Source organism: Pelecanus crispus, chromosome Z (genome assembly GCF_030463565.1).
Source record: "Pelecanus crispus isolate bPelCri1 chromosome Z, bPelCri1.pri, whole genome shotgun sequence".
NCBI lineage: Eukaryota > Metazoa > Chordata > Aves > Pelecaniformes > Pelecanidae > Pelecanus > Pelecanus crispus.
This window is the reverse complement of record NC_134676.1, coordinates 46,765,114-46,909,292: the sequence shown is the minus strand read 5'-3', so window position 1 is coordinate 46,909,292 and position 144,179 is coordinate 46,765,114. Positions and strand designations below refer to the sequence as shown.

General features: G+C 40.0%; 1 protein-coding gene across 1 annotated transcript; it reads right to left on the bottom strand.

Moving 5' to 3' along the window:
* Nucleotides 1-28,972: 28,972 nt before the first annotated feature.
* On the bottom strand, nucleotides 28,973-91,974 carry LRRC2 (leucine rich repeat containing 2). The gene is made up of 8 exons (XM_075726937.1): nucleotides 91,850-91,974; nucleotides 79,995-80,205; nucleotides 72,161-72,317; nucleotides 60,328-60,464; nucleotides 34,995-35,140; nucleotides 32,663-32,818; nucleotides 30,487-30,623; nucleotides 28,973-29,022 (listed from the first exon to the last, which is right to left on the bottom strand). The coding sequence occupies exons 1-8, from the start codon at nucleotides 91,972-91,974 to the stop codon at nucleotides 28,973-28,975; spliced, it is 1,119 nt and encodes a 372-aa protein (XP_075583052.1).
* Between the last annotated feature and the right edge of the window lie 52,205 nt (nucleotides 91,975-144,179).

The following is a 144,179-nucleotide window of genomic DNA, read 5'->3' as shown; positions in this document are numbered from 1 at the left end:
CAGAAAACTCCAGTGGTGGTAAAATAAAGGCTTTCAGCCTTTGGATGTAAAGCAAAAAATAGTTTTATCCTTCGTTAGACGAAGAAGAAAGCTTAGTTGCAATGTGCTGTAAAACATCCTCTGTACAGGCACAGACATTGCAGATGACTGGAAAATGACTGCCCATTGCCAAAAGGGCAGGAAGGAAGAGGTTGAGAAGAGAGATGTGTCTCTTTATGGAAAGAGACAGAAGGAGAAGAAAAAATCAAGTCTTTAGCACAGCACTGGTATGAGGACAGAGCAAATAAATGTTGTAAACCTGAATTACAAGAAAATGCAAAAGACAGAGCAAGGCAAATGTGAGGTTACAATAACGGATTTACCTACATTAACTAAGATCTCTATTCTACATGACCCACATTTAGATGTTGCATCTTCAAAGAAAAATTTCCATTTCCTTTTTGATAACAACTCCCAGCAAAATAATGAAACCGATCTTAATGAAACACTTGATTATCTTGTTCCAAAATGCATTGCTGTAACAAACCGATGAATTTCTGAGAATTAGAAAACTGCACTGGATGTCCTTGTTATTTTTTTTAGTTGGAAAGGAAAAAACAGTCTAATATTCAACAGACTAATAAAATTCATTCTGAAACATTGACATTAGCATTTCCAAATGGTATTTGTACTGGGTCTGTCCAGGACGAAATTAACTTTCTAAATAGCAGCCCTTAGGTTGCTATGTTCTGCATTCATGACTACAACAGTGCTGGTAACTGTGTTTTGGCCATTGTTGAACAGTGTGTTATTGTATAGCATTAAGGCTTTCTCTCTTCTGCCTTCTCTCCCCTGTGAGTAGGCTGAGGGTGGGAAAGAGGCTGGGAGAGCACACAGCCAAGACAGCTGACCCAAACTGGTCAAAGCATTATCTCATACCATACAACATCTTTCTCGGCAATAGAACCTGAGAGAGAGGAGGAAGGAGGAACCTTTGTGGTTCTGGCATTTGTCTTCCCAAGCAACCATTGGTTTTGCTGAGGCCCTGCTTCCCAGGGAGCAGCATCTGCCAGTGGTGTATGAATTCCTTGTTTTGATTTCACATGCATCTTTTTCTTATTAAGCTGTCATTGGCTCTATCCATGTCTTCTCCCATTCCTCCTATTTTCTCCCCATCCTGCAAGAGTGAGTGAGAAGCTGGGTGGGTGTTTGACTGCTGGCTGGGGTCAACCCACCACACTCATTCCATGATTTAACATGATTTTTTGCAATGTCCATTTACTTTAATATCTCCTCTCTATTGTTTACTTTCTCGGATTAAAATATTCTCTGGAAAATCTTGAAAGTCCTTTTTCTCCTTCCTTCTCCTTTTTATTTCCCTGGGGAAAAGTGTGTTCAAAAATTAAAAAAATACAGGATAATTCAATGAGATGAATGAAACAACTATGTATATCTTTGACCACACACAAAATAAATAAAGAATCTTGTTGTAGTTTAACCCCAGCCAACAACTAAGCACCACACAGCCGCTCGCTCACTCCCCCTGCCCCGGTGGGATGGGGGAGAGAATCGGAGGAGTAAGAGTGAGAAACACTCCTGGGTTGAGATAACAACAGTTTAATAATTGAAACAAAATAAAGTAAAATAGTAGTAGTAATAATAACACTATAATAACGATAATAACAATAATAATATACAAAGCAAGTGATGCACAATGCAATTGCTCACCACCCGCCAACCAATACCCAGACAGTTCCTGAACAGCAATCACTGCTCCCCGGCCAACGCCCCCTGCCCCCCCCCCCCAGTTTCTATACTGAGCATGATGTCATATGGCATGTAATAGCCCTTTGGTCACTTTGCATCAACTATTCTGGCTGTGCCCCCTCCCAGCTTCTTGTGCACCTGGCAGAGCATGGCAAGCTGAAAAGTCCTTGACTAGCATAAGCAGTACTTAGCAACAACTGAATGTTAAATGTGTGTTATCATCATTCTTCTCATCCTAAATCCAAACCACAGCACTATGGCAGCTACTAGGAAGAGAATTAACTCTATCCCAGCTGAAACCAGGACAGTATCCACCCCTTATTCTATACCATCTACATCATGCACAGGTCTTACTCCTTTCTAAAACATTCTAATTAATCAACACCACTTTGCCTATCTTGATATATGCACACAGATATCATTCCCTTCATCTATGGGCCATCCCTCTAAAATGTCCACTGAGTTCATTTAGTCCATGAGTTTGGGTTCCATCTGTCATCACACTCTTTCAGAGCAGGTGAGGTGGTGTGCGGTGTTGGATTGTTGTGTGCTGAAGCCAGTTCTCATTCCAACACGGTTTCATCAAAGTTTATTTTTATTAATTTGGGCAATTCTTACTGTAATACCATTGATGTGGCATATAACAACCACAAAAAAGATAACATAGAGTATTATATAGCATTTAACATCATCAGTTCAGTTCATTGGTTATTTTCACCCAAAATCAAATCCCCTTGAGGTGCACATTGGACTTCCCCATCCTCTTGCATCACCCACCAAGTGCACTCAGGACCTTGAGCAAAAGCAATCCCATGAATGGGTTTGCCTTTGCCTGAGGGGAGAGTAACCCACACTGTCTTCCCCAGCATATTTTTTATGTGCACTATGGGGACTTTATTTCCTTCTACAGTACATAAAAGTTTTGATTGGGCAGGGCCAGCTCAATTGGCAGATCCCCTGGTGTTGACTAACCAGGTGGCTTTTGCTAAATGTGTATCCCAATGTTGAATGTCCCAGCACCCATTGTTCTCAGGGTAGTCTTTAACAGCCATTGTATCATTCAATATTCCTGGAGGCTGGTGCATGATAAGGGATGTGATATACCCACTCAATGCCGTGCTCTTTGGCCCAGATATCTATGAGATTGTTTTGGAAATGAGTCCTGTTGTCTGACTCAATTCTTTCTGGGGTGCCATGTCACCACAGGACTTGTTTCTCAAGGACCAGGATGGTGTTCTGCTTGGTGGCATGGGGCATGGGATATGTTTCCAGCCATCCACTGGTTGCTTCCACCATAATGAGCACATAGTGTTTGCCTTGGCAGGTTTGTGGGAGTGTGATATAATCAATCTGCCAGGCTTCCCCATATTTATATTTTAACCATTGTCCACCATACCAGAGGGGCTTGAACCACTTGGCTTGCTTGATTGCAGCACATATTTCACATTCATAAATAACCTGTGCAGTACTGTCCATAGTTAAGTCCACCCCTCGGTCACGAGCCCATCTATATGTTGCATCTCTTCCTTGATGGCCTGAGGCGTCATGGGCCCAATAATCTATAAATAATTCACCCTTATGTTGCCAGTCCAGATCTACCTGAGCCACTTCAATCTTAGCTGCCTGATCCACCTGCTGGTTGTTTTGATGTCCTTCAGTGGCCCGACTCTTGGGTACGTGAGCATCTACGTGACAAACTTTTACAACCAGGTTCTCTACGTGGACAGCAATATCTTGCCACAATGCAGCAGCCCAGATTGGTTTGCCTCTGTGCTGCCAGTTGCTCTGCTTCCATTGCTGCAACCACCCCCACAGGGCATTTGCCACCATCCATGAGACAGTACAGAGATAAAGGACTGGCCACTTTTCTCATTCAGCAATATCTAAAGCCAGCCGGAGGGCTTTCACCTCTGCAAACTGACTCGACTCCCCTTCTCCTTCAGCAGTTTCTGTGACTTGTTGTATAGGACTCCATACAGCAGCTTTCCACCTCCAATGCTTTCCCACAAGACGACAGGACCCATCAGTGAACAGAGCATATTGCTTTTCATTTTCTGGCAATTTATTATACAGTGGTGCCTCCTCAGCACGTGTCACTGCCTCTTCTGGTGATATTCCAAAACTTTTGCTTTCTGGCCAGTCCATGATCACTTCCAAGATTCCTGGGTGACTGGGGTTTCCCATTCAAGCCCATTGTGTGATTAGTGCAACCCACTTACTCCACGTAGCATCAGTTGCATGATGTGTAGAGAGGACCCTCCCTTTGAACATCCAGCCCAGCACTGGCAGTCGGGGTGCCAGCAGGAATTGTGCTTCGGTACCAACTACTTCCAAAGCATCTTGAACCCCTTCATATTCTGCCAATATCTCTTTCTCAGTTGGAGTATAGTGGGCTTCAGATCCTCTGTATCCCTGACTCCAAAACCCTAGGGGTCGACCTTGAGTCTCCCCTTGTGCTTTCTGCCAGAGGTTCCTGGTAAGGCCATTCTCCCCGGCTGCGGTGTAGAGCACATTTTTTATATCCTGCCCTGCCCGGACTGGCCCAAGGGCTACTGCATGAACTATCTCACGTTTAATTTGTTCAAAAGCTTGTTGTTGCTGAGGGCCCCATTTGAAATCGTTCTTCTTCTGGGTCACTTGGTAGAGAGGGCTTACAATCTGACTGGAATTTGGAATATGCATTCTCCAAAAACCCACAATGCCTAAGAAAGCTTGTGTTTCCTTTTTTCTAGTTGGTGGGGACATAGCTGTTATTTTGTTGATCACATCCATTGGGATCTGATGACGTCCATCTTGCCATTTTGTATCTAAAAACTGGATCTCCTGTGCAGGTCACTTGACCTTACTTTGTCTGATGGCAAAACTGGCCTTCAGAAGGCTTTGGACAATGTCTTTCCCTTCTCAAAAACTTCTCCTGCTGTATTGCCCCACACAATGATGTCATCAATATACTACAGATATTCTGGAGTTTCACGCTGTTCCAGTGCCATCTGGATCAGTCCATGGCAAATGGTGGGGCTGTGCTTCCACCCCTGGGGCAGTCAGTTCCAGGTGTACTGAACACCCCTCCAAGTGAAAGCAAACTGTGGCCTGCACTCTGCTGCCAAAGAGATTGAGAAAAACGTATTAGCAATATCAGTTGTGACGTACCACTTGGCCACCTTTGACTCCAGTTCTAGCATGTCAGGCATGGCAACACTCAGTGGCAGTGTAACTTCATTCAGGCCACGATAGTCCACTGTTAGTCTCCATTCCACTTTATACTTTTGCACTGGTCATATGGGACTGTTAAAGGGTGAGCGAGTCTTGCTGATGACTCCCTGGCTCTCCAGTTGACAAATCAGGTTATGGATGGGAATCAGGGAACCTCGGTTGGTGCAATATTGCCACTGGTGTGCTGTTCTGGTAAAGATCAGCACCTGTTGTTCTTTGACCCTCAGCAACCCCACAATAGAAGGGTCCTCTGAGAGACCAGACAAGGTGCGGGGAAAGATTATGAAGCATTTCATATTGAGTGCGCTCAACAGGCAGGTACAGGTCAACCGGGGTATCGGGGACAGCCAGCATAGCTTCATGAAAGGCAGTTCCTGCTTGACCAACATAATCTCCTTCTATGACCTGGTGACCCACCTGGTAGATGATGGAAAGGCTGTGGATGTCATTTACCTGAACTTTAGCAAAGCCTTTGACACAGTCTCCCATAGCATTCTCTTGGGAAGCTGGCGGATCATGGCTTGGACAGGCATACTCTTCGCTGGGTAAAAACCTAGCCTTGTCGAGCCCACAGAGTTTTGGTGAATGGAGTTAAATCCAGTTGGTCACCAGTCACAAGCAGTGTTCCCCAGGGCTCTGTTTTGGGGCCAGCCTTGTTTAATATCTTTATCGATGATCTGGATGAGGGGATTGAGTGCACCCTCAGTAAGTTTGCAGACGACACCAAACTGGGTGGGAGTGTCAATCTGCTGGAGGGTAGGATGGCCCTGCAGAGGGACCTGGACAAGCTGAGTCAAGGCCAACTGTATGAGGTTTAACAAGGCCAAGTGCCGGGTCCTGCACTTTGGTCACAACAACCCCATGCAATGCTACAGGCTTGGGGACGAGTGGCTGGAAAGCTGCCTGGCCAAAAAGGACCTGGGGGTGTTGGTTGACAGCCGGCTGAACATGAGCCAGCAGTGTGCCCAAGTGGCCAAGAAGGCCAACAGCATCCTGGCTTGTATCAGGAATAGTGTGGCCAGCAGGAGCAGGGAGGTGACTGTCCCCCTGTACTCGGTGCTGGTGAGGCCACACCTGGAATACTGTGTCCAGTTTTGGGCCCCTTAATACAGGAAAGACATTGAGGTGCTGGAGCGTGTCCAGAGAAGGGCAACAAAGCTGGTGAAGGGTCTGGAGCACAGGTCTTATGAGGAGCAGCTGAGGGAACTGGGGTTGTTTAGTCTGGAGAAGAGGAGGCTGAGGGGAGACCTTATCGCTCTCTACAAGTACCTGAAAGGAGGTTGTAGTGAGGTGGGTGTTGGTCTCTTCTCCCAAGTAGTTAGCGATAGGACAAGAGGAAATGGGCTCAAGCTGTGCCAGGGGCGGTTTAGATTGGATATTAGGAGAAATTTCGTCACGGAAAGGGTAGTCAAACATTGGAACAGGCTGCCCAGAGAGGTGGTGGAGTCACCATCCCTGGAAGTGTTCAAAAAACGTGTAGACGTGGCACTTTGTGACATGGTTAGTGGCCATGGGGGTTTTGGGTTGATGATTGGACTAATGATCTTAGGGTCCTTTCCAATCTTAATGATTCTTAGTTTTCACTTTCATTATAAATAATGCAGCCACCAAGTCAGGAAACATGAAATTGCTACTCTACCCTTAATTTTTTTAGTGCTGGACTTGGTAGTGTTAGGTTAATAGTTGGACTGGATGATCTTAAAGGTCTTTTCCAACCTAAACTCTTCTAAGGTGGACAGCTGTTTAGTTTCCTCCGTCTCCAAGGCAGCTATACCAAAAACCCACTGGTACACTTTTGGGTCCTTGAAATACCATCTCCTAAGGTAATCTATGCCAAGGATGCACGGAGCATCTGGGCCAGTCACAATGGGGTGCTTCTGCCACTCATTCCCAGTTAGGCTCACTTCGGCCTCCAATACAGTTAGCTGTTGGGATCCCCCTGTCACTCCAGAAATACAGATGGGTTCTGCCCCTCTATAGCTTGATGGCATTATGGTACACTATGCATAGGTGTCCACTAGAGCCTTCTACTCCTGTGGGTCTGATGTTCCAGGCCATCAAATCCACACAGTCCAGTAAACCTGGCTGTCCCTTTCCTCCACCTGGCTGGAGGCAGGGTCCCTCTAATACTGGTCATAGTAGTTGTTGCTCACACCTTGTAAATGTGAATCAAAAGTCCCTTGATTAAGATCAGAAGTAAAATTAGCCCTCTTTCTGGGGAACTGCTCATTGGAAACTGGAGCTGCAATTTTCCTGGGAAAACCACCTTTTGTAATAGTTCTTCCTTGCAACTCATTCACCTGTGCCTCTAGGGTTGAGATAGAATTTCTGTCCCACTTCTTCATGTCCTCTTCGTGGTCATGCAGGTAAAACCACAGGGTGCCCTGTGGTGTGTATCCTCTATATCCTTTCTCTTGTGCATAAGGACATTGACTCCTAATGACTGAGACACTGGTCCGTACAGGTGGGGAGTAGGACACATCCTCTCTGAGTTACTGGAACTCTCAGCACATTTTTTCAGATAGTTTTTCCATAGCTGAGACACAGGCCTGTAGGGAGGAAGAGACTTTCTTCGTATTCCCAGAGTCAGCTAACCACTTCATCCACTGTTGGTGTCTCTTCATCCTTCCAGGCCAGTATTGCCAACGAGTTGCCATATGATGCTGGTGCACTCTGTACCAGCTTCTGCCACATGGGTTGTGTGCACCTGACTTCATATGGATTTTTGGGTAACTGCTCATTGTTCAGGTCACTATAAATCACCTCCAGCATGCCTAATTCCCTCAGGTACTGGATACTTTTCTCTGTGGTGGTCCATTTGCCTGGGTGATATATAACATCTTCCTTGAAAGCATACCTTTCCTTCATGCTTGACAGAAGTCACCTCCAGAGGCTGAGGGTTTGTGCCCCTTTTCCAATTGCTTTGTCAATGCCCTCTTCCCTAGAAAGGGATCCCAGCTGTTTGGCTTCCTTACCCTCTAATTCCAGGATACTGGCCCTGTTTTCCCAGGATTGGAGCAGCCAGGTGATGATGTGCTTGCCTGGATGACAACTGAAATCTTTTTGCATATCTCACAGCTCATTCAGGGACAGGGATCGGGTGGTCACCATCTCATTTATGGGTTCTTCCTCCTCTGGTTCTCATTATGGCCCTGGTTCATCTTCATCCCTTACTAAACGAACTGATTTCCTCGTGTATTTTTTCTTCTGTATAGGGGCAACTGATACTGGCGCAGGTAGATTCTCTGGCTTAGCCACGGTGCCAGTCACCAGGGTTGGAGTGGCTGCAGTGCCTGTGGAGGGGGTTTGAGTGGCCGCAGTGCCTGTCACTGGGGTTGGAGTAGCTGCAGTGTCTGTGGCTGTGGTTGGAGTAGCTTCAGGGTCTATGGCTGGGGTTGGAGTAGCCACAGTGCTTGTTGTTTTGTCATCAGATCCAGAGACCCTCTCTTTCTTTTGAGGGTACTGACTAATGTTGACCATGGATCATGGGTCAGCCCCTAGCATGTTACAATGATTTGTGTGTCTCTGGAGATGCCAGGGTGACAATGTAGTTTTTCCAAATACTTTACTAATTCTTCAGGATTCTGCACTTGTTCAGGGGTGAAGTTCCAAAACACTGGAGGTGCCCACTCCCCTAGGTACCTGCCCATACTATCCCACACACCCTGCCACTCATAACTCTCCAGCCTTGGAGCAGATCTCTGGATGATATTCTTAAATTGCTTACTAACCTTTGTCAAAACCAAAACAATATTCCCAAGAAGTATCAACAGAAGTATCTTAACTGCCCAGGGATGTTCAAGATACTGAAAAGTTGTTGTACTGAAGGAGGAAACATCATAGAAGAAGGTAGAGAAGGTGCCGTTCTGTATTTCCTCCACAACAAACCTCTCAGAGGAAAAAGTATAATTGCTCACTCTCTCCATGAGGTGGTACCTGAAGTACAGTAATGACTTGTGTATGAAACCCAAATACCAAAGAATGCTCAAGGTCAGGATTTTGATAAGGAACCTCCCAGGCAAAATATCATGAATCACTGCAGAGCATAGCACTCTGCACAAACCAACACTAAGCCGTAACATGTACTGCAAAAAAAAAGAACATGGCGCAGATCAGATGAACTAATATCGTGACCAGCAACTGTTAATAGATTCCTTAATACACTCTGTTTAACCTGTTATTATTTCAAACCCTTCATGCCCCACATTGGGCACCAAAAAGAACTGTCATGGTTTAACCCCAGCCAGCAACTAAGCACCATGCAGCCACTCGTTCACTCCCCCTGCCCCAGTGCAATGGAAGAGAGAATTGGAGGAGTAAGAGTGAGAAACACTCCTGGGTTGAGATAAGAACAGTTTAATAATTGAAACAAAATAAAGTAAAATAGTAGTAGTAATAATAACGATATAATAATAATAGTAATAATAATATACAAAGCAAGTGATGCACAATGCAATTGCTCACCACCTGCCGACAGATACCCAGACAGTTCCCAAGCAGCGACTGCTGCCCCCTGGTCAACTCCCCCCAGTTTCTATACTGAGCATGATGTCCTGTGGTATGGGATAGCCCTTTGGTCAGTTTGGATCAACTATCCTGGCTGTGTCCCCTCCCAGTTTCTTGTGCACCTGGCAGAGCATGGCAAGCTGAAAAATCCTTGACTAGCATAAGCAGTACTTAGCAACAACTGAAATGTTAAATGTGTGTTATCATAATTCTTCTCATCCTAAATCCAAACCACAGCACTATGGCAGCTACTAGGAAGAGAATTAACTCTATTCCAGCCAAAACCAGGATAATTCTTAAACTGAATTCTAAGCAGCTTCATTTTTACCTTTTTCTGTTATGAGGGTGGGAGAAGGCATATGTTTAAGGTTTGAGAAACATTTAAAAGCATATAGACTCTTTACAGTATTATAAACAAGCACAAGAACTTACCTTTGACCATAATTCAAAACTTTTTAACAATATCATCTGGTTTTAAGGTGGAATATTTCATGAGGGGAACATACTAAACGTGAACAATATTTTAAAAGTCATTGCAATAGTAAATAGTATACCTTTTTTCTTAAGAAAACTTCCTAAAGCAAAAAAAGTTCCTTCAAAATGAAGCACATTTATTTTGCTTCATTGCAAATGAATTGATGAAGTACTTGTGGAAAGCTAAAACTGCAAAGATGGAAACTAGCACAAGTTCTGTGAGGTAAGGGATTGGTGAAAATGGGAGTCATGTGGCTTCTCTTCAATCATTGTCAACATGATGAGGTTAATCCAGATTTGTCAGTACACAATAGTATGATAATGTTACCAGTGCCAGACAGCCATAGAAAACCAGCACATTTTTCTGGGTACTTTAATGTTGTACATTACAATGTACAAAACATTAATGTTGCCGCACACAGCAGTGCTGAAACACATATGTAATTTACCATGCCGCTTTAGTCACCAGTGGGGAAAAAAAAACCCTGTTATTCAAAACTATCACACAGAGTAACGTTCCTAGGATCAGTGCAAATACCATGAAGGGAGAGCAACAGATCTTATCAGAGAAAATGAGAATGGTTTAAGAAGGAACAATGTTGTTGCTAGTATGCATTAGAGAATTATGTACAAGGACAAGGAAAAAATCTAAGGCCAGCCTTGGTAAAAGACCAAACAAATACTAACTGGACAAAACCAAGCAGGGAGAAGGAAGTTTCTAATTTCCAGAATACAAGTCTTGACAACAGCACTTGAGAACACTGATAATATATGAACTTGAGAAAAGGGTAAGGAAAAGAGCTCCTTCAATTTTCAGCTGGGACATGCCAGTTTGCAAGAGAGAGTATTGTAAACATTAGTCATGAGCAAAGTAGGCCTGGACTTGAAGGATATGCCTTCCAGTCCTACACGTCAAAACACCATGCTGCCTGTAGCACAAAAACTACAAGGTCTTCCAGAAATAACAAATGTGACAAGATGAGATGCATTTCAGTCAGTTTTTAAAACAGCTTGCTGTTTCTTGGAGAAAAGGAAAACAAGTATTTTACTTCTGAAATCTTCCTCTGTAATTAAAAATGAATACAAAAATGATGGATATTCATCATCTGAAATATGCACTGCAAGTTATTGTCTAAGTTAAATTCTATGCACCTGGCATTGTACAGAACAACACAATCTCAGTTATTTTAGAAAGCTAACATGCAGTAAAAAAGAAACTTTTGCTAAGAAAATACACCACAGTGTGACCAGGAGATGCTTTAAATCACGTATTGCTTCCAGCCGAAAAAAAACCCATGTCATAGTAGTAATAAGGAGCACAGTAGGTAAACATTAAAAGAATAAACCTGAAAACATTTGTCAAAGACTGCAGAAGGAGAGAGTACATTAAAAACATAGATTTTGTGTCTGTTGAATTGTGACAATGCACCAAGATGTTACGGTATTTCATGTTCTGCTTGGCCAAGGAAAACATTCATTCACTGATTTTGAAAACAGTTATATTCATCAGAACGCAGGCTGACGAAGCAATTTTTACAATAAGACATATCAGTCTTCCCACAACAACAGCAACAACAAAATGTTATTAAGAAATATATATCTACTGATGTGTTAGCATAACATAATTATATAATATAAAAAAAACCTATAAAGGTGGGCAATTTTATAAGTATTTCAAGTGCAACATGTAAAATGTTAAAGATGCCATGACTGGCAAATCTTTCACAATGCTCAATGACCAGTCAACTTCTTCAACACCCAGTCAAGACCAAGCAATCAAGTCTAGAAATACAACGAAGAATGTGGAGAATCAAGTTCAAACTTCATCAGTACGTTCTCTTAATGACTTGTAAGTTTGGGATGACATCTCAAATGATTTTTTTTTATAAAACAAAAATCATTTGGCATTGACACCTATGCTGATTTACAAAAACACTGAAAAGAAAAAAAAATTCCAATAGCCAGCTAAAGTAGAAAACAGCAACTGCTGACTTCAGATAAATAGAGGGCTTTTTTCTGCCACTATTCACCCATCTAATTCTCTGACTGTTTTCTTTTGACCTCTGCAGAACTCTTCACCAAATGGATTAATATATTGATTATATATTAATAATATCAAATTATAATGTCTTTTGTGAGGAAGAACTACATATTTAACATCACAAATGGCAAGAAAAAATAATAGATTTCTAAAACAGCTAAAAATATGCTGAAAACATCTGTAAACTTAGCAAACAATGAAAATAGATCTGGTCTAAAAGGTATAGTAGAAACAAAGAAAATATTAATCTAGGGTTTTTAAAACTGACAAGAAAAGCAATATGATAACCTTGTGAAATTTATACACTTATGACATATCACGCTACAAATCCTTTATTACATTAAAGCTATAGTAATTAGCACACTGTACTCCTCTGCCTTTTTGCTATCATGCTATAATTTCTGCAAAACTTTCCACATAACTGGGGGGAAGAGGGAGCAAGGCATTGCTTACATATTTAAAAACAAGTCTCAGCTTTGAAGTCAAATCAGCAAGCTTCAAAAATCTCATGGAAGAAAGGTCTCCAAGACTGGTACTTCCAGTATTCTATCAAAAAGTGGCTTCAACAGTGTGAGACATTCAACAGAAGCAAGAAAACACAGAGGATACCCATTTGTGGGGCAGTGGCGCCTGTAAGACAGTTTGGCTAGAAAGCAGTCACAGGGTACTTACATTAGGCGTTACAGTTACTATAAACCCAGGAAGAACCTAAAGTCTGCAGGATATTAATAACTTATGAATCTAAGACATTGCCCCATAGACCTGAAGGAGACAGTAGTAACAAATACGCAAGCTAGAAGGAAAGTGAAATATTTGTCCAACCCCAGAACTGTTCAAAATCATCTGATCAGTTGCATGCAATTAACCATGATACTGTGAATTTACACTTACTTTTTAATTTTGTCATTTTATATAAAAAGTCTGGAGGAAAAGAAAAGCCCTACTTATCCACCCACACAGTGCATTTGATAGTCTGTTCCACAGTGATGAATGTTTCATCTAGACACCTTAAACTTATTTATGCACCAAATAATCCCTTTCAATCAATTTCATTGCTACAGTGTACTCACTGCTGTAGTCTTCTTCCTTGAACAGTTCTATTACAAAGACCTGATTAAAAAAAAAAAATATGCGAACATAAGATTCATTTTATTTTCTTTAACTAAACTAATATGAACAGACATTAGAATGCAGACAAGTGTCTAGCCTAAGGCTTGTTAATGCAAAAGAAATTAATGTATATGAGTATATGTAATTTCCTGAAAATTTCTACTGTAACTTCAGAAATCAAAGTAGATCTTGGGAACCCTTCTCCATTGGCAAAGTACCACTGATTTCTGAGGCATGAATTATATGGAATCAGAGTAATTACCCCAGTGCTGGATAGCTTCCCTTCTAATAGGCCTTTCTACATCTAGAGTATGACAAGGCTTTAAATTAAAGTGCTAAGTATTACAGTAATCTTTGGTAACAGTAATACTGGGGAGGAAAATCTTTGTGTTCTGCAGTGTACTTATTAAATGTGATTCCTAATAATTTGATCAAAGCCTCTCTCAAGGAGTTGTGAAATAAGGAATAATAAAAGTATGCAACACATATTTGTATACCTCTAGGCCATAACACAAATCCCAAGGATAAGGCAGGCGGCAATATACCTAGCATTTGTGCTGCACAAGCCACTTTCAGCAGCTGCATGCCAGTCCTGGGCATACATCTTTTCTCCAGCTAGGCAAGGAAAGGATGTGAAATGCCAATTAACTGAGGTGCCAGCAACCTGCTCTCCCCAGCCTGTGCTACTACCAGAGCATGTTGCAGAGCACAAAAAGAAGGATAAAATAAGAGATTTTAGAATTACTGGGTGTGCTGGAGGTCTGCTTTGTGAATATGGGGAGGTGGCTAGGGACAGGTAGCCAGCCTCCCATGGCAGGGAAGGAGACAAAGCAAGGTATAGGGTAGGAGTGGGGAAAAGGGGCTGGAGGCTGCTACCTGGCTCCTACACATGGCAGTAGCTACCAGCTCCAGCTCCTTGAGCCTCTTTGTTCATGCTGTTTGTGGTACCTAAATATGTCACATTTAGGAATCTCTGAACCAGACCAGAAAGCAAGTTTTCCCTGCACTCAGCTGTCATTTCCTCAGTGCTCCACTGTCAGGCAAAAGACAGGAGAGCAGCTAGTTTTCTTGTCACCACAGAAGTCATCCAGATACACCACTTCTCTCACTACCTGCCCTTAGAGTCAGCCTATAGAGCCTCCCTCCATGCCTCTTACAAATCAGGAGCAGTGTGCATCCAGCTGAGCTGGAAACAGTCTTGTGCTCACTCTTAGCACTCCTCATTCTGCATCTGTGTGTGTGACATGGCTACAGTAGTCAGTGTCCTATTCGCAGCCCAAAAGACAGAAGAACTGTACTAAGCCATGGAAATTTCTACCAACAGGCATAGCTGCCACACTTTCTATGCACAAGTACAGCCTGCCGTAAAATTAAAATGGAAATCTCATTCCCACAAATATGGGACTGCAGAGATTCAGGTTAAATTTCCTTCCTGCTGTCCAGACTGTACTAATTCTTAATATAAAGAGCTGTTGAAAGATAGCTGGCTGATTTATACCTTGAAGTAACACAAACAAGAAGGAGCAGCTAAGTCTTCTGGGCTAAAAATCTGTCTGAAACCTCAGAAAGCAAAACTCATACAAGTTTGGAGGCATGCTTTTTTTATAGACCACTGAAAATGGTAAGTTAATAAAAGCCTTTTCTGCTGAATGTAGATTTTAAGCTACCAAGCCTAGAGCAGATGGCTGACAGTCATTTTTGCAAGAAAGAGACAACCTATGTGACTGTGAAATGCGGTACCTTGTCCAGCATCCTTCTCAAAACCGCACGGGTACTACAACCTCTACTGTACCCGCACTGCAGCACTTCTTCTAGCTAGTCAGTCCTTGTTATTTACCAACAGATGCTGAAATTTTACCTACAGAAATAGCCAGATAAAACCAAATTCTAATTAGCTGTCTGCATATTAATTTTTGCCACAGTTGTTACTGCATCTGGACAGAGGCTGCCAGGATGCTCCTTTTGGTCAGAATGAACAAAAAACATTTGTCCAGGGAGCTGTTTAACAAATAATTTTATGTCAGGTTTTGTTTTTGAAATGTATCTAATGTTGCAAGTTAGAGACTAAAAACATTAAACAACTCAAAAAAAAAAAAAAAGATTATTTTTCTTAAATTCACATGTATTTTGAAGCTACATAATATGCAAGGAATAAGGTAAGGGTGCAATGTAGGGTAAGGCATGCCAAAAAGGTAAAACAAGGAAAAAACATATCTGATAAAGGGTTTTGATAAGGACTAACCTTGACTGAAATAGCCAACACAGCTTCAAAATACAGTAGCTCATCTAGCCTTTATTAAGCTGTTGCTTTTGTTCCTTTATTATTGGGTTCAGTTTTCATAAAAACTACCTTTGTTAGTAAGTTAGAAAAATAAAAAATGTGCTCACATTTGAAAAGACCTAAATAAGACATGAAGCTGAAGAGCTAGAAAAATAATCCACTTCTAAACAGAAATGTGACAACTTAGCCAGAGCAATTATAGGGAGGAAAGAAGTGCATAACTCAAACCCAAATTCCAGTGTGCCTTTTAAATTAAAAAGCTTTTTGATGTATGCCAGTATGGGCTCAGAATTCTTTGGACTTGGAAGAACACACCTGTTTATGTATTGCAATACTAATAAGAGTGGCAGGTCATAGGTACTACAGCCTTCCAGCATTTTTCAAGGAACAGATCCCAGCAAAAACTTCCACTCTTGTATCAGAATAAAGACTGGACTGTTTTTCCCAGTTTCCCAAGGAAATTATATCCAAAGAGACTGAAAAAGGAAATGGTTCCAACTACAGTTGCTAGAAGTCACAATACATTTTTAAATGAAAAGTTAGTCATGGGTAAAGATGTAAATTTCTGATACGTTCCAAAACTCCTCCCTCATGTATCATGAGCGATTATTTCTCTAACATTTACAGCTAACTAAAACAACAGCTGCCCCCAAACCAAGTGAAAACTTTGAAGCCTCATACCCATGTAATGTACCAATATAAATTAAAACCTTTCCAAAATACTGAACTGTACAGTCATGCCTTCCAGACAATAGAAGGCTACTCATTTCATTGAGAAACACCAAGAGAAATACCTGAGTTTTGCAACCTTTTTGGACTTTCCCTCTCCCAAAGCCTCAAGCTTCCCTCTCCAATCACATCATTTGTCCTGCAAATATCTCATATTGCCTCCTAGAGATTCAGAAAATAAAACAGGAGAAAAATGCTATAAAACTGGAAGGTCTTAAAAAAAATAACCCTTGCACTTTGGATTGTGGTAACACATTGAAGCATGATTTGAAAGTGCATACATATCAGTGTTTCCTTCCAATCAGCTGACCCTTGATGCTGTACTCAAAATTAAAGCCTTGAGCTTATTAAAAAAAATGTTGAGGACACAAGAATATTCACCAGTTTTCCCCACACATATTCTGTAAAATCAGTTTTGATTAAATTAAAAGTTCTGATGGAAAACTGCTACAGAAATGTTTAACTCCCCCCAAAACAAGTACAGGAATGATCAGTGAATTCTTTTCAGAGCTATCATTGCTTAGGCAGTGGTTAGTGTGTCTTGGGTTTTCTTTGTTTCTCGTATTTTTACGTCCATATGGGTTTTAAATAGGTCATGAAGAATTCATTGTGAGCTTCTGAAGAAAGGAAGTAAAACAATCAACCAGACATAAAAGCCCTTGAAATTAGGGACTGCACAAGAGCATGAGAGATGGAGTACAATTCCCAGAAGATTGCATGTAAAACACAATACTTAAGTACCACAGATGTGGCTGACATTTTGTTTTCCAGCGTGCATTCCTATTCCCATATTACAGAGGTGCCAATTACAATTGTTATTCTGATAGTTCACAGTGGCACTTCCCATGTGTATCTGTTACATTGATTTTAAATAGATCACACAACATCAGGAGCCAGGTCTAACTAGATAACCTAAAACTCCTTCACAACCTGGTTGCTAATGCAGCAAGGTTGTAGTTTGGTGAACATTTATTTCAGAGGTAATGCTGCAGTTTCTTTTCAGAGGACATGTTTTCCTAAGCTCCTTTGTGATAGTAGATAGTCAAACAGACTGAGGATCTGATCTGAATTAAAAATAACCCACAAAAAACTTAATCCACATCAGTTCCCTGAGGGGGTAGAAAGCAATATGAAGAACTAATTATGCTGACACCACCACGAAAAGAAATGACTGTCAAACTCTGACAAGGATATCTTGTTAGTGCCTTCAGAGATTTCCTCTGAAATTGTTCTCCCCTTTACTTACCCTTTTATATTTAAAATGACATTCCATACTGACCTGAGCCTGTCAGTGTTCCTCATATTTCAGATTGGATTTTAAACACAGCCAAGAGGTTGTAGATTTGTTGTTTGGGTTTTTTTTTAACACCAAAAGCAACAAGCTCTAACAAAAGCTGTAGCCTCCAACCACACCAAACCAACTGTCCACTTAGACACTTGTTCACTACATTTACTGGAAAGCCCTGTACTAATGAGGAAGAAGGGAGTATTGTAAAATACAGGACATTTGGCCATTTACTGTGCAGTTTCCACCAGTCTAGGCGAACAGCAAGTAAAACCTAGTCCAGAGGTCATGCTTTAACAGGAAACCCAGGGCTGTACAGGCCCTTATGATGCTGCACCAAGGGGTACACAACAGAGCCCTGAAACTTTCCCACAGGGCACAAAATGACAGCATCATTGCAAACATCTGCTGAATTTCCTTATGAGACCCACACATATTAATCCAAAGATCTGATGCACAGTACAGCAATACTCATTTCTGCAGATATAGAGGGAAGTAGTTCTAGCATAGAGCAAATTGCTCTGTTTATTGAAGTACCTTGTAATATCCACAAATGATGATGAATGTCAGGCAGTATTCACTCATGACTTAAGATACTATTTTAGTCTAGTTCTCCTGAACACTACTGCATTATAGAAATATTCAGTCAGGATTTACACTCAAACTGTCAGAGTTGACAACACAGCAGATAACACTCTTCTGTTAAATCTGTCATACTCAACCTGCACCCAGACCGTACAAGCAAACTTTCAGTAGTGCTGAAACATTACAGCTGGAATCAACCACAAGAAACAAAGCAGCTTTCAGGACACCTGTCCTGTCCCTGGGTCACAGAATGGCTGAAGATGGAAGGGACCTCTAGGCATCACCTGGTCCAACACCCATGCTCAAGCAGGGTAATCTAGAGTAGATAGCCCTTGACTACATCCAGAAAGTTTTTGAATATGTCCCAAGGATGGAGACTCTACCATCTCTCTGGGCAACCTGTACCAGTGCTTATTAACCCTTATAGTAAAATAGTGTTTCCTGATGTTCGGGAAGAATCTCCTGTGTTTCAGTTTGTGCCCACTGCTTCTTGTCCTGTTGCTGGACACCACTGAAAAGAGCCTGGTTCCATCTCATTTGCACCCTCCCTTCAGCTATTCATATACATTGATAAAATCCCCTTGAGCCGTCTCTTCTCCAGGCTGAACAGTCCCAGCCTTGCCTTATAGGAGAGATGCTTCAGTCCCTTAACCATTTTAGTGACCATTCATTGGATGCTTTCCAACATGTTCATACCACTCTTATAATGGCAAGCCCAGACCTGGACACAATACTCCAGGTGTGATCTCACCAGTGCCAAGGAAAGGGGAAGGATCACCCCCCTGGACCTGTTGCAAGACTCCTCTTAATGTAGCCCAGGATAACATTAGCCCTGCTTTCTTGTGGCAAGGGCAGTTTTCTGACTCATGTTCAGCTTGGTGTCTACCAGTACCCCCAGGGTAGTTTCTGCAGAGCTGTTTTCTGGCTTGGCAGCCCCCAGCCTGTACTGGTACATGAGGTTGTTCCTCCCCAGGTGCAGAACTTTACGCTTCTCCTTGTTGAACTTCTTGAGGTTCCTGTCATACCATTTCTCCAGCTCATTTCTCCAGCCCATTGAAGTCCCTCTGGATGGCAGCACAACCCTCTAGTGTATCAGCCATTCCTCCCAATTTTATGTCGCCACCAAACTTGCTGAGGGTACACTCTGTCCCACCATCCAGATCATCAATGAAGATGTTAAACAACATCAGCCCGAGTATTGACCCCTGGGGTACACTGCTTGTTACTGGCCTCCAATTAGACTTTGCACTGCTGATCATTACCCTCTGGGCCTGACCATTCAGCCAGTTTTCAGTCCACCTCACTGTCTGTTCATCCAGCCCATATGTCAACAGCTTGCCTATGAGGATCTTATAGCAGCCAATGTCAGAGACCTTACTGAAGTTCAAGTAGACAATATCCACGCCTCTCCCATCATCTACCAGGCCAGTGATTTCAATGTAGAAGTTTATCAAGTTGGTCAGGTGTGGCTTCCTCTTGGTGAACCCATTCTGACAGCTCCTGATGATTTTCTTGTCCTTAACATGCCTAGAAAAGGTTTCTAGGATGAGCTGTTCCATCACCTTTCCAGGGTTCAAGATGAGGCTGACTGACCTGTAGTTTCCTGAGTCATCCTTCTTGCCCTTCTTGAAGATTAAAGCAACATTTGCTTTCTGCCATTCATCAGGCACTTCTCCCAGTCACCATGTTTGATAAAAGATTATTGAGAGTGGCCTTGCAAAGACATCAGCCAGCTCCCTCAGCGCTCATGGGTGCATCCCATCAGTGCCCATGTACTTAGGCATGTCCAGTTTGTTGAAATATTCCCTGACCTGATCCTCATCCACCAAGGGTGCATCTTCCTTGTTCCAACCTTTCCCCCTGCATTCATCACCTCAGCCTTTTCCCTGTCCTGTGTAAAGGTCCCCACCCTATTCAGCAGTGGGCCCACATATTACCTAGTCTTTCCTTTGCCATTTACGTATTTATAGAAGCTCTTCCTGTTACCCTTGACATTCCCTGCCAGTTACAACTCCAGGTGGGTTTTGGCCTTCCTAGCCATGCCTTTTTCTGCGTGCTTGGATAGCATCTCATTATTCCTCCCAGGTTACCTCCCCCTGCTTCCACCTTCTGTATACTTCTTGTTTGTCTTTGAGTTTTGCCAGGAGCATATTGTTCACCCACAGAGGCATCCTGGCATTTTTACTGGACTTCTTGCTCACTGGCATGAACTGCTTCTGAGCTTCAAGGAGGTCAACTTGGAGATCAACCAGCTTTCTTGGCCCCTTGTTTATTTCAATGCTTTATCCCATGGGACACTTTCAAGCACATTCCTGCAGAGACCAAAGTCTGCTCTCCTGAAGCCCAGAGTTGTGATCTTGCTTTTTACTCTGTTCCCTCTTCTCTCAGGATCCCAAACTCCAGCATCTCATAGTCACTGTAGCCAAGGCTGATTTCAGCCTTCACGTCCCCAGAAAGCACTTGCCTGTTTGTGAGTATGAGGTCCAGCAGAACACCTCTCCTAGCTGGCCCCTCTATCATTTCAATCAGGAAGTTTTCATTGATTTTCTCCAGGAAGCTCCTGGATTGTTTATGCCCTAATGTCTTGTCAATCCAGCAGAAATTGGGGTGGCTGAAGTCTTCCACAAGGACCAGGGCCTGCTAACATGAGGCTTTTTCTAGCTGTCTGTAGAAGACCTCATGAACTTGTTCCTCCTGATCAGGTGGCCTGTAGCAGACACCCACTACAGTATCACTCATATTGGTGTACTTATTAATCCTTACCCATAAGCTCTCTGTTGGCTCCTTGTCCATCCCCAGGGAGATATTCGTGCATTCCAGCTATTCTCTCACATAAGGGACAGCTCCACCTCCTCATTTTTCCAGGCTGTCCTTCCTAAAGAGCTTGAATTCTTCCATTGCAGCACTCCAGTCACACAAGCCATCTCACCACATCCTCATGACCGCAACAAGATCACAGCCCTGCAACTGCACACAGATTTCTAATTCCTCATGTTTATCCCCTGTGCTGTGTGTATTAGTGTGCAGAAATTTCAAAGAGACACCCCAGCATGCTGATTTCCCAGAAACAGTCTGGGAGGTTTCCCCATAACAGTGCCTTGTAGACACTTCCTTGCAGGCACTTCCTTGCTTATATGCAAATGCTTGAGCCCTGTCTTGTGGATGTTGCTCCCTTTCACCCACATCACTCCAGTTCTTTGTATGTCAATGTTGTTGATCACTCCTTTACAGGGCTGCTGGTAACTCTCTCCCTCTCCTGTCATTTGTGGTTTAAAGCTCTTCTTACCAGGCCAACGACCCTGCTGAAAAGATACCTTTGCTGTATTTAGTTAGGTGGATCCCATCACTCCCAAGCAGAAGCTTATCCTCAGACAGGGTCCCATGGTCACAGAAACCAAACCCAGCTGGTGATGCCAGTTCTGCAACCATTAACATGTAGTCAGCCCTTTCCCCTTACCAGCATGATTGAGAGGAACACCACCTGGGTCCCCTAACTCTAACTCTCACCCCCAGAACTCTGTAGTTACTTTTGATACTATTGAGGTTGTCCCTGGTAGTATCACACATGTCCACATGGGAGAAGAGCAGGGGGTAATAGACAGTGGGAAAGGCTTTAACAGTCTCTCCACAACATCCTGGATCCACGTCCCCAGGAAGCAGCAAAATTCTTTGGAAAACAGGTCAGGTTGGCAGGTGAGTGCCTCAACTCCCTGCAGCGGAGAGCTGCCCACCACTATCACTCGCTACTTCCTCCAGGTTATCCTGCATGGTTCAGAGTTAGTCATCCTGGTTGCTTCAGTTTAAAGCACACCCATCTCCTCCTCAGCTTTGAGGGCAGCAAACCTGTCCCACTGCTGCAAGGCTTCAGGTAGAGCAGGAGTCTTCCTGCTAGTTTGTGATGTGCCCTGGGATGAAACATGTAACATGTTTTTAACGTGTAACATGTTTTTAACATGTAACATGTTTTTAACAAACCAAGGAATGGTTAACTAGCAAATATCAGAGTGTCAATTTAGTATCATACTTAGAGCATTAAGTGACAGACAGGCAGGAAAGAAAAGGGATATAAATGAATCCCCTCATCCAGGATATAGTGTTCTCTGTTAAGAACTTCTAACCAGGATGCCAGCACGTGTTATACACATAGTATGTGCTAAATGCTAATTACTGCAACTGATTCAGGGACAACCCAGTTTAGCAGTTGATTGTCAGTACCAGGTAGCCAACAAGCTCTTGAAAATTACATGCCTTTTTTTTTTTTCAATTTGTAGGAGAGATTTCTAATATGAACTTCTGATTTTTTAATTGTTAGATAAATAAGAGAGTGAAAGAAAAAGTACGAAATTTAAAGACAGGTGAAACAGGGTCCTGAAGTCTTTCCCCATTCACCCTGAACCTAAAACCTCCAGATAGTTTGGCTTAATACAGAATAACCTTACACTAGTCCAAAGTAAGAGGAAAAGGAACTACAGGACATCTTCTGGGCAGAAGCTTTCCTATAGTAAGACCTTCCAACATACGGCCAAGCTTACTTAGAGCATAAAAGCAGATATATCCTGATCATTTTCATCCATATCACGGTATTGTCAGTGGTCACTTTATTGCAACTACAATACCATTGCTTTCTTTAAACCCTCATTCCTGAAATCATGTGCTACCTTAAAATGCCAACATGTGTTTTGATGTCCAGTTCCCATAGCTATAAAGAAAGGAGCCCTGGTGATATGAACCTTTTAAAAATGTAAAAACAAAACCAGATTTACATTTTAAAAAAATTGAAAGTTCAATCTCTTTTAGCTACCTGGTTGTTTAAGTGTTGCCACTTGTGGTTCCTGCAGTTGCCAACGTCTAACCACTGAACCCCTCTTCTCTGAATGTGCTCAGAGCAGAGACCTGACCTGCCCTACCTCCCTGTGGCCAGGGCAGCACCACAACAGACCTGGGATCAACATATTTTCAAATATTTATCTTGACAGAAAGTTATACAGATGCCACAGGTGACATAACATTGCAATTTTTAAACGAGCAAACACAGAATAAGAATGAAACATTGAATAACCTTCAATGCCATTCATAAACCTGTAGAAAGTCTGAAAGAAATACGTTGTGGTATTATTCTGTGCAAAACACTGCAACAAGTGTACACACAAAAAATCTGACACATCCCAGGCACAGACAGCAGCTTCAGAAGCTCAGAGGAGCACCACATGCATTTATCAGTGTAAGGCCCTACAGTATAAGACATTGTTTTTTCTAAACATATTGTTTTAAGTCATTACATAATACACAGGGCCAAAGGCTGACTCAGCCTCAACTTCTCTGGACCTGTGTAATGAATGAAAAAGAAAATGTAATCTTGTACGTGTAAATCTGGATTCAAACGTTGCTCTTGTATACCCTAAAACTGATTTTTAGTTCTCTAGGCTGATATCCTTCTTTACAGATCTATTCACCATGTTTTGACAGCTAATGTAATTGCTTTACAAATGTCACTGTTGATTTTAGGAAAAGGCTGGCAGCATTAGTGGAAAATAGAAGATCTGAACATAGCAGAGGCAATAGTTTTAAGATGTAATTGCTTTTTAGACATAAAATGCATCTTTACTAAGTTTTTGCTAAACCTCAAGTAGTTATGTTGCAGTTGGCAACAAGAAAACAGGAAGTTCCAGGGAGAGGTAAGAGATAGTAATGATCCTTTCATATTAATACCAGTCAGCACATAATGAAAACACCATGCAGATCCCCTATTTAGACTAGGCAACAACCATAGCTGTTAATGGACCAGTGAAGTGAAGAAGAGAGCAAGCTGTAGGATAGAATATAGTCACAGCTGGAATCAGCCCAAGTATCAGATTAAGCTATTGAAAAGAGAGGAGACTCTTCCTGAACAGCTCAACAGATAGAAGGGTTACCTGAGAGCTACATAACCAGACTTATGCTGAGTTACATTTCTTCTATTTATTAGGACTAGTTCAAATGAGCCTTAAAATCAGAAAAAAAAAAAAAATCCTACTTTCCATTCTCCTCCCATCCTCTGTGAAGCAGGGGCTAATCTCTACAGAAATCCTCCACAGACGAGGACTTAGCGGCTACTGAAATTAAGTCACATCATCAAGAAAAAAGCCTTCCCTATTTATCATTTTGGCTCAATGCTTCCTTTGCAGAAAATAAACACAGTAAAACTGTTCCGATGGTGTGTAAATGTTCAAGGGGAAACACAGAATATATTGTCCCGCATTAACTGTGAATTTTAGACAATATCTGATGCAAGACTGTATTATTCCTATGTACTCATTCATTAAATTTCAGGTTATTTGTTTTCATTATAAGTTCATCCTCCTAGCTTATACTTTGCTATCCTTAAAAACAAGGCCAAAACATTACAGAACAAGGAAAAGGAACACAATGAAAAGTAATTATCTGATTTACTTTTGCACATTGAGCCAGTGAGTGTTCTATAACACATTTCAATTGCTCCCAGCCTTGCTGGTTTTGAATAGTGGCTACTTGCAAAGCAGAAGGAAAGTGTTGAGTTTTAGGAATTGTAGTATTTGGCAGCTACCCTGTCCTGGTTTTGGCTGGGATAGTGTTAATTTTCTTCCTAGTAGCTGCCATAGTGCTGTGGTTTGGATTTAGGATGAGAAGAATGCTGATAACACACTGACGTTTTAGTTGTTGCTAAGTACTGCTTATGCTAGTCAAGGACTTTTCAGCTTCCCATGCTCTGCCAGGTGCACAAGAAACTGGGAGGGGGCACAGCCAGAATAGTTGATCCAAACTGACCAAAGGGCTATTCCACTCCATATGACATCATGCTCAGTATATAAGCTGGGGAGCGGTTGGCTGGGGAGCAGCAATCGCTGCCCAGGAACTGTCTGGGTATCGGTCGGCAGGTAGTGAGCAATTGCATTGTTCACCACTTGCTTTGTATATTATTATTATTATTATTATTATTATTATTATTATTATTATTATTGTTATTATCATCATCATCATCATCATCATCATCATCATCATTATCATCATCATCATCATCATTACTGTATTGTTATTATTATCATTACTATTTTACTGTATTTCAATTATTAAACTGTTCTTATCTCATCCCAGGAGTTTTTCTCACTCTTACTCCTCCTATTCTCTCCCCCATCCCATCCCATCGGTGTAGGGGGAGTGAGCGAGCAGCTGCGTGGTGCTTAGTTGCTGGCTGGGGCTAAATCACGACATACCCACAGCCAATAAAAATGCTGTACACAACACAAGCATGTTGACTTTGCAGCTCAGAAGAAAAAACACATTGCTTTCTTCTAGGTATCTAAGTATCTGACATCAGAAGCTTGAAAACAGCATAAATTGCCATTAGTACACACAATTCCTTTCATTCATAAAATTATTCACTTTCAAATTTTTATGTATGCAACATGCCAATAACAGAATTCTCTTCTCAGGAAGTGTTGTTTTTTAGTGAAAGATAAGATTTTAAAGTAAAATTACTAGTAAACCAAGTTGAGTAGAAACCCAATAAAATTAGACCAAATTCAAAATGAGATGTCTTTTGACACACAGATTTTGTAATGCAGCGGATAACACTAATAAAATTATATTTAACAGCATGTGATGAGTATGTTCTTACAGTATTTTTGCTGTACAAGGCATAGAAGTCAAATGCAGCTATGCTGAAATTAGGACTTTCAGTTATAGCTGACATCACCCACTGGACATCTTAGGTGTAATGGAGACAGTTGTACATGTACACCATCTTCCCCTGAAACAGAGGTACTTGACAAATTCTGTAACAAAAATAATTCTTTCTTTCTGTGGATAAGATTTTAGGAATTAATATTCTACAAGAGCTAGGAATAAAAGCGCTCAGCCCTGCAGGGAAGTACTTGGGGATACTGGTGGACGAAAAATTGGACATGAGCCAGCAATGTGCACTTGCACCCCAGAAAGCCAGTTGTATCCTGCATCAGAAGCAGTGTGGGCAGCAGGTCGAGGGAGGTGATTCTCCCCCTCTGCCCTGCTCTCATGAGACCCCACCTGGAGTACTGTGTCCAGATCTGGGGTCCTCAGCACAAGAAAGACACAGACCTGTTAGAGTGGGTCCAGAGGAGGGCCATGAAAATTACCAGAAGGCTGGAGCACCTCTCCTATGAAGAAAGGCTGAAAGAGTTGGGGTTGTTCAGCGTGGAGAAAAGAAAGCTCTGTGGAGACCTTATTGCAGCTTTTCAATATATAACGGGGCCTTATGAGAAAGATAGAGAAAGGTTTTTTTACCAGGGTCTGTACTGAAAGGACAAGGGACAATGGTTTTAAACTGAAAGACGGTACATGTAGATTGGATATAAGGAAGAAATTCTTTATGATGGGGGTGGTGAGACACTGCAACAGGTTTCCTGGAGAAGTTGTGGATGCTCCATCATGGGAAGTATTCAAGGACAGGTTGAATAGGGCTTTGAAAAACGTGATCTAGTGAAAGATGTCCTCTACCCTTAATTGGTTTAGTGGTGGACTTGGTAATGTTAGGTTAATGGTTGGACTGAATGATCTTAAAGGTCTTTTCCAACCTAAACGATTCTATGATTCTATGATTCTATGTCACTGCCCTTTGGCAGAGGAGTTGGGCTAGATGATATTTGAAGATCGCTTCCAACAAAAACTACTCTGTGATTCTATGAAAATTAGATTCACAGAGGTCCAAAGTCAAGTTGGGGAACACTAGTTTTATTCTCTGCACCACTGACCTTGCATTTTTCATGCTTAATTGTTACAGCAATTTTTTAACAAAGATGTTAACCTGGACTTAAAGATTGTTAGTGATTGAGAATTTATCAGTGTTTTGTGAGTTGTCCCATGGTTACTCTTACTGAAAAACAGGCCTTTTTTTTCTAGTTCAAATCTGTGAATTCAAGTGTTAGTCTTCTGCCTTAAGTTTGCTGCAGCAAAAAATCCTGTTTCCAGACTGTGATTTTTCATTGGTAAAAATTGACAAGCACATGGACTTGTTCACTGTTCAATGAACTTAAAAATGCATGCTTTCTATTTATGCTATTGCTTTTTGTCTGAATGTTCTCCAGTTTGTCTGCATCACTTTTATCTGTGAACAGCAGAAATCTTTCAAGTAAGATTAGCAGCAATGCTAAATAAGTACTAATGCAACTTCTCTATTCAGTTATCTTCTGATTATATATACAACAATTCTAACACTAGAATTTGCACTGGGAACTTTTGTTTAGTTAATTATGTTCACACCCCTAGTTTTTCTTAAAGTTACAACTCTTATAATGGACATCTCCATTCTATAAACACAGCAGTTGTGCTTTCCATTCCTATGATTTCCAGTGGAACATATTAGACTACAGTAGAACTCTAGAAATAGAATTTCAAGCAATGCCAAGTCAGATGTCTTACAGAAGTTTATTACATCAATATTAATACCTAACCAACCAAATTTATAATTTCATTAAAAGAAAGTTTGGTAGGATACTTTCAGATAGACTGATTTCTATAAGCTCACTTTGATTGCCACTATTTTATCATATTTCAATATCTTCATAATAAAAAAAAAAACATTTCAGATCTTCCATTATTCTGTTTCAGATCAATGTCAAGATTTTCTGGAGTCTTTTGAAACTTTCTTTTTGTTCCAGGATTTGCTTAAAATCAGCATTAACACCTAGCGACCAAATGGAGAGGGTTTCATTTTTTATAACAATATAACTGCGGAAGTTTGTGACTGGAATAAATGTCACACTTAGTATTTACAAATTTTCTTCTTTCAACAGAATGAATGTTAAACAGTTAAAAGGAAAGAAAACATCAAAAGCAGTATGGAAGTCTTGAGAAGCACATCCTTTGTGCTTTGCTTTTTAAATATGCATGACTTAAGTGGCAGTCTACTGCAGAAAACTGGACATAGCTTATCTATAATAAAAAAGCAAGACATAAATATCATTTCCCCTAACTGCACTCATAAGTTTAAGAGTATTTAAATTCTCTATTTTGAGTCTAAAGTCTCAGTCTTATCTTTTTAGATTAAAATGTATTGATTTAATAAACAAAAATATATGTAAAACTAGGTTTCTGAAATTCTACATTATATACACTTACATAATTATATGTAAACAGATTATTAAATAGCAGGCAATATAACTTTCAATCCAGCAAACTCATTTTTATACAACTTGGAAAATTCCAATAAATGTCCACAAAATCCTGTAATCTGAATCCATTAATAGAATACCTTTATCATGATTTTGCTGACAGTGCTCATGCACCCTGCTTAGTCTTTAAAATCTTATTTAATACAATGTTATGTTATAAGACTGCTTAGCATAGAAGTGTCAGTCATGTTGGTACTTGAATTTGCGAACAGGTAAAAGCCCATAATATGCTTGATAAAAGCAGCAGAATTCCTACAGTTTGTATATATAAAGTTGTGGAAACTTATCTAAACTGAAAATCCCGAGCAGGACAATTTCCTTCGAGAACAGAAAGTAAATGCAAACAACTGTGTATGTGTTCACACTTTAAATATTGTAAAGAACTAAATGTGTTATTTGGTCTTAAGAATACAAAAGATCACTTTCATTTTCTAAATAATCTATCCCCTTTTATAAAATCAAATCTCTTTTTAAGATGATGATATATGTTCCACTGTTTCAGCTACAATGTATGACATCTTCATCCTGAGGGCATCTATGTCTGTGTATATTTCATTACAGTGAATATTTATGTTCAGCAGGTCTATATGTAAATTAGTGGCTGTTGTTGTGGACTTGAAAATAAATATGTTGATTTAAAAGGTGAAACAGCATCTTATGAAGGTTCTACTGCTCTTTGTTTTATCTGTAGTTACTGAGAGCAATTACAGTAACAAATAAAAAAATTCATAATGATTTTGAAGTGCTTCTTGCCATCTGTGATTTCCAGGGTGTTCTATTCAGGCAGATAAAAATAGAGCTATTCTGATATTAACTAGTGATTTAGAGATTTTTGATCTTCAGAGCTGAAGACTGAGCAATACTTTCGTAGTATAGGAAGGAGTAGAATCTGTGAAAAGAGAAAAAAGAAATACATCTCATACTTCAGCTATATAATCCAGCACAAATAAATGGAGCCCTTAGCTAGAAACAGCTAGGTTTGGGTTTATTTCAAAGGTACTCTGCAAATTATCTCTGTGTTATCTTTCAGAAATTCTGCTGGCTCATATTATACAGAAGCAACTCCTTTTCCAGTCTGCTTTTCAAAATCAGGTATCGGCATAATGGGTAACACAAGATTTCAGAAGCAGGAAATCCAACAATGATTCATAATCTGACCTCATCATAAAAAGCATGGAGGTAAGTTTTGTCTAGGAAGGCAGAAAAGTGTATCCCTGACCTGCTTTGCCCCAAAGGAGTATAAAGCTGGCCTATGCAGGCTAAATGCAGGTTTCAGGCAGCTTGACAGCCATTATCCTAGACTCCACATTTCATAAGTATATAAATACAAATCCATCACTACATATTTCATGAGTATCTCTAAAGCCAAGTTATGATCCCAGTTTTTCCTCCATTCCTTCTCTCCATTCTAACCACTGTTGCTACCATTATTAGAATCTGGCACTTTTATAGCAGACTTCACTTTAGAAGTAGATGGCTTGAATTCTCAAATGTGCAGCTTATGGATGTTCAGTTACAAAAGAACAGTATCAGAACATGAAAAGTATGCTACAGCCACATTCTGTGGCCTTTCTTTACATTTTTATGAGGTCTTGTAGTACCACTATACAGACCACTTCCATGAAATGCAAGGAATGAAAAGATATCATAAGATTCATTCCACAAAAATTCATTTCTACACACAAACTCTGAAAGGGATTTAAACAGAGTCTATAAGGGTATTTTGGCTCACAGGAAATTTTCCCTTTGTTTTCTAACATGTTTTACTAAACAAGACTCAAGAGATTGACAGTTACTTAATTACGGTAAATATAAGACAGAATAGCAAAATAAAGTCATATGTAAACTTTCAGGTGCTGTGCAATAAAGACAAATGCAGTGATTTTACTACAATAATTTTACAGTGGTTAAACAATTAGTACATTGATACAGATACACTGTTAAAGAATGTTCTATGCAATGCAAAGGGCATCTTATATATACACTGTGTTTGTTTTTGAGGAGGAGAAGCACTTCTGCAGGAATTCAAAATCACTAATGCTAATCCCATGAGAGGTAAGTAAATCTGGAGAATCAGGATAATCATTGCATACATTATCATTGAATTAGGGTTAATGCATGTACAAACATACCATTAATTTTGTATACATTTGTTCAATATCAAGTGTTTTAGTTAGCACCCAAACCTTTAACCAAACACATTCAACATTTTCACTTTCAGTCTTATTTAATACCATAACAGAATATAACAGTTTAAGGGTACATTGCTTGTACTCTTAAAAATTAATGTTCCCAATGTGTGTCTGCATTTATATCCAAGATAGCAAGAAGTTTACTGCAAGTTAACACATACCCCTTTCCTTTAGGTCTTCAATGTATGCTTTCATAAACTCTTTCTCAAATTGCTCCCGTTCACGTTCACTTTGTATAATTTCTTCAGTGTCTTCACATACGATAGTTTCAACTGGACTGTCCTTGAGACTTATGAATCTACAGAGAAATTAACACAAGAATATATGCAACAGGCTTCTGAACATCACTGGCCAACATGTATGACATTTTAGAAGTTCCTATTACAGCCAGAAGGGGAAATGTAAAGAACATTTGCTCAATTTTGGTATTATGGCATTGTTAGGATCCATCTATTATTAGAAATAAAGATTTCAAATGGCACCTTCTCTATACTCCACTTTCAGTATAAAAATGATCAGATTTATCTCTTTCTTTTCACCTATCTACATAAATCATTCTTTGCAATAACAGGTATATTTCTTTAGAATCATAGAATCATAGAATCGTTTAGGTTGTAAAAGACCTTTAAGATCATCCAGTCCAACCATTAACCTAATGTTACCACGTCCACACTAAACCAATTAAGGGTAGACTAGACTAAACCATGTCCTGAAGTGCTACGTCTACCCATTTTTTGAACGCTTCCAGGGATAATGGAATGTCTGACAGACTACACTCATATCTTTCATATCTGTTAATGAGCAGTATGAACTCCATCCTAACAACATTGCCTAGCAATCTGGAATTTTGCCAGTATCACTTCACTAACAATTTCACTGACACTTCACTGACACTTCGCTGACACTTCACTCTCCATTTTTTGATTGTTGTTATGTTACTTCTCTTTTACAATGCATGACTGGATGTGTATTATGTCGTATTTGCAAATTTCCTAAAGCTACACATGGCTGGTGAAAAAGTAGACAGTTACTTAAACAACTTACATAATGTGCAAATTACATGCACAGCATTCTGAATATCTCTGATCATATTGCCACTCCAAGAAGGAAAAAAGTCAATAAAATTGTTACTTCCAAAAGAACAAATGTTCCACCAAATCATACGGCTTTTTAAAATCTCATTAATTACTGTGAGTCTCTGGTCAGTTGACCTTGGCTGGCTAGGCGCCCACCAAGAAGCTCTCTCACTCCGCCTCCTCAGCAGGACAGGGGGAATATATAAGATGAAGAACTCATAGGTTGAGATAAAGACAACTTAATGAAGAAAAGCAAAAGCCATGTGTGTAAGCAAAGCAAAGCAAAAAAAAAAAAAAAAATTATTCTTTACTTCTCATCAACAGGCAATGTCCAGCCCCTTACTGGGAAGCAGGGACTCAGTATGTGTAGCAGTTGTTTTGGCAGACAAACACCTTAATAACAAATGACCCACTTCCCTTCTCCTTTCTGTTAGCTTTTATTGCTGAACATGATGTCATATATTATGGAATATCCCTTTGATCAGTTTGAGCCAGCTGCCCCAGCTATGTCCCCTCCCAACCTGTTGCTCATCCTCAGCCTACTGATCTTTTTGGGGGAGGGCTGGAGCCTTGATACTGTGCAAGCACTCCTCAACAGTAGTCAAAAACCTTGGTGTGTTTTCAGCGCCATTCTAGACACAAATACAAAGCCCAGCACTATAAGGTCTGCTATTGGGAAAGTTAACTCCATCCCAGCCAGACCCAGTATAGAGCCTCAAATGGTTTCATAATCAAAAACCTGAACATTGTCTGCAGAAATGCAAGATCATTGTAATTGCAGACTAAAAGGCCTTTTAGTCTTATACTGCATGCAGCAACAAGGTGCTGTTTCACAACAAAGAACATATGAACTACTAACCTCATGTGACGCTATTATCCTTTTAACTAGCCATGTCTCCCACTCCCAGCAGCATACTTTTGACAGCACTGAGCTTATCAACAGCTAACTACCAGACTACTGGCCCCACTCTGGGGTATGGTTCTGTGACTCCAGAGTTAGAGCTACTATGACCAAGTCTACACAAGAATAGCAGTTTAGGCATACAGATGCACAATGTGGGAAACAGGCCAATGAAAATCAGAAAGCTGCGGCTCCTCTGCAATTTCCAATCTCTCTAATATCTCCTTAAGGGCTCTGATATATATTGGATCAGAATTTGACCACCAGGTATGGTAGAAACTGATGCTTGTGAAAGTATTTCTCCTGCATGCATCTAGCTTATCTTCTTAAGATATTCGTTTCTTTCTCACTTTTACTTACTTTAAACCTGTGGTTGACTCACAGACGGCTGTGGGTATCTCAACCAGGTCATCACCACTGACAACTAACAAACTGAGCTTTGGCATATTGACCAGAGCTCGTGGAAGGTAAGTTAACTTGTTTTTCTGTAGGAGAAGCGTCTGCAGTTGATCTAACCTGTAAAAATGTAAAATATAAAGATAACTTAAAATATTTATTTCAGACAGGAGCATCTAACCAAAATAACAATACAGACTTAATCTTGTGTAAAAGAAGAACAATTATATATACCATCTTTGGCTTCTCAAAAATTACTCATACCACAATTTCACAAACTGTCATCAACTTTAATGGAAAGCTCCAGTCATGGTTCAACATTATAGACACTAATAGCATACCTCTGACAAGTACTCAGAAGCATGCCCAAGATAAAATGTTACAAACATTACTGTGCTTTCATACAGATGATGTTGACAGAATATGATATAAAGCCGCCCCATGTATATCGTGGGACTAATGAAAAATATGGGTCACCAGCTCACATCTTTGCCTATATGCTGGTTTCTATGAACTAGATACGCCCATGCTAGGCAGTGTATTCCCAGCTATTGTTTTTCACTAGTAATTAGTACTGTGGGGAGCAAGACAAAGGCAAGCTCCTAGTCATATGGCTCTTCAAGTTGTCCCACTGAAATCAATTTAATGACAATGTATTGTGAAGGAAGGCATTGGGCTTCTTTTGCTTTGTTTTGCCTGGCTTTTCCTAATGCAATAGTAATTTGTGGCTGAACATTTATTCCTTGTAATAGAAGATGAAAAACATAACAAACAAGTTTGTCTCATTTGACCAGAAGGGCCCATTCCTAAAACACTGTTGCAGGCTATTGCTTATCAGGCCTGTATAGTTTGTTTGAATTCAGGGAAAGATATTAAGATATTCAGTTTACTGTGAACTCATCTTTTTTAATCACAGGCTTCATGGTAGTTCATGGAGGTTCTTAAACACTTCAGGCACGGAAATCATGAGTCTGAATAAGAGGATCAGTTTTCTGGTGGCGGGGGGATGGATATCCTGACATTTTCTAGTCTTCAGAATGCACATGAGCCCCGAACAGTTCAAAATTCAAAACCCCAAATTAAAGAAAATCTTACTTTGTGGTGTCTGATTATGATACTTTAGTATCAAGGCTGGCAACTCAGTAAGAAATGGAGAAGATAAAATGTAGAAAAGGAATATTTAAGAGGTAGAGAAATATATACAGGTTACACGGAAAAAATGACCCTTAGGTTGAGTGGGTATCCTTCCATAAAATAAAAATACCCTCTTAGAAGCTCTTTGAAGTTAATCAAATCTCTGCTCAGATCCCCTGGAAAAAAAGGTTTATGCTGTTGTGGCTAGAACATGTGAATTACTAATACAAATTAAGACTTCAGCCCTGCTGTCAGAAAAATCTGTGATTACACAATGTCCCAAAAAGTCTTTTTGCCCAGCAATAAAGGTCTTGCAAAATTTAAGGTTGAATGAGTTCTATGTGAAGTTTCTTCTGCCTCAGGGATCTTTATTCCCAGATAAATAAACAATCCATTTTTTTTTTTTAATAAACCTTAGTTAATATTTGTTTTGTTTTACTTATGACCATGTAAAGTTTTGTAAACCAAGTTGCAACAGGACTCCAGAGTGAATAAATTGGCCCAGGGATAAGAAAAGTGCTTTCTCAAGCTAGTAAGTCCCAGTTAAAGGGATCAGCATGATTTTTTTTTTTAAAACTAGTTCTAGTGGATCTCTGAATTGAGAGAGTGACTATACGTGTGCACATGCATATATACTTCAGAGTACAAGGGGAGGATTGTCAATGTTTTTTTTTTTTTATTTTACCAATATTTTTCTGCTTTACTGCTAAAGTTTATCAGGTTCTTTCAGTGACTTAAATATCCTTTAGTTCATCTTTCTCTCCACCCCGCCTACCCTCCAGAGAGATACTGCTGCCAACTCCATATGGTAAGTCCCCTTAGCTGGGACTGGGGCAGAGTATGCCCCATGAACTTCCCAGATAACAATGCCCGGAAACAATGACAAATTATCATAAATGCGGCAGAAAATGTAATTAGTTAACTGAACAATAGAGGCACTAACGGCACAATCTGCCATCAATGAGCTAGAAAATATAGTTTCTGTTCTCTGACCTAGTACATCAATAATGATGGTAAAGCTTCCGTGCAAAACTATATGATGCATTTCCAAATGTGATATTTTTCATGTGATTTTTCATTAATGGAGTCCCTTGGAAGCTTGTTACTTTCCAGATTTGCTTTATAGTTCACAAGCCTGTCAATTAATTAAAACATACACTACCTGTCTATGTCTTCTGGGAGATCTTTCAGGTTGTTGCTGCTAATATCCAACCACTGCAAATTAGACATCCGGAGTACACAAATTGGAATAGAATGGAACTTGTTTGCTGACACATCCACAACCGTGACTTGTTTCAGGTTACTAAGCTAGAAAGAAGTGGTGCTTTATTTTAGTTACATTTTGCAAATACAAGAAGACATTTTATTTATCAAACATCCTTATTCCTCTCAAAGCACCTAGAAAAATAAGAATTGCTTTTTTTTTTTACTCAGCTTTTTGACAGTCTTATCTCTTCATCATCATTTTATAGGAAAAATTATTTCAGAAATAGCTACCTCCCAAAGTGTTCATCACCTTCCTCACACTGTCATGGTATTGAAAGAAATTTGAGTTCGTTCCTTCCTAGGTTATATATGAACTAAGCCCTGAAGTGCAAAACACACATTGGTAATTAATAGATGCCACGTTTCCATTCTCAAAATTAGAGATTGTATAACTCCCATTAAAAATACATAGATTTCCTTTGCTATAACTCTGTTATACATTGATAGTGTATTGCTAGGAGACCCTTAGGAAATGAAACGGCCAATTTAAACCAACAGAAAATTTGGTCCAATATTTTTCAAAGATCTTTAAAAAGACATTTTCCATACTGCAAACTAAATACATAATAAGGTGCAATAGACCTTTTTATTTGAATACTTTTCAAAGGAATTACATTTTTAAGTAATAAACCTTTAGTGCAAAGAAGGTTAACTACAAATGTAAAATATACCTGTTAAAGAAATAAATGTGTTAAATAAAGCTCTCTGTGTGCTGAATCAATTATTCACACTACCAGTGTTCATAAAACCATGCAGCTAGCTAAAGTGAATGTCAAAAAAGTATAAATGTTAACCAAAAAAAGTACTTTAGAATGGAAATCATGTCTCTGAGCTGCTAATCATAAGTCACCATCACAATGTAGCTCTATAGATCCTGATACAGAAAAGAAAGTAGCAAAAAAATTTCATTCATCTTTGCCTGAAGGTTTCTTAGAATGTAGAAAATAATTAGGAATGAAAAACCCCAAACCAAATACATTTTTCACTTACGAAGTAAGCAAAATGCAAGCAACAGCATAAATTATGAAAAAAAAAAATTATAAAGTAATAAAATACATTCTGAATCCTTGAGAAGGTTTTTATTATTATTATTATTATTTATTAAGAATCAAGTCCTGGTTTGTTATATTTTATGGCCAAAATTCTTCTTACTGCAGTACTGTCAGACTTCCATCTTAATTTGACTCTTGTCATTTAAAATGCTCACATTCATAGCTTGGTGCTATGTTGGAGCCAGTTTGGTCTGGGATTTCTTGGTGGTAGGTTGGTTTTGGTTTTGGGTTTTTTTTTTTTGTGGGGTGTAGGTTTTTTGTTTGATTGGGTTTTTGGTTTGTTTTTTCTAGATATAACCTCATATTGCTGCCAGACCTTAAAATTGGGGAACTCTTTTCAGGGAGATTTACTGAACTTAATGTATTACAAATGACTACACAATTAAGTTTACCTTTCAAAAATAAAATAGAGGCTCAGCGTTCCTCAAGTCAAAGATATAATTTCAAAATCTGCACACCACAGCATTAAAAGACCCTTGGTGAGACATTGCCATGGAAATGTCTCACTCCTGATTCAGAACAGGCAAGCACACATTTTATTCTGACACTTCTCACTTCCAAACCATTTTGTCATTTTGAGGACTGACTACTAGCAATGAACACTCACTCTTATGCTGTAAATTTTCCAGATACTGAATCTTTTTTCCAACAAAACAGAACCTCCCTTTGAACAAGGAAAGCAGAGTAACTCTTCTAGATTGTAGCAATGAGAGTATAGACAAAATAATTGACATCATTTTTACACTGCATTTACTTTGTGGTTTCAAATTATTGTCACAATTCCAAATCCCAAGCAAATATTTCAAGTTTCTCTGCACTCAGAACAATTGGCTGAAACTGCTGACAAATTTCTTTCAGCAAACTCTCCCTAGAAGAAATTTAGCAGGCACACAATTGAAACAATGTCCTAAAGGCTCAAATGCCACCCAAAATGTTCTCAAACCATCCCCAAAGAAGAAAAGTCACTGTCTCTAAACACCAAGTGGCAGATTATTTTAAAATAAATTGACATCACTGTTCACCCAAGTTCCTAAACACTTTGCTTTCACATGCAGTCACTTGTCATGCTGAAACAACTTGGTAACATTAACACTGTGTGGTAAAATGATATTTATTCAATAGCAGTAACTAGTTTTATATGTTTTCTTGAAAGTGCTTTATTGCATTAAATATTAAAAGTAACAATAATATAGCAAATTTTTTTAATAAACAGAGCTGTTTCTACCATTTTTCATGTAGTATTGAAAATAGATTGTTTTAATACTTGATTAGATCAAAAACTGTATTTTTCAGGAGTTTGTATTCCCATAAAAATGTACCAACAAAATATAAGGCCATGGACTCTCTTGATATAAAATTTGGTTCAGCATGCCACAGAATATATGGAGCCATGATTATATTGTGTAAACTGCAAGCCCTCAGTACGTGTTCTTTTAGGACAATTTAACAAAACCTGTCCATTTTCTATAGTATGTTGAAACCTAATGGGGTTTTTATTTAATCTGTATCTGATACGTTACCAGGAACACCTATGATATACGATGCATTGGAAATTATGGCAGCTATGTATTATATTTTCTAAAGAAAACCCTGTGTATTTTATTTCTTCTTGAAGGACTGATGGATTTTTGCACCTTTATAACATTTCATTTTCAACAAGCATGGCTCCCTTATCATTTTTACATTATAGTTTATTTTTCCTTGACGTTGATTTTTGCTATTTTCTTCTATTATTTGACTTTGAATCAATCAGTATATAGGCTTTAAAGTTCCATTTTAAAAAATAACTATATTTGATAGTCTAGCTATCTGGACCCACTTATTGTGGTCCTCATGTTTAATCACTGTTGTCATTTTTATTTGACAAACTGCCCCATTTTGCTTATCTTAATAATTTTGTTCATAGAAATAATCCAGATAACGTTGTAGAACTCCACTGCTTCTCTCACCCTCTGACAGTTAAACCTTCAGTTGAAAGAAAAGGACACCATGTCCTGGGCTGAACACGTTATTTGATTAATGGGTGTGTTTTTATTTCTGTTCGGCTTTTTGCCATGAAAGGGATTTACTGATAAGGTTGCATGCAAGTTTATCATGAGTTGCCTGCTACCTAGCACCAACAAATAAAAATGTGTTAAGTCATGTGTGATGGATGCACTCGACCTCTTGACCAGACTGGCGGGGGTTAGGTGCAGGATATGGAAGAGGTAAAGGCCAGAGCCATAGCTGGGCTGTGACCTCTAGTTTCAGCCTATTCTCTGAAAACCCACAAAGGAGCAGATGACACAGTGAGCATCGATGCATATGAGCTTGGAACACAGATCATGCAATTTACACATGAATACTGGTTGGTTTTTCCCAAGACTCATTTATCAAGGAACAAAGAAAGTTGTGGGTACAAGGAGTCTCCTGCATAGCTTCTCCATGGCATTCAATCTGACTACAAGCCAACTACTTTATCTTATAAATATGACAGCCCAAGTGAGCCTTCTTCGAGCTCTCCCTGCAAGGCAGCATGGCTGCATGACGGTGATCTCCCATTGAGCTGGGACACCTCTCAGGACTGCTCCTCGAGGCAGAGAGACCTTTCACCAATGGCAGATCTTTGGTAAGCAACCAGTATCCTGCATAACCTTTTGTATGGTAACTTTGATTTTGTCTTGGTAATTTTGATTGCATGCTGAATTGATGCTAATGAAATATTACATAAACTTTGCATGTACAATCCTTTAGACATAAACCATTCACCAGGTCTGAGACTAAGATTGGACCTAGCTGCACCTAAGTTCCATCAGGAGTTCAGAAAACAAGGGGGTCTACTCTGAATCTCAAGAGTCAATGGGAGGGTCCTCTTTGCTCTGTGCATCTCTGGTCTCTCTATAAATCATTCTAACTCAAGTGTAGCTCAATTTTCCTTTGTATGATTCCTCCATGCAGTAATTACTAGAATGAACCTTGCCACTGAACTTTGTTAAGTTTCACTTTCACAACATCATATTAAACCACTCTTACTAATACCTTTGTTGGTGATTCTTTAAGCGTCTAAATCACACATTCATGACAAACTGGCATAGTTGGCAGGATCCTAAATCAGGATTTGCAACATCATGTCAAGCCTTACCACAAAAATACTGTGTTTTCCAATTACATGTAAATATTCTGTGACAGAAACAGCATCCCATCAAAGTCAATATATGACAAAACATACAAAGGATTAACCCGGAAATGTCTATCAGTGCATTACAAACATGCTTTTGCCCAGAAATTTTAGACTTAATGTATTCAAAGAAAATTTGTACCACTTTAGTAAGATCAGATTATCACATATGTTGTCTCCCAAAATGCATAGACTGACACTCAGTGTCTCATTAGCTTGCTGAAAGCAGTATGGTGTATATGACAAAGGAGCACCCTAGGTGCAAACTGCACAGTGGCTCACTTAGATGTCATGCATTCAAACCAAATCCCCAGCTTTTCTTTCACAGAGCTGCAAATTTAACCTCTTCTATAATCTCATTGACATTCCTGGAGCAAAACACCAATTAAAGAAACAGGGTACAAGTATCTTTAGAGGCAGAAGATAACTTTCATTAAGATATACTTGTATATTTATATCCCAATCTACCATCGGACTTCCAAACTGGACTCTTAAACTTGAGGAGGCAAAGGAATTTAACAGTCAACCCCACCCCTTAGTAACAGGGTACTTGTTCATGTATTTTGTGACAAAACCCTCTGAAATGTAAAAATGCATGACTTCAAACAGTATTTCATTTGGTGGTAACACAATAAGCTAAATCCAAGAAATGTATGTGGAAGCAAGTCTTCACCCAAATGGCATTATTCTGATTTTGTAATTCTAAAATCCTAAATCTTTTGCAGAGTTAATCCACAAACAGATGTTGTTATTCTGATGCCAAATGATTTACTTGGAAGTTTAACATTATACACCTTCATCTTTGGAGCAGTGCTAGGTTAATGGTTGGATCCAATCTAAATGATCCTATGATTCTATGGTCATTCAAACACCTAATTTTTAAAGTCTAATAGATTAATGATAACTATGATGATCTAAGCATAAAATGTTCACAGAAAGGGACTTTGCTTTTTATTAGAGTAGTTTTCTGTACACACAAACCTTTCATCAGGTCTGCAAAGAATGAGAAAGCTGGCTGCATACGCAATATTCACAAAAATATCAGGTATTGATCACTTACAGGTGACTGAAGAACCACATAGCAATAAGAGCAGGACTATCTTCATACAGTTAAGATCCTTAAGAATGTGGATCATGTGTTTAAATTTAAGTATAGGAGTTGTTCCAGCCAATAGATGAGTCTCATGAAATTAAGTACCTGAATAGTGATTTTCCGGGCTGAAGTCAAAACAAGTCTGCTGTCTCAAAAAATAAATTTATGTTGATTGGTTACATTAAATTTTCATAGTATTACTTCTGCAGGTACACACAGTCTGCATATATTATTGCACTTTGCCATCAGAAACTCATCGCATCTTCAAATCTCCAAAACTGGTAAATTAAGGACACACAGTAGAAGGGAAAACTAAACTCTATCAAAAGTCAATTACAGGTTTCTCATCAACTTAAATGGGTCCAGTAGCTCACTTCAGGTGCATATTCTTCATATGTTTTAATTAAAACCATTAGAAGAGGAAAAGCAGCAATGTCAGTAGCATACAGGCATTAACTGACCTCTCCAGAATGTTTGGGTAGGAAGTGTCCTTTGAATATACCAAAAGACCCTTTTAAGATACATTCTGTTCCTTCACCAAAAGATGACCAAAATGTCTCACTTTGGTAACAGAATAGAGACAAACCCAAAAACTTTTTTAATTTCTGCTCCAAGATGCAACAGCAACACTCAAATTGTGCCATCTTAATTATGATTTAAACACATACAATTCTGCTTTGCCATGACAATACTCTGTAGCCTGTGAAGTTACTCTTCTAATTTTAAAAACTGAGCATGTTCCTTTGAGCCTATTCTGAAACCCAGAGTAAATCACTATTTGCCAAAGTGGGGCAAGGGGAAAACACCCAGAAGAGAAGGAAATTTTATTCTGTAGCAACTCAAAAAAGATACTGTAAATGAAGAGGACAGCAAAAATAAAGAATTATAACACACTGGTTGATTGTTTTGTTGTTTTACATTGATAAAATAATAATCATTCACTTTAAAGGAAAAACATATCAAGGTTATTTGAAGAGATAGTATCAGTAGAAGAGAACCAAGTATCTGCATAATATTGACAGAAGCAAAATAGATAATAAGAAAAATGATGTGAGAAAAATATTCAAGTGAAACTAAGAATGTAGTCCTATGGCTCTAATCTATTACAGTAGCACCATTTTGATAATTGATGATGAAATCATTTCACCATATGTATATTGGTGCTGGGCAATGACAACAGCTTTCTACACCAGATTGAACAGATATAGCCTGATAAACTTATAAAAAAGATTTTCATGGAATGTTAGTCAGAAATCAGCTTGCTTATAAACATAAGTGGAACACAGAATATAAAGGTGAAAAAGACATTCTGACTTCAGCAGTGGAGGTCAGAAGTTTTGTGATCTGTGAACCTCCTCGTATGATACCAGAAATAAGAATCTCCATGTCTCTTTGCTTTACAAACAAAAATGGTAGAAATTCTTTTTGCCTTGGCACAGAGTATCTTCATTAAAATGCACAAGGTTCTTGCCTGCTGTGGTGCTGGGCACCAGAGCAGTTTGGCAAATACCACTAATTGGCTACAAAGCAGGAGAACCCTGCAACTTGGAACTGGATTCATCTGTCCTTGAAGCAGGAGTTTCATAAAGAAAATCCCCACATTCAGGAAAGTCACAATGAAGGTAAGTTTGTTTTGCACCCTGTGACAAATCTGGTCTGGAATTGGACTTTATCTAGTTGAGCAAACTGTTGCAAAATGTCCATCATCAAACTTATTTTTCTTTCAGTGCCACAGACTACATGTGTATGACACTGATAGTACAGAAACCTACAACTGAGAACACTGACAACAATGGAACATGACAGTTCACAGCTTTGCAGCTTGCCAGGATTATAGCAATTTTTCTCTCCTTCCTCTTTTTTTCCTTTTTCATAGTGCTGTTAGATATATGTGGGGGTTTTGCATATACTTTCTTTGAGGTGGTGACAAACCTAACAGGAAAAATTTTGAGTTCCCAAAGGATTCTCTTCTTTCTATGTTGTAACAATATTTCTAGGAGGCTTTATGTCTTGCTCTGATACAAATGTGAAAATTGGAAATATAGCTAATATTAGTAAAAGACTCAGATATGGAAGAGATCTTTTCCTGGCCTGGACAAGAAAGCTGAGGAATGACACATATGCAGTACGCACAGTGGGTGGGGTTTTTGCACAAATAGACTTTTGGCTACTTTCTAAGAACTTGTTGGTGCAATTAAGAGCATGAGGCTATGACTTCTTATAGGTTTTAGTGCTTCATTGCTACTTTACATACTCCATCCAGGCTGTGTCCAAGTAACCTGGGTGTGTTCAAGTAATTTAAGGTATTAAATTATTATTGTTCTTATTAAATGTCTGCTAATAAAAATACAACTGAATACTTATTCAAATACTTACTTATTAAAGCTTGTAATGAAGCTGGGCTTTCAAGACTCATTTTACAGGACGAATTCCCCTGATGTGGAATTTACAGAGACCTGGTGCAGGCACTGGACCCATTGCAGCCCTCCAGTAATACCAGCCATCCACATGATCTTTGGTACTGCTCCACAGATGAGAACATAGCAAGTCTAAAAACTTCCTCTGCTTTTTACTGGAAATTCTTGAAAGTTTCTTTTCTTTCTTTTTTTTTTCTTTATAAACTAACGAAGCACTTGTTAAAATTGTCTTTTAAAAAACAAACAAACAAAAAAAAATTGCCTGCATAGAAAATACCTGGCCAGGTCCCCAGTGTAGCCCAGAGGCTACTAAATTTCAGGCAAGCTTCTAGGTGTAAATTACATCAGGAGATTTTCAATTAACTCAGACTACCTCAGGAAGAGGTAGGTACAAATAAAGCTGAAGGTTGGGTCCATAGTGCTCCTTGGATTGTTAAATTTTATCCTGTATCTTTTAAACAACAAGGAGAAGTTGTCTAATAAAATCAGTCATCTGGCCTGTCCCAGCATAGTTACTCAGAAGAGAAATTATGTAGAATCAGGTTTCATGGTACTGAAACAGTATAAGCTCAGATACATTTTACACTTTTTCTTCTGTGTCCTATATCAAAATAAGCAGCTTCCAAACAAGTGTTTTACTACCCAGTCCACTTCAGATTGTGTCCAAGCAACTTATCTTTGCTTAGCTACACTGCTGGAGGTATGTATTCCCCTAGTAATTTTTTAATAGTAAACAACAAAAAATTTCTGCATATTTGTGTATATTATGTGCAATGCCAGGTAATATTTTCTGTGAACATGATGTTTTACAAATACCTCTGTAATGCTTTGAGCATATAAAAACATGAGTATAACAAAGGAAACTGTGACTACTGAACAAATACTTAGAAGAAGTAACATTGATTATTAACAACATGCATGTAAAACTGTCAAGATTTTCATAACTGCAAATAAAATATAATATGGAGAAGTACAAGCTAATACAGGAACAGTGAACTACACACATTTCTTAAACTGACTGGAACCTGGGAAAAGATAGAAAGATGAAAAAAGTAACTATATAGCTCAGTGAAATTCTTGTATTCAATGTGCACTAGTGGTCAAAAAAGCAAATAAAGAGTTGGATAGATATGTAATGTGATACACAATAATTAACCTGAAATTACTTGCCACTAAATAAAACAATTGTACACCTGCATACAAAATACCATAGTTCTTGTGAGTTTTTCTCAAGGAAAAATACAACAGTAGATGGGTTTCAGACATGAGCAACAGTCGTTACCGGAATGGAAAGACTTTATTATTTTTGTTAATTTTTTGTTTTGCAGTAGTTCTGAAAGACCTAAATCAGGATTAGGAAAGACTGTGAAGGTTAGAACAGTTGAGCAAGAAATGGTAAATTTATGATGCATTCTTCCTTCACAACAGAGAGCAACATAACCAAAAAAACATTGCACTTCCTGATAAAATGAAACTTCTATAAAATTAGGCTATAGGATTTGCAACAACAACATGGTTTTTAGTTTAAGAACTTTTCAGAATTCAGAGGAAGCTGAAATTTACACAAATAATAAAAACTTCTATTTCTATGTCACAGTTCAAACAAGCATAGTTCAGATTTTTTCAACCTCAGAATATGGCACAAACACCTCACTGATGTTTTAGCAGAATAATACTGAACACTATATTCAGCTTGCTTATTGAGATTTCAAAAGTGAAAACTGCTAAAAGTTGAATTCTTTGAAAAGCAGATCTGCAACTTAGCAGTGTGTCACAATACTAGCATCGTTACCAGAGCACATAGAAGTGCAAATAAAGCTCTGTTATACTATGCTGTAAAAACACATGTTGAGGGTTGTCTACTATGCAGTTTTAATATCATTAATAGCCATGACAAGCAAATGGGAGAATGTGAACAGAAACACAGTGGCAAGAAGTCACCTACCAAGGTCAAAAAATACATCAGAGAAAATATAACACAGGTTTCCTGATTTCTGGTCTTGAGATACTAAGGACCACTCCAGGTGTCTATTATGAAAAGTCTCAGGCACCTATCAAGACTTTCTTTGATTATGGTAATGAAATTAGTGGGGATTTAAGATGCTGTATATTTTTATAACCTCCTAATTTCTTCCCTTTTTTTAAAAAGGGTTCTCCAGCATTCTACAATTCTGAAGCATCACATGAGGTCCTTGAGTCTAGTCAACCTTTTTATTGCCTCTAACCAGCATTTCAAAGAGCATTTTGTATTAGTAATCTGAAGACTTGGAGCAAGTTTCTGAGAATGAAAAATATTTGAACTACATTAAAAGTCATTTGGGGTAGCCTCGCCTCTTCTCTGCCCTTCAAGGAGTGTATTCAAAGAGAAACCCAAAAAAAAAACCCCACCAAAACAGAAAACAGACAAAAAAAAATACCAGCAACAAAGGCAGAAAAGAAGAACAGACAATCTTGAAATGGTAATGCCCACATGTGATCCTGACACATGTATCTTCTAATTCATTGCAGCCCCTCTGCCACCATGATTGCACAGGTCAGACATAACTTTTAACTGACCAGCTCTGTATTTCAAGATGAGACAAAATAGCAGCCTCAGGACAGCTTGGCAGCCAGCATACACTGCCTGACAGCATTGAAGCTAGGAGTCATAGCCCTCAGCAGCAGTCTAGTGGTGCATACTCTCCCCAATCATACAGCCATATAATCATATATCATATAATCAGACACAGTCAGGGGAAGTTTTGTCACATAGCCACACATATTCTTCACACAAACTCTACATACAGGTGAGCATTGGCCACATATACCCATCCTCCACACTGTCCATGTAAACTGATGCGTGGAGTCTCAAGGTCAAGGAATTTGGCAGACTGGGATTAAAAGTATTGCCTCAGATTAGTCCAGAAAACAACCGGCTGATGTAGCTAGAGTAATGCAGGTGATGGGGAAGCAAACAAAACATATCTCAATTAAAAATAGATAGGAAGAAGAAAATTACCAGGATCAATTTTGCAAAGTGAAAGATAAGGCGGGGGGGGGGATGGTCTGGGAAACCTTATTGCTGCAAAGTTGTGTTTACACCATGAAAGCATGAAGTTACTTTAATCTTAGCATAACCTTTTGTCCTGGTTTCAGCTGGGATAGTGTTAATTTTCTTCCTAGTAGCTGCCATAGTGCTGTGGTTTGGATTTAGGATGAGAAGACTGTTGATAACATGCTGATGTTTTTAGTTGTTGCTAAGTACTGCTTATGCTAGTCAAGGACTTTTCAGCTTCCCATGCTTTGCCAGGTACTCAAGAAACTGGGAGGGGGCACAGCCAGAATAGTTGATCCAAACTGACCAAAGGGCTATTCCATACCATATGAAATCATGCTCAGTATAGAAACTGGGGGCGGGGGGGGAGGTTGACCGGGGAGCAGCGATCGCTGCTCGGGAACTGTCTGGGTATCGGTCAGCGGGTGGTGAGGTGGTGAGCAATTGCATTGTGCATCATTTGCTTTGTATATTATTATTACTACTATTATTATATTGTTATTATTATCATTACTATTTTACTTTACTTCAATTATTAAACTGTTCCTATCTCAACCCAGGAGTTTTTCTCACTCTTACTCCTCCGATTCTCTCCCCCATCCCATCGGGGTAGGGGGAGTGAGCGAGCAGCTGCGTGGTGCTTAGTTGCTGGCTGGGGCTAAACCACGACACCTTTGTAACTTTTGTTTTTATTGTTCATAAAATTTTCCACCTCTTTCTAAACTCCATCAGTAATAACCAGCTCTATGACAAGCCACAAGACTGAATTAGATGGATAGTCTAAACAGCAGGTGAGGAGATGCCTCTTTTTTTTACATTTGTTCTGAGTTTTCCAGCCATTAATTTCTTAACCTGAAACTCATCGTGCTTTGCACTGCAGTTCAGAAGCATGACAGAGGTCCAGGTTTTTGAGCTGGCATCTCTTCAATAAGAAAAGCAGGAACCACTGGGCCATATCCTCCACTGAATTCCTTCGCATCTTCAGCATCACTTCCACTTCACATTGGGTATAATTCTACATTCTTTTGCCCAGCACTAGTAGAGCAGAGATCTCACTTGACTGATCTCTATACGAGACAAAAAAACAGGATGATATTTGCTTTCGATTGATAGGGCTGGCTCTTGTCTTCATGCCTTTCCCACTGATCATTGATGATGAATAAAAATCACAGTCAGCCTTACCAAGTGTTGTTTACAGCTGTGAAGAGTTGATCAATCATGTAACTACCTATAATTAGTTAACAACTGATAGTAATGTATTCAGTAATAAATTAAATGAATTCATTTCAGTTAGACTCTCCAACTTTATTCTTCTTACAGAATAAATAATAACTCTCATTAACTGCACTTTATGGATTAACAAATAACATGCTTTTTTTCTCCCTTCACCTACAACTCCTTTCTGACTCTCATCAATCCATGTATGTGGGCACCAGAGACATTTTTCTTTAAATTAAAATATGCAAATGCAATAGTGCCATGTATTTGTTCTCCTCTCTGCTTTTATTCATTAGTTATATAAAATCTGCCTCAGATCATCTTGCTGATGAATGGAGGCTATATAACCAGGATTTTGAAAGCCTATTTTGCTACTGGACTTGTCTTGGTTTAGCCCCAGTCAGCAACTAAGCACCACGCAGCTGCTTGCTCACTCCCCCTACCCCAATGGGATGCAATGAGGGAGAGAATCGGAGGAGTAAGCATGAGAAAAACTCCTGGGTTGAGATAAGAACAGATTAATAATTGAAATAAAGTAAAATAGTAATGTTAATAATATAATAATAACAATAATAATAATATACAAAGCAAGTGATGCACAATACAATGGCTCACCACCCGCCGACCGATACCCAGACAGTTCCCGAGCAGCAATCACTGCTCCCTGGCCAGCTCCCCCCAGTTTCTATACTGAGCATGATGTCATATGGTGTGGAATAGCCCTTTGGTCAGTTTGGATCAACTATTCTGGCTGTGCCCCCTCCCAGTTTCTTGTGCACCTGGCAGAGCATGGGAAGCTGAAAAGTCCTTGACTAGCATAAGCAGTACTTAGCAACAACTAAAACATCAGTGTGTTATCAGCATTCTTCTCATCCTAAATCCAAACCACAGCACTATGGCAGCTACTAGGAAGAAAATTAACACTATCCCAGCTGAAACCAGGGCACACTCAATGAGATTTTTGCACTGTTTTCAGAGAAAGCAGAGCTGGAACAGTACCAAATACTCTTTCCTACCACTGAATTCCTTTACAATTAGATTCATGCTTTTTGTAACAACATAGCCATGTTGCAGCATTCACATTATGCCCTTTTGCTCATGAAGTCTTCCTATATGCTGTAAAACTACTTCTCTGTCGTTCTCTACTATAAAAAAATTTCAGACCATGAAAGGTGGTGTTACTTTCATTGAACTCATGTGAAACGTAAGGAAAAGGTCACTGGCACCACAGCGTGGAGGTAGACACAGGTGGGTTCTCCAATGAAGTGGGCTGTTATTATTAGTTGCTGACTTGCTCTGATAGTGGAGTGGTTTTGAAATGATACTATATTAATTAGTAGACTTTGGAAGCACAGTGTCAAGAATAGGATCAACTGACACACTTTTCTGTGTCTAACTGCATAATCTTGTTTCCTAACATAGAGCTATGCCCTTCTTTAGCCCCTTGTCTATTAAAACATTTATGAGAGCTTCTGCAGCAGTAAGACCTCCATGAATCTCCTCTGACATCTAACACCTTTGCACCTGCTTTTTTGGGTTTCACACCCCTCCTGCTAATACTTGATGTTACACCTTATACCAGTTCCATAAAGCAGCTGTTGCTTTGCATGGATTGACAGCACTTTGGCCAGCTGTATAGGAAAGCAACTCATCATGAGCATTAAGGAAATTTTAAGAGAATACAAGCACAGAGCAAAGAAGGGCAAGATGAAATCCTGTCTAACAGAAATGCACTCAAGCCAAGCAATTGGAAAAACATTTCTGAGACTGCACATGTATGCACAGAAATGCTGGTCCAATTAAAGTCAACTGGAATTTTGCCAGTGATTTAAAATGAAGAATTTTACCAGAGGTTGGCTTAATGCTGTTGGATTCACAGTACCAAGTTAAGCCCTTTATTACATGACTCCTCTCTGCTTTGTAATCCCAAAAAAACCCACACAAATAAAATTCAGTTTTTAACAAATCCAGTACATGACTCTTTTGCAACTTTCTAAAAATTCTACATATGTGAAGATTTTACAGGTCCTTTATAATCCCATTGAATGAGAGAGAAAGGAGCTAAAGGTGAGTTCTGGTGCCTGACTGGATAGTGAAACCCCTGGGAAATTAATGTCCTGTACATCCCCCTGATTGTTTTTCATTTTATAATTGTTATACACATAAAAAACAAATGACAAGAGAAAGAAACAGGTGTGGAAGTTTACAGCTTTGAAGAATAATGTGCTGGTAAAACGACCTGTCATTTTACATTTCTGTTGAGACTGCTGGTGCCTTGCTTGTGTAACCAGGGTAGGGCTTTGGGAGGTGTGAGTCATGGATCACAAAGACAAGTTACATGGAAATGCCCAGTGGGGACTTATTTGAAGTCTCCCTACAATTGCATAGAGCTTGTGCCTCTACTCTTCCTGCTAAATGTTTTCCTTTGCTGAATAGGACTGGTCAGAGAAACAGAACCAGACCAAAGGGGACTGAAAATTTTCCAATTGTTAAACCTCAGTTTTAAAATATCTTTTGGAATTGTATTAATATACAAAAATTTATTTATGTCTGTCCTGGATACCGCTGTGATTGAAAACCTGAGGAGACTAATGTTATTGCTTAATGAACCTCTAATCACGTTAGCTTTTTTTTTAGGGTCACACATATTAGCATTGTTGAAAGATGCAAGAGAAAACTAATCATATTTTTCAGGTAAACAAAGCAGAGAAAAGGCACTAGATATGACTTCTGTAACTCTAGGCAGCCTTACCAGAAGGGATGTGTTACTGGACCTGTTGGTCACCAATGCAAGTGAGCTAATTGGTGACATCAAGACTGGAGGCAGCCTGAGCTGCAGTGTTCATGCACTGATGGAGTTCACAGTCCTCAAGGATATGGGTCTGGCAAACAGTAAAGTCAGGGCCCTGAATTTTAGCAAAGCAAACTTCCAGCTGTTCAAGGAGTTACTCAATAGGACCTGCTGGAAAACTGCCCTCAGGGACAAGGGAGCAGAAGAGAGCTGGCAGATCTTTAATGACATTTTCCACAGAGCATAAGAGCTCTCAATCCCCAGGTGTAAGAAATCAGGAAAGGCAGGCAAGAGACCAGTATGGATGATTCAAGACCTGCTGGTCAAACTAAAGGGCAAGAAGGAAATGCACAGGCAATGGAAGCAGGGACAGGTATCCTGGGAAGAGTGTAGGGACTCTGTCCAGTTGTGTAGGGATGGGGTCAGGAAGGCCAAGGCACAGCTGGAGCTGAATTTGGCAAGGGATGCAAAGAATAATAAGGGCTTCTGTAGTAATGTCAGCCAGAAAAAGAAGGTCAAAGAAAGTGTATCCCCCATGGTGAACACAGACTGTCAGACCGATAACAATGGACAAGGAGAAGGCTGAGGTACTCAACAATATTTTTGTCTCAGTCTTCACTGGTAACTTCTCTTCCCGCACCTCTCAAGTGGATGGATCTCAAGGCAGGGACTGGGGGAGTAAAGTCCCTCCCCCTGTAAGAGAAGATCAGGTTTGTGACCATCTGAGGAACCTGAACATATATAAATCTATTGGACCTGGCGAGATGCATCGCAGAGTCTTGAGGGAATTGGCTGATGTAGTTGCCAAGGCACTCTCCATGATATTTGAAATGTGATGGCAGTCAGGTAAAGTCCCTGGTGACTGGAAAAAGGGAAACATTGCACCCACTTCTAAAAAGAGTAGAAAGGAGGACCCTGGGAACTACTGACCTGTCAGCCTCCCCTCTGTGCCTGGCAAGATCATGGAACAGATCCTCCTAGAAGCTACGCTAAGGCATATGGAGGACAGGAAGGTGATTTGAGCTAGCCAGCGTGGCTTCACCAAGGGCAAGTCCTGCCTGGCCAATGTCGTGGCCTTCCATGATGGAATGACTACATCAGTGGACAAGGGAAGAGCTACGGATGTCATCTATCTGACTTCTGTAAGGCCTTTGACACAGTCACCCACAACATCTTTCTCTCTAAATTGGAGAGGTATGGATTTGATGGATGGACTGTTCAGTGGATAAGCAATTGGCTGGATGGTCGCATCCAGAGAGTAGGGGTCAATGGCTCAATGTCTGGATGGGCATCAGAGATGAGTGGTATCCCTCAGGGGTTCGTGTTGGGACCAGTACATTTTAATATCTTCATCAACGACATCTAGACAGTGGGATCAAGTGCACCCTCAGCAAGTTTGCAGATGACACCAAGTTGACACACCTGAAGGACACAATGCCATTCAGAGGGATCTGGACAAGCTCAAGAAGTGGACCCATGTGAACCTCATGAGGTTCAACAGGGCCAAAGGCAAGGTTCTGCACCTGGGTCGGGGCAACCCCTGACATCAATATAGGCTGGGGGCTGAAGATATGGAGAGCAGCCCTGCAGAGAAGGGCTTGGGGGTACCACTGGATGAAAAACTGGACAGGAGCTGACAATGTGCTCTCTTAGCCCAGAAAGCCAACCGAATCCTGGGCTGCATCAAAAGAAGTAAGGCCAGCAAGTTGAGGGAAGTGATTCTGCCCCTCTACTCTGCTCTGCTGAGACCCCACCTGGAGTACTGCATCCAGATTTGGAGTCCTCAGCACAGGAAAGAGATGGACCTGTTCTAACGGGTCCAGAGGAGGGCCACAAACATGGTCAGAGAGATGGAGCACCTCTCCTATGAGGACAGGATGAGAGAGTTGGGGTTGTTCAGGCTGGAGAAGAGAAGGCTCCAGGGAGACCTTATTGCAGCCTTTCAGTACTTAAAGGGGGTTTATAAGAAAGAGAGGAACACAGTCTTTAGTAGGGCATGTAGTGATAGGACCAAGGGTAACAGTTTTAAACTAAAAGAGGTATATTCAGACTAGATATAAGGAAGGAATTTTTTATGATGAGGGTGGTGAAACACTGGAACAGGTTGCCCAGAGAGGAGGTAGATGCCCCATCCCTCGAATCATTCAAGGCCAGGTTGGACAGGGCTCTGAGCAACCTGATGGAGTTGAAGATGTTCCTGCTCATTGCAGGGGGGTTGAACTAGATGACCTTGAAAGGTCCCTTCCAATTCAAACAATTCTACGATTCTATGATTCTATGATTTTGAAAGCTCCCCAAGTTTTTGCTTGCTTATATCAGGACTTAACTGAAACCTTGTTTGCACCAGAAATGCAAACCAAGATTTTATTTGATCTGTTGAAAACATGGTGTGCTAAAACAGCCAGAAAGCATAACCTTGCCATTTCTCTGAACTTCAAAGACCAGTTTATACAGGATTGACATGGAAATGCAGGCATACATACACATGCTCTTTCTTTGACAAAGTATTCATATGATGTAACAGTCTCTTCATTCCTTCATTTTGCACTACCCAGACCTCACAAAGGATACAGAAAATATTTCAGATCAGTTGCTGGGACTGCTCAGTTGTAGTATTGAACACTGTTCAAAGCAGAATAACTTTGCAAGTCTCCTTTTTAATTTCTTTTCAATATCAGAACATCTATCTGTAAGCATTTCTGTCTTGCTGCTGGTAGTGTGGAGTGACCTGCCTGTCCCGTGACTGAGAGTATGTGCCATACAAGGTGGTACAGATGGAGGAAATCAGAATTTCTTCATCTTCCCTTTTTCCCATTAAAGTTCCTTCAGGTCACAGCTATAGCTACTCTTGGCTGATGTGGCATTATTAGCAGAATTTTATAGTATGGAAGAAGAACTGGCCCTTCAACAAAGCAAAGCCATCTCTTTGAAATATCAGCACAAAGCAGGTATTCTGCCATGCACAGGAAATGTTAATTGGGTGATTCAGTAAATACTGTATAAAGAAATACTTTCTGAAGGAAGCACCCCTCAAAATAAGGCCAGAACATTTTTTCTACAAACCTATAGCAGAAAACATATTATTTATAATACTGTTTTTATACCTAGAAAAACAAGTTAGTTGCATAACGTGTACGAAAATAGCAATAGGAACTCTATCCAACAGTTAAAATGCAAATACCAACATCACAGTAATTCTTAAATTCACACACAGAAGGTACAAGGAATTGGAAAACAAATCCATCCATCCCTCCCCTTCTCTCTGCAGCTACCAAGTATGGGACCCAGTATAATCAGTATAATCCCCCTATGCTAGGAAAGGAACTGGATAACATACAGGCCATGCCTCTCCTGAGCATCTTAGCTGGAGAAACAAATTCACTTCCACAGATGAGTTTTATCAGCTATGTGTCATCTCAGAAGATTGTTCCCTTAATTTCATACTGCACCTTCCCCTGCTGAGCCCAGTTACTGAGGTGTAGAAGTATCTGTTACAAACTGACTGCATAAATGTAATGCCACGTAGGGTGCCTTTTCTAACATTTACATTTTATTTCAATTTATATTTTCACCCATGTCCAGAGAAAGGCATTCTTAATTTACAAATGCGGTCAAAACAGATTTGAATTCAACTGCAGATCCATAAACCTTTTCTTCCAAGGGGCTTTGCAACTAATACTAATCTAATATTGAAACTAAATGGAACTTTTTAAAATCTAAAAATGTTAGACATCCAACAGTAGAAGAGAGAAAAATAAATTGAAAAGTAGACTTTGAACCCACTTGTTCTTCCTTAGGCATAGTATGGAAAGGTATGAAACCTTAAGCCTTGACAAATTACAAGATGAGAGCACACACCCTCAATTTTTTTTAATGGAGCATCAGATGACCTAATTTCAAGATTCAGTGAGGTGACTTACAAAGTGCTGGAACTGGCCTTTGAAAACAGGGAAAGAGACAAGTGAACAGTGAGCTGGCCCCTTGATGCTATGGCATGAGGCATGACACTCAAAACATGGCTCCAAAGCACACCCAAATAAGAATACTGACAAAAGTCGAGGTACTGGACAAACATGTTCCTAGTAGGCTGACAGAGCCACTCCATGAAACAGGTTGCAATAGGCCAAGCAGAATGCTATGGTTTCAGGTGGGGCTTCCCCACACACACACACTGAAAAAGGTGGATGCATTACTACCAGGTATTGAATGTATTAACAGAGAATAAAGATCCACAAGATTTCGGTTGTGTTAAAGCATCTCAATCATAGCATACCTCAGTTTAAAACAGCTGCATTGAGAAATGAAATTGGTAAATTAAAAAGGCAAGAACTATAGTCAGTATAATGCTGAAAACCTCCTTAACAGCTGTAGTTCACCAGAAAAGTAGTACGAGATAAAGGTGCTTAGCATCTTGTCTTTCCTGAAGTTTCCCTGTTTACAAAACAAATTAACAGACTTAACAGATATCATAACAGTCTGTGAATCTCTAATGTGGCTGACTGACAAATTCAGGCACAGAAACAACTGATATGCCAGCAAAATTTATGCACATATATGGTAGCTGTCTTCACAAATTAGGGACTTCAATTCAGAATGGGTATTTGGTGACACTGTATGGTTTTGTGTAGCAACCTATGTTCACTGTCTACCACTTCTGGGTAGCAACTACAGTCATGTGTTACATGGTCCATCTCACTGAGATTTCTCCCCCTGAATTAGCTCATCATGTAATATTTTGTGCCTATTTAAAAAAAAAAAAAAACCCAACAACAACAACAAAAACCCCAAACTCAACTCTTCTACTAAAAAAGCAAACAACTAAATAACCAAATAAAATAAAAGCTTAAAGACTTCTCTAGTTTTTCCACCTGTCATAAAGCAAATGGATAGACAGGAAACAGGGAGACTGGTTACTGAAGGTGTAATTCAGCCTCAGAGTTCTGATGATCTCATAAACCTTTATGGGTCTGTCAAAAATTCTTTACTGAATCACAGGCATGTTATCAATCTCTTTGAATCCATTTTTTTTATGTGTTATCAGTGTCTCTCTGGCCATTACTCTATGTACAGAACCAAGGTAAAATTAGACTTTGAACATTTCTGCTGGGCTGAAGTTTGCCTTTATTTCTTTCAAGTAAGTTTTACACTGGAGAATACTGTTACTGCGTTCATGCATTTCTTTACCTTCCCAGAAGACACTTTTAATGATTTGAAAGTAAAATAAAAATTGAACTTCCTAAAAGATGATAAACAGGAAACATTTTTAGCAACTCTCTACCTTATTTTGTGTATTGGTTGCCAAGTTTTCTCTTTTTTTCCTAATGTTGTAAAGGGAACCCATTCACCTACCAAAACAGAGCTTGCATATCATAGAATCATAGAATGCTTTGGGTTAGAAGGGACCTCTAGAGGTCATCTAACCCAACCCCCCTGCAGTGAGCAGGGACAGCTTTAACTACATCACGTTGCTCAGAGCCCTGTCCAACCTGACTTTGAACGTTGCCAGGGATGGGGCCTCTACCACCTCTCTGGGCAAGATGTTCCAGTGCTTGACCACCCTCATTGTAAAAAACTTCTTTTGTATACTGGCTTATTTACAGTTTCCAGTTCCCAGTACTCACACCACAGGAGACAATGATGACCAAGACTCACGAGCATTTCACCAGATTAATAGATGTTAGCAACAATTGTATTAGGTAATAATTGATCTAATCTGTCTAACTTGGGATCATAAATACTTGTATTGGGTGTCCACGGAAAGGTGCTGGCAGCATGGGAGCTGTAGTGTGGCTTCTGTAGGAAGAGACCAGGGGCTGCCCATGTTGGACACAGACAGTTCCAGCCATCTCCAACGGACCCACTCACTACACGACACAGCTGAGCCCCTCAGTCAAGTGTGTGGTGCCACTCTAAAAACTTATTTAAGAAAAGGGAAAAAGCACCAGAGAAAAGGGGAGAGAATAAAAAGAGTGAGAAAGAACAGAGAGAACACCAAGGTCTGAGCAGGAGGAGGTCTTCCATGGTGAAGCAGACCTCCACAGCACAGCTCATGGAAGACCCACACTGCTGCAGATGCATATTCCTGAAGAAAGTACAACCCATGGAGACCCCACACCAGAGCAGAGGAAAAGTGTGAGGAGGAAGGAGAAGCAGCTAGAAAACACTGTGTACTGTCTATGACTCCCCCCACCTCCCTGCACCACTCAGGGCTGGGAGAGAAATCTGGAGGGAAGGAATGGAGTCAACCTTGGAAGAGGGATGAGGAAAGATGTTGGTTTAATGTCTTTGTTTCTCACTACCCAAATATATATTGGCAAATATCAAATTAATCTTCCCCAAGAACAGTCTGTTTTGCCAACAACAGTAAATGGTAAACAAACTCCCTGTCTTTTATCTTGAGCCATGAGATTTCTTAGCCTATTTTCACCCAGTGCCATGCTGAGGAGGGGGAGGGAGTGAGCAGCTGGGTGGGCATTCAACTATTAGCCAAGGTTAGCCTGCCACAGCACTTCACAGTGTCTTTCTGTTTTCCTTTTTTAGACTGTTCCAACTAACTCAATATTTCAATTAATTAAATAGTTACCTGACAGTGACTACCACCTTTTGCCCATCTGAGAATCAAACAACAGACACCTATTACATTAGCAAGGATATTGATGCCATTGCTCTGAATAACATCAGCTGTATTGAGTACACTGAAGGCCAAACACTTTGCAGCATTTTAAATCATTTGACAAAAGTGTTCTTTTAATTGCATGTTCAGCTTCCAAAGCTTCCCTTGAAATGTTGATTCTGGGAAACCAATTTTATACATTAAATCAGAAGAGTTTGTGTAGCCTACCTCCCAGGTCACTGCAAGTATAAATTAAGTGCCAGCCTCCAGAGAAACAAGGAAACACAATAGACAATGCCAATTGCCTGGCTGAATAGGGAGCTTTTGCGGGGACTCAGGGAAAAAAGGAGAGTCTACCGCCTTTGGAAGAAGGGGCAGTCAACTCAGGAGGAGTACAGGGATCTTGTTAGGTCATGCAGGGAGGAAATTAGAAAAGCAAAAGCCCAGCAAGAACTCAGTCTGGCCAATGTTGTAAAAGATAATAAAAAATGCTTTTATAAGTACATCAGCAATAAAAGGAGAGCCAAGGAGGATCTCCATCCTTTGCTGGATGTGGGGGGGAACATTGTCACAGAGGACAAGGAAAAGGCTGAGGTACTTAACACCTTTGCCTCTGTGTTTAACAGCCAGACTGGTCATCCCCAGGGTACTCAGGCCCCTGAGCTAGAGGATAGGGATGGGGACCAGAATGGAGCCCTCATAATCCAGGAGGAAGAAGTTAACGACCTGCTACGCCACCTGGACGCTCACAAGTCTATGGGGCCAGATGGGATCCACCCGAGTGTACTGAGGCAGCTGGCAGAGGAGCTCACCAAGCCACTTTCCATCATCTATCACCAGTCCTGGTTAACAGGGGAGGTCCCTGATGACTGCAGGCTTGCCAATGTGACGCCCATCTAGAAGAAGGGCTGGAGGGAGGACCCGGGGAACTACAGGCCTGTCAGCCTGACCTCGGTGCCGGCAAAGATTATGGAGAGGTTCATATTGAGTGAACAGGCAAGTGCAGATCAACCAGTGGATCAGGCCCAGCCAGCATGGCTTCATGAAAGGCAGGTCCTGCTTGACCAACCTGATCTCCTTTTATGACCTGATGACCCACCTGGTAGATGATGGAAAGGCTGTGGATGTCATTTACCTGAACTTTAGCAAAGCCTTTGGCACAGTCTCCCATAATATTCTCCTTGGGAAGCTGGCAGCTCATGGCTTGGACGGGCGTACTCTTTGCTGGATAAAAAACTGGTTGGGTGGCCGAGCCCAGAGAGCTGTGGTGAATGGAGTTAAATCCAGTTGGTCACCAGTCACAAGCAGTGTTCCCCAGGGCTCTGTTTTGGGGCCAGCCTTGTATAATATCTTTATCAATGATCTGGATGAGGGGATTGAGTGCACCCTCAGTAAGTTTGCAGATGACACCAAGTTGGCTGGGAGTGTCGATCTGCTGGAGGGTAGGATGGCCCTGCAGAGGGACCTGGACAGGCTGGACCGATGGGCCGAGGCCAACTGTATGAGGTTTAACAAGGCCAAGTGCCAGGTCCTGCACTTGGGTCACAACAACCCCAATGCAATGCTACAGGCTTGGGGAAGAGTGGCTGGAAAGCTGCCTGGCTGAAAAGGACCTGGGGGTGTTGGTTCACAGCTGGCTGAACATGAGCCAGCAGTGTGCCCAAGTGGCCAAGAAGGCCAACAGCATCCTGGCTTGTATCAGGAAGAGTGTGGCCAGCAGGAGCAGGGAGGTGATTGTTCCCCTGTACTCAGTGCTGGTGAGGCCGCACCTGGAATACTGTGTCCAGTTTTGGGCCCCTCCATACAAGAAAGACATTGAGGTGCTGGAGCGTGTCCAGAGAATGGCAATGAAGCTGGTGAAGGGCCTGGAGCACAGGTCTTATGAGGAGCGGCTGAGGGAACTGGGGTTGTTTAGTCTGGAGAAGAGGAGGCTGAGGGGAGACCTTATCGCTCTCTACAACTACCTGAAAGGGGTTGTAGTGAAGTGGGTGTTTGTGTCTTCTCCCAAGTAACAAGTGATAAGACAAGAGGAAATGGGCTCAAGCTGCCCCAGGGGAGGTTTAGATTGGATATTAGGAAAAATTTCTTCACGGAAAGAGTGGTCAAGCATTGGAACAGGCTGCCCAGAGAGGTGGTGGAGTCCCCATCCCTGGAAATGTTCAAAAAACGGGTAGATGTTACACTTGGGGACATGGTTTAGTCTAGTCTACCCTTGATTGGTTTAGTATGGACTTGGTAATGTTAGGTTAATGGTTGGACTGGATGATCTTAAAGGTCTTTTCCAACCTAAATGATTCTATGATTCTATGATTCTATATTTTTCTTCTTGACCTTTTAGACCATGTTGACATAATGTTGCTTCCAGTGTTTGCTGTTATATAAAGTGATTTCCACAGCTCCGAATTTTTTCCATGGATTGTAAATGAACCATCACCTGGTAGCCTACACTCAGTTTTAGTGGTTTTCAATGTCATTGAATAAGAGACTGCCAGAAAGCAACAACATTTTTGAGTTTCCAGGAAAAACGCTTGTCTCTTAGGACTCAGCCCTGGGAAGACTTACATGCGCAGTTAAGTTTACATGCAAAGGCTACCCATAATGCATAGACATAGGTAAGCCTTTGCACTACAAGGCCTTTAGGAGCAACTGAGAAAATACTCGGATTTTGACATACCAGTGATTGGGGCTAAATTCACTGTTCTATTCCACAGGTTTGAATATACTTGTTTTCCCTAGATGCTTACATTTAATTCCTTCGCCTGTTCAGGATATATGCTTTTATGATTCCATTATGGTTCCTTTTTAGCTGTTAAATTTTATCTGGTTTGTCCCCTATCTTTGCTATCTGAAGGACCAGGAGAGGAAGGAGAAAGGACACCTGCACTGTTTGTGCTGTTGCTAGCATTTCTATGCAGTGTCCACTTACGATGGTGGAGCTAATGTTCATCCTTTGCTTCTGTTTCCTTCACACCATTTTTTAACAATTATTTTCAGCTAAACTACCTTACAGTGAAAAGTCAGAGGGGAAAGTTAATTACTGTTTGCATTTCCTCAGAACAGAACATAAGCATGGCCAAACCAGATCTCACAGAATTTTAATCCACTCCAACATCGCCTGTAAATCACCAGTAACAGGTATTTAAAGAAAAAGTAGGAATCAGTAAAGAAGAGCATGACACTTCTTCCTAAAGCTCCCCCCCAACTCATCCTCCAGGAATCAGGATATTAAGAATGTGAGAAATAGAGATGACTTCTGAAATGGCGGTTAGGTACCAGCCAATGGTTTCATTTCTCCATGAACAGTAAGTCTCTGAGCAGCTGTGGCAGAGAGCAGTTATGCATCCAACATGCCTGGGAGTCCTTTTTTCAGTCTTTATTATATATTCATACTATGCCTCACACGTAATATCCCTTTCAGACAGACATCTATACTCATAGCGACATGCAGTGTTGTTTATAGAACTCTCCATACTCTTTTTAAAGGAAAACAGACACTGGGAACAAATGAATGTTAGTATGTGAATTTCACCGTCAAGATGCACTTCACTTTTACAGAAAATAGCTATTTGCAGCTTTCTCCTTATCACCACTGGCCAAATCCCCTTTGGGATCATGTCCTCCTTCATATATCAGAATAAATACAAGCAAAATTTAGTCACTTGAAAACCAAAACAAAGAAGCTTGGTCCCATTTAACTGCTGCTAAAGCATTTTCAGTGATATTACTACTAAAACATTATTGCTAAAAACTGCAAGAAATATGACTTAGTCTGTTAAGAAAAGAGTTTAAGACTGCTATAAAATACCTTACAAGCCAAATTAAAAAGATGGAAGAAAAATAGTTTGTTATCTTACTTCAAATGGGAGCTCTGTTATTTCCATATTTCCAGACAAATCCAGTTTTTCCAGATTCTCACAATCACCCAGTTCTGGAGGGACAGACTTCAAATTGTTGAAACTCACATTGAGCACTTTGAGATTTTTTAAGCAGCCTGCGAGGGAAAGATAATTAAAATCAGTGCATAAAAAAAAAAACCAAAAAATCCACATGAAGGGAGAAAGTAAAAATAAAAGGCATACTGAGTTTAGGAAAGAAAAAACTCCTTAACTCTTGAGTAAGAGATTAATAAAAATTTTCTGCAGTGATCACTAACATTGGGGGGGGGGGGGGAGGGGGCGGCAACTGTGCTGTGTTGAACTCGTATGGACTTCCCTTAATCAGCAATGGCTTTGGCAAAGCAAAGGTTTGAAAGGAGGCAGCAAAGACTTGCAAAGGTCTTGATTCTACCAGGGATGAGATACCTATTGACCCCAGCTGAAACCAGAAAAGTTGGCTTTTGGTTTGGCCACTTTAGAGAACTTGCCTGCTAACTGAAAATCATCTTAATACTTTTTATACAACCTGTTCATTGGGAACAATTGCTCCTACTAAACTTACTACATCAAGAATTCTGTCTTTGGTATCCAGGATTGCATTCTTTTGATTATAAAAGATAATGAACATGTGCATTTGTTTCATTATATTCTTTATTTCAATTTATCATCCTTGTCAGCTTAATTTTAAGGCCCTTATAATATTCTAGGCTACATTTAGTCACATTGTACTTTGTTTCTTCAATTTATAGCATGACATAATCTTCAGCAAAAACAGGTTTAGACACATTACTAAAATTTGAATTGTATTATACTGAAAAAATGCAAATTATACTGTGACATAGTCAAAGGGGAAGGAAGTAAGGAATTTGAATGTATCAAATAGCTGGTGTGTTAGCAAAGGGATGCTTAAATATATACATAACAAAATGAGAACATTCTATGGACAGCTATGCTGTTGTATTACATGGACAATCATAAAATCACGGGATCACAAAAAGTTTTCAGTTGGAAGTGACCTTCAAAGATCATCAAGTCCAAAGCACTCTCCAGCCTGACTTTGAACACTTCCAGGGATGGGGCATCCACAACTTCTCCAGGAAACCTGTTGCAGTGTCTCACCACCCTCACCATAAAAAATTTCTTCCTTATATCCAATCTACCCTCTTTCAGTTTAAAAACATTGTCCCTTGTCCTGTCACTACGGGCCCTGGTAAAAATAAATCTTTCTCCATATTTCTCATAAGCCCCCATTATATATTGAAAGGCTGCAATAAGGTCTGACTGTAGCCTTCTCTTCTGCAGGATGAACAACCCCAGCTCTCTCAGCCTTTCTTCATGGGAGAGATGCTCCAGCCCTCTGATAATTTTCATGGCCTTCTCTGGACCCACTTTAACGGGTCTATGTCTTTCTTGTACTGAGGACCCCAGAACTGAATGCAGTACTCCAGGTATGGAGTACTGCATTGAGTACAAGCATGGAGTATACGAGAGGAATCAATTCATTCAACCTGTAGGCCACACTTCTTTTGATGCAACCCAGGATACAATTGGCTTTCTGGATTGCAAGTGCACATCGCTGGCTCATACCCATTTTCTCATCCACCAGTATTCCCAGGTCCTTCCCTGTAAGGCTGCTCCCAATCCACTCATCCCGCCATCTGTATTGATATCGGAAATTGCCCCAACCCAGGTGTAGGATCTTGCACTTGACCTTGTTGACTTTCATGAGGTCCACATAGGCCCATTCTTCAAGCCTGTCGAGGTTCCCCTTAATGGCATCCTTTCCCTCAAGTGTATCAACTGTACCACTCAGCTTGGTATTATCTGCAATATTCCCCTCTAATCAGTGATATTCCTGTGATATGCCCCTCTAACAAGTGACAGAGTACAGCATTCACAAGGAAAAGTAACAATAAGAAACTCAAATGCAATTCAGCAGTTGGAAATGGGGAGAGAACAGCATCTTGTGTCAACAGGTACTCAAAGTAGACTATATATTGGCAAACCAAGACAAGACATACATGAGATGCATAATTTTATATTATATCAGTCTTCTATTTACAATCAAATTTCAAAAAATAATCTGGTGTTTCATGGGGTTTGGATGACACTGGAGAGAATCTCTCTACAGTACCTCTCAAGTGTCATAATAGTGAACTTATCCTTAAGGCACTAACACTTAGTTAAACTCCTTCTAAGGCAAAAGTTGTTTTAGGGTTGCTCACCTTTTGCAATATGTGGAAATCCTTACCAGAGGCCAGATGGTGCTTCCACAGAAAGTCAGAGAAGAAATATAGGGAATTGAAAGCACCACATTTTTTCCTTGGAAAATTGCTGTTGGCAGAGCATGCAGTCTTATGACAAATGCTAGCAGCCACCAAAACACACAGCATTTTATATAAACTCCAATGCCCCTTGGACACAACATTGTCTTCAAAGGATAGCTGGACCACCCAAATCTTTCTCACAGGTGGCAGATAAGCTGTATATGGTAAGAACTCTGTTATATTAATCTCTACAGGTTGCAACAGAGAAAAATACAGAAGCTTCCACTCAGCTTCCTCCCAGTTTTAGTTCTGCCAGAAATAGAAACTGAGGTGGTATTTCAAAATTCAGCTGTCCTTTTAGGAAGGTAACCTCGTCTTTCCTATTCACTGTGAAATGCTGGTTTAGTTAAAATAGCAGAAGCAAAAATTTCTGGAAGACTACAACAGGCATTGTTTTGGCAGTACATTACTGTCCCACAAGGGTCATTGGGGCTGGTGCAAGAGAGTAATAGAAGCAACTTGATGGTTTAAATGTGTGAACCACCTTATTTCCAGATTTTTAAACACATAAAAGTAATAAAAGTTTAGCCTACCCACGATGAAGCCTCACCAGGTTTAGTATTATGATGTAGACAAATGAAGGTATTACATCACATGCTAACTGGCATAAACATCCACTTACCACCTCATTGCACCGAAATAATCACTGAAGCAGAAATGTCTTAAAATAAAATAGAGAATCAGAGTTTTGCAAATTAATTCCTCATCCAATTAATCCTTCAGTGAAGGAGAGCAAATCCCATTGGAATGAAAAAGGAACTACTTACTCATTAGGACTGGAAAGTTTTGTCTTTTCTTTTAGCAATGTGATATTGTACTGCATCTGTCTGGAATGAGTTCATTTTCTTCATAGCAGCCTGTATAGTGCTATGTTTTGGATTTGTGACCAAACAGTGGTGAAAATACACCAATGTTTTTGCTATTCTAAACAGTGCTTACATAGCATGAAGGTCTTCTCTTGTTTCTCACTCTGCTGCCCCAGTGAGTCAGCTAGGAGTGGACAAGAGGCTGGGAGGGGACAGGGCTGAGACACTGGACCCGAATTGACCAGAAGAATATACTATAGCATATAATGTCATGTTCAGCAGTAAAAGCTGGGGGTGGGGGAGGAATAGGTGGTAGTTTTCCAAGGTGGCTATTGCTCAGGGATGAGCTGGGCATTGACCAGCTGGTGGTGAGTGATTGCTTTTGCGTCACTTGTTTGTTTGTTTACTTGTTTGTTTTTCATCATTTATTAAACTATCTTCATCCTGATGGACAAGTTTTCTCACTTTTGCCCTTCCAATTCTCTCCCTGTCTTGTTGTGGCAGACTGAACAAGCAGCTGCAGGGGCTGAGCAAGCTGTGTGAAGCTTAGATGCCTGTGAGTGTTAACCCACAACAGATGCATTTGCTAACTTTTCAGCCACTGAAATTTCTACCTCTCAGTTCCATTAGTAGCTGGAGAACTAATGTAGACAAGGCATCTAGTGTCACCAACATCCTAATCACCCTCTTGTCTAACTGCTCAGATGATGCATCTCCAGTGTGTAACTAGGAGACATGGAGCAGAATTGTTTACAAAAAGAATCATAAAAATTTAACAGCCTTTCTAGGCAGACTGATGGAGACAAGCACAGCTTCCCTTGCTGACTTTCCTGCCTTCTGAAACAATGGCTTTTCAAGCTTTTTTCTCCTTTCACATTTTCTAACATGTATGTGAATGTTCAAGACACGGTTTGTCCCAGCTTGCACGTATGAGAAAACGTAGAAGATGCATCACATTTTTTCTTGTCATATATAATCTTTCTCTAATCTGACAGAAGCACACTACAGAATCGACAGTCAATTGCCAGTAATTACTGTGGCTAAGATTATGAAAATTACTGGAAAAAGACATGAGTCTTACAACTGAATTTAATTCTGATAACAAACCCAGGACAATGTAGATGAGTGGCATACAGTTCACTGAGATCTGCCAGGGGGTAGCAATCTCTTGCAATTCTATGTAATGGCTGTTTTTTCACCTCTGGGCTCTCCAGTGGATTAAGTTATGCCACCTGACAGATGAGCAGTAGTCAGGCATTAACCCTCCTTCTAGGACCATAAGACATACATAGGACTTGCCCAGACCTCCTGGATAAAACCCTTACACCACCATTATACATAATCCCATTTTTTGATTTATCACATTCCATCTTAAAAGTAGTTTGGTTTTTTACAGCCACAGCTCTTGTGGAAAAACAAAGTTACAGAGTTTCATCCTTTACGTGACTTGGAATGGTCTTCGTATTACCAGTCTGAATTTATTCATAGAAGTTTTATAACTATTAATTCTTTTGCCAATTTTATCTTTAAATAGCTCTTTTCCTTCCCTGGTGTTTACTTCTCTGATTTTTTCATGGGGAACAGACATATCAGAATTTATTTTACTAGACTGAATAAGACAATTCTTCTAATCTCCTCTCACAAAATAAAAATACCCCTCCTCAAATGGTCCTAAAAGACTTCTTTTGCATGTAAAATAACTTTTATTGAATCTAGGTGACCATAACTTTATGTATGTACCGTACTGGACTGTCCTTCTGTGACTGTTAGATTAGGAATTTTGTTTCTTCAATTATTTGCATTTGATGAGCTCATGACTTGCTGCACAAATTATTAGCTCCTGAGTACATGACCTTGAATTCTGCAATCATGAGTTTAATCTCTCTACTTTTTTGGAAGCTCACTTGGTCATCCAGCTTTTCATATTTTCTCCTGTTTGTGCAGTGACAATAACACCCAAACTGTGTCAGCGGAAAATGTCAGTAAGCCAGTTCCTCAAAATAATTAGGAAATAAATGCAAGACTGATCCCTGAGAAACTCTACAAGTGATCTTATTCCTGACCAATAGCTTCTCTTTCCAAATGAGTGCCCTGTTGTCTCTGCTTTAGCAAGTCCTTTGCTCATTTTTACAATTGTTACATTCAAGTCCATTTTCTTAGATGCAAACATTCATTTTCCATAGTTCACTATACCAAATACTTTATGGGATTGTCAGATAGACAAGATCTACTACCTGAAGCTCAATCATCTTCTCAAAAGAAAGACAGAAACCAAATGAGTTGGACACATCTTGCTTTTCCTTTATAATTTTTTTTTTATTTCAACATAGTTTCCATTCAGCTCCACATCTAATTACTTCTTCTTCTAAAAAACTATTTTAAATTCTTATAAGCAACAATCTACACAGGGATAGAACTAGGCTATATGAGTTGCCTGAAAGGTAATCCCGGTTACAGACTGAGATCTTTTCCTTTCTCAAACAAAAGGAGTAAAACTATCACTCTCCTTTTTCCCTAGACCTGTTAAACAAGGTTTCTAGGCTATTTTTGTCAGAGAAAGAGCACAAATATGTGACTATAAGAAATTCATGATAATTCAAGTTGCTCAAATCCAAGTCTCTCGACTGAAGGAGCACAAAATTGGGGAGCAATGAATCCCTAAATAACCTTCAAACTCCATAAGCATTTTCAGTAAGATTCCATCCATTCTCACCTGCATTTGGAGTATATTGCAATGACAGCTGGGGGACTGGGGTGAGGTGAGGGGGGTGGTAAGGCAGTATGAACAGTTTTCACTACCTTGTAATCTCTATTTAGGGGCTTCTTAGTGCAGAACAACTCTGCTCTCTTAGGTATGTGCCCAGCCATCACCAGGCTTAATGAGCATGCAATACAGTAATTGATGGCAGCCTTAAGAGGGGGCAGAGGAGGTGACACCCCCTTCACAGCTGCAGAAATGTAGAGCATGATTTGACCACCACACCTGCCACCTACACATTCAAATAATACTTAAGCACAACATCTCAATTAAAAGTAGTAATAATAAAATCATTGCTGCTACAACACTGCTGTTAACTATGCTTAATGGCACTGAATTTTCAGTTCTATAAAAAATGCAAATTAGGGAGTTAAACAGCTAACATCTCTGTGTTTTCCAAGGAGAGGCAGTAAAAGCAGTAATGAAATCCATGGCTTCCCTGGCAGTTTCACAATTAAGAATATTTTATTTTTAAGTGGAAGCTGCAATGCCATAGTTGTTGCCTAAGATAGCACTTATTCCCAGTTTAAATTTTTAATTCATTATTTAAAAAAATTAAACTAGTAATTAAACTCTATAATTTCTGGTAGGCAATGCAGCATAGTAATAATGGTAATGTAAATTCACCATTTAGACAAGCCTATGTTAGTGCTCCTAACAAGGTGTCAGAGACAAAAATACAGATGAGATTACAGAGAGCCTTTATTATCTAAGGATACCATTCAATTCAAATGCAGAACCACTTGTATAAACTGGAATAAAACGTAAAGCAAATTTTTGCATTGATCTGCAATAGTCTGATAGCAGCTTCCTATGGGCCAAGACAAATAGTCTCTTATTGCCAATCTTTTCTGCTGAATCAGCGACATTGCCTTTGATTTATCTGAAAGGAGATATTGATGTTCAAGCTTACAGGTAACAATACAAATATCTTTTTTTTTTTTTTTTTACTTCTGCTCAAAGCATCCAAGCAAAGGAAGGGTGAAGACTTCCTGAACTCTTTTTGCATAACAGAGTTGCAAAGGGCTTATAAAAGCTGTAACACAGTAACAGATAGTTAAAATGAGCTAGTAAACTTTCATTCTTTACCCAACATTCATGTGTCCAATTAAAAAAATTTAAACATGCTGAGAGAAATTGCAAGTGACTACTACAAACAAAAAATAAAAAGGATAAAGCTTGGGATCTCAGTTTGTGGTCAGAAAAGTATTAGTACAATGTAAGTGGGGAAAAAAATCAGAAGGTTTTCTTGTAGCAAAATAGAGGTAGAAAAACATGAAGTTCTTGTGAGCTGAATGGTACACGGAAAAAATGTAGGGTGAAGGTCTACTGAAAGGGCTGAAAAGGAAATTAATGAAAACAAAAATGCAATGAGCTGAACTGAAGATATTTTGGTAGATCAGAAATTCTACAGAAAAGTGTATGACTTTCTTTTTTCATGTGAGCAGACAAGCTGAAACATGGACTCTGATCTCCCTGGGCATCCCAAAAAAGGGTGTGTTTCCCAAGGGCAAAGTAGAGTATAGGCTCTGTCTCCAGGCTGGAAAACACTTTCTGAGCATCACAAATAAACATGCAGAAACCAGAAGCTGCTTGGGAATGGTGGAACAATACATTTTCATCACCTTGAAAACTGAAAAAGCTTCTTCTTGGATAAAACTTTTCCCTCATAACCAGAATGGTGTGCACAGCCTCCAACATTCCCTCTGTGACCCAAGTGAAGACTGAGAAATAAACTACAGTTTGCTAATACCAATCTGCTGTGTGTAGAAGGAGCACGTTCTAACGTTGTTATATGTAGTGTAGTTACATAAAGCAATATGACAAAGTCAATAGATAGGAATCTTTTGGCAAAAATCATTTTTGTAATGAGTAGCTTCCATGGCCGTGTTTACAGTGCTACTTAAAATCCATTCAAGAAATTCAGCTTAATAAAGTACTGGCCTTCACAATATCCAATTATGTTGAAATTTGTTAAAGCAGTATGTATGTATTACATTTTAGTACAATATTACCATTTTTGATAGGTTAAACAGATGAAAAAAAAGATTGTTTTGTCTCTAGTTAGTCCAATAAAAAGTACAATTTTGTACTTTTGTGATGCACTAACCAAGGGTTAAATTTGAGGAGCTTACCAGCTGTTCCAGTATGAGCCAGCCATCATTTGAGCAGCTAGCCTTAAAGCAACTGACATCCTCCTAAAAACAGTCAACTTGCAACAGAGGTGTTTAATACTTCCCCTTCAAATGGGGAATATAAACAAAATTTTCCTCAGTTGTATACAAGACTGAGCTGTTGGATAGATAATATTCAATACTGAATAAATGTCAAGGGTAAGAGGTGAGTCTGCAACTCCTCAGAACTAGACTGCATTTAAACTGAGAATATGTATTTTCTTCTTGGAAACTCACGCATCAGCACACTGGGAATCTTATTAATAGAAAAAGCTATTTCAGGTATCTAGAAGTCATTTAAAACTGTATTACTTATAGTTTTCCCCTCTGAGTTGTAGGAAATTGGATTAATGTTATGCACAAATGAAATTTTATACTGTGAGTTAGGGAGGAGACCAAAAAAATCCCTGTCATTTCTTACTAAAAGGTGTCTCAGAAGCACAGTTATTTTTCCTCTTAAATATTAGGTATATCAAAAATGTGAGAGAACATAATGAGGTACAAAGATTTTATTAACATCTCTTTGAGATGTTTCACGAATAATTTGTGGGACAAAAAAATCCTGATATAGCCTCACTACCCCATCCCAGCACCAAAGCTTTGGGATCACATGAAAATGCAGTTCAATACTTCCTATGTGAATATGGTAATATATTATATTGGATATTTGCAATCACAGTAATTACTAACGTACTAGCGCTAACTGATATACAGTGGCTGCACTGAAGCCATGCAGTCAGAGTCAGAACCGCAAACTCACCTAGAAGCCATTGCCAAAGAAAATCCCTCCGGCTATACCCCTGCTCATGATTTTTTCTGTTATTCCTGGGAAAACCAGACCTGACACCTTTAAGACAGACAACACCACCATTTTGCAGTTTTATCCATTTCTGTTTACTTGCTTCCCATAAAAATATTGGCTATTCCACAAAAAGAATCAAATCAAAATTATTCTCATCTGTCTTCTGATCCAAAATTGATCTGTTCAAGTGCCTAGGTGATTATAGCTAAGAGTGTGATCTGAAATATCTGAGAATAGATTCAAGTCTGTCTTCTCACTGATTCAGAGTAGAGTATTCCCTTCTAAATCAGGTAAAACAGGAACATGAGCTTCAGTTCCTGTAGATATTTTAGTCCAGAGACTTCTACTGCAGCAATACTTTTTTCACTGAAAATATTCTTATGATCTCCTCTTCTCTCACACCTTTAAAGCTCTCTTGTGAGAATCAAAAGTAGTCTGAACATGGGTCACCAGTTTAGCTTCTGCTGGATGATTTGTTGGTCTAAACTTGGCCTCAATTCTACCTGAAGATTAAAGACTCAACAGCATGCGTGTCACTGCCAACTTCAACCATCTGTCATTACTCTCAAGTATGTTTTAGCTGTGATATTTACCTACTTGCTGCCATTTTGTAAACAGAACACAAAATGATGAATACTTTAGCACTTAACCTTTCCAGAGACCTTACCTTCTGATTTAGCACCCAGTCCTCACTCCTTGCTTAGAGCTCTCAAACCAAACCCACATCGATTATTTTCCCTGTGATAATTTAGCAGCTAGATGACTGAAGTGTGAAAGTTTTCATTTTGAAGCAGCATCCAAAAATCTCAAAATATCCAAGACCTCTCATAATAAAGTCTTATTAAAAAAATGAACATTTCCAATACATATTAGTGTCTATGTCTATATGCATATATAGTATATGAAATAAAAGTGTAGCCATTTGCAAGCATACCAACTTATATGTCAACAAAGAGATCAATATACAACCAGAGATAAAAACTTCTCTGTAATTTGTGCCATAACAACAAGGGCAGCTCCATTGCATTACTAATAGGTGGTTTATCAACAAAGGACATTCACTGAGACTGAAAATCATTAGGCAGTTTTGGCAAAAAAGTGCTGAACAGTTCAGTCGCACAGTCATGGAGTGGGGTTTTTTGTATTATTTCTTTTTAAACTATATCAGTGAATCTGTGTCTTTGTCTAGATAGGCTATAATTATTCCCTGGCCCTTCCAGTCAAATATTTACAGAAAACAGCAGCAACAAAAACATTGGAAGGAAGAAATCAACACCTTGGATATAAGCTAGAGGAATGAGCATTGGAGGGAAAGTGAATAAATGGGAATAACATGAAAGCTACTGATGAGAATAAATCACATCATTTAAACACAATTGAAAGACCAGTGATTGCTACTAGAAGCATTTTAAACTTTCTTCCTTGTTTCCCAAGAAAGGTCTGATATGGCCTCTACAGTATCCTCTACAGAGAACTGGTTATGCTACAATGATCTGGGTTTGTACCTTTATTCTGGAAACAGACTTTATCAGTTTTCATAATCACTCTTTCTTGGGGATCACTTTCATTAATGATGCACAGTATTACAAGAAGAAACAAAAAAACTTTCTTAGCCTTTACCTGCCTTGATTGTTAAGCAGTGACCCCTTAAAACCTTATGTTTAATGGTTTAGGGTAGCCTTTAGAAGTGAACTGTCCTTTCCCCTTCCTTCCATACCATCTGGTAGAACGTGTTTGTCCATTAAACTCACTGACCCATCTGAGTTCCACAGTCAAAGCACTGACAAAACAGTGCTTATTTTATGTTCATTATCTCCTGCTGTTGTCTTGTTTATGATTTGTTGGTGTATTTAGCTGCCAGGTTGAAATTATGAAATATATCTCGATGTCAGTGGGAAACTTCTGTGTAAAATATAATGTTAGTAAATAAATCAAAAGCATTAGTGTTGCTCTACTAATAGACTAGAAAAAGAGTAGAAAAGAGTAGAAAAGTCTAGCACTGACTTCTATGCTTCAGGATGCGCTCTCACTGTTTCTCTTAGTTAAGCCTACAATAACTATGGAGGTGGAGGTTTTAGTCTCGTTTTTTGCAAAATTGTTAGCTCTTAGTGTACATAAGGAATACCAGTCATGGGGAAAGCTTAGGACTACTGCATTTAAAAACAAAGGCTGAGGTAGTAGTACACCTTGGTGCATAGACTCAACTGTGAGGTTCTCATAGTGGACCCAGTTTCTTCAGCTCTCAAAGATAACACCAGTTACAGCAACACTCTTCCTTGTAAGAGCAGTAAGTCCCTCTCAAACCATTACAGTCCTTCGAACAAGCCTTTTATATTGTAAGATCAGAAAACACAGGAGAGGCAAACACAGATTCTTGTTATTATGTAGCTTAAAATAGCAAAGGCCAAAGTACATAAGTATTAAGAATTTGCTTCTCTAAAAACCCTGATGTCATGTTGGATATACCACTTTATTAAATGGAGATTACTAAACTCACTATAAAATTCAAAAGATGGATTTTATGCAACATTATATTTTTTATTCCTTTTTACCACAATCTTATGTTTCAATTCATCTTGTTTGAGGTTTACAATTCTGTAATACTTCTATTTTTCTTAACCTGTGAGTAACATAAAACTCCAAGTGTTCTCAGGAAGAACTCTCCATCTACTTGAATACAAGCAGTAACTGCCTTATAGTCAGATAAAAAAAATGTGTCATTTTTTTCCCCGTGTTTGAGCCACACTACACACATGGTGTTGCATACAATTCAGCAAGTATAATTACAGCCAGAAAGTTGTAAAAATTTAAAGGGGACTGTACACTGGAAACAAGGAAGAAGACAATTAGCAGTGAATAAATAAGAATATCCACAGAGGCTCATTTCCCTACAATATAGTTAAATGGCATAAGTATAAATAGTTTAATATCTTGAACCAACTTGCCAATTTCCACTGGGAGATGGTTGATTTGATTTTTTGACAACTCCAGTACTCTCAGATCTTGAAATAATGCAATGTAGGCTGGAATGGTTTGTATCAACGTATTGTTCACGTGCCATTCTTTCAGATAGATCTGTTCTTTCAGAGAATCTGGGAATTCCTGTAAATGAAATAAGAACAGGTAAATAGAAAGCATCAAGTTAGAATTTGGTTCTACCATGTTTCTAAATACAGGGGGGAAAAAATTCCACTGCCAAACCTCAACACTTTGCCTTAATTACCTTGATGTAGAACAGCAGTTTGCCAAAGCCTCATAGGAGCTGTTTGCTTTTGAAGAGCATTGCAGCTGTCTGTCACCACATATTAATTTTTTAACTGCTAATGCAATCATTTTGCTCTAAAACTGAAACCTATCTGAAGCACTCAACCTGTTTGGTGTCTCCCATATTATCTCTTTTTTCCAGCTGGAGGATTTTTTAAAAATACATTTCAGTGTTTTAATTCACACATCAAGATGTAGTAAAATGCAACACAGAACAGAAGAGTGGGCATATGGAGAATATCTAAATAGGGTTTACCACCAGGGGTGGGAGGGGGTGAGGGAGGGAAGTGTGACTATATTCTTAATACCTGCCAATGTTTCAAAATTTGTTTGCCAGGATGGAACACAGTCCAAGAAACAGAAACTTTTCAGATTGGATACACACATATCACCTTTTGAAAGTTTTTTTCAAATAAGTGACTTAACTTCCTAAGTTATTTCAGCAATGCTTGAGAATTTTTATTAAACTTCTTTAGGAAGAATACAAATACTCAATTTTTAAATCAGTCCACAATTGCAATTAATTCTTGTTTTAGGCAGAAACTTTTTCTTTTAGAATTCTAGTAGTGTTCCAAATACACAGCAAATAAATTTGCTTCTGAGTAATTTTCAGACTATTCTATTTGTCAAAAATTTCTAATGGATAACAATTACTGAAACTAAGTTTTAAAGCCTTTAATTCTTACAAAATTGCTTTAGTTAATTAGTATTCAGCTCAGGTGTACACATCTTTGTTTCAATTGTGTCATCAAATTCCTTGAACTTGAAACAGACAAAAATCAATTCATAAAGTTGAAGATCAGATCATTTAAACTCCATTGTCTAAAGCAACACATAATTTACCAGTCTGTCCTGGGTTTTATATCACTGTGCATTTGTAACATCTGGAATAAATAATCTGGATGAGGTGCTATCACTAACTCTGTTCCTTGAAAAGACATGTAAGAGTTTCAGCCTTTAATTCCTTTATAACTTCCAAATTTGTTTCCTGTGCATGAAGAATATGACACAGTAGGAATTACTGGGTTTTACACAGAGGACATTGCCCACTTTTTTTTTGCCCCTTCTAGATTTTATAAATCCCTCAAGACACTAACAAGAGTGATGCATTTCAATTGGGTTTTATTAATTCTAAACTTCTGAACTAGGAATAGTGCTACTTACTCAGCTAAATTAAAACATCTAATTGTAATTAAAGATATACTGGACTGTTGATCATAAGCTGTTCTTTGTTTGGTTGTTGCTGTTTCTAATTTCATTTCTTGTCAAATTTACACATGCAGACATTTAGCCTATATACGTAGTTTTGCCTTGCTACCTATCCTTCCATATTTGATATGGATCATTTCATTTCTTGCTTCATTTTCCCACTAGGTGTATATTGCATTGTGATCCATCTTCTACATTTGTCAGTTTATGGCAGTTAAAAAATAAACTGCCTGAAATGCCTCAGGGCTGGTAATGAGAAATCTCTCCAACTTTCTGGAGTGGGTTTATACTCGTCCACCTTTGGTGCTGCAAATTTTTCTGTGGCAAAATAAAAGAATAAATACCAACTGCAAATTCAATTAGTATTGTCTTTCTCACCTGTCCAGAATTGAAAATGCAGCATATAGGGGATAGCATTTAGATGGAGTGTCATAGATACCACTGTAGGGAAGAACTCTGGTTCACAGAGAAAGCAGATGCAGGATAGTCATACTGGAGGGAAAAAGATGTCTGGGTAACAGATACCATTAGCCACTGTATTTCTCCACAGTCCAGGTCTGTGTTTGTCTTTCTACTGACCTACTGTTTCTCCGCACCTTGTTGTCACAACAGGCCATCTCCAGCTCCTTACTGGAAGATACAGCAGGGAGCAAAGGCAAATGCTTGTCCCTGTAAAGCCAACAGCCTTGCTGTTCTCTCAGACTGAAGGGGCTATCCCACAAACTTCTCCTTGATACATTGAAAACAGTGCAGAAATCTCTCTCAGATTAAGATCACAGTCCTTCATAATTTTAGAAAAATTAAGCCCAAATATTTTTTAAATTATTTACTATTAATGGGAAAAGATTTTTTAAAATCGTTACTTCTGTATTAAGGGTAGTTTAAGGCACCAAGATATACTTGTGCAGCAATTGAAATAAATTCAGACATAACTTCAAAGGAATAGAAGGAGATTTTATTCTTCTACCAGTTGCCCTGATTTACTTTACTTTCTTGAAATTATTTCTTTGTATCTTTAAAACATACTTACAGTTTGCAAATGTAAGTTTACAAATACTTTGCTATAATGTGTTTCTTTAGCATTCTCCATCTTACAATACATTTTATTTGTGTTGCTGAAACATAAATTGATATGATATTTTACTTCATTTATAAACTAGATAGGGATGGGAACTGAAATTTGCACAAGATTTACGTTTGCTTTACTCTCTGATTCCCTTGCATTCTTTTGTAATCTGCTGCTACCACACTAAAGCTGGGAGCCTGCTGATAAATTGCTCCATGAAGACTGACACTTGGAGGATAGCCAGTCTTTTGCCTTTAACAGCAAAACAATACCTCAGACTCCTTTGATTTATTTTTTTTTTTTTTTTGGGGGGGGGGGAAGTATTAAAAGGAAATAAATAGCAAGCCTACAACCATTGCTGATTATACTATTTCTAATTAGGAGACAACTTACCTGCTAGACATGAGCCTGAACTAAAACTGTGATCAAAGCTCTGAGAAGTTTCAATTCTGTTTCTTTTCCAGCTTTGTAGTTTTATCTGTCAAGGGCCAAACAAAAACCTTGGATCCAAACATCCCTCATCTTTGAAAAAGTTTGGAGCTAGTTCCAAAACTGGTATGCCTCAGGGCCATCTGTATTACCTGAGTGGGTCAGTAATTTTATACTTTTTTGGGGAAAAAAAATTCCTGGAAGTTAAATAACCACAAGAGAAATTTTGTCTGTCCATTCAATGCAGCAATTCTACTTGACCCTTTGTGGCAAATAAATATCTCACTGTTTCTAATGGTTGGAAATAACAAATGGAAATTCTCTGTTCTCTGTGAAAATACACAGCGTGTTAGATGACAAAACTGGGAGAATAAACACAAAGGTAGTAATTAATTTGCTGCCTTTTCCTATGAAGAAATAATATGCAAGAAGGTAATGGTTTATGAGTAAAGAATTTTACCAGCTCTCACTCATTTACTTGTTGTGCACATTTGACATTAAAGTTGTTTAATGCATCCAGATCCTATGTTTAAGGAAAGTGGCACTGCCAAGAACAGTCCTGCTCTGTATTAGAGTGAACATCATCACCTTTCCTTTGCCAATATTGATAACATAAATTCAAAAATTTGTTTTTCCTGAATATTTTCTGAAGATCATTTAAAATTCACTGATCCACCAAAGAACAAACATGCATTAGTTAGGAGCAGAAAGTAAACAGTCAGAGGGGAAAAACAGAGTTAAAGTGAATTCAGGGAAAAATTCATATGAATATTCATGGCATTATTTTGCTACAGTTTTCATTCTGCTCTAATAGCAGTGCTATTTCTCTGAAGAACTAATTTAATTCAGTAGATACATGTTTACACATACAAAAGATATCAATTAAGTGTTTCATCAATTCTCCATCATTCTCTCCTAGGCAACTGATTCAAACACAAAATTCAAGAGTCCAAAGTCCTTATACAGCTCCTTTTCGTGGTGGGCTTGCCTGGAAAACTCTCAGATAAATAAAAAGTTTTTCTGCAACACACCTTGGGAACCTCAAATTACTTGTGGCACAGTACACCATTCTCATGTTGTTAAGTCCCAAGGGTTTTGCAAACCCAGGAGGATTTAGGAGACTCGATGCTGGGGCAATACAACTGGTTTCTGCCCATTTTTTATAAAGAGAAGAGAAAAGCCTGTCTGATTTCATTCACAACATCAGATTATGAGACTAGCCCACTTATTATTATAAGACCTTTTCTTTCCTAAATACAAATGTTAATGAATTACTATTCCCAGCTGGCAGAAATGCACCACACAGGGATGTAGACATTTCAATCATAAATATTTGGTTGGTATGTAAAAGAGGAGGCAAGGACCACTGAACCTTAAGGACATTGTCACACACCCTCTTCCAGGTGGAGCTCTGACAGACAAACTTAAAACTGTCTCATCACTGCAGTTATCAACCACTGTCCACAGCCAGAAGCTAACCACCCTGAACACCATGGCCAAACCAGTATCCAAGTTACAGGAGGAATTTCAGATTCAGAGGGACTCACTGAGTATATGTTCTTCAACCATAAAGGCTTGATACTAATCCTACTTACAGCATTGTAGTTCAGAAGGTTTCAATTAAGTCAGTGTGACCACACTGTTAGAAAACCGTTGTGACTTCAGATGTCTAGAGGCTCAAACGGCATGTCTCAAAAAATTAGCCTAAAAGTGAATAACTAGTAAGAACTAATGATCCACAGTGAATTATGGATCTGCATAAACAGAATACAATTCCTCAGAATTCATATATTGTAAAATCAAGACCTACTCTCTTTAGCTAGTACTCTGTGCCTACTTGTCTAACCTAATATTTGTCATATGAGCTTTATCTTTCCTCGGATCTGTTAAAATAATTACTTTACAAGTACAAGGAACAGTGGGTGTCCACCTAATGAAAATACATTACCATTTCAATGACATTTGAGAGGTGAGAAAAAAGTAGCACAGAGGTCTTGAAGGAAGGAATTCCTATCAGGAATTCAAAATGTGTGATCTGCTCCATTTGTCTCCCTTACAAGTGTTCTCATAAGGAGATCTGAGATGATTTTCAAAAGAGTACTATCTAGCTGATTTGTCCAAACTATCCCAGTATACAATGGAGTGTTTTACAAAACCTATTGTTAACCTCATACTCAACAATGCAGAAAGAGTGGGCCAGATTCACTGTTATGCTCTATGGATATGGAGCATGAGACAATAGTGTCTTTGTAACATGTCTACATTTGTACCATCTAGACAGCCTGGGCACTTATTAATGCCCAGCACAAACTACCATTCTAATTGACTGCAACATTGCAAATAACACTATTAGTTGACTTGCAGACTCAGCTCATTTGCCGCTAAAGTTTCCAATGAGAGCCCTTACATTGAGGCCTGTGGGAAGTAGGTGGTAAAGCTACTTGCTTTGATCTTGAAAAATCCCTATTCAGGGGATTACTCCTCTGTGAGACTGAACTTCACAGCATCCAGAAAGAGAATTGGTACAGCCCAGAAGAAAGCCCAGTTCTCAAAATTAAATCTGTAAGTCATACGAGCAACCTACTCAGATTTAGCTGTCAACTGTCTAGAGGATATATTACTGCTTTATTGATGAGAGGAAAGGGGAAACATAATAGAAGTTCTTATCAGCTAAAAACAAGTGAGATAGAGGATTCAGCAGCTAGTTCCCAAATGGACACTTCACAGGGCTGTGCTGTTTGCTGCTGCCAACAGTAAGTGGCCAGCCAACAGCAAACCAGGCTGATTATGTGCCTGTAAAACTGGCAGAGGCAATCCCAGCTCTGACTTCTCCTAGTGTCTGAGTGCTTAATCTTCCAAACTTTCAACTCATAGATGTATTTGTGTGCAAAACACATTACAAAAACTAAACCAAAATTGATACCACAGATCCTAACTACATAACACAGGCTTCTAGGAGAAAAATGTCACATGTCCACAGATCTTTCCACATGCAAATTGCCAGCCTGTGCAGTTTTGGTTGTGTAGTCTGCAAACTCATTTTGCCTAAGTGCACTTTTTTGGGGAGACACTAATAGGGGGAAAGAGTGTCATGTCTGATTCTGTCTTTGGTTTAGAAGCAGCAGTTGAGATTAAAAAAAAGCAAAATAAGTGGTATGATTTGTATATCCAATGTAATTTTCACAAAATTTCTGCAATAAGGGAAAATACACTTCTTTCAGAACTTTGTCAACTGGATTTTCACATTTTTGTAGATCATTCTTAGCTGTTAGAGACTGGCAATGTTCTTTGATTTTGAAGGAGCATTGGTCTTCTCTAAATAAAGCAGCTTTGATTTTATCTTTGTCTACAGACATCTAAAATACGTCACAGTATCTTGTTGAAACAGGAAGCCCACTTTAACTAGGCTAGAGCTGGACAATGAGGCACAGTGGCTGTGTGCATGCTGGTTAGGAGTGTACTGCTCAAGGTGACATAATGTACATAACAGTACCCCAATAACTCTTAAATGTGATCTTTCAGCATGTCAAACTGAAACTAAAAGCTCTGGAAAATAGAGCAAATTAAGTATGTTTGATTGTGTCTCCTAATGTAAAGCCTTGTTTATGGTGACAAAGCAAAATGTTAACACTTTAGCAAAAGACAATAAGCAACAGAAAAGTTTAGTTATGCATCTCTCTACTCCCTGATGCACTGAAAATATTTGCAGTTGCTACTATAACAGTATCTAAGGAGCTATAATATCTCATTTTCTTCTAACATACTTACAAGGTTTACAACACAGAAAAGTGTGCAGTATAAGACTACACAGCTTTAACGTCACTTTCAATGATTTTCAAGGTCCTTGAAAGATGAGATGTGACAGCTCTCCAGCAACCAATCCTACCACTTGAACTACTGGCATCAGCTGAAGAAATAATCTCCTTATTAGAACTGGATGGGAACCAGGGTTTTCTATTTTCCAGAAATTTAATCTACTTTATGTTTATTCAGAAAAGAACTACAGCTAGAAAAAAAAACAACGCTGAAAAAGAAAACATGTTCATATTCAAGATCAAATCTTGGACAAAGCTACATTTCAGGTCAATCAAAAGAATTGCTTTAGTAAAATTTAACCACTTTATCAACTGACTTTTTAACTTTCATTTTTGGTAATAAAAATCTCAAAAATATATTTCAAAATTATAAACTACACAAAAGTCAAAATTCTAATTTCACTTTCTCATTATTAAATTAGTGTATATTCAAAATAAATTTCAGTCAAAGCTTTAACAACTCTAGAAAACTTCGGACCAACTCTAATCCACCTTTTGCTGAATTTCAAAAGAGCATGAATTCAGAGCTTACTTCCAAACTTCTATTTCACATCAAACACAACTTGATGCTAATATTAGTTTTGATTTGAACAGAGCTTGAGAAAAGTGTTATCACACCATTAGAGTAAGAAGACAGATCTCCGAGTAGTGGAAGACATCAACAAGCCAACAAAGTTGAATATTATTTTCATCTCTTTCCATCCATTGGGGGATTTCAGAGAAAGATACCTTATTGCAATATGATAGTTAGACCAAAATTTTTGAGAGGTCTAAATTGCATGTATCAGTAGAGAACGTAAAACAAGCATATTTGCAAACTAAACCACTAGTTCAGGGTAAGATAGGAAATGCTTTTGTCACTTCTAACACTGTCAAAAAGCATCAATTTCATATTGGGGAAAAAAAAAAAAAAAAAAGGTTTGGGGGGATTAAGAGTTACAGCACCAAGCTACCCAAACTCTTTAATAACAGAAACATATTTTCCATTATATTTACCGTCCACTGCTCTCCAGAAAGCTGAAAAATAAACTTGTTTCTTTCCTTTTTTGTTTCATCTGACAAAGCACGTCTTTTCTGGAGCTGAGGAATCTTTCCGTAAGTGTCCAAGATCTTCTCATCAGTGTCTACAAAGCCATTCTTGAGGTATTTTGATTGAGGAATACCATTCTTCCGACATTCTAGTATGAAATTCCATTCCTGTTTTATCCTGAAATAGTGCCAGAAAATGTTTATGTGAATCAGCTGAAACAATATGGCAAATAAGTCTTAAAGGTTGATCCTTGATTCCTGGAGTCATGTTTAAATTTTCTAGACTTACATACAGATTTCAGATGAGCAGGATTTAATTTACTGACTGAAAAACAGGGGCACCCAAGGAATAACAGAAAAGTGGAGACTGAGCACACTGTCACAGAAAACAGCATGAATAATGCCCTTTATTTCAATAGGGTAGGAAACATATGCTCATAGAAAAGTTAAATGTATAAAGAAAAACAAGAACCTGGTGATATATGCAAAATCTTTTAATTGGGAAAAAAATCATTTTAGAAAGTAAGAAGCTAGAAATATTCCCTTTTCCCTGCCCTTTCTTGTTCAAGTATGATGATCTATTTTCATTTTTCACACATTATCTTCCAATATGATCTTAGAAGGTGGAGGCAAAGGTCAAAGTTTTCACATGCCAACTAATTTCAGATTCAATTTCAGTGTAACTTTAGGCTCGCCTCCAGGGCAAACCTTTACCCATGTAACTTCAGGTGCAAATTCAATTTGGTATAATTAAGCATTACCAAAAACAAGTGCTTTAATTTAAGAGAGATTTATTTCAGCTTAGTCAATTAAAGAACAAGTTGATTAACTGAAGCAAGCCTTCCTTATACCAAAAAAATACTCTGCAGAATCCCTTGCATTATAAATCCGATCTCATATTTTGAATGCTAGATTATTGTGGTACATGAGATTCATTTATGTGATCTCCATCCTCTGGCAGAAATTTTAAGCTAAAGACCTGAAGAAAAATGAGATGTGAAGAAGGGCACAAAATTCAGATAATGTGCCCCCTAGAGAAAGTAAAATATGGCATGTCCTAGAAACAGATTCAGATGCAAGTTCGTAAAGTTCAAGTAGGAAATAACAAAACCAGTACATATATTCCCAGCTAAGCATGGGATTTTCTCTAAAATGCTAAGATCTTAAAACAATGGCACATGAAACAGAATGTCTGGTTTTGAGTCACATGCAAGAAATCAGTTGTAAACTTAGGTACAATTAGCATCTTCCAAACTTCGTGAAAATAAGTAATTTTTGGACACCCGTACCAAGGTATAAGACAAAAACTACAGTATATTTATGGGAATATGATAGTGTAGATTAAAAGTTATATTTGACTTAATGTTATCAAAATAATTTTTTAGTGATCAAAACTCAATGCCTAAATAGGAAAGATATTACTGAGACAGCTGTAAACTGCCCAGCACAAATTGTGGCACTTACTGAAACCTTCGGGGGTGTTAGAGACACTTGAAAACAGAGAGCACAGCAACAGCAGACTTCAGCTATCAACATACACAGAGGAAATCGACACACTGTGGACAATATATGCTTTTGGAAACTATGTACAACTGTCTGTCAGAGCAGCTAACCTGAGAGACCACAAGAGGACCTGATTTAGTTTCAAGGAGCAGCACACTATACAAGGGTGATCAGAGAACTACAGAAAGCCCCTTCTGTAATAATGACTGCAAAGTATTCCAGAGCGACATCTTTATAAAGAGAAAATAAGGAAAAACCTCTTCTACAAATATTTCAGAAGATAAGCTCCATGTAACAGTGAAGCTGGTTGAACACACCTGTCTACAACAAGGGCCGGAAGGAGGATTCGGGGAACTACAGGCTTGTCAGCCTGACCTTGGTGCTGGGAAAGATTATGGAGAGGTTCATACTGAGTGAACTCAACAGGCAAGTGCAGGTCAGCCAGGGGATCAGGCCCAGCCAGCATGGCTTCATGAAAGGCAGGTCCTGCTTGACCAACCTGATCTCCTTTTATGACCTGGTGACCCACCTGGTAGATGATGGAAAGGCTGTGGATGTCATTTACCTGAACTTTAGCAAAGCCTTTGGCACAGTCTCCCATAATATTCTCCTTGGGAAGCTGGCAGCTCATGGCTTGGACGGGTGTGCTCTTTGCTGGGTAAAAAACTGGTTGGGTGGCCGAGCCCAGAGAGTAGTGGTGAATGGTGTTAAGTCCAGTGGGCAGCTGGTCACAAGCAGTGTTCCCCAGGGCTCTGTTTTGGGGCCAGCCTTGTATAATATCTTTATCAATGATCTGGATGAGGGGATTGAGTGCACCCTCAGTAAGTTTGCAGATGACACCAAGCTGGGTGGGAGTGTCGATCTGCTGGAGGGTAGGATGGCCCTGCAGAGGGACCTGGACAGGCTGGACCGATGGGCCGAGGCCAACTGTATGAGGTTTAACAAGGCCAAGTGCCAGGTCCTGCACTTGGGTCACAACAACCCCAATGCAATGCTACAGGCTTGGGGACGAGTGGCTGGAAAGCTGCCTGGCCAAAAAGGACCTGGGGGTGTTGGTTGACAGCCGGCTGAACATGAGGCAGCAGTGTTCCTAGGTGGCCAAGAAGGCCAACAGCATCCTGGCTTGTATCAGGAATAGTGTGGCCAGCAGGAGCAGGGAGGTGACTGTTCCCCTGTACTCGGTGCTGGTGAGGCCGCACCTGGAATACTGTGTCCAGTTTTGGGCCCCTCCATACAAGAAAGACATTGAGGTGCTGGAGCGTGTCCAGAGAAGGGCAAGCTGGTGAAGGGTCTGGAGCACAGGTCTTATGAGGAGCGGCTGAGGGAACTGGGGTTGTTTAGTCTGGAGAAGAGGAGGCTGAGGGGAGACCTTATCGCTCTCTACAACTACCTGAAAGGGGTTGTAGTGAAGTGGGTGTTTGTGTCTTCTCCCAAGTAACAAGTGATAAGACAAGAGGAAATGGCCTCAAGCTGCACCAGGGGAGGTTTAGATTGGATATTAGGAAAAATTTCTTCACAGAAAAGGTAGTCAAACATTGGAACAGGCTGCCCAGAGATGCGGTGGAGTCACCATCCCTGGAGGCGTTCAAAAAATGTGTAGACGTAGCACTTTGGGACATGGTTTAGTGGGCATGGTGTTGTTGGGTTGATGGTTGAACTGATGATCTTAGAGATCCTTTCCAACCTTGATGTTCCCTAGTTTTTACTTTCATTAAAAATAATCCAACCACCAAGCCAGAAAACATGAAATTATCACTCTACCCTTAATTGGTTTAGTGGTGGACTTGGTAGTGTTAGGTTAATGGTTGGACTGGATGATATTAAAGGTCTTTTCCAACCTAAACTATTCTATGATTCTATAAAAGTGCAGAACACTAGGTAAAGTGCTGGCAGACTGCATGAAGACAGCACTACCTCAGAGTAAGTACATTCTAATGAATCTTCTGTAAGGATCTTTATCCCCTCATTTCCAAAAATAGAAAAATAAAAAAAAGATAAAAATGCCATTTATGTTCAAATGATGAAATGAGAAGGCAGTATAAGCTCTCATAAATTAAATGTAAAAACACAAAAAAGCAAGTGAAGTCACTTACTGCAGGTATACAAATGAATAGGAAAAGGATTTCTAGCATATTAGAAGTAGAAGGCCTCTCTGAGAGACAGTGGGAGCAATAACTTATCAAGGTATGAAAGGAGCAGTGAAGGAATAGTTAAAGAAGTTATTGAGAGCTGCAGAAAAGCTACTCATCCTTGGCCTCAGTGTTGATTAGAGAGACCAGTATATTCTTTGCAAGTAGGCATCTGGAGGACTTTCTGATATTGAAAGTGTCAATAGAGGAGGCTTGAAAATAAAAACATGTATATGTTTGAAGTAAATCTCCCAGTTTATCTCAGTGTCTAATTGTAGACTCCTTTATACCACAGTGAGCTGTGTGAGTGTGATATGTAAATGAGCTAGGAAGAAAAAGACTGGACAGACAGAAAGCATGTTCAGCAACACGTTCAGCTCAGAGAGTCCCTAGAGGGGTACTGAAGCTGCTAGTACAGTCAAGGAAGTCCACCACCAACCCACAACATCTCAACGTCTTTTCTGATGCTACTTGATATAACAAAAGCAAGAAAATAGGTTAGAGCAGACACAGCTCCTTAGTCCATTTAGTGATCCTTCACTATGCTGCATCTGATACTTCTGGTTACGGAGAGAGAGACATCCGCATACCTGATCGCACTAGGCAGCCCTACCAAAGGTTATCCCCTCCAGCTGTAGTCTGGAAGTGCTCAGATGGCAGAATTTTCCATACCAGCAGATGTGAAAGTTGAAATACCTCTTTCAGATCCTTTGAAACATGAGCCAATAAAATTTTTAGTGTTGATCTTGCTTATTCAATCTATCATTTCAACCCCAGAGACCACCAGCACAACAGAGGGCAGACAATGCAATAGCAAGAGATCACTAGGAAAAGCTAGAAAATAACACTTTCTTATACTACAAGAAAAATAAACAGGTCCAAAACACCTACTCATCTTTTTTCCAAAACTCATCTACCAGTGAGCATAGCTAATTAGCTATAAAAGCTCTGTATTACTGTGCGAGGGGAGTGGGAGGTGAAGTGGGCGGGGGGGGGGGGGGGGGGAGGTGGGGAGTTAAATGAATTCCCAAGGAAGAGAACAACAAAAGGATCTGAACCGTTAAAAAGCAGGAACTGAAAAGGATCAAAACCCTGGCGTTCTTTTTTTTTTTTCCCCCTAAAATCTTCTAAATACTCCTGGCTTTACTTACCACTGCTGTACTGCTGTTTCTCATATCCTCCTCCAGTCCTCCACATACAGCTTTTCTGTCCCTCTGTGAAGCTTAACTCTGCATTACTGCCCTCTCATTTCCATTAAATTCCTTCATTTTCTAGCAAAGCAATAAGCATTTGATCTCAGTGCATAATTCAGTGCACAGAAAAAGCTTGCCCTCAAGATGCTTTTTTTGTATTCATTGCTCTTCACTCATGCACAAAGAATGACTGACTCGTTCTTCACAGTATAAAGTCTAAGAATGCTATAAACTTAACAAACAGAAAGAAGAGGTCAAAAAGCCTAACGCTCCATAAAAAGTAAGTCACTGAGCTGCTCTATTACACCTCAGTGCTGGCTTTGTCAGGTAGACCCCAGGAATACAAGAGCAGAGGGCTCAGATCTAAAATTTTACTCTCTCACAGCAAAAAATATATAAAACAGCAAGAAAGGAGCTACATTAAAGATGAAAGAATAAACTGTCCTCTGACACTTTACTGATAACATGTACAAAACACAGATCTCAGGAGGTCATGACACATTGTTAGCCAAATAAAATAAAATGCATGTAAAAAAGCCTACTGTTAACCAAATCAGTCAGTGAAATATTGACCTCAGAAGAAAGACAGGCATTAAAAATTAAACCTGGTTAGGAATTCAACATAGGTATCACACACTGATGTGGAAATCCTGTGTCAAATTTCTTCTCTACTCATACATTAAATGATGGCAATATGCTCCGTTAAGTTTTTAAAGAATGCCTGGTTATGGTCATCAGACTAAGTACTATGTACAAGCACGTTTTGATCAGATGGAAAGTGAATTAATAACGGAGCAACAAACATGCATAATTTTGGGCAGTACATCTCAGAATGAAAACATGATATATCCCAAGGGCAGAGGGTCTAACAATTTAAAAGCCCCACTTGTATCCTTAGGGTACACACTAACCAAATCAATCAATATGAACCTTCCTGGCCTGGAGGTGTGACTTACATCAAGCCGGTATGTATCATTACACAAAGATTACATATCTGTAATTTGCAGGTTACAGTTGAGATCAAACCAAAGGGATCTATTCAGCTACACAGTTGTCACTCAGCATTGTCATTGTCAAAAAATTGAGATGATGGTACTTCTTAAAGGATCTTTATGAAAATAAAGACCATTTTAAATCTTCCTTTAGTGACAATCCTCAGCTAAAATAGAATTACCATGTTTGTCATATCTGGAGGCTATTGTGTGAATCTTCAGGAAAGACAGGAAAGGTATCTAAACCAGTGTGGCAAACCAGAAAAAAAAAAATCCATACAAATAAAATCAGCCTTTAGATGCACTAATATACTTTTAGAGAAATTGAATTTCTGGTCTTGGCACCTTAAAGGCTCCCTGATATTCCAGGAACACATTTTCACATATGACAAACGAGTTGGTTACAAAATCACAGTCCTCCTGAATTTTATGTCTTTTTATTACTATTCAGCAATAAAATATTTTGATCTTCCTCTAGTGCTTGATCAAACAATTGATGTCAGATTAGAGTAACAACTACGCTTTTCAATATTGAAAAAGTGGGTGTTAGTCAAGTCAAGCCTAATTCAGATGAGAGTATGAACACAAAAAAAACATTTTTTCTGGACATAGGACCCACATGAGATCTAAGATTCCAACTCAGCTAACTATTCCAGTATTTCCACTTCATTCATGCAAATAGTGCAACTAATTTTTAGAAAGGCTGACTGCATGCTGCTTCTGTTTGCCTAAAAATGTTATCTTTCATACCTTTATATCTGTAACACGAAAACACACCTGTCACTAAAGCTGACTGTAAATGGTATAGAGGAAAGGTTAATTCTAGCAAGCTATTTCCCAATACATTGCTGTTTATCAGTAAGCTTTCAGGACAATACAATATAGATATGAAACAGGATCAGCAGGGAAATGGAATATTCAAGTACTTCCATTTTGGTTAGTGCTGAACTTGTCTTCAGGTAACCATTCCCCAAACATTGCTTCACTATTGGAGTATATCTGCAGCAAAGAGGTTTAATGACATATAAATAAAATCTTTAATTATAAATATTTCCTTTTGAGGATATGGGATTTCCTGGCTTGGCATTTTAGATGTTCAAAAAAAATCACAAACCTAATCCACCTGATGTAAAGAATTACTGGAGAATAAATTCAATAATTGGATCCTTCAAAGAAGTGACTAGCTTGGAAAACAAGAAGTTTGCATTAGTAAGGATTTCAGATCCATCCCAGTAAATGAGGAGTAGCTGGGTTTCTTTGAAAAGTTCTTCCTTCTGCAGTTACCCACTACTCAATGTCTGATTGATTAGATCTTGAAGAAAAGCAATGTTTCTTAGGTAAAGAAAGGAAGTTTCATTAGATGGCACTGTTTCCTCTAAATCAGGATAGAAGAAATAGACAGGACCCTAAATGGTGACATCAGTTTATTACTCCTGGGTGATGTTTAAATGAGAATCACTAGCCACACAGGTTCATTCAATAATCCTATGTAATTTTTATAAGAGCAGTACAGTTAAACTGGAGTTCACCCCAGACTAATATTCCTGATGGACAAGTAACATTTACTTCAAAATCAGTTAGATTGATTTAACTTCAGTCCCTCTGCCAGGCTATTCCATGGGTTGTAAAAGACTGTGGCTGAAGAGCAGCTTTTCTCTTTCAACCCATTTGCATGTGTTATGTTAGATGCAAGGTCTGTATGCACAAGTGCCTAAGAACAAAGGCAAATAAGTGGTTATTAGTGCTGCAGATCTACACCCAACTTGTTGCTTATTATTCGTGTTTGAGGCTAAGGACTCCCAGCCTGAGTTTTAGTCTTGCTTAGAAAAATTTCTGAATTGGATATTGAGTGGGAGAATAAAGATAAACATCACTAATAAAAGCTTAGTTCAGGTATGAATAGAGTTATAACACTGAAGTTTAGCAGAGAGATAGAGACAAATCTATTTTATTAAACAAACAACGTAACATCTCAGGGAAGTCACTGTCTGCCTGTAAAGTGAAATTTTTCTTTTGACTTTCAGCATTCAGGAAGTGCATACCTCAGAAAAATAATGCATGCACATTTAGCTAGCTAGACCGTGAGAGGAAATTTCTGGATAAAAGACACAACAGGAAGAGGTGGCTGAACAAACTGTTATCTTTGCTGCATATTTGGTTGGTGGACAGGGGAGGCTGTGCCTTTTCACAGCAAAGATTTAGATAGCTAATGTGGACAAACAGCTCTGGCATTTCCTCACTTGAATGCTTAATTTGTCAGCTTTCAATTTTAACCTTACCTGCTTTTCACACAGAAGGCAAACATGTTGTAATCCTTCAAAAAAAAAAAAAAATCTAACTATAAAATTTCATTCTCATTCCCTTTGAAAAAAAATGACAAGTAGAAAAGAAAAACTAATGAGGAAAATCATCACACTACATCAAGTTAGTCTGACAGCATTCAGCATTTCAGGGTGCAATATAAGATTGTTCTCCACTACCAGAATCTAGAAGATGAAATATAAAACAGTGCTGTAAACACAAATTTCTTTACATAATATGGACTTTCATAAACATGTAGATAACCACAGAACAGTGCGCTTTTTGTGTTTCATATCCTATGGGAGATTTAGAATAAGCTGGTCTGATGGGATTAAGGACATGAAGTAAAATGAAATTACTCCTGCACAACACTGTACTGTTTCTCTTTCTTTTATACTCAGTTACTGGTTTTTATGTGCCCACCAGAAGTAGGGGTTCCTTAAACTGCTGTACTTCCACAGTCCCACAAAACTGAAGGGGAAACAGAGGACTGAATTAACTCCACCCAAAGTGATCTGATACCAGTATTGAAGAGCACCAGACATTAGTCTCACAATATTCTCAGCAAACTGTTCTCCAGAATCAGCTTTCACCAGCCAGGTGCTTAAACATCTGTTCTAGACCTGTAAATTCCCAAAATCTTTACAAGACCTCCCCATTAATGCAACCAGAGTTCAAGCTTTGCATTTATTTCTGCGGTTTCCTTCTTAGAAAATCTGCAGTCAAAAAAGAGAAATACCTTATATGTGACTGCTTACAGACCCTGCATGAACTAAATTATCTTGCCCCAAAGCAAGCAAAGTTCCTTAGAGATTAATTGGGAGTTTTTCCTCAACTAATACATACTACATTTCAGTACATAGTATCAGGTCATTTTACATAGCAACACGGATGATAAGGAACTGCACAATCTCAAGGGCATTAGTGAATTGTAACCTTTTTGAGAAAAACTGGATTTTGCTTAAGAAAAAAAAAGCAAAGCAGCCTCAGCAGGCCTGATTCCAAACTCATCTGTTATATGAGTATATTTGCAGAGAAACTCTATTAATTTCAGCCCTACTTGGGAATTCACTCTGGCTGCTGGCAAAAGCAAATATCTAGAATCTTAAATGCTAGAATGCAGTCCTCAGTTTGGGAAACTACTTTCTTTGAATGTCTTTTTGGAATTATCATTTTGGGTCACAATCCTTTCCAAAATACTTTCTTACTGTGACTTGACAGTAAGTACTAGCATTGATTTCAGTGGACCTACCTGACAGTGGTAAAATTTAAATCTCTGAGTAGAACACCAGAATTTGGTCATACACAGAACTCCCTAAAATAATGAAATGTATTTCTACAGGGAAACATTATTTCTATTAAACATTTAATTATAATCACAATTTTATCTATACTTTCAAGCTAACAGCAAGCAAAATCTTGTCCTACATTTTGCCTAGCCTTTGCAAGCACTGAAAAACATCCAAGAAATAACTTGTGATCTGACCTTTAGGACCTAAAGTCCAGTGGTCACTGCACCCCTCATAAAACAAAAAGAATTTTTCTTTTAACTGAATTTTGCATTTTATTACCAACATTTTTACGACTTTGACCATTATTCTACCAGCTTTATCCATTCTATGAGGCCTGCATCATAAGAATGAACATGAACTTTGCCATTCATTTCAGTGGGTGAAATACAGATCACATTCAGGAAACAAAGTCTGATGTATTTCCTCCTTTTTACTAGGAGCTCTAAAAGAAGTAGGACTAACTTGAAAGCAATCTGATTACATGAAGATGTGCAACAAAACAAAGTACTGTATGCAAATTGCAAGCTAAAGGAAGGAAATAAAAATCTTCTGTGAATGCTGAAAGTGCACTTGGAACCTTTTACTTCTCTGTGTCATACCCCAAATTCCCCATCTCCAGTTGGTGCAAGAAGATAACAAAATAACTTTGGACCTCATTAGTAGAGAAGAGCAGAGCAAGTGGTCAAGCTCCACTCTTTCAGCTAGAGGGATGGCTACAGATAAATAACCACAAGCAGAAACAGCAGGGAGATTGTATTGTTTTTATGGAAAACACAGTTACAGTAAGAAATGAGGCTTAACATATGCTACAAGTCAAAACACATGGGACCTGAAATTCAGTACCTCAGAGCACGTAAGGTTACCCTCTTTCCCTCTTCCATATAGAAGTTCCCCATGCCTTGCACTTCTGGTTTGCTTTTGTACTAGTGAACTCAGAAGTTAGCTTCTGCACCACAGAGAACCAAAACCCAAACAAAACATGGCAGGGGAATGCTGACATTTAGGTCTACATTGGGACTGAGCTTTCTTCAGTTCTGAAGATGACTGCATGAGCTGTTAGAAGCTACAGGTGTGGCTTCATAGTCATAACATTCTTTTTATGAAGGCTGCAGTGGCACCCCGAAAGTCACTAGTTGACATAGACAACAGTAGAGAGTCATCTGCTTTATCTGCATTAGAACTGCACAAAGCCACTTCTTAATGCAGCACCTGGGATAGAAATAAGGTTTGATCGAGTTTAATCCCAAATCCTTTCACTTCTGTTTTCTGCCATAATGGTAACATCCACAACCGCAAACTTTTTCTGTCCCTCAGTTCATACCAGAAAGAAAGCTTATCCTTGTAAGATAATTTAATCTGAAGAACGAGCTTCATTTTTTTTTGTTTGTTTTGTTTTGTTAGGATTATGGTTTTTGATGCAGGCTTTGTGTAGAGATGGGAGAACTAAAAATGCAACTATGGATGTTTTGAAGAGAAAGGTCTTGCAGAAAGGGCAACCAGACTTTGTATTACCTTTGTCTCCTCTTAGCCCAGCTGCTCTGTTGTCAGTGGGTTGTCTCACTGTAGTTGCACTGCCAGCGAGAATCTGTGAGTGGGGGTCTCCTGAGAGGGCCAAAATACCATGCAAAGGTTCAATGCAATGACGCTCTTAAACAAGGGCACTGTTTAACCCTGTGCATTTTATTTTTAAAGTAGAAAGTGTTTTTTATTACTTTGTTCTCTCCTCAGAGGGGAAAAATGATAAGTCATATGTTTCCAACATTGCCAGCACAGTATAATATTTCACTGTCTCTAATGGGAATGAACATAAAGAAACCAAAATATTGCTTAAGGAAACCATAAATTAAATATAATAAAAACAATAACATGATTAGTGGGTGTAAGCTTTATAATGAAGGCTCTCTAATATTTGATCAAGAAAAAAACTTTATGATAATTCTTTTATTCAATCCTTTCTCTCCTATTCAGAAACAATTGTATGAGTGCATTTATTTATTTCCTTTTGTTTCTCCTGCCAATTCAACAAAAAGACTTAAAGTATTTCTTAGTACTGAATTTTATGAATGTTTTCAAGAATTCCATAATAAAAAGCCATACATTTATATAGCATATAAGCATTAGAAAGGTACAAAATGTGTTATTTTTCTCTGCAAATTAAATCTACACGGTAGACAATAAAATACACCATTAGTAAATCACAATCTGCATAGGAAAGAGCAGGGACTAATGAAATACAAGCACAGTTTGTGCTGCATTTCTCTTACAATCATCTCAGGAAAGGAGGTGAGAAATCATTGAAATCATACCAAAAGAAATAAAATTTGAAACATCTGATAATGCTTAGTATATGGCAATGTTAGCAGATAATAATAATGGATTCAGTTAAAATGAACAGCAGAAAAGTTAGCTTACTTCTCCAATGCACTTTTTTCTAATCTTTCTTTCTCTTTCTTCTGACGTTCTTTGTTCTTCTTAACTCGAGTTTCCCACAGTCCTCTTATGAGAGAAAAGTCAAATATTATCACCTGATGCCCCATACTGTTGACATTAAGCTTCTCCTGCAAGAACAAGCCACCATGAACACTTCAGGAAAGAAATAATGAGAAAAATAAGGAAAAAAATGATCATATTTCATTAAAATTATCTGGGTAAAAAAGCTGAAGTCATAAGAAATATTAACATAGTATGCTTTCCACCTCACTTAGTTTGTCTAGGGTTTTGTGCCAGCAGTAATCAATGTAGCATACAATTGACTTCTACATAAAATCTATGGCAACAGCTAAATGTTGATTTTTTTTTTTTTTTATTCCTTGCACTTTTCCCTTTCCAAGATAAGGACACAGTTGCAAAGAAAGACTAATTTGATTAAGTAACACTGATGAAAATAACTGCAAAGATTTTGTATTTTTAATAATTTGTTAACTCATATTAAAACAAGAGCTCATAAAGCATTTATTCATTGTAAATCATGCAAAAGCACTTCATCTTGGGTTCTCATGTATTGATCTTTATGCACCCAAGCTATCCTGTTCCTGTGGAATTTGGGAATTTCCAGTGTTTGCATAAATAGATGCTTAGCTGTGAAAGGCATTGAAAGATCAGCCCTGTAACATACAATGAAAACTTACCAAAGGCAGAGATAATGTGAAGGGTTTGTGAACTCATGGTCCCCATTTATTTGTATGTGTAGAATTACCTTTCAACAATCGAAGGCTTGGTGTCAATGTATTAGGTCCTGTGCAGTTAAGAACTGAGCTGAACTGAACCCTAACTCGCCAAACTTTCCATATTCAGTTAAAACCACAGAAACTTCTTGCAGGAATCTTGCCCCTACGGAATTTCATGACAAAGTTCTCATTCTCTTTAGCAAGCATGATGCTTGAGCTTGACCCAAAATGAACACCACCTTTTTACTTGAGGAAAAAAACATGCTATAGTATCTTTTACAACTGCTAGAGATTAAGACTTTGGATTTACATTTTGTGAAACACCGCAAGACTGGCAACATGGTGTTCCTTACTAAACTGTAGCAATGGCTCAGTACCGACGCACAAAATAAATCACCTACTAAATCACTAATGCAAGTACAGATACAAATCTTGATAAAATAGGTAAAACTGGTCTCTTTTGCTTAGAATCACTGGTGAGGGTACAATCATCACAATACACTGGTTTTCATGAAATGCAGATACATTGTCTACAGAGGATTTCTGTCATGCTTACTTCCTCATAAAATGGTTTGCTGAACCACTGCAAACAATTCTTATGAAACAGGAGTTTGAAGCCTGTTAAAAATAATTGCTTCTACCAAGATAAAAGCAGAGAAAAGGAAAATTGGTTGTTTAAACTTTGCTTGAAGTTTCATTAGATACCACATTTATTATATCATCCATAAGCTTAAAAAAAAAAGGAAAGAAGAAAACCCTGCTGGACCATCTACTGTTCATTTAAAAAGCAATCTGCCCCTTCCTTTACTGGGTGTTTTCAAGCTTGTATCTATTACTTTTTCCTCAGACCTTACTGTGATCATTTTTTTTCCAAGCTCTGCATCCTTCAGCTGGGGCTATTTATTATATGTTCTTCTGTTATAACACTAAGGAGGAAAGGGCAATTATTCTCCCCTCTGCATTTTTCCTCTTGTAACTTCATAACCTTTTCTCTTTCACCCCTTTAACCTATACATCTCTCTGTAATACGTAGCACATAAAGGAATAATTTCTTCTGAGCCAGCAAAACACCCTCATGTTCTCTGGAAAATGCACAGCATGGACTAAGAAAGATTATGCATAGGTACAGCAAGAGGAAAGATTCCTTCCTGTCCACCTTATTTGTTATCTTAGTAAGAAACACCCTTACAAATACCTCCAAGTACTGGCACAGAGACTGGTCAGATACCAGTATTTTTCTATGACTTAATCTTCTGTATCTTAGGAAGTTTATAATAAACTGCTATCTTTGCTCTTCATAAACCTGCTCCCATTGCTTGTTTATCTTTATGAGCACTAACAATGAGGCAAAAATAGTTCCCAACCTATCTGGAACCAACAGCTGACAACAGCTGAGTCAAAACCCCATTAATAGCAGTGTAATGAGAATGGTGACCTTATCCTCAGTAGAAAGGTTTATCAGTAATCAGCTGCACCCTTCTAAAATGTATTCACTAATAATTTACAGGAAACTGCTTACTGCATAAAATAAAACATTCTCCTCTGCTGCCCAAATCAAGAAACCCAGTGACAAGGACTTCCCCCTCACAGTAGCTGCAGACCAGCAGTCACTCTGCAGGTTCTAATTCATTTTAATAGACCAATTCATAGCAGTGTGTTTTGGTAGAAGGGCTATTGCAGGAGCTGAATTGCTGAGAGACAGTGAAGTGGCAGCTGGACACTTGACCTCTGTTGGAACTAGATGGCCTTAATCAACACAAAGTCTGAATAAACTGTGAAAGTACTCTATTTCCTTGACTTTTTCCCCACCTTCCTGTCTCCCAGGTTAAGTCATCTGTTCTTTATTGAGACACTGATTTATTAGGCACTTAGGTTGGAAAAGTTCATACAGCTTTTATCCACATATTGGATTAGGCTGCAATGCATTGGGGTTTTTCTGCAATGGCAAAACCAAGTAGAGGAGGAACATGGGTGGGAGGTGAGAGATGTCCATCATAACTCCTCAGGACCAATCTCTTCAGAAGGAGCAAGGCCACAAATCCTGATGAGAACAAGGGGTGGCTAAGGCTTTAGAAATATTCATGAGGACAAACGTGAAACTTTGTTGCTATCTACAACTCCAAAAAGGTCACCCAACAACCTTCACAGGGCTGTTGCTTTACCCTATATCCTAGTCCAAAACATGGGCATGAAGTATCAAGTGTGATGGCACAAGGTATATTTCCCAAAGTTCAGATACCACCTTTTTCCTGATGATGAGATGTTGCCCAGAAAAGAGAGCCTGGCATACTGGCAGAAACTAGACTTATCTGATCCTAAGCATAGGTTCTTCAGGGTGCTTACTCATGCATGGCAAGAATTTGCAACAGAAGAAGCAACTACAGATAATAATTTCCATTTCTAGACATACATAGGGCTGTACCTCTTCAAGTTCATATACAGCAGCTGCTTTATTCCAATCATCTGGTTAGGCCTGCACAAGAAAACCCAAAGCTATCATCTAGTAGTTACAGGTGGGAAGTTACATTTGGGAGGAGAAATGCCTCATTTTAGACTTCTAATTTCTTCCTTCAACTGGCATTCCACACCTGTGTTCCCTCCCATACTTAGGCTCTTCACAGGTAATCACTATCAGCATTTTACCCGTTGTCAGAAATCACAGAACCGGTGAAGCTGGAAAGGGCCTCTGGAGATAACCTAGTACAACTGCCCTGCTCAAAGCAGTCACATGGTTATTCACCCAAATCTACACATACGTCAGCCCCCTTCTTCTTCCAATTTCCCCATCCTTTTGTAACTACTCATTGCTCTTTTCACACCCCATACTTACACATGCTCATTAAGGACAAGCTTTGGTCATGAGGATTACCCAACCCACTAATATGGCAGTAAGTGAAAAACAAAAACCATACTCAAGTTATTTGTCACCCAAGAAACAGACAACCTTGCTTTCATCCAGGACAAGTCCTGACCACAAAAGCAACCATCGCCTGCATCTGCAATGCCCTATTTCATAACTACACTGAGTTTGAAGCTTAATGCCATCTTCCTTGGGTGACATCTATATCTAAATTATGCTGTAGATCATCAGCACAGCTTTCTTACATGATGCATGGTTATAACGTTCATTCAGTCTTATTAGTGAGATAGATCACAAAAGCAAGGTTCTTCAGTAACGTATGATAATGAAAGCACAGTGCTTTCCAGGGGAAAAGGGATTCAGGAACATAAAGAAAAGGCAAAGATGTCATTTACAAGAGAATAACTTGTGGAGAAAATAGTTCTTTGTGTGTGTCTATGGAAGCAAATAACCTTATCCCTAGCCATTTACACCTCCCAAGAAGTAATCTACAAGGCCTTAATCAATATCCTTAAAAGGCAACATGTGGGGAAGTCAGTCTGATTTCTTATGTTTCTTGCAATGGTTAGCTCAGAAACAACGTTGACCATTCAGGAGACATTTCTTTTTTACTGATTGCAAGATTTTGGCTTCATAAGGAGCTACAAATTACTTTTCAGGCAATATTTTTAAGTAATACATATTTTAAGTAATTTTGAAATAAAAAAGAGCTTTTTTGATAATAATAATTTGCATTTTTTGACAAAGTGATACTAGAGTTTCTAACCAGAGAAACTTGTACTACTGGCAGAGGAAAGAAGTTTCTCTTTGTTTCACCCCTTTCCTCTCTTTATAGGAGAAGAAAAAAATGACATTTATCTTTGGAAAAAAAAAAAAAACTTTGAACACCATGGCCTTTGCAACATCTTCTCTTCCTCAACTAGCAGGCTAGGTCATCTGCAACATTGTCCCCGTTTTCATCGATAAGGGACTCACAAGAATCCCCTCTCTACATTCTAAACCACAAATTCATATTTCTCCCTTCAGGGCTGTATTTTCAGTCCCAGATACTATGACCTAATAACTTTTCCCAATTTCACCATTCCAGAGCCCTGTGCCTTCACTAGAGCACCTTACCAAGCAAGTCTCTCATCCTTGCCCTACTGCAGGCCCCATCTCAACACTGAAATCCATCTTTACTTCTTTCCAGGTGAATTCAAAAATCTGCCACCTCCCTGGGCCAGCTGAGGTGAGAAGAAGTGCTTGCTCACATAAGAGCACTCTTTTGCTATCAATATTTGGGTTTAGGTCTCTGATTGCCATGAGCTATCCCTGCACACATGGAAGAGAACAAGTGCCTTTACAGACACTTCTATGAGATTTCTGGTCTTAAAAAGAAGACAACACTGTTCCTTTACAATCTTACAAACATTTTATTCATTTAACTGTATATATATAAATAGGTCTATTAAAATCATACACAGTCCTTATATGTATAAGGCTATTGACACTCTTAAGCATTTGGAGGATTAGGTGGCAAAAAAGCAAAATCTTAGTGATGATACTCATCATATGTCTTCATTTAAATGATACAACATTAATGCCAAATGTTATTACTAGTAAAAGCATCTGCTTAAGTATGTGCATGGATTATTTTTATTTTATCATTTATATTATAATTTATTTTATTTTATTGTATAAATTCACCTAAAGGTATGCAGACAGTTCTCTAGCATCTACTTCAGACTTTCTTCTTTAAATAGTAGGAGTACCCAGGAGCTTTGACAAGAATCTGTTCAGTAAGGTGTTGAAAAACTACAGAATGGAAAACAAGGTATCTGCCTTGCAATGTCTATGATCTTTATTATTTTCTATTTATTGATTTTCATGTTGTTGTTACAAAGATAGGCGTACTTCAGATCATGTTGACCCACCAGTAAAACTGGAGAGATTTAATATGGTACCCCTTACATGCCCTTGCTCCTTTCAGTTACTGATATCTCCACACATTGTTTACCGCTCTGCGACAGACCTGCCAGATGTTTCCACAGCCACCTTTGACAGCAACCAGTGATCCCATGACCACTTACTTGTATTTTTGTTCCCACTTGGCCTCTGAACCTAGAGCAGGCATTTGACTCCTTTTGTTGTTTTTTTCCCCTGGGCTTAATAAAAAGGGACGAAGTGATGACTTGCCATACATCTGGAAATGTAACCAACCCAGCACATGGAGGAACATTCGGGCAACTGGATTTTAAAATGGGACTGCCTTTTGGTAGCTCCTGTGTTTAATGCTGAAGGAGTTTCTTCTCAGTTATCTGTGCTTGCATCACAAGACGCCATTGTCTGCCTATTCTTTGAGAAGCAAACTGTTTAAGGATACATAAGTTAAAAGTAACACTGAATTCCTGACAGAAGGCCTTCCACAGAGAAGTGCTCTTCAAATCATCAGCTTCGTTGGATGAACAGTTTGCAGTCTTTCTGCACTCAACTCATCATCCGAGATCTATCAAGGTATAGATGCACTGAGGAGCACACGACAAAAAATTAAGGACAAGGCATGGCCATCTTTGGAAAGGAAAGTCGTGGAGCACAGGGGAAAAGTGTTCTTAGATATGATGACTGTGTGGCCTTCCAGGATGAACTGTACCAACTCTTCTACAGCTCCTCCCTGTTTACGAATGTTATCTCTGTCTGGAGTGGGTTGAATACAACTAGTCATAAGCCAAAATTATATTGGCTTTATTAAACTACAGTCTAGCCTCCTCTGAACGTAGCTGGCATCAGTGTTAATGCTGGCCACCTTGCCTGTGCACAGTGTATTCTGTAGAACAAGACTTGTGTCTTCTCTTGAGCCTGGAAGTTGTCCAACATAGTTTTGACACTACAGATACAGCCAATATTAGTCTCTGTTACAGCCCTCCTGAGTTTGTATGGGGCCTGGTTGCCCTCAATAACAGCACTGTGTGTACTTTCCTTTGCTGCTTTGCCTGAGTTAGCAAATTATTAATGTTTTGGTTTCTTCAATTTGTTTAACTGCCTTGTTCACTTGGGTCCTTTTTCTTTTGGATAATCACTGTGGAAGATCGGCTGCAATCTTATGAATGTTACTGGCAGGAATACATAGGGGAAAATGTGGGTGAACATATTTCCTACCAATCCTTCAAATTATTTCCTAGGAAATAAGCTCACTCACACTGTGCTTCAGAATGATCGAGTCATTTATCTTACAAGTCTTTAAATAATTCAAAGGACCCTGGTTGGGAAAGTCCCTTGGGAGACGGTCCTGAAGGGCAAAGGGGTCCAGGAAGGCTGGGCCCTCTTCAAGAAGGAAGTCTTAAGGGCGCAGGAGCGGGCTGTCCCCGTGTGTCGTAAGACCAACCGGAGGGGAAATCGACCGGCCTGGCTGAATAGGGAGCTTTTGCGGGGACTCAGGGAAAAAAGGAGAGTCTACCGCCTTTGGCAGAAGGGGCGGGCAGCTCAGGAGGAGTACAGGGATCTTGTTAGGTCCTGCAGGGAGGAAATTAGAAAGGCAAAAGCCCAGCTAGAACTCAATCTGGCCAGTGCTGTAAAAGACAATAAAAAATGCTTTTATAAGTACATCAGCAATAAAAGGAGAGCCAAGGAGGATCTCCATTCTTTGCTGGATGTGGGGGGGAACATTGTCACCGAGGACAAGGAAAAGGCTGAAGTACTTAACACCTTCTTTGCCTCTGTGTTCAACAGCCAGACCGGTCATCCCCAGGGTACTCAGGCCCTTGAGCAAGAGGATAGGGATAGGGACCGGAATGGAGCCCTCATAGTCCAGGAGGAAGCAGTTAATGACCTGCTATGCCACCTGGACGCTCACAAGTCTATGGGGCCAGATGGGATCCACCCAAGAGTACTGAGGGAGCTGGCAGAGGAGCTTGCCAAGCCACTTTCCATCATCTATCAACAGTCCTGGTTAACAGGGGAGGTCCCTGATGACTGCAGGCTTGCCAATGTGACGCCCATCTACAAGAAGGGCCGGAAGGAGGACCCGAGGAACTACAGGCCTGTCAGCCTGACCTCGGTGCCGGGGAAGATTATGGAGAGGTTCATCTTGAGCGAACTCCACAGGCAAGTACAGGTCAACCAGGGGATCAGGCCCAGCCAGCATGGGTTCACAAAAGGCAGGTCCTGCTTGACCAACCTAATCTCCTTCTATGACCTGGTGACCCACCTGGTAGATGATGGAAAGGCTGTGGATGTCATCTACCTCGACTTTAGCAAAGCTTTTGACACCGTCTCGCATAATATCCTCCTCGGGAAGCTGGCAGCTCACGGCTTAGACAGGCATACTCTTTGCTGGGTAAAGAACTGGTTGGGTGGCCAAGCCCAGAGAGTAGTGATAAATGGTGTTAAGTCCAGTTGGCGGCCGGTCACGAGCCATGTTCCCCAGGGCTCTGTTTTAGGGCCAGTCTTGTTCAATATCTTTATCAATGATCTGGATGAGGGGATCGAGTGCACCCTCAGTAAGTTTGCAGACGACACCAAATTGGGTGGGAGTGTCGATCTGCTCGAGGGTAGGATGGCCCTGCAGAGGGACCTGGACAGGCTGGATCGATGGGCCGTGGCCAACTGTATGAGGTTCAACAAGGCCAAGTGCCGGGTCCTGCACTTTGGTCACAACAACCCCATGCAACGCTACAGGCTTGGGGAGGAGTGGCTGGAAAGCTGCCTGGCCGAAAAGGACCTGGGGGTGTTGGTGGATAGCCGGCTGAACATGAGCCAGCAGTGTGCCCAGGTGGCCAAGAAGGCCAACAGCATCCTGGCTTGTATCAGGAAGAGTGTGGCCAGCAGGAGCAGGGAGGTGATTGTCCCCCTGTACTCGGCGCTGGTGAGGCCGCACCTGGAATACTGTGTCCAGTTTTGGGCCCCTCACTACAAGAAAGACATTGAGGTGCTGGAGCGTGTTCAGAGAAGGGCAACGAAGCTGGTGAAGGGTCTGGAGAACAAGTCTTATGAGGAGCAGCTGAGGGAACTGGGGTTGTTTAGCCTGGAAAAGAGGAGGCTGAGGGGAGACCTTATCGCTCTCTACAACTACCTGAAAGGAGGTTGTAGTGAGGTGGGTGTTGGTCTCTTCTCCCAAGTAGCTAGCGATAGGACAAGAGGAAATGGGCTTAAGCTGCGCCAGGGGAGGTTTAGACTGGAAATTAGGAAAAATTTCTTTACGGAAAGGGTGGTCAGGCATTGGAACAGGCTGCCCAGAGAGGTGGTGGAGTCACCATCCCTGGAGGCGTTTAAAAAACGGGTAGATGTGGCACTTGGGGACATGGTTTAGTCTGGTCTACCCTTGATTAGTCTAGAGTGGGCTTGGTAGTGTAGGTTAATGGTTGGACTGGATGATCTTAAAGGTCTTTTCCAACCTAGATGATTCTATGATTCTATGATTCTATGAAACCTGACATTTCGATAGAAACTGAACACACTTTTTGTGTTATCAAGGAAAGATTAAATTACAGAAACATGCTGTGATTGAAGGAGCAATAGAAATGGTGACAATGTTCATAGTATACAACTATATTGTGCTAACTGTGCACAGCTTGTAAGTGGAGTAGTGCTTCTCTGTGCCACTTGGAGAGTGGGAGAGGACTGCAAAGCAGGAAGGTGTTTTTCCCTACCTAGTCTTCCTGCCAGTAACAATCTCTTGTTGTTCTACACCAGCAGGGAATTATCCTCACTGCTCGTTTGGCTGGTTTATCTGTCACTAGACTTGCCGAATGTGCAGATTAGACAGTCAGAGGTTCAGGTCAAGGATTAGATTGTGCTTCAGAACATATATGCATGCATGCGATGGTTGGGTCCTGGGGAGCACGTGGGCAAGGCAATGCTATGGGCACAACAGGTGCCTCCCTGAAGGTCTGGGTCTGCAGAGATCCAGCAAATGCAGCTGCACCATGGAATAAATAGAAGGGGAAAGGGACAAGCTGCTCCAGGGTTAGAGAAAACAGTCCTGACACCTGGATGTGAGCCCAGATGTTTTGGGAGTTTGAACTGTTCCCTCCTGCTCTCTCAAGAGCACAGTCTCAGCCAGCCAGCTCCTAGATAAACAAACACAGACAGTGACACTTTCAAGCTATTAATTAGTCCAGCTTTCACTAAAGTTAATTTCAGAAATTAATGTCTTTGCATATCACAGGGCTTAACCCTGAGTGCTCTGGTGAATCAAGTTCTTTTTGAGTTTTCTGCTTTAGCTATTTCATAGAAGAGACATTTAAGAACACAGACTAACATTAGCCTCTTTCACCCACAAAAAAGTAACTTTTGCATTGTTTACATATCACAGCTAAGAGAGTAAATATGTCTTTTCTTAACCTACTCCTTATACTTCAGGCAGAAATAACTATGAAGATCATAAAATTAAAAAGATAGATGAATATAGATATGCAAAGGCTGAGCTTGCATATTTATGTGTGTATTTTTCTTTGTCCAGTGCAAAGCACAATGTCTTACTGACAGTTTTCATTAATCAGTTCCTATTCTAGATGTAAATTAACCAGTCTCACAAACAAGATTCCTCTTTATCACTGCAGTCTTCACATCTTGATTTTTAGACAATTTTTCACAGGGTTATTCATTAATTAGGTCTTTAATTATAGATTAATTAGCAGCTGAATTACAATATTCCTTATACTTCCTCAACTCTTGTAGCACTAATATGTTTGCCATCAAGCATGATAGATGTTACATATGCAAGGGGATTTATTATAGATGTATTCCCCTAACACTTCAGTGAGCTGACTAATTATTCAAAGTGATTCTTCCATTGACAATGAAGTTAATGAAACACTGGACTGATGTCTGTGACATAAGTCCATTCTTTTTTTTTTTTCATTGGGCATTGCTGAAGAGAGTTCTAATTCTCATAATTTCGAGAGAGGGCTGACGTATTTGGCATGGGCATGTATTTTAAGGCTGTTTCTTGTCAAAGGAAAAACAGTAAGCTCAAAAGTGTATTATGTATTTTTAAAGGTGGTTGAATCTATTAATGTAGTGTAGTCAGCAGGTGAAAACAGTTGTCTTAGGTACTAGACAACAGAGTCCTAAGAAAGTTAGAGTGTGTGCTGAGAATTGATTAGAGAGACCCCATTTAATTACTCATACAAAGACCCATGGCAAATAAAATTGCACTCACTGCTACTGAACAAAACATGGAGGTTTTCACATGCAATAAGATGATCTTAATTAGGCATAAAATTATAGTCTCCGGTTTCTCAGACCTGTTTTATGCCATCTGGGTTTTTTAGCACAATGTTGCATTGACTTATTCTCATTTGTCTTAAGGTTAGTGGATCTGGACCATCCCCAGAAAGTGAGGTTACTACAGCTACCTTTCGTGTACACGGTCCAGCCTCTGAAGTTACCTATGTGGATGACAGCATCATAAATGTTATTTCAGGCTCCCTGTCCTAGTCAAAGACCCTCAAAATTTTGGTCATTTCCTTTTGCTCCCATGGTCCATTTTCCATGCACTGATCTAAGAATCCAGTCATACCACCTGTGTCTTCCTCTACTGCAGAAGGAGAGCAAAAACCTACATCTGACCTATGGCATCAAGCATCTTAGTCCTATTTCCAGTGTTAGACACAAGATCATTTCACATAGCCAGTTCCTAAGCAGTCAGATTCTGTGATTTAAGAAGATATGGCAGGCAATTTAGATAAGCAAGAAAAGATGCTGCTTTCAACTACTTCAGCAGCCAAGTTATTTTAGCTCAAATGGTCCACACAGTCATGAGGTGGCAGCTGTATTTTATCAGCTCTCTTCCCTCTCCACATCTGTGTCTTTAGCCATTCCCACAAAACCTTCCGATGCCTGTGGATAGGAGACACAGGTGGCATGAACAGCTGGACATCCTCCTTGGAATAATTCTCCACCTTATATATAATATATATATTATTTTATATATTATATATTATTATATATTATTATATATATTATATATTATAATATGTATTATTATATATAATATATATAAATATATTATATATATTATTATATATATTATATATATTATCTCCACCTATATAATTCTCTTCAGAGAAGAGCAAATGGATGAAACTCTTTGGAAGGATCTACTTCTTTGGTTAATGGGCCTTATCACCCGTCACAGATCCCTGAAATTGTGCTCAGTTAACTATTATTGAGAGAGAGAGCTGGTCAGTACCTTTTAGCCTACAGAAATAACATGACAGTGATAGACAGCACATAAATACTTACAGTAGCATCAACAATAACAATAATGACAATATTTGACTTTAAATGATAGGCTTTGCTCACAAAAGATTTAGCAGGATAGATTTCCTATACCAGCTAGATTAGCTGTAAGTGGCCTTCAGAAACTGAAGTTGTATAACACTTTCTAAATTCCACTCTAAATTTTGACAGACAACAAAGATAAATGACCAACCTCTTCAACCATTTTTTTATTGAAAATCATTCTCACACCAGCATATGTCCTTGAGATGTAATAGCAAGGGTTTATTACAACTGAGTCATAGAGTGAGTCTTGAAAGATTTCCTAAATTATAAAGTTTGGGTTTGTCATAGGGGTAAATCTACTTAGATGAACTATATATGGGGTGAATCTTACTATCTTTAAAGGTATCCAGCAAACACACCACTTTAGAATAACAATCCATGTTTCAGCTACTTTCCCCACATATATTAGCATTTAAAAACCCACAGCACAGTAGCAACAATGAAGGCTTGATATGACTTCTCACTTTCCCTGCCATTTGCCACCTTGACCCCACATATCTGAAGAAACACAATAATCAGCAAAACTGTCACTTACCTACTACTAAAGAACACGAGTGTCCAGAGCTCCCGAGTGTGCTGTGTGGTTACTCAGTTTGGGACACTGAGGTTGTTTATAGCAGCAGCATATCTCATGGCCAGCCAGACCTGTTTGAACCCCACAACGTGACTAGCCTGCCAGATGTACTAATATGCTATATTTGTAAAGTGATAACATGATCTGTGGTCTTACAGCAGACATGAGCAGGATAAAGTATCTACACTGCACAACTCAACACAAGACGAGAAACAAAAGCGCTAGGGCAGCATCTCATTTGCACCAAGGAAAGTGTGACAGAGCTAATGTTACTTATGCTTATGTATTTTCCTTGGAAAAGGGCAAGGAGAATAAAAAAAAATAAACATAGTCTGCATTCCTCTGGTACGGACTATCTCTTCCTCCCCACATCCCTGCAAGCGCGAGAGATAAATAGACATGCATGCAGACACTCACTGTGCAGTTGCTATAAGTGATTGATTTACAGCAAATTCTGCTTTTATTTGCTGATGGTGGCTCACTTTTTTTACGCCCACTGCTTGGTATTGATGGTGGTATTCCTGCTTACTGCTAGTGTTGCCTCATGGCCCAGCAGGTCAGGGCTTGAGAGCTGGAGGCCATCCCTGCTGTGGCATTGGCATCACTGGGGCAGAGGCTGACAGCCCTGGGGGGGCTGACGTGGGGTCTTGGGCTGTAGGTAGATGAGGAAGGCCCCAGGGTCAGGGCTGGGAGGGGAAGATGTAGGCAGGGACAGGGAGGTCTGTCAGGGCCCTGAGGACCCTAGTGATTCAGCATGAGTGGTTGAAACTTTCTGACTGTATCTTTGATGAAACAAAACCATTCATTCCTAATTAGAAAATCTTTCCTAGACAACAAATAGCTGATTTACATCTAACCATAGAAAGAAAGAAAGCACTTTTAGCACAAGGGTTTGGGTCTAATGTTTTCAAAAACTAAAGTTTTTTATCAGAAATATTTCCAAAAATTGTTTTTTATTTTATTTCCTTTTAAATTTAGCTTTTCAATTAAAATATTATTTAATTATTTGACAAAACAAGAACTGGCATTTTCAGCTATCTCTGTTTATTATTTATCACTGCCAGAAATAATAAGCATTAATTACAGCAGCTGAGCTTGGCTGAAACTTCAGATACTAGTTTTACACTGCTGTGTTTTCAGTGTCCTCACTGAAATCACATCACATTGGTACCAATGGAAGGGGAAAATCAGTGAAAACAATGAACTGTGGATTTAAACTTTCAATTTTGTTTTCAAGCCTGAAGGAGATAATATAATGATTTTTTTCTTTTTTTTTTTTTTTGTAGCAACAGCATGATTACTATGATTTTTTTTTTCTGTTTCTCAGAGACTTATAGGCAATGGCCTTACCAATTTTAATTTGCATGTTGTAGGATCCTTTCCAGAATAATCTGGAGAAGATGGTATTGCTGCTGATTAAAACTTGGTGGACTTGGTAACATTAGGCTAATTGTTGGACTTGATGATCTTAAAGGTCTTTTCCAACCTAAATGATTCTATGATTCTATGTTTCAAGGTGTGGTGACATGCCTGATTGATCTGCATCACAAGTCTTTACTGTTTGGTCATCTTATTCTTAACAAACTTCTGTGATGAAAAGTCTATTGATCACAGCTACCATGTCTGAGTTGCCCAAGATATTTTTATCTTCTGATATACCTGCCCACCAACATACACATTTTTGCCAAATAGCTGTCTGCGTTTCCTGTAGCTGTGATGCATATCAGACTTCAACTGCAAGAGCTGACAAAGCAGTCAGTGAGGGAAACAATACTTTGGAGCAGAGAAAGTGCATCCCTTGTGTGATCAAAAGTGTGCTCCGTATTTCTGGTTTCTTGTACACTGCCTAGGAAAACATGTGCCTGTATTTTTGTTCAGAAAACAGTAACTTGAAATAATACTGAATTAGCAATTGTATTAAGAAATATGTGATATCCGTCTCACTTTTTCAGGATCCATCAGTTGCTGTACAGGTGTAGATTTTGGCTAAGGAAGGTAAGGGGTATTGTGCTCTTTACATGTTGAAACACTGAGCAATACTGTCAGCAACAGAGAGCTGACCTTGCAGTTACTTCCCTGGCCCTAGCCAAGGAGTCATAGATCAGCCACTCTTCAAATTACAATCATAGCTTATCCACGAGAAGGAGACACTTGGGATGTGTGCTGGGAAGGGAATGAGAAAAAAAGATCAGCTGGTGAAATAGAGATCACGCCATTTAAAAAAAAAATGGTGGTCCTATGAAAAGGAAGACACTAATGATGGAAGAACAATTGAGGAAGAGCATAAGAGATTTAGAGGAGGTATAAAAAGTGACTGAAGGGATTGGGGGGGCGGGAGAACATAATATTGTTTAGTGGTGGATCTCAGTGTACTTTACAAAAAAAGATTAAGGAAAAGGAAAATTGTAAGTTAAGTCAATACTTAAATGTATCTCCTAAACCAGCTTCATTCCTAGAGTATCTTGCATCTAAGGCAGCACAAATCCAATCAAAGCATAGTCCATTCTTGGAGCTGACAGGGGAGCTGTTATACCACCAAATAGTGGGAAAAGCTTGGATAGTATGGATAACACTGCAAACAAGGGAGTAGTAGACAGCCCGGACCAGTGAACAGACAGAAGGCTTGTTTGCATCCAACCAAACCCATTGGCAGGCTTGAACCAATTTAAAGCATGCTTGATTGACAGAGGCTGGTTGCCTCAAAGGTATCCTCTGCATACTGCATACTGCATCCCAGTGCAGCAGTGGCAGTGTTAGTCTGCCAGAGCCAAACTGGCCTCATCAGAGTCTCAAACACAACACTGCATGCCTGCTGCAGTGCTCCCCTGGGAAGTGTTCCTCATCCAGCTGATCCAGTAGACCAACCAGGGTCTATATACTCATGTGACACTGCAGTCTACTGAATCATCTTCCTGGACAAGGAGCACTACCTGGGAAGTGGTACCGAAGCAGTCATTTCATAAAGAGGCAGGTCCATTTTGGCTGCTGGAGCTTATTATCTTCACCAAACTGGAGCTATCACCAAATGGAGATGTAGCCTGCACTGAAAGCCCTGGCATCCCGGTCTTGGGAACAACATGCAAAAATGCTCAAGCTGTCGCAGTGTGAAGCCAGCTGCTCCATGAGACAGCAGCTATATTGTTGCCAGTGATGAGCTCACCCTGAAAACAATACAGCCTTGGTCGTGAATCACTGTGCTCATCTAACCCTGCTACTATCCTAAGACAGTAGATGCACTACCTATGACATTGATAAATCCACAGCTCAGATAATCTAACTGGGGTAACAGAGCACTGACTATTAAAAAAGAAACCAAGGGATCCTTCCTTTTTCAACTTCTGCTCTAGCTGGAGCTCAGTTCCTCTACTTAAACCATCTCTTCTGATGTGCCATTTTATAGAAAACTCACAAAGTAAAGGCAACAAAGATACTAACAACACAATCTAATGTATAAATGATTGCTGTAGATAATCAATTGCAGTAGATATGCTTATTTTTTCTGGTCTCTCTCTTCCTTGTTAATTCTACTATGGAAAATAATATGCAATTAAATTAAGGTCAGTAAAAGACTCTGGACATTGAGGTGAGTGTGTGGGTAACACAGGCTCCAGCCAGACCTAGCATGGGTAGAAGTGGGAAGAGCATTTAATGTAGATAAGGCACCTTGGGAAGAGCATTTAATGTAGATAAGGCACCTTCACACTAAAACTTCAGACAAAAAAGACTAACAACAGAAGTGCGCATAGCTGTCATCAAAACACCTACTAGAAGGAAACACATGACAATTAACAGCTTTTTAAGGACACATTTCCCATAAACATACAACAAAGTAAAATCTATGAGAAGACTTACACAAAGTCAGGCTGAAGAGGGGATAGAACTCGCTATGCTAATTTATCATGTGCTGAACAGGACCATTCAGCAAAACAAAATATTTCTGCTTGTTGCTTTTTCACCCTATCTATGTGGCCTACAGTCTAGAGCTGTCAGAGTTGCAGAATAACTCTAATAATACTGCAGAATCCATAAGTCACATTACAAATCACTTCAGCAGGGCAGATTCTTATATCTGTTACCTTTCAGTCTTGAGGGGTCAGCCCTTTCTCATACAATCTCAATATGCACCAAGGGAAAGATCCAATTTCTAACTCCTGACAGAGCTACAACCCAGAGATGGCCGTTCTGAAATGTGCCCAGAACATTCATATGATGGGCAAAGTCTCAGGCAATGTTTGTAATTCTAGGCTGTGAGTCACACCATCTTGCTGTCTTACCTGTGCTATGAAGACTTTTATGCAGACTTACCTCTGCTATCACACAAGTGCTTCAGCAGGCTTGGCTTATGTCTCAGCTTATGGTTTTTTGGTGAGGTTGCATACCTCTGCTGAAAAAAACCTTTCCTCTGCTGCTGTTTAGGGACTTCATCAGGGACCCTGTTTACATAGTAGATAAGTACTCAAGAGTCACAGCTCCCAAGTGATCTGGGAATAAACAACTCTCAGAGAACCACAAGATACCTATAGAGTTGTCCCAGGTATTTCATAAATGTCTTAAAAATAATTTCAGCTCATTGAGGCTGTTTGTCCAGCCTCTAGTAAATCACCCTCTAGTAAATGTGCAAGGACCTTAAAATCATGACAGAAGGAATGTCTAAGAGATCCTGAAGGATTTTGAAGGCTCTGTGAGGAAGAAATATAGCATTTAAAATCAAGGGTTGTACAAGGCACCACAGACTTTGCCAGTCCCTTTGAGTAAACAACAAGGCTGTGACTGGTTAAGTTCTTCCCAGGAATTTGTTGATGAGGTTATAAGGGATCCCAAGATGAAACCTTGTCAGTACTTATATTAGCATTAGCATTTGATGATCAACCCTCTATGAAACCCACCTATGTGAAAGGTGCATAAAGATGTAAGTGGAAGCACAGCTGTCCTGGTTTTGGCTGGGATAGACTTAATTTTCTTCCTAGTAGCTGCCATAGTGCTGTGGTTTGGATTTAGGATGAGAAGAATGCTGGTAACACACTGATGTCTTAGTTGTTGCCAAGTACTGCTTATGCTAGTCAAGGACTTTTCAGCTTCCCATGCTCTGTCAGGTGCACAAGAAGCTGGGAGGGGGCACAGCCAGGATAGTTGATCCAAACTGACCAAAGGGCTATTCCATACCATATGACGTCATGCTCAGTATATAAGCTGGGGGGAGTTGGCCGGGGAGCAGCGATCGTTGCTCAGGAACTGTCTGGGTATCAGTCAGCAGGTGGTGAGCAATTGCATTGTGCATCCCTTGCCTTGTATATTATTATTATTATCATTATTATATTGTTATTCTTACTACTACTACTACTATTTTACTTTATTTCAATTATTAATCTGTTCTTATCTCAACCCAGGAGTTTTTCTCACTCTTACTCCTCCGATTCTCTCCCCCATCCCATGGGGGTAGGGGGAATGAGCGAGCGGCTGTGTGGTGCTTAGTTGCTGGCTGGGGCTAAACCATGACAACAGCTTTACTCAATCTCAGGCTCCTTTTAGAGCTACCTAAACTTGCACCTGATTTGAACTGATTCACCTCATTTAAGAAGTATTTTCTGAGCAAAATAATGGGCATGTTATGTATTGATCTCTCTCTTATTACATTTAATTGTGCAATATATTAAAGGCACAGGACCCCACTGGTGTGGACAAACAGAAATTAGATGTATGTTAAATTTGATTGACCAGCAATTACTGAGAACCAGAGGCTTTTTGGTAGGAGCCAGGCTCAGTAGACAGCCTCATTAGATGTGTCATTAAAGAGGGCAAACTGTAGCTATCCATCCACCCTAACCAAGTCAGTGAGGCAGCACAAGCTCTTCCCAGGGGTGCATATCTTCATCAAGGTGTAATAGGGCACTATCAAGGGGTAAAAAGTCATTGTTTTCCAAGACGGTTACACCTGGAAGAAGAAGGGCAAACACAGGAAAACTCAGTTCTCGTTATAGTCACCTTTGTCCACTCAGAGCACAGGAACAAACAGACCATTGGGCTATCAAATGCAACACTCTGCCATGGCAGCCTATTCAGGTAGTATGTCTGATGAGGAGACTCACTGGCCCTGTGAAAACCACATCACACCGTAGATCCCCACAGATTTATGGTTCATGCCCCATTGCACTCCACTGTGGTGCCTTAAAGAAAATCAAAGAAATGTTCCTACTCTGAGACAGCTTCGAAACAGCACACACGCTGTTGTCACCCCCCTCCTGCAGACCTGCTGCTTTACAAAACCGCATCAGAAGAGGGTGTTTTTAAGAATGAAACAAATGGTGCCATCTACTGTCCGAATGACAGGGACACCTAGCTTGTCGCATCGAAATAGCATTGAACCCTGACGTTTTTCTGCCTTCGACAATACTGCTACGGAGAGATGAATACAAATATCTGCTTTTTCCTTTATTTCTGTGTATCACATGGAGCCGCAGAGATAAAGCTGCTTTGGCAGTCTATTTGGCAGAATACATGCAAGAGTATGTTACTAGAATATGTAATAATCTGGCATGACTGCCTTGCCCCAGTCTCATCCCACTGTAGTCCTATATACAATATGCTGTATACAGGGGTCTATGTCTCTATTACTAGGCTACAGGCAGTAATTTCCCTGGAGGAACAGCACGTATAAGTAGTAGCTGCAGACAGAAAAGAAAGAGAGAGAGAGAGAAAAGATGTGTCTGTCTTCTTATCCAGAAATATGTTTTTATTTTTAATTCCTGACCTGCTGCTAGTAAGCTAAAAAGCTCTCCAATAAGCAGCCTTTGATATTTAACTTTTTCTTGTAGCCAGCATGACTTGTAAGCATTCCTTAAATACCTCTTGCTTGGAATTAATTTTCACAAGAAGACACAAAAGCAAATAAGAAAATAGAAGTGGCCTTTGCAGAGCCCCAAAACCAAGGCCAATGAACTTGAATTTGATTAAATAAAGGAATAGAGACACCAAATAATTTAAAAAAACAGACAAAAGATTATTGTAGCTTCCTCATGAGAACTCATGAGGCTGTCACATGGATCAGGTCGGCAAGTGAAGAAAAACTGTGACATCAGAAAACAAATTTGCCCTGGAGTGCCAGGTGCCCACTCTTGTCTTTAGAGGGGAAAAGGTGTAATCTGACCTTCTATTGCCGTTCAGACACATGGTGAATCAAAGGAAGCTGAACTGAAGGTTCACAGCGAACTTTGGGATTCTGACTCATGACCAAGGATTGCCCACCAGGATAGCAAATACCCTTATGCCTCCCATTGCCTGCTTCCCACCAACTGTGCTGATGTAAGAGCAGATGGTGAAAAGGCTCTGAAGCATGTTTGCAGACAACATTTTGAGGTTGTCTGGCACCAGTTTTGATTTATCTAAAAACATCAGGTAGTTTTAATGTTTTGCTGACTCAGGAGCCAAGTCTTGGACTACACATGAGCCAGAAGAAAGAGTTAATTGTAATAAAGGTGTAACACAGGTGGCTTAGAAAATTTGCCTGAAGAGTCTTTAAAACTTGTTTCTTGCTCATGTGCAGCCAGCCACATCTTCTGCCCCTACCTGCATAATATTTTTGAGCTTTTGCCAAGTTCTTGTCATAACTTTATAAGGTAAGATAGAGCCATGGGGAAAAGGACTTTTAATCCATACCTACAAACTATGAGCAGAAGAAGTGGGAATCTGGACATGGTCTTCTCCAACAGAAGCAACTTTCAGATAAGCACAGCAAAAAATTGCTGAGTGACTTCTCAACTCAGTGCCATGCTACCGATTATATATTGAATTTAGATCACACTGGTATGACCTAATAAATAGGACAACAGCTCAGGTGAATTTCCTATGCTCGCAGCCCAGAAGAGAGGGCCATCAGACAAGGATAATTTCTAGTTTCAAAGTGACATATAAGAAGCTAGCTCAAGCTAGGTCAATAAAGCTCAATCTAAGGTAGTAATGAAAAGGTTGTGGTCACTGTAGCTCTTGTGCCTTCAGCTAATTTTCAAGCTAATTTTGTAGTGCTTCTCTCTGTGCTTTATTTCCAGCTCTATACTGCAGAAAGAGCTGAAAGAAATTACACTGAATGGAAGTTCAGCCTCAAAAGATGCCATTTTAACACTGCAGTTGTAAAGACTTCAAGAAGAGCCCTGAAAGGAAGAGAAAGAACTTAATTGTGCCAGTCTGATGGGTTGTTAATTGTTTTCGTTCATATAGAGTACTGGGGTTTAACTTAAAAGGAGAAAAACACAAAGACCAAGAATAAGAATGGAGGCCTTGAGGTGAACAAGGAGGAGTTTTGATTTTATGAACATTCTTAGCACACATTAATATTGATAAAGTAATTCACCCAGAAATGGTCAGGCATCTCCTCTACACATGACTCATGGGGCTAGTTAACAGAAGCTAGACGCCACTGAAACAAATATTTAGCAGGAACAGAGTACAGTCTCTGGCAAAAGAGACTATTCTACAAGGATAGACACTAAGTTTGCTGACCCCACAGCCTATAAATCTTCACATGGACAAAAGCCACAAGAGATGTATCCCCATGCCATGGAGAGAGGAGGGCCTGGGGAGCTCTGGCAATAGTACATGGTGTGGAGGTGACACCCAGTTCCAGGAGTCCCACCACTGAGCTGCAGAAGAGCCACGACCAGGTATGGCAGGTGCTTTGGTTCAAGAATGACTACTGACACTGGTCCTAGCAGCCCTTTCCGGGTCCCTCTGCCTAGTCACATATACTAATAATTTCTGTGCCCACACAGACCCACCACCAGACCTGTTGTGTGTCATAGTCTCCAGATGGAAGACACCCTTGAAGATCGTGCTAGCCGTGAAAATGAAAAGCTCCACACCAGCCAATTCCATACTAGCAGCGCGCTAACAAAAGACTTATCCATTACCAGTACAGGTTTAAGCAGTTGAGCTTTGTATTCTTGACAACAGCAAATATTAAAGGTACTACAACCATTAAATATATATTACCTTTCAGTCTGTCAAGCAAACATTACAAGAGGGGGCAGTGGCAATTACAGAAGGTAATTACAGGTGGAGACAAAGCAGTTTATCACAGTAGATGATGAATTGCAAGAAAGGTTGAAGGACCCTTGTTCTGTCTGGGCAATTCATAGTGATTAAACAATAACTTTAAAATAATTGACCTAGTAGAATGTAATAATTTTTTTTTTTAATGTTTTAAATGGTGTTTAATTTGTTTAAATGAACTATCCCATTAAGACCCAAATTCATCATTTTGATTTGGGAGGGAAATTTTAATAAACCCAACCTTTAGCACAGCTTTAATAACTCTATTACAGATTTATAGATGAATGTCTGAGGTGGAAAAGATCCTAATACAATGAACTCATAAGTAGAGCAGGTAATAATTTCTCAGGAAGTTTAAAACCAGAGGGATTGATAATAATTTTAATGGAAATACTTCGCTATGTTTTTAACTATTTCCAACAACAGATAAATGTACATTTATACTAGGACTGTAAGACATTATGATGTGTAGCAACAAAATTACAGGCTTCTAACACAGATATTCAAAAAAACGTATCAAGTGCTTAGGTGTTACAATGGAAATAATAAAATACCCCCCCCCCCCCAAAAAAAAAGAGGCATTATTCAAGTAGCATTGTATAGATAGCTGCTGTGGTGAAAACACCTTTTAAGAAGGTCTTTTCAACTCCAGGGTCTTTTGAATTCAGACCCCTGCTACTGCAGGCAGCAGTCAGACAGGTTTTTTCACCAGCTGATCAAACTCCACTAGCACTATTGAAAAAGAAGCTCCTGCACCTCATTTATTTGGAGGTGAGGAGCCCTCTCCTTGTATCCTACCCTTAATTATTCAAAGCTAGTTTGTGCTGGGACAGATTGCTGGGTTGTGCAGAGGCTTGCACAGCACTGAGTCACAACAGCACAGGAGCTGAATAAAGGGTACCTCTATCAGATTCCTTGACTTTGCAATAATTACCAAACAACACAGGATGCCAGGAGTAAAAGAACTAAGAAAAATACATACTGTGTGGAAAACAGAGCAATTAAAACCTACATTTCTCTGTACATGAGAAGAAAAAAGGATTTAAACAGCACTTTACTCTGCATCCACAAGCAGCAGGTGCCACAAAGAAAGGAGGACAATAGGTTGTTTTCTGACTGTCATAGATTCTCAGGTAGTTTGTGTTTCACATAGTTTTTCATTAGCTCTGATAAGGCTAACTGGAAGACTGTATTTCAGAGATCTCAGATCTTCATTACAAGCAAGTAATAAAGGAGCATGGAAAATAAGATAAATGTTTTTAAAAAAGTGAAAAGATACTTTGTGACTGATTCAGGTTTGGAAAGCCTGTTTTTTCACTAGTGGAGGGCTACATGGGTCTCCTGATAAGCAGAAGAAGAAGCAGCAGGGATAAAACCTGCCAGAAAAAGAAGAAAACCTACCAGACCTGCTTCAGTCATTTTACCTTTTCCTCTGCCCTGGACATGTACCTCCACCTTTCTCTTCTTGTGGCACTGGTACTTGCATTGTTCCAGAGACAGCAAGTTTGGGGAGCTAAAGCATCTGGGGAAAAAATCCATCTTTTTTTGCAGTGTTAGTTTCTGTGTGGTTAACTCCCCACCTGGCAGACCTCAGTCTCAGGTGAGCACCAGCAGCAGCAGCAGAGAGGTGTCCCACACAAGCACAGCTCTAGGTAAGCAGGACCATGGCAAAGCCAACTTAGCTCAGATCTTGGGGAACTGAAATCTCAGCACCGTCTAGGACACAACTTGTTTGAACTGCTGACAAGAGAGCTAATGACCTTAATGCTACTGAGCAGATTTTAAAGACTTAAGGGTCTTCAGAAAAACACCAGGAACCTCTAAGACCTTTCTGGCCTCTGTCAAGATTGTACATAGGTATTTGAAACTTTGTATTTTTAATATTGACAGTTAACTATAAATATTGGTGTGTATATATATATATATTGGTATATATATATATAATGAAACTGAAGCTCAGTTTCATTAAAAGAGAGAGGTCTTGATGTCCCTTTTTAAGTCCTAATTCCTTCCCTGCTCCCAGGTGGATACTCCCACCATTTACCTTGTGCCAGCTCTGGCAATCATCTGTTCCTTTCTCTGAGCTTCTTATTAACTTGGAAGAAAGCTGTTCCAGCAAAGGATATTGGTAGCTTTCTAAGAGACAAATGAGTGTAGGGTTTCTAGATCTAACACATACCAGTACAACTGGATTGCTCCACTGGGAGGGGGAAGAAAAAAAGCAGAGAGGCAGAGGGAGATTTCCCCCATCAGTGGCAGCAAGTTTTTATATTCAGTTCAGCAAGATGTGAAACTAGTTGTTTGTTTTTTTTTTTTAAAAAGGCAGCAAGGGTGCAAGGTGAAAAAGAATGTCATAGCACTACTAGTTTTGTCTTAAGTCATAAATGCTTGGTACATTCTTGGAAGAGATGCCATTCACTTTATCCTCTAGAGTCATGTTATTTTACTATGTAACTCAGCATCATTTAACACTCTATGTCCCAATCATCCCCTAGGATTTAAATGTGTTTACAGTTACACAAGGGAAAAATTCACAGTACATTTACTGACACAGATTATTTTGCTTGGATTTATATCCTGGCAATTGTAAATACAACTGTGGCTAAGAGAAGACATAGATTTGCAGGATCTCTAAGTTACTACACGTTTGATACATTCATGGTACCCTGCCTAAACTGTTTCCTGAAGAATAGAGAAAGCATGCAGAGAAAAACATAGTTTATTATATTCCTGTTTACATACCTGGGAACTTAACTTATGTAGTTCCATGAACCTTAGCAAATACTCATTTTTTAATGTCTATCAGGCTAATGTGAAATGGTAATTTGTCTTTACAGATATGAACCATATAAGTAAATGCTGTTGGCCTGCTGGCCAGTCCTTGTCCCAGCATTCTCACTGGGAGGTTTTAATAATTGCGGATTGTCATTACATTGCAGATGAGAGAGGCTGTTATGCTTCTGACCCAGTTTTTAGGATCCAACATTTCATATTTATGTATTTAGCCAACTCTATCCCCAAGGGGAATTTCAGTGGGATTGCTGAGCTGGTGGTGAACTGACAGAGCTTGCTGACAACAACAGAAGCCATGCTTCCCACTCCTTCCTTTTCCAAATCCCCTTCTCACATCCCCTGCTTTTGACCAAGAAACACCCAAGGTGATATCAGTTGAACCAATTCAAGTCACAGGCCAAAGAAAGAGAAAGACAATTTTTCTTGTTGTTCAATGTGTTTTCTGCCTGAAGAGATGGGAGAAAATGATCAGCCAGTGACTAGCAGCAGTTCACTCATATATTCCCTATTAAATGGCATGATTTACCCTGCCTAATCCAGAAAGAACTGCATCATATCAATAGCAAGGAATACAAAGGGAAGAAAAAAATCTCTGCTCTCACTCACACACCAGGGACCTTCTGTATTTTCAGTGCAATATGAGCGATGTCATAACCAACACATTGGCTTTACTGTTGAAGCACAGCCTCTTACGGTTCTGGCACAACAGTGAAATGGTGTGAACTGCATGCAAGATAGTATGAATACAACCAGTCCAAAACTGACTTAGCTGTTTGAAATCACAGTTCACCATGGGAAAACTGGGTGCATTCAAATGTAAACCTGTCTGAAGGATTATAACTTGCAAGCTCACACAAATTGGTTCTTATATATATACATATCCATATATTAAAAAAAAAAAAAAAAGAAAAGAACATTAATCCCTTTTTAATAAAACTTAGAAACGTTCACACAGCTGGAAAACTCAGGACATTTGTGTGGAGGAGCTGATAACTGCTATCACTGCCTCCTCATTGACTCTTCATTGGCAGCTTCACACCTCTTGCAGTTCTGCAAGCATCAATTTAAAATGGCCTATAACACTGCCAGCTCAATTTAACACCAAGAAGCTGAAGCTAGTAAAAGAAGAAGGTAAGATAAAAACTATGCAAGTGCTACAAGGGGGTCTATGACTTGAAGATATTTCTCAGTACCTCCTGGAAGAGACATTGCTGCTCTCTTCCTGTAGATTCCTCTTTTTGCTTTATATGAAAACCAGGGAAATGCAGAAGCATTCAAGGAATGTTGGTACCCCAGAGTTAAATTTTAGTAATCACCTATTTATATTCAGCCTTTAAAGTTCCATTTCCCCAAGTTACCTAGCAAGTTATTTTGCATTTTGCTCATGTAGCTTTGCACATGAGAAAAAAAGAGATGTTTGTTTTTCCAAAGACTGCAGTACAGTCATTCTCTTGTGCACTCAGGAAACTGCACAAATTCTGTGAAATCCATCCCAAATAGCTGCAGATGATGGCATACTCAAAACACCAACAGTGGTTACCCAAGGGGCCACCACTAATTTCAACAGTAGTGGAATTGGCTGATTATTAACCCCCATTTGAAAAGACATTAGTATTTCCTTAATGGAGGTATCACTTCTGGCCCTTTATTCTCTATTGCCTTGACCTTGTGTTGTGCCCTTGTGTTGCAAAATGAGTACATAAATCCATATTGTCATACCATTTCTCCCAAAGGGCTGGGCCCTTTGACGTGGCAATTTATTTATAATTTACAATGCCCATAAAGCTTCAATGACTTGTGTTAGACTTAAAGAGCCTTGACCACCTGCCTGACATTCACCCAATGATTTCTTCATATTTAAACTTTACAGGTGCAAATTTCCTTGAGGTAGGTATACATCTGCATACCAGGCAAGGTTTGCATACATGGCTTTCCATTTTGTATTGGCTTGACAGACCCTTAAGCCTACCTGGAGATGCTGTGATTTCATGAGGCTTTGACAGGACTAAAGACTTGCCGGTTCATACCACCTTTCAGTTCCATGCCCAAGTAGTGGCCAGGGTCCCTGTCTGGGAAGGAAGGGATTGGATCAACTTTCAAAATTGTCTGCTACTGCATAACTCAAGCCTATTTAGACATCCTAGACTTCATGTAATTAGGATTTCTTTTAAAGATGAGAAATCATTCAACTCATCACTGCAGTGTTTCAGTTTTTAATTAGACATTTCCTTGAATGTGTTACAGATGGGTTTTTTTTAATTCATAAAAATCTTTCTGTACTACCTGCTGGCTTTCCAAAATTTTCCTGGGGCAATTATGCCTGCATAGGTATAAATAAATCTTCATCCCACGTATATCAGTGAAATTGCTTCTGCCTCTGACACCTACTGTAAAATGTGTGCAGTACTGGGGCAGTATGTGCCAGAAAGAGGCATAGGCAGCCTGTGACATATGTTCACTCAGGTGAGCTGTAGTGGAGATATCCATACTGGGAGTGGGGGGTAGACAGGTGATAATTGCCTTTCAGTTGCTTATTGACTGACTCGCTGGGCAGGAAAGCAGAAGGAGCAGCTTTTAAGTCTTACAGGACACAACTTGGAAAGCTGCTTCAAGTTCTCACAGTGATTTGTTCTTGAAACAGATGATGGTAAGCAATGGCTAGAGGGACTTGAAGACAGAATATGTTGTTATTTCTTCCTTGGTTTTGAAAGGCTACAGAAGGATAATGAGCAAAAGCTTCCCTACTAGGCTAGAAAGGTCAAGATCCTCTTTACTGCTCTGTCAGTGTTCTTGACTGACTTTTTTTACTAACTGAAAGGAAAAGATTTTTCTGTTTATCCAGTGGGTTGAATTTAATTAACATGAACTTTTGCTAACTAATTTTTTGAAAATCATATATATACCTACTTTGAGGGATTCCTCCACCTTTCCCACCTATGCTGCAATTTATATTTGTCCTTCATGCCTCTGCTGAGCCCCCTTCTGTATCTTGGATTCTTTTGGGTTCTGCTTCTGTTCTCTGACACAGTGAAGGTGGGACTGGTAACTGGTAAAAGCATTTTCACTGTCAATATGCTAGGGAATTTGAAAATATTTCCTTTTTTTTCTTCCTTATGGTATATTTACACTTTTTAAAATTAAGAGCACAACAGAAGACAACCACAGAACTGGACAGAGACAGCTGCTTTAGGACACAACCACACCTGAGATATTCTGGATTCTCCCTAGAGTCAATTAATGGAGCAAATATATTTTCAAAGGTGTATCTTGTCCTTGGCCTCACAGTCAGCAAGTTATTAAGAAATATTAAGAAATATGCACTGGAGCAATCTTTCTGCTATAGGAATTGTGGCATCATGGCTGAATGATTCACACTACCTACCTTAGTGACTTTTGCCTCTCCCTCTTCTTTTGCTAGTTGTCTGTGAGCAGATTTAATTCCTCTTCAACTAGTTACTAAACAACTATGTTCTCCATCTGTATTTAATTTCTAAAGTTTTGTTTGACTATCATACTTGCTCTGTATGTTTCTAGTCCTTAAATTAGGTGACTTGCTCTTATTTTAAAATCATTCCAACGTAAATGCTCAGGATTTCTGGGATTATTCTTGTAGGAAAGTATTGCTGCTGCTAGTAAGTTTTCTCACTTTAGAAAACTTAAAATAAAAGAGGACCACTGGTTATGACATTTCAAATGTGTAACCTTGCTATGTATTTACCAACATCTACCTGAAGCTGCTAAAAGTCTTTCACACCGGAAGCCAGGGAGAGCTTGCTGTTTCAAAGAACCTATTTTCTGATCACTTGAGGCAAATATTTTTTAAAAAGGAGAGACATGTGGGAAATGAACTATATATGCTGTGCTTTGAAAACAAACTTTTCTGTATTAGAAGAGACTTGGTCTTGATAGGGAAAGGCCAGTAATGGGTGAGGGAACCAGCTTAGCCTTTTTATGATCATATTTTAAAACTTCAGCAATATCTCAAATTTCTTCTCTCAAAACCATTTTTTTAGGTGAACTCTTACTTGAAAAAAAGACTCAGAGTTTTCTCTGTATCCTTGCCCAAGTGATGTTGGCAATAAATTAATACAACTCCCCAACCACTGCAGTCTGGGATGATTTTTTACTAAAATGGTTTTACAGAGCCATTTCCTCCTTTCACCCTGACTTCAATCCGTGTTAGGCAATAACATGAGGAAAATATAGTACTGAAGGACAATCTTGTTTCTCAGCTTCTGCTGAAAGAATATCAAGCAATTACAGAGCCACAAAAAACAGGGGAGACAAGACATCAAGAGGTCATCTTATCATCCTGCCCTGTGGTCCAGGACAGAACAAAGAATACCCAAAAGCAGTATGATCTTTGTACAACAGACATTTCCAATATTTCTTTGTTTAAAAATATTTTTTTCTCCCCAGTTCACTGTATTTCAATATAGTTGAAGGAACATCACTATTTATAACTTTCAGATGATGACAGATGTAAAAACACATGGATATGTGAAGGTAGGATTTAGGAGTGCAACACTGCTTTTAACAAAATTTCACAGGCAAGTTGTTAAATTTGTTAAACTTTGCTACAAAAATGAAGAACTTGTATCATGCACAGTTTTTCGTGAATGTTATAAACACTTCTATAGCTAATACCATGACTGATGAACAAAAAACTTAAAAGAAATTTTTAAGAGCAGTCTGTATTCTACTGGATTAACAATAGGCTCATTTTAAAAGCACTGTATTTTTCTGTGTTTAACAGAGACTGTGATGCTGTTATCCATGGTAGAAAGGAATGAACTCTTCTATACAAGTGTGTTTGTAGGACTCTGCATAGCATAGCACATATTTCAAGATGACCATGGTAAGTAAATTAGTTTGAGAGGCTGAGACAGCAGATATATCGTATGCATTTTCTCACTAAGCAGGATCCTAAACTGTTAGGTTGCAGAAGGTGGCTGACATCAACATTACAACTAGGACACCAAACATGTCAAAAAGCATTTCAGAGAAACCTGATACCACAATACAACTCTAGTTAATTGAGGGGGAAAATGTTAAATCTGTGTTAATAAAACAACGAAAAAGGGAAAATCTAAGTTTATAAAAAGATCTTTTTAGTAAGCTACCTAGAAGTTCAAGAATCTGACTTTTGCCCACGAGGTAAAGAACAAACTGCTGCTCTAGCTTTTCTAGCTTCCACTATCTTCTCTCTTGTCAGTGCAACTATTAGCAGCTATTCACAGCTCCTTTCAAATTTCCTGTGCTCCTGAGTGCCCGCCAGAAATGCATTCCAATGGCTCAAAAAGGTTTTCTGAATAAAAGGAGAAAACGTGCATGTTCACTGCTGAAAGAATTCCTCCTTTTGATTTAGCTTGCAGAGGAAAGTAAGGGTGAAGAGGAGATTCTCAGAATACCTTCTTTCCCAGAGTGTTACTAACGGAAAACACCTGTGTTTTTTTCACATTGCTTGTACTCTGCCTTACAGTATGGAAGCAGGTCAGAACATTTCCCCTTGTCTTTGGGCTTACAAATGCGATTTCAGAGTTGGGTTTTGTTCTTTTAACAGAAATGTTTTGTAGAACCTAACTAGCAATATCAGCTTCTCCCGGCTGTTTTAACAGTCCTGAGAAATAGAAGGAGATATTTCTTCTAAAAGCGGTGGCTTTCTGTACCTGCAGGGATCTTCTTCTACCACCATGGAAGATGTAACAGAGAAATCAAGGCGACTGTCAGTAGACCTCAAGTCACTATCCAGGGATCTTCACACTCTTTTGTAAGGGGAAGAAAAGGGGGGAGGGAGGGGAGGGATTTACAAATAGAGATTTTGACACAGGATGTCAATTTCTACAAATGTATAGAGAAGATATTTGTTCCTTTAAATATCTGTAGGTTTTTCATGGACATCTAGACAATTCTATTTCTGTAATTCCCCAAATTATCTTCCTTAAGAGGAATGGATTTTTTTTAAGTAGTGGGTTTTTTCTCCGAAGTACTGCAAGGTGAAAGATAATATATTTTGTTTAGGAAAGACTCTAGGGGTATAATATATTAGTTTCAGTGACTGATATGAAAGTTTAAATGGCAAATTAAATAATGCAGTACCCACTTAAGTAGTTCAAATAACTATTTATTAAACCTCTTTTCCTAGGCAACTAGGTGACTTTTGTTATGACTGTTCTTCCAATAACTGATGTGACATGTTCTCACACCTTGAAGTTTTCCTTTCTCTATTTCATCAAGAAGTTTCATTTGAACACCACTTAGCCTTACTTTAGACTTTTCTGTGTATATATGTTTCCTTCTATGTTCAGAAGCATTCCTGCCATGTGCAAATGCAATGGAAGAATTACAAATTTACTTGCGTTATAACCTGTTATTTTAACTACCTCAATTTCTGTATTTCAATCATGGCAAAACAAGCAAAGCCCACAATATAGCCCAGGGCCTCCCTTAAATTGTTCACCTCTTACCACAGGCTTACACTTTTAATAAAAAAAAAGGCTTACTGTCCTTAGACTCTTATGCTTCCCCTGTTACTCCTGGAACTGTTTCCAATTTTGAAACTTCACATTTGTCTAGAGTTGATACCTACTTTGTGCTTTAAGAATATCTTCTGTATTAAAGCATTTTTACAAGATAACACTTGCTGGATGTTTTGCTGAGCTGCAGACTTTTAAACACGGTTGATTTTGATCTCAGTGTGGCCATTTCCTGAATCAGACTGTTCCATGTGTGTACACAGGCAGTGTCTTCTAAGAATGGCTGTAATGGGCAATAGCTTGTGCTCACAACTGCTAATAGGCTGTGGTTTTCCATGAAAAACAAATTCCCTCCTGCTGCAGGGCTATAGGATGGCCAGTCTTTGTTTCAATCAAAGCAATGGCAAAATATAGCTACAAGGACCTATTGTGGAAGCTCTCTGATCCACAGCTTCCAATAAGGTCCTAAACTGCCGATTGAAGGGATTCCCTGCAAATTAGCAACTACAGATTTCACACATATGTTTTACAATAACATCTCCTTGGCCTACAAGTAACATGAAGATCTCACGAAGATAGGTCCAATGTAAAGAGAAGGAGAAACAGATCCTACTGTTAGCAAGATGACAACTTATATCAGACAAAACAGACAAATTAAGGAAAAATTAACATTTGTCATCATTTGAAAGCTGTAAAACTGAGATCCAGAGACAAAGCAGCTCTGGAACAAAAGGTTCTTTTGGAGAAAGCAGCACTAGATTTTCTGAGGCCCAGAACAGTGTCTCTGCCCTAGAGCAGTGGCTGCCAAATTAGAAGCCTGATGGAAATTTAGTTGCTGAAGGAGGCTTACACTTAGTATTGTCAGTGAAATTTTGGAAAGTACAACTTTCAGGTCTTTGTAACCCAGAAAAAAATAGTTTTATTGCAAAGACCGTGCTCCCGAGAGCTACAGCTAGTCTGTGAGGAGGTGTCACTTGGGAGAAAGGCATAACATCTTCTAAACATTTTGTATTATCTAGGCATTAGCCTCATTCAGAATATAGCTAGTACATGACTGTTTTTACAGGATTACCTCATATCAGCTGGCCAGACTCACTTGTGGGACAATATGACCCTTATTTCTGGCGCTTTCATTAAAAAATGTACCAAAATTTTAACTTTCTTTTGAGTTTCTTGACTTTTCTTTCTCTCCCAGTTTCCTTTCTAGTTTCTAATCTCATTACTACTGTAGATACCATCTAAATAGGTTAATAGACTGCTGCTGTGGAGCACTGAAAATCCATCTAGGCAATCAGTCGTCTGTTTAAAGCAGTCAAGTGAAGCTTTAAATTAAAAATGGGGCCTGAATCAAAATGTTAGGTCTAAGCACCTGTACCTTGTGGGACAGACTGGATACAGGGTCATGCTTTGTGGACATTTTCTGAGCTGTTCAGTTATTTCACCTTGCACACAACCAGCAATGGGGATTTCTTGTTGTTCAAGTGTTTCCAACAGAAAAACAATTATTCAAGCAGGGGTATATTAAACAGAAATGACCACAGCTAATTAATTAATGTCAGACCTAATCTTTTCAGCAGGTCAGCTGAAAAGTTCTACAGCCTGTCTATGCATCACATGGATAACTAGGTCCATATCCTCTTTGGTGATTAGGCATTGGTCCCCTTTCAGTTCAGGAGGAAAACTAAATCGTATGAATGCCTTCGGGTGACCCCACAAATTATGTCAAAGAATATAGTAGGCCAAGAAATGTTCTTAGATAGACCTGCTATGTGGTGGACACCCCTGAAAAAGGGGCAGGCACACTGACACAAAGGCACTCAAATACCACTGTAGGTTCAGACTCAGCTTCCAGATGTAGAATGGTAGCAGGTGGAAGAGGAAAAAAGCAGCGCTATTATCCAGGCAGCCTTGCACTGAATACAGAGGCATGTGAGAGCCATGTCTGAAATGACCCAACTATTGACAGCGTCCCTGATTTAAACAGAAACAAATCGGGGACAGGGTGATGCTAAGCCTTCCTTCAGCAATTCCTTCCAGGAGACATAGCTGTAGCAGGAGGTTCTGTCTATGATGTACCTCATAAGAGTCTTCACTAGGTTGTGATAAACTAGAAAAAAACTTGGAGGAACCCCAACTAAATACTTCACACCAAATCTAACCTTTGTGAGTCCCAAACCTGGACAGGAAAAAAAATGGCTTAAAGCCAAAGACTGGGCCAAAACCCACCTCTTTATGCTTCTCCAAAAAGTATCATGGAGACAGCTAGTATCAGCAAACATCTAGAAGCAGCAAGAAAATACTACCACTACAACCACTATAAGCATGAATGAGTGACTGCAAGGACATCCAAGAGCAAGATAATGTTGATCTTAAAGGGATTTTGGTAGTACAGGTCTAGTGGAAGAAACTCTTTCAGACACTTTTCATTCTGACCTATGCATTTTGCTGCCTGTACAAAATTACTTTCAGCAGTATCTATCAACTTTTCCACTGCAACTCTGACCACACCATGGATTCTGTATTGCTTTATCTCTCTACTGAGGTAGCTGAAAATACAAGTATGGATTTTGCTGAGCCTCAAGGGGAAAAAAAGGAGTATTTTGCAGGTGTGATTATACCTATAGTAGATTTTTCTCTTTTCCATGTTTCTAAGAAAAATCTCTGTACCAACAGAATTTTCACACAGAAAGAAACAGAGAAAGAAAGACAGAAAGAGAGGAAAACAACTTTACAGTGCTTTGATTGGTTTTGGTGTGCTCACTTGAGGTTTTGGGCTGAGGTTTTTTGTTAGCAAAAGTCAGGAACAGCATCTTTATTACTGAATCTATGCCTGCCATTTTGTTGGTTTTTGTTGGCTTTTTTCAATCCCATTTCAGGATGAATCTATATCCTCTTGACAAAGCCAGAGGGAATATGTGTTCCTCAAGGAGGGATCAGGAGAAATTCTGATCCTCTTTAGTGTCTTGTGAGTATATGCTCTAGTTTGGAGGGGAAATGCCTGCTGTGCACAGCAGGAGCTGGTGCCAGGCTGTGAGCTCACAGGATAGTTTGTGACAAGGTCTGTTTTTTCCCATATGTTTAAACTTAACCCCCTCCCCGCAAAACCTTTGGACTGGCTTCAAAATTTTCATTTTTTCATTATAACTGAATGACTTGCTCATGTAAATTTGTTGTCTGAGTGGGGTTATCACTCTTTCTCTCTAATGAGCAGTTACAATTTTTTTTGTTAATGAGTGGCACCTTTTTTCAAAATCATTCTACAAACAATATCATCCATCTTATGAGTTGATTGCCTCTTTGAAGGACTGAGCGATCATCTTGAGCTGCTGATGCTGGGGTAAAGGCTTAACATACATTGTTTGCTTGACCTTTTTAAGACTGAAAGTCTTTTTTTTTTTTTTTAAGGTCATAGCAATGTATTTATTTTGTAAGTAGAGAGAAGGCTTCTCCTTCGATTCTCCCTTTGCTCTAGAAAGAGAAAAAGGGATATATGCTGAAGTTGTGTAAGTTATATCACTCTAAATACCTCATAATGGATTGGTTCAGGCTTTCAAAAAAAAGTTGTCCTTCTTATGAGAGTCATTATCATTTATCCTCCAGTTTGTAAAGAGGTGCCATATTAACTACATAGTTAGTATTTATGTGTTACCTCGTCTGGTAGGCTAAAGCAGTACAAATGACTTAAAACAGATCAAGTTACAGGAGTAAAAAAAGGTTTATAATTACTCCTGAGCAATTCTATAGTATGAAGTATCTTTACTGCAGTATAAGTACACATTCACATAAAGATTCATATCAGGAAATCCCACCCTTCACCAAAGTGATTGTAACAAGAAAACACTTAAAAGTTTTAGACCAGTTAAAAACATCTTGCTGAGATATCTCATATATTTTTATTCTATAGAAAAGTTTCCTCAAGGACTGCAGGATTTTCCTAGGAAGTTAGGTATGATGGAATTAAGATTCTCCAGGCATTATCCCATGCAGAAGCATCCCAAGTGTGGAGATGTTACACCCCTCTCACTGAGGCTGATGTAAGGTGCATTGTTCTTTTCCCTAACATCTGTCACACACCTTAGTTTTGGGGGGAAGGGGAAGGAAGAGGCACCTATTTTGTGCCTCACCTGCAAAACTTACGTAGAATTAAAGAGCATGTCAAATTCACTTATGTTTTATGCTATTTTACTCACCCCAGACTGGGTGCCAGATTTCAATACAGAAAGAACTCTTCAACTTGCCAGAGGTACCTCAGCTGCTCTTAGACTGGGCAAAATGTTGTGTGAAACCATATTAGTAGTCTTATTGCTCATCCACAATATTTTGTTCTGGTCGTACCAAGGTTAAAAAGTTTGAATAGGGAGAGGTTGAGATCCAAAGTCCACATTGCAAAAACTGAGGGATCAGCTCTTAAACACCTGCTTCTACTGGTACTTTTATGTCAGTTTGTCCCAGCCAGTATCTCCAGGGACTGAAAAAAATCATTCATTCTATATTTCCATCACTTTTAATCATCAGGATTAAACCATTTGTGTGTCAAGGCTTGATAACAGATCTGTGGGAGTACTGGTTTTTGAATGAATGAGACTTGACCTCTGAGCAGAACCAGTCTCTTGGAGGGACATGTGCAGAATGGAATAGAATACAACAGAACAGAACAGAATAGAACACTTCCAGTTGCAAGGGACCTACAACGATCATCTAGTCCAACTGCCTGACTACTTCAGGGCTGTCCAAAAGTTAAAAGATGTTATTAAGGGCATTGCCCAAATGCCTCTTAAGCACTGACAGGCATGGGGCAGCGACCACCTCTCTAGGAAGCCTGTTGCAGTGTCTGACCACCCTCTTGGTAAAGAAATGTTTCCTAATATCAAGTCCAAACTTCCTGTATCGTGTGGTCTCCAGAGAGAGCCCGTGTCTTGCAGCTGGATTCTCCTCCCAAGGCAGAGCTCTGGCCCTCTGTGCAGGCCCGGAGTGGTGGGGCCTGGCCTGCTCGCACTGCTTTCTGCCTGCCTGCTGCATGCCTGCCTGCATGCCTGCCTGCAGAGCCTCAGCCCACTCCGCTTCTCCCCAGGTTCCTGCTGCGTGCCTGAGGCGTGCAGGATCGCCTGTGGCCCTGGCATCGGGACCTGGGTCTTTCACTGGGCCCCAGCAGCAGCTCAGTGACAAACCCAGCAGCCGCCTTCTTTCCCTCCCCTCATCTGATATGGCTGGCTTGGCTGCAGAAGAGGTCCTCTGTAAGAGGAGAGTGAGGGGCCCTGGGGAGCACAGAGAAGATGCGCTGCCTTTTCTGTGGGGTTCACTCGCAGCAGAGAGGAGCTGTACTGGGGAAGTCCTGCAGAGAGCATCCGATGGCGAGGGGTGTTGGGGGAGGTGGTGAGGGGCGCTGGGGAACTGATGGCACCCATCTGGCAAAGAGGGGTCCTTTACAAGCAGAAGACAAGAAATGCCAGCGCCAAGGCTGGATGTGGAAAAGCAGGAAGAAAGCCTGTGCTCAAGGGCAGCAGCATGGTCACCTTTCCCTGGCTTTTCCAGCTGGGCAGCGCCCTGCATGTGCTGGTGCCTGGCTTTGTCCCTCCCCAGGTGCAGGACTTTGCGCTTGCCCCTGTTGAACCCCTTGGGGCTCCTGCCTTGGCAGGGTATAACCCTAGGTTGATACAGAGAGCAGCAGCACCAAGTCATGACTCCACGCAGGAAGAGAGATTTGGGTGCAGGCTGGTAGGAGAGCAGAGGCCCCGCATGTGAGAGCAGAGGGTGCAGTGAGGAGGAGGCCAGGCCTGGGGCGATGAGTGATGGAAAATGGTTGGCCCTGGAGACCCCCCAGCTGGAAACAACTGCCCCAGGACCAGCTGCAGAGATGCAGGCCTGGAGCTGGGCAGCACTTGCTTTTGGGGGAACAACAGAATAGTACCTGGCATGCGTAGAAGGACACCTCAGCATTAACATCCCACCCCTCCTGGCAAAAAAAAACAAAAAAGGGTGAGGATAGCAATGCCACCTGCACTGTTAGTAACAGTTGTTGTTTTCTATAGTTTTTTTCTATTTCTATTGTCTGTTTCTATAGTTGTTTTCTATAGTTTCCGTGCATTTATTGTACTTGGATAATTGGATCTGGGGGAGGCAGAAGCCCTTGAGGGCTGGCACATGCCCCAGCTGATGGCTCAGTCCTTGTTTGGCCAGTCCCTGAAGCACCCTCCGGGGTTACCGATGCGGTGTTGGCCTCTTGTTGTTGGCTGGAGAGGCCTCGGTGCTGCCGGTCCTCCTCTTTGGGGGTCACCGCGGCACCCAAGGGGAGCATTCGCTGCCCCAGCTGGAAGTGGAGGGCCCAGGCACAGCCTCCCCTGGCTTCTCCTGGGGCTCTTCTTGCTCTGCAGGGATGGCAATGGGAGAAGAGGGGCAGCTGCTGGGACTGCCACCAGCAGCAGCAGATGAGGTGCCAGGGAGATCGTCCGCACTGGATCTGGCAGGACTGCTGGAAGGGGCCGGGCTGGGGGCAGGAGAACCTCCTCAGGAGGCAGTGGGGTTGGGGGCACCCCCACGGCTACCTTCCCGCCCCACTGGCAGCACACATGTCCTGTCAGCCCAGCAGACAGGAGGCCTCCCTTTTGCACCATCTCACCACTACATGGATAAACTGTCACACGAATGTTGCTGTGTGGTTTTGGAGGGAGACTTCCAGCATCCGGACCAGCAGTTCTTCATCCATCCTGTGGTTGGTCAGGATGTCCGTGACGGTGTCCTCCACCATGGCTGCCTCCATCTAGTTTCTCCTAAAGATCTTCCTCAGCCTCTGTCAGACCCAGGGCAGCAGGGTCTTGAGGAGTATTGGGTGGCTCCGGAAAACGATCACCCGGTTCTCAGGCTGGAGGCCACCCATGGGACGCCTATGCGCCCTTTCCACAGCCCCTTGCTGGGGAGCTGCAGGGTGATGGAGGTGATGGGTGACTGGGTGTCCAGGAGCTGCTCCCACATGCTGGACGATGACTGATGATGTCAGAGATGGTGTGATGACATGCTCCCTGTAGTCATCGTCCGCCTGCACCGAGTGCAAGATGGAGAGGATCCTCCCCTTGCAGAGGGGGCACTCGGGCTTGCTCTCAGCCTACTGCAAGATGCACAGATAGCAGAACTGGTGGAGGCACGGCATCACAAAGCTGGCATCCTTCCACCTGTCCAGACATATTGGACAGCAGTCCTCCAGCTCCATGGCCATGCTCACCATGTGCTGTGGTGGGCTGGGGGGGAGCTGGTGATGAGCCACTCCCTCTCACCAGCGCTGCAGCAGTGGGTGTCATGCTACACAAGGAAGAGAGGCCACGTTCATTGACTGGCCCGGGGAGGGGTGGAAGAAATGCCCAGGTCCCTGAAGAAGGAAACCCTCCCAGCTCCCCAGGGTGAGGTCCAGCTCACCGCTGCTGCTGCAAGCACGCCTCCTGGGTGCCCTGGCTGCCTGAACCTGGCAGGGCCAGGGAAAATCCTTCAGTGGCTCCAGGGTTGGGCACTGAGAGCTGCGATGAACAACTCCTTGAGCACAACCTCAGCACCAAGGCCTCACTCAACACTCCAAACCTTACGAACTTGCTCAGCTGGAGTGTGGGTACAAGTCAGCTGGGTGAGACTCAGCACCTGAATATAAGCAGCAAGGGATGAATGGTCACAAACCATCACTCAGGGACATCATAATCCATTGCTAGGTGACAGCAGTCTGTTGCTTGGAGACGTCTCAGTCCATCCCTTCATGACAACAGAAACCAGTATTTGGTGACGTCACAATCCATTGCTTGGGGACATCACAATGGGCCATCTTTGCCTGCTGTGCTCACCCCAGCAGTACTGTGGCCCCAGCACACGTGTCTAGGGTTACTACAATGCCGCCACCCAGTCCACCTCCCCAGTCTCTTGTCTTGTGCTCGGCATCGGTGTTTCACGCCAGTCACTGAGGCCTTGTCTGTGTCTTCCCAGGGTCCCGTCAGGTCACTCTGGCCATGCCAGACGTCACATACAGCAAGAAAGTTCATTCTGTAACACCTTGTATCTCCATTGGAGGCTGCAGAACAAAGGCCCACAGGGTCTCCCCACACTCCAGCACTGCTGGACAGCCCTCTGGTCTCCAAGTTTATCTCTGTTGATAAACATGTTGAACAGAACTGGCCCCAGAATTGAGGCCTGAGGAACACTGCTAGTGACTGGTCACCAGCCAAATGTAGCCCCATTCACTACAACACCTGGAGCCCTGCTGCTCAGCCAGTTCTTCACCCAGTGCACTGTATACCTGCTCATCTCACAGCTGGACAACTTCTCCAGAAAGATGCTGCGAGGGACAGTATCAAAAGCCTCACTAAATTCAAGAAAACTACATCCACCACCTTCCTTTCATCCACTGGGCAAATGACCTTACCGTAGAAGGATAACAGCTTAGTTAGGCAGAACTTTCCTGTTGTGAACCCATGTTGGCTGTGCCTGATTGTATTGTTTTTTAAATGTCTTTCAAGGACTGTGGCAGCTGCATAGTGACATATCTTAACTTTTTTAAAATAGTTGGTAGTTGAAGACTAACATTTTTCAGCTTAAAGTGCCTTTGCTTCCTTAGTGTCTCCTAAATTTTGCAGCTATCATACATATACTGTCATAATGCATTCAGTCCTTCTCCCTGATAGGCATTGAACTGAAAATGGCAAAGACTCAAATGCTGAATTCCACTCTAACTAACAACATTTCCAACAGCACCTATAAATGTAAGCTAGTTATAGATAATAAACTGGTTGAATAGTTCATCCTTCCAATTACTTTTTCAGAGATCTAAGCTGTTACACCAGCGTAATACATCCAGACAGATGCCATTCATTTCAGCACTCAGGCTGGACATCCTCAAAAAGGAAGCAGAATCTGGGTCTTTCAATATCCCAGATTTACACTTATTACAGTCTTAAGTCTTTGACCTTTTGGAACATTGAGCTCTTATACCCACAGAATTAACAAGTGTTTCATAAATTTCTAGTTCTTTCAATGGTATTTTTTCATCTTTTTTGAAGACCCCAAGAGTTTACTCCCATAAAAAGTTTGACATTTATCTTCAAAAAGCAAGTACTAGGTAAGATTCTCAGAAAGCTTAAGTCCACCAAAGTGAATAAATGAGAAATTCAGAATTTCAGTTTTCTGAGACAGGATAAGGACAATGTAACCTAGCTACAAGAAGATTTTGACTACCTAAGTATACACAAGTGAAACAATACAGAAAGTAAAATTTTCATGCTGCTGGTGGAAAATTTCTAAATTATATTTACTAATAAACCCTTTTTTTAAAAAATTAAACAATTGGTTTTGACCTAAAGCAAAGAAGAGAAAGATCTCTGCAAAGGTTTTTTTTGCTGATTTTTTGCACCAAAGAGCAAAACAGCTGTTTCAGCATGTCTTCAGTTGCATTCAGCTAGATTTCAGCAGGTGCTTGGGTAAAAGAACAGTCATTCCACTTCTTTCCCACTACTTGAGACCAAATAACTTCTACAGAAGTCAGTCAAGGGAGCTGAGACAGTGGGAGATGTTAGTTAACAAGTGCTAGTCTCTCTAGTGGAAGACAGGCTCCTCTCTAGGAAGATTAATCTACAATGAAATTATGGATAAATGCATGCTGGGCATTAAATACTGAATGTGAAAAATTACACAGGTGTAAAGAAGAGTTATAATCCATAGTGTAGGTTACCTGCTGTTGACTTCCTTGTCATTATTAATAGTCAAGCACTATGTAGATCAATGTCAAAATTGCGTTCTCAGTCTCTACCATATCTGTGTATATAGTTAACACAAGTGTACAACGGTCTTTAAGGAATCAAGTCATCATACCTCTTCAGTGGACTGAATTAAAATAATTTTCTGATTCTGAGCTGATACTCATCTTTATACAAACAGCTGCTCATCTTGAAATGAAAAATTCATTTTTCAGGGTGAGCAACTCCCATTCATCTCTCTCACTCCCAAGCTGAGAGCTGTAAGCACCATGTTAAAGCTTAGGTATCAGCAAGGGCATCCTTTACTGCTGCTACTGAAGCTGTGCCAGCACACAAGCACACCAGACTAGAGAGAAACTAGAGAGTTACAATTTTGATTTACTCTGGTGTTAAGTGCATTCATTTTCAAAGCAGGTATCTGGGCTGCCAGACTCCATTTACAGATTTCTTTCTGATTTACATAGAAACAGTTGAGATAAAACTGCACACATTTGCCACTGCACAAGAAGTACAGATTTATGCCTCCTGTTCTCTATAGAGCATGGGGGGTTTTGGTACATAGGAACATAGCTTCAAAAGAACAGTTTACAAGTTTAGACCCACTCTCTGCTATGAATTTAGCCTGTAGTTAGCTGGTAAGGTTGTTCTCACTAGATCTGGGAGACATGAGTTTAAATTGCATTGGGCTAGAACACATGTCTCCAGCAACCTACTGTCTAAAACTCTGATGTAATAACTCTTATCAATAAAATGTTCAGCAAGAAGGTACACAAAAGTCTCACAGATCAAGTGTGTTGAATCTGACAGCTCATGAGACACAAGCAGAATTAAGCTAGGAAAGCACTCCGAACACCCAAGCTGTATATGTCACTTAGAGGACATAATTAGGCAGAAGAGTATTAGAAGTCCCTCAGTACCCTCTGGTTATTTAAAAGAGTGAGTTATTTGTCCTGTTGACTCATAGTCATACAGTGTCCCGCCCTATTCCTATAGACACAAAAAAAAGCCAATCATTGCCTTATGACTGGCAAGAAAGAAAAGTTGAAAACAGACATTTTGTTTTTCTGTGGCTTTCTGTAACCTTGCTACAGCTTATTCTCCTTGATGCAGTCCTGGCATATCCCAGATCCAGTGATCCTTTTGCATTATTAGCACAGATTTTTGTGATTTCTGTGGGCATTTAACAGAAAGCCATTTAAGTCTTTTACTGCATCAAGGAAATCTGAAACATTTCACTAGGCAAGGCAGTAGCTCAGGCTCTAGCAGGAGGTACCTTGGTAGCCTCAACAGATGAACTGCTGGGGGGACATTCAGTCAGAAGAGACATTCAAACAGAACTTTTGCCTGTGAAGGGACAAACTGGTGTCACAGGCTTTGGGCATTTCGTTGAATACTTCATAACTACCCCAGCTGGAGCAGTAACATTGACAGGATTCCATGAGGTATGGAAATTCTTGATATGTACACACTCAAATACATTATCCTTTACCTGTACGTGATATAGGGAGCTTTTATTCTGTGTACCTTCCACCCACCACAGAGATCAGTCAGTGTGTCCCAGGCATTTTACACTCTCTGTGCTTGCATTTTAGGCAGTAATTTCCTACACCAAGATGTAGGAAGAATAAAATCAGTGTAACAAGTAATCACATGGTAGTTGTTTCACAGTTATTGCACTGATATATGTTCTGATTATGCAGTGAATATGAAGTTCACTGCCCTCTGGTGAAAAAAGAATAATTTTCAATTCCATAAGGTAATAGTTTACATATGAGCTTGTCTCTCGCTCACAGTAAATACTAGGTTATACAAGGCAATGTGCATTTTGCATCTATTTAATTTGACCTCATTTAGGAAAAGAAGATATTCTTAATGAATGCAGAAATTTTTGGTGTCCCCATTTTCACAGAAATCATGGCCTAGCGTAAAATGTTTTATAATGCATTGCCTGTATAGAGTTACATGGGTGGAGAACTCGACAGCTTGGTGAATTCAGGTTTCTAAACTGAGTGCCCAAGTACAGTGTGAAGATTATTATAATAAAAGACAAGTTCTACAGATAAGATTTGGCAGGCCAGACCAGGCTCAAGGGCTAAGAAAGGCATTTACAAGATGTGCAAGGGGCAGTACATCTCCTACTTTCCTCTTCTCTTTGTGTTCATGCTGGGCTCCTTCTCAACTCAGACTGCCACTTATGAGAAGTAGCCTCAGGGATGAAGGGGCAAGGAGAAAAGCCTGCTACAAACTGCACACCACTTTGTCCTGGAGCCTGTGCTCACTTGTCCCAAACACAGTTGCCTAGAAAACAACAGGTTTGTTTCAAAGAAGTCCAAAGGCTTTGCAGTTTGTTTCTATTGCACTTTATTCCCTTGGTGAGGGGAAGAAAAAATCCCTGGGCACTTCCAAGTAATCTATAGTCTGTGGAAATAAAGTTGCATGACCTGATTCAAACGTAAGTTTTTCAAATTTTTAACAAGATATTTAAATTTCCTCCTTCCCCCTGTCCTCAGGGTATTTGTCACATTTTGTTTTATCCAAACAACACTTTCAAAAGGAAAAAACTTCAAGGAAGCTTCCCCCCCCGCCCCCCCCCCCAGCCTCTTTTCCAGATATCCAAATGCAAATATGAACTGAACCTGGATTTCAAAATTTCAGAAGTTTTACTGCCAATAACAGTAAAGCTCAATGAGTGTATGTGCATGCAAACTCACCAAACTGCACAACAGGCAGATCTTTGACAATGGGAGTGAAAAAGTTGGTGGTCGCAAAATAAACAAACTAGTTAACAAGAGCAAGTTTTAAAACTCCATCCTCAGAAAGCAATATGGCAGTAACAGAGATTACACTCCAGTCCAGAGGTCCTGCAGAGAGGGAAACAGATTAGATTTTATGTCATCACCTGTAGGCTTTTCTTTAATCCTTTTTTCTGAACTTCCAACCAAACATCATCCCTCATTTTCCCTGACAGCTTCTGTTTGTTTTCATTATTATTTCAGCCTATAGTTTATCATGTGGTTTCAGAAAAAAGTTCAGAGCCTTTTTTGGTTTTACGATTTGTCATGTCCTGGCACAGTGAGTAAAAACTTGACCTGCACTAACTGCAGCCACACATTGGAGCTGTGGCCTGTAACTGTCCCAGCACTCACAGCTGAGGCGTCATTCTTGGCTTTGCCCAAAAACTCTACCTAAGACAGCTCCAGGGCCAAGATGCAGCCCCAGCACAAAGAGGGCACAACCTTGGCCATCTTCTTCATGCACAGCAATTACATGATAGAACTGCATGGTTTTTAACTGCTGTGTTCTTCAACTACAGTTTGTCTCCCTCCACCTCCCCACATCTGCACATGGGAATCAGAAGAAAGAACTGGCAGCAACACCAAAATAAGAGCACCAGAAAAGACTCTTCCTGGAAATCTGTTCCTGGATGTGACCAGGCCTACTTCTGTTCGGTTCATTGTGATTGCAACACACTGCTTGCATCAAAGCCCTTCATTTCCACCATGAATATGAACAGGTTGACATGGTATTGCCAGCTATTAATGAGTTTTGTCTGCATTAGGTAGTTCTATTGGAATAAAATAAGAAAAAAAAAATTAAAATTTGCTCAAATACCAACAGTTTAGTTGCAGTTAGCTTCTGTGGGAAGAACTGGCTTTGACTAACGCAGCAGCAGATCTCTGCATTTCTGTCAGAAAAATGTCTGTCATGACTGCATACATGGGCACAGCAAAATTATGATCACTACTTTTTTTACAATGATAAAGTAAGTAGATAAAAATAGAGCTAAGTGATCATTTTTCCTCATGTTGACCGTGCAGCAGAAACAATCTGCCAAGGTGCTTGACAAGGACAATCTACCCATAACCCATTTAATTATGCACAAAGCATGCTAAAACAGACTGAATGCAAGTACTGTGCTGTGTATGCGCTGGATGCCAGACATGCTCTGACATCAGAAATGAAGAAGCTCAGAAACAGCCTGGACGTGGCCAAGAACTCACATCAGATGTAAGCCCACAGTGAGCAACTGTATCCTACCTCCTTTCCACCCCTGATTTCTGCAGCCACTCAGCAAAGCAGTTAACTCAAATGTAATACTTGAAAAACAAAACCAAACTCTTTATGGAAATAATTGCAGTCCGCACAGAGGCCTTTGCTGGCTTTTTTCCTACATTCTGATTCTAAAATGGGCATGGAACTTATTTTTTGCATTATGCTGTCCACAGTTCTCACTTCTTAGGCCACAACAGGTTTTAGGCCACCCAGTGTGAATGTCAGAGTAGAGAGTTCGCAAATGCTTGCAACAAAATCAAAGGCAAAGGTTGCACTGGGGACTGTGAAAAGAATGGGAGAGGTTTGGATTTTTGCTGCAGAAACATTGAGAACCTTCTCCTTTCGTAAAAGAAAAAAATTTATGCCACTGGATAACTGTTATTTTCTACCAGGTTTTTTTTGCCAGCATTTACACAATAACAAGCAGACATGGGTCAATAAAAGGATCAATAATAAGAATTAAAGCTAAGGATATTAAAATTGCCATAATTACATTCCAGACAGAGCTGGGCAGAAAATTGATTCCCTGTCCTGCAAATGTTGAGATGTAAAACATATTCCTGCTTTGCATCAGGACAAAGCCAAGGCCTTACTTTCTTGCTTTTTTTTTTTTTTTTTTTTCCTAAATAGAAAGAAAATCTGTGAGACACAAAAGACAGAGGAAGGTAGAAACAGATGAACAAAGATGGGTTTTGAAATAGCTAATAGACTTTTGGCTAGGACACTAAAATTAGATTTTTCTGAAAACACAAGTCTGTTCCTTAGGCTAAATCAGAAAAAGTAGGAATTCAAACCTAGGTCTCACAAATCCCAGCTGAGAGCTACAACTGTCAAGTTATTTCCCTTTTTTGAAGGTGATTCCCTGTTCCTGAACAATGCTCTGTCAAAACGATGCATTTCCACAGCATCTCATTTGGACATCAGGCCTTTTCCAATTTGTCAACATTTCCAACCAGCCATAGTTACAGGACTGCATCCTCATTGTCAGGCTCACAGAATGGTTGCCTGAGGCTACCTCTATGCAAACCCAGAAATTCAACCTGGCATAAAGACAGATCATTTTTTTCTTTCTTTGCATCCAAAGATGGTCTTCTTTTTGCTAAATAGACACTTGAGAGTGGACATAGTTTCTGACAGAGTAAAACCTTAACACAGAATAAGCTACACTGATAGTAGGACTCTGCTTTATTTGAATTTTTGACAACAGACAATTTTTCAATGTGGTAGTGATTTTTCTGTCCTTTACTTCCTACTAGAGACTCAATTCCCCTTTCAGGAGCAGTAATAACTTACAATATTCCCATTTCCTCTTCTCCTTCCTCCTGTCTCCACAGCAGGGTACACCTTTCTCTCAGCCATGCTACTCAAACGTTTAGGAGGCTATGCTGTAAACTAGATGGGACAAAGCAATCAGACTGAAAAATAAGCTCTGCTGCAAAATCTTTTATGTATCTACCTCCCTTTTTTGGTATAATTTCACAGGCAGGTCTCCACAACACAGACAGTTAAGCCGGAGTAGAAGCCAGTAGGTTGTAACTCACAGTTTCAAAATCTCTAGGATGGAGTTTTTTCATGGTCAGGCTGACCACTCCTTTACAGGCAATGTAAAGCTCACATTCAATCCCCGTTGTCCCACAACAACATCACACTAGCAAATCTAGCTTCTCAGAACTGCATTGAAGCACAGTGGAATCTTGTGGTAAAAACAAGCCTGCAGCATTAATGCCACCCATACTAGCATTGCCCTGTGTGGTCTGAACACCACCCACCTAAACCAGACAAATTAACTATACGTAGTGCATGTAACAGTACTGTATATACAGCCTACATGTTTGTCACCTTGATTTCTCAAGGCTCCCCTTTGTGGGGTATATATAATTTTCTGTTTTCTTTCTATGCATCACTAAAGTGGTTCTTGTGATTTGTTTTGTGGTTTGTTTTTTTTTTAAGTGTAATTTCTTCATCAGACAACTCTTATTGTCCAGTATTACAACCCAATGCTAACAGTTTCTAGACAGAGTCTTTCTGAGATGGCAATCTATGCACAAGGATTTTTTTCACAGTTGGAGGAGAAGGGAGGTATGCAAAGTCCGTACAGCAGCAGAAAAACCCTTCAGGAGAACCTTCTAATACCAAATCCCCCCAAATATTTTTTTAGTATGCTTGGTATTCTGTCTTCTTAATGTAAATATATATAAAAGTCTCCTGTTAACAGGAAAGTGACAGAGTGGATGTAAGGGAACAGATGTGGCATGGCTCATTGAAGGGGCTGGTTCATATAAAATGAGATAGTGTTCTGGGCCTTGGATCTGCAGAGGGTTATAGATGCTTCCCTGAAGCTCCTAATGCTGCAAAACTATCAGCTACTAATGAAGAGTTAGACTGACACATCACAGAGTAACTCTGTACACTGAGAACTGCCACTTGTCCCTCCTCGTCTGTGCTCTTCTGCACAGCCTACAAGGACAGCAAGCTCAGGCATGTACCAAACATCTTCCTTCCCATGCACAAGCCTATGAAAGGCAGAAACAGGGAACATCCAGAAGACGTTAACCAGGGTGAGGAGTACACATCACTACATTAAAGTGTTAGCACTGGCGCAAGTTTGAGAGAGAGAGAATAGAGAGATTCAATGCTAGAGAAAGGAAAAAAACCAGGCTGAAGATCAGGCTTATCAACTAGTAGAAGTAGTGGGTAGATCAGCGCTTTGACAACTATTTATTTCCCCTTTTCTCCCTTGACTTTAAGTACCTAGTGATCTATAAGCTTTATGGAGCAGAGACTTTCTTACTTGTCAATACTTGGTTGCACCTATCCCAACAGAGTCCTAGATAATGACAAGGCCCTGGCTGACAGCTGCCAAATTGAGCAGTGGTATGCCCAACAGAAACATAAAATGTAAACCATATCGATTGGTGAGAAGTTAGCCTCAGTACATCCCAATGGACCTTCAGCCACTGCAATAAATTCCTGCCAATCTCCAGCTCACTCAGTGCAGGAAGGGATAAAAAAGCAAAATGATCCCCAACATAGGTTTTTTTCTCCTTTGCACAAGTGGAAGAAAGCAAAGTCACTTTGATACTTAGGGTGTGCAGGAGGACAAAGACTAGCCTCCAATTCCGGCATGGGGCTAAAGAAGAGATACAGCTTGTCCTGGTGGTGCAAATGCAGCTCTGCAGAACTCCAGCTGGTGCCTACAGAGTTAACATAGCAGTGTGGCTTTCACCTCAACACATATGTATGTACTTACTTGTGGTATTTTTAGGGAAAATACAAGCTAACTGGAGACAGTTCTCTCAGAGTAAAATCACAGTGAAGACAAGACATAAAAATTACTGTGATGTAGTCACTCAAGGTCAGGCACACATAGATGGGCATTGGATCAGATTGCTATCTTGGTGTTAAAAGCAGTCCTAGACTAGATATTCATTAATGTAGCTCTGCATCTAATTTGCAAATTAACTTACCAGATGTTTTGCAGTAGTTTATAGATGGCAGCCATAATTTTGATAAAGGCACATAAGGCATGTGCATGCAAGTACAGATTTATCACTGTGGGATCGGTGGGCATGGGTTTTTCAGTGACATTAGCCCCAGCTGCACAAGCATTATCCCCAGCTAATACACTTCCATACATCAGAGGGTGTATCATGACGACATGGTTCCTTCACCTAGGTCAGGTATTGTGTTCCTCTCCCACAAATGTTTCTGGTTTTATTCTTGTGAACAGAATCTGTTCTGTTGAATAGATTTAACCTATTACAAATACACATGTAGCCAGGGAAAGGACTGTGGAAGAAATTTTATACCACTAGAGAAACATCAACATGATTTACTAAAAGAAGAAAATATTTTTTTCCTTTCAATTTTTATGTGTGGAAATGAAGGGCAGATTTCCAAATGATAAACTGTCATAGGCCCCTCGAAATCTGTGCCCCTGTAAAACCAGGAAGATTTAGCAAAGAAAATGGTAGATTTTCACTTAAAGAGGAAGTTTGTAAGTGTTCCCAGAGCATCCATTAAGTGCCAGTTGAAATGAATTAAGCTAGGCCAAGTTTCATCATAAATGTTAAACACATACTCATCTCAAGCTCTACTGTTATCCCAAATTCACACATATTTTCTCTGCTGTCATTGCCTGAGATGAAGTTTACTGCTCACTAGAATCCCCCAACTATTTCTTTTTCATCTTTAGCCAAACAAAACTGTATTAACAAAATGTGCACACACTATGTTCTCATTTCAGGCTTCTATGTCCCTTGGAGACTCAGGATGTAGTGGTAATCTATTAAACAGGTTCAGTCTTTTTTTAACCCTAAAGGTGGCTACAAGTAAACACGGCTGAAAAATCACCGTATTTACAGAAGTTTAGTTTTCTTCTTCAGTCATTCAGGTGTACCATATTCAGACAAGCTGACCACATGGGCAAAGGTTTCATTCAAATACAGTTATATCATTATAACGTCTTTGCGAGGCTGCCCTCTATGTTTGATCTGTAAAAGGCCCAAATTTAAGTGAAATAATTGGAAACTTGAATCTTTTCTCTGCTATGAATGATGACCTGAACGATTTGGGCAGCACAACTGAGGAGACAGAAGTCTGTGGGAGGAGAAGCAAGGCAAGAAGCTCATAAAAATCAGCTTTTCTAAAAAAAAAAAAAAAAAAGTTACATTTGCACAAATATACATATGTATATCACAGTGTGAAACTACAGCTGGCATCCTGTCTTGTGCCCTTCATAGTCCTTATTATCAAGTAAAACCTCATGTTCCAGAAAAATCTATCAGTTTACCATTCCTGGCTTCCAGAAATTCCACCTCAGAACATTTGATGTTAGAGCAGGCACACCATTAATATAATTGCTCACAATATGCCCATGTTAGGTGGCTCAGCCTATTTCTATCATCTTGTCTTCAGGGAATAATATTAAAAACATCTATGCCATAACAACTGGTTTCTGTGGCAGACTGACTGTCCTACCATGCCAGTGTTACACTATTCCTAACCTGCGGAGTAACCAGAAAATTGGGTTTTCACAAAGCATCTCTCCAATCTCAACAAACAAATACCATCAAGCAGAGTTTGTCATAATTATTTATGTCACTTGTGACTGTTTCTTCTCCTCACTCTATAGCCATGCTTAAAAAAAAGAGAAAATTTTACTATTTGCAGACACTTAGACTATGGAACTACACCGGTCAGTTTTCCTTAAATCTGTAATCACTCTTCCCAAACTAAAAGGGAAAAGTGATGCCAGAAGGCTAATCCCCAAGTATATGTTGAGACGCGCTCTGTCCCTAAACGCATGACTCTGTATGTACAGGTCTCACTGTTACTTTTGCTTTCCCCCAAGTTAATCCCACAGTCAGTGCAGAGTCCTCCAGCACACTGGAGTCAACCATTGCTGAAAGAGAGATGGCTCCTTTCCTTCTGTAGCACCATGTGCAATCTAACTGCTTAAAATAACTCTTACATTCCATACTTCACTCATGGGGCTTCTAGTTCATTCTTTATTGTGGGATTTTTGTATTCTCAGAAGTGGTTCACAGACTGTCCCTAACAACCACAGGCTAGAAACTTTCAAAACTGCCTTTTGAGATGGAAATCCATTCTGACTGCCTGGCTGAAGATACTAAAATTTGGCCTCTGTTGACAAATGCAGCTTTCCCCAAGCATCATTACATATGTGCTGGCTCTGGTATACAGATGTGTCTTAAAGACACCAACCTATGCAGTTCCAGTTTAATTCACACAGTTGCACAGTTAGTATGGAGCAGAAATTAAGCCATTGTAATGGCAGAAGTTCAGCTTCAACACACTCCTCGCAGAAAAGCAGCCTGGAGCACAAGCCATCTGCAAACAGTGGCACATGCAGCACATTTTGAATTGTTGGGCCAGGGCCGAGCTGGAACCCCGGGCTGGCACAGGGGACAGAAGCCCTCAAGTGGAGCAATAGAAGACAAAAGGAAGGCCTGGACTGCTGACAGCAGTATAAATTATGATATAGTGTTTTGTTTCTATTTTAATTGATACTAATATTTAACTGCTATTATCATAGATTAAAATAACCACTGGATCTCTCATTTCTGCCTGCCATCCCTAGTGCCTATAAGGATAACGCTCCAGTGTCAGACCTGTTCCCTTACATATATCTCATCATCAATACCCAGTTTTGCAAAATTTGCAAAATGAATTGATAGATAGATAGACAGATAGACAGACAGACAGATAGAAGCTGCTTTCTGCTTTGTATTTTAAAAAGTGAATTCAAGGAGGGGAAAAAAAAAAGAAGGATGAAACAAGACACTATGGTGTAGAATGATCTGATAGCTCATAACATCTGAAAAGATGTCCTGTCCACTTCTTTCCTTCCATGCCTGGCTCCCAGCCACACATTCCCTCACCCCCAAACACGTCAGCTCCAGTGCTCACTGAACGTCTTGCTGAGATGCTTCAATTCATAAGCCAGAAAACTAACCCAGAAAAAAAGGTAGCTAGGTTTATCCCAGGTTAATAAATGGATTCAGCTCCATAAGATGTCCATTGTCACTAGAGCCAGTGCAAATCTTAGCACATGCTTGACTTGGGAATTAGCCTTCTAACATTGGCTCAGTTTTAACACGTAGTTTCAACTTAAAGAAATGCCAGCATCCTTGGCTAGCTCGAACATCAAAGGCAAGACCTATGCAGAGGTTTCCATTCACGGCTGCCTGAGATATGCATCCCCATCCCTGAGTTAGGCTGTGGGATCACCACTTCAACTGGGACTGCTTCAAGGCTCCTATGAAATTCCTAGTTTGTGTCATGCCACATAAACCCAGAAGGCTTTCTGGGGTCATATCCTACTGCAGCACTGTTAACAACAGGATAAGCCACACTGCAATACTTCCGAATGAAAACAGCGGAGTGTATTGGGTTTGTGTGCCAAAGTTTTCATAATGGGGTGGCTACAGAGGTGGCTTCCGTGAAAAGCTGCTAGAAGCAGCCAATGACAGCCAGCTCCAAGACAGACCCACCACTGGCCAAGGCCGAGCCCATCAGCAACAGTGGTACCACCCCTGTGATAACATATTTAAGAAAGAAAAAACCAAACCAAACCAAACCTAATAGAGCCAATGACAGCCAGCTCCAAGACAGACCCACCACTGGCCAAGGCCGAGCCCATCAGCAACAGTGGTACCACCCCTGTGATAACATATTTAAGAAAGAAAAAACCAAACCAACCAAACCAAACCAAACCATTGGGACACAAACTGCAGCTGGAGTAAGGAGTGAGAATATGTGAGAGGAATGACTCTGCAGACACAAAGGTCAATGAAGAAGGAGGGGGAGGAGGTGCTCCAGGCTCCGGAGCAGAAACTCCCCTGCAACCCGTGGTGAAGACCGTGGTGAGGCAAGCTGTGCCCCTGCAGCCCATGGAGGTCCATGGTGGAGCAGACATCCACCTGTGGCTGGTGGAGGACCCCACGATGGAGCAGGTGGATGCCTGAAGGAGGCTGTGACCATGTGGGAAGGCTGTGCTGGAGCAGGCTCCTGGCAGGACCTGTGGACACATGGAGAGAGAAGAGCCCACGCTGGAGCAGGTTTGCTGGCAGGACTTGGGACCCCGTGGGGGACCCACACTGGAGCAGTCTGCTCCTGAAGGACTGCACCCCATGGAAGGGACCCACGTTTGAGCAATTCATGAAGAACTGTAGCCCGTGGGAAGGACCTACATTGGAGAAGTTCATGAAGGACTGTCTCTTGTGGGTGGGACCCCACACTGGAGCAGCGGAAGAGAGTGAGGATGG

Excerpts from the sequence above, each read along its gene's own strand:
- LRRC2 (XM_075726937.1), bottom strand. The coding sequence starts at position 91,974 with ATGGGGCATCAGGTGATAATATTTGACTTTTCTCTCATAAGAGGACTG. Across the intron at positions 60,465-72,160 it reads CCATCTCCCAGTGGAAATTG|GCTGCTTAAAAAATCTCAAA; the intron begins GCAAGTTGGTTC and ends TTTCCCTCGCAG. Across the intron at positions 32,819-34,994 it reads CTCCCAGAAGACATAGACAG|GTTAGATCAACTGCAGACGC; the intron begins GTAGTGTATGTT and ends ACATTTTTACAG.